This window comes from Urocitellus parryii, chromosome 11, assembly GCF_045843805.1.
Source record: "Urocitellus parryii isolate mUroPar1 chromosome 11, mUroPar1.hap1, whole genome shotgun sequence".
Taxonomy (NCBI): Eukaryota; Metazoa; Chordata; class Mammalia; order Rodentia; family Sciuridae; genus Urocitellus; species Urocitellus parryii.
Window position 1 is genome coordinate 34,643,333 of NC_135541.1, and position 121,896 is coordinate 34,765,228.

A 121,896-nucleotide genomic window follows, 5' to 3' on the forward strand; every position below is an offset into this window, starting at 1 on the left:
CTGCCCAGAATCTGATTTGGGGGGAGAATAGTCCAAGAATCTACATTTTGGCTAGTTCCCCTGGTAAGTCTCACATACATTGAAACTTTGAGAACTAGTAATCTAAACCTACAGGATACTACATTCAGCTGTTGGCATTATAATACACTTAAACTCATTCCTTCGTTCAAATATTACCAGTAGAGCACAACTGTACCAATTCAGTGAGAAGCATAAAGGAAGGGGTAGTTAATCTATTTTGAGTAATATAGCATCTATCAACCTAGTGTTCCAGTATTTTGGTTATCCTGATAGGTTTTCATGCTTTTGACTTCCTGTTTACAAAAAAAAAAAATGATCTGCAAGGTAGGAGTTCTCAATAGCAGAATGGATTTCATTCTGTACCTCAAAGATTTTATGAGTTTTCCAAGGCATTGATCCCCTCGGTTCTCAGAAAGTTGAATTATAAGCAGCTGCTTATGTTTACCCCAATGTGTCAGTTTGGGAAGTACTGCCAAAGGCATAGGATGGTTAAAATTTTTGTAATTAGCAGTCAAATGTGGATTCAAATTCATATCCACTAAAGCCTCGTTTAGTGTATGTGGTTTGCAGATCAGAAGCACTGGCATCAGCTGTAAGCTTGTTAGAAATGGAAAATCTCAGGCCCATCACAAACCAACATTAAAGTTTGAGTAGCACTTTTCTAAAGGAAACATATAATCAGTTAGTTAACTTTTGTTAACAATTTCATACAAAGGTAATAATTTTCTGAAAAATAATTAAAGTGCACTCACTGCTACATCAGCACAAATGTTGGCATTTTGTATATTTTTATTGCCTGATTATGAAATCATACAATCATTCTGGAGATTTTTGAAATCCTAGAAAGTGAAAAAAGACTATCCATAATAAAATATATATTCATAAAATAGTCCCTTTCTTCTATAAAATATGAAAATAAGCATGTTTTATAAAACTGAAATTATACCATATATACATAATTTATATCTTAGGCTTTTCCCTTAGTTTATCATGGATATTTTCAGCAGAACTCTTATAAAAAATTAGATGGAGTGGTAACAATTTAAGATTTTATTTTTCATTTTTTTTTTTTTGTATCAGGGATGATTCAGGGGCACTTAATCACTGAGCTACATCCTCAGCCCTTTTTTTCATATTTTATTTTGAAACAGGGTTTCACTAAGTTGATGAGGCTGACTTTGAACTTGCAATCCTCCTGCCTCAGCCCCCCAAGCCTCTGAGATTACAGGCATGTCCCACCACTCAGCCATTTAAGATTTTAAATAAAGTAAGATGATGGCTGAAGTCAGTAACATCCAATTCTAAAATATCAGAATCAAAAGGGGCTTAGCCAATATCCAGTTTAATCTTTTTAGTTTCAGTTGGCGAAATTTAAACCCAGGAAGCAAAGGGGACTGATCAAAGATAATTTGCTTAGAAAGCAAGTTTGCTGGTTGTACTGATTGTATTAATAATGTATGAGGACCTAAGGTAGGGTGACTGCCGCACTTTGCCTGGTACTGAAGATTGCCAGATACTTGCAACTTTCAGTGCTAAAACTGGAACAGTCCCAGACAAACCTGGACAGTTGGCCATTCTATTGTTAGGCCCTGAAGACAGAACAAATAACAAGACCTGACTTCTTCTCTCAAGTAGTAGAGACACCTTTGTAAACAATTCATTATAAGATGTTGTGTTAAGAACCAGAAAAACATCTACACTATGAATGAGGCAAGACTTCTGGGATTCCGAAATCTATAGGACAAAAAGGAATTAAGCAAATGAAGGCTAAAGTATAAATAGGGCAGTTTGAAAAGCATTTCTGTTTGAAGTTTGAAGGATCAAGAATCAGTTCAATAAGGACAGAGTAGTGAAAAATAATAGCTAAGAATTTAACTGTGAGACTGGTCTCATGCTATAATCTTCACCACTCTATAAGGTTAGATTTGTTGCATGAGTAACGAAGATGCCATTGGCTGGTTTTAAGCAGAAAAATATCATATTGTGTACTTTAAAGATAAATCATTTGATCTCTAGCACCACAAATATATAGACACAGGAACACTACAGCAATATGTACAGAGCTTTTTAAAAATCCGATACAACTAGGTGCACTGGCACATACCTGAAATCTCAGCAACTTGGGAGGCTGAGACAGGAGGATCACAAGGTCAAGGCCAGCCATGGCAACTTAGTGAGACCCTGTCTCAAAAATAAATAAATGAATAGAGTATGGATGTAGCTCAGTGGTAAAGCACCCTTGGGTTCAACTCCCAGTATCAAATAAATAAATAAATAAATAAAAATCCAATACATATATACTATTTTGAAATACCTGTAACTTAACATTATCCCCTAAGCTTAGTTTCAAAAAATGAATTCTAGATTCCCAACACATTTAAAACAGAATTGTCTAATACCTGAACTATTTTATTCATTCTATTCTTCCATTGGCTATTAATGGGTAGGAAAGTTATTAGGTTTTGTAACAAGGGCTCCCTCTGTTGGCTATGTAGCAACCACACAGAAATTATTTGATAATCATCAATTTCTTTGGATCTTTACAATAACTCTTTTTTGCTTTTAACAGATTTTTTTTCAGTTGTAGAGAGACAAAATACCTTTATTTTATTTATTTATGTATGTGGTGCTGAGGATCAAACCCAATGCTTTATGTGTGCTAGGCAAGCGCTCTACTACCAAGCTACAACTCCAGCCCCAGAGTTCTTGGCAAAATTTTGTTGTTATACTGTGTATTGTGTGCATGTACAAATATGTAACAACAAATCCCATCAGTACAACTATAAATCACCAATTTAAAAATATGGAGGGAAAAAGAAAAAAATCAGAGCTCTTGCCCCTAAATTATAATTATTGTATTTAAATTAATATAAAACCCAGTTATAAAATATTTTATGTTTAAACCAAAAAAATATTTTTACACTTGCAATTATCAGTGCATCATTCCATCTCTTTACCAAAGAGCCATTTACAGTCTTTAAATTAGACTATTATTTTTATATTATTTTATTTTATTTTATTTTTTAATGCCAGGTATTGAACCCAGGGGCACTTAACCACTGAGCCATATCTCCTGCCCTTTTTATCTTTTATTTTGATACACAGTCTCACTAAGTTGCTTAGGGCCTCACTAACTTGCTGAGGCTGGTCTCAACTTTGTGATCCATCTATCAGCCTCTTGAGAAGCTGGAATTACAGGCATGCTTTACCACACCTAGCTTGGACAGCTATTTGAATTCCATAAGAGAATTATTTAGATATTCATTTCCTATTATGCCAGTGATCATACAAATGAAGTTTGTTGTTGTTTATCAGTAATAATCACTATTAGGAATGTCATTTCTAGCTTGGCATGCACCTGCAATCTCAGCAACTCAGGAGGCTGAGGAAGGAGGCCCTGTCTCAAAATTTAAAAAATTTAAAAAGGGGTGGGGATATGGCTCAGAGGGAAAGTGTTCTGGGTTCAATCCCAAGTTCAAAAGAAAAGAAAAAGGAATGTCATTTCTATATAGCTCCCAGATTGCTACACCCTCTGGTTGGCTCCCAATTGCTAAAAAAAAAAAAAAAAAAAAATGCCTAGCAGAGGCTTCAGTAAAAATTGTAGGAGTGATCTGTAGGACAGTAAAGAAGATGGTTGGCTCATTCAATACCCACTGGCACTTGCTCCAAACCAGCTCTGTGCTTGGGAGGCAGATTAATAACATGGATCCTAAACCCAAGAACTCTTTAGTTCTGTGAAAGAGATTCTTGACAGCTGAAGCAATGCCTCTAACTTGATATAGACTATGATAAATGTACTTACTGTGGTACACCATGCCACAAAAGCTGAAAGAATTGAGATTGAGAGAATTCAGGAAGACATCTTGGGGAAAATGCTCTTTGGCTTGAGTAGCATGTAAGACCTACTCTGGCTAGAATTTTTGTCTGTTTCATTCACTGCTATATCCTAAGTTCCTACAACTATGACTGGCATATAGTAAGTGCTTAATACATAGTAAGTGCTTAATAATAGTCACCATATGAATGAGTGAGCTTTTGAAAGGAATAAAAATTTGACGATGAGAAAAAAATCAGGGAAAAATACCCTTTCGAAAATTTTTATTCTCACCCAGAGTAGTAGTGCACACTGTAATCCCAGCAATTTGGGAAGGTGAGGAATGAGGATTGCAAGTTTGAGACCAACCTTAGCAACTTAGTGAGGCCGTGGGTAACTCAACAAGACCCTGTCTCAAAATTTAAAAATAAAAAGGGTTGAGGATATAGCTAAGTGATAAAGCACCCCTGAGTTCAATCCCCAGTACAAAAAAAAAAAAAAGAAAGAAAGAAAGAAAGAAAATCTTATTCTTGAAGTTGGGGGTATAGCTCAGTAATAGAACACGTACTTAGCACGAACAAGGCCCAGCACACAAAATAACTAAGTAAATAAAAACCAATTGCTTATTTTCAAAACAAAAACAAAAAAACATTCTTTTGTTTAAACTGCTTAAACCCTTCCTTTGGCATTCCATTTTCTTTAGAATAAAATACTCTCCTTGTCTACTTCTCCAGAGTCATATCCACATATGCCAACACAAGCCATTAGAGCTTACAAATATCTGATGTAAAAATGGACATTCTGTATTTCACCTAACTGCCCAAGAAATTTAAAAAATATAAAATACCATGTTACATGTGAATTACTCACATACTGCCTGTTACTGAAAAGTCAGTCCTTGTCTCTGATGCCAATCCAATAATGAGGACATGATTATGAAAAAAAAAAGAAGTTTTATTGTTTTGCTAGCACAGGGGACTCCTGTCCCAGAGGCTGTGATTCTCCCCATCATGAGGAACAGCAGATTTTTAAAGAAATCACAAGATTACGGAGGAGAAGATCAGGGAAGAGAAGATTAGGAGAGAAGATCAGCCAGGAAGAAGAAGGTTGGGAAAAAAGAAAAACAACACGTCAGTTTTAGAGCAACAGTGACAGAGTTAAAACATAAAGTGAATCATTGTTTACACACCTACTTAAAAATACAAGTTAAAGGGGCTGGGGTTGTGGCTCAGTGATAGAGTGCTCACCTAGCACGTGTGAGACACTGGGTTTGGGCCTCATAAAAATAATTTTTAAAAAGCACCACATAAAAATAAATAAAATAAAGGTATTGTGTTCAACTACAACTAAAAAAATACAAGTTAAAGCATACTGATCATAGGCATAGGTGTTTCAAATTAGGATCCATTCAGCTGCAAGTAGTAGAAAATAAATTCAAATTGCCTTAATTAGGGAAAGAAACTTTTGGCAAATGTAACTGAAAGTTAAACAATATTGCAGACTTCAGGGCAATTCAATTAGGCCTTATCCTCAATTGTTAAATTGTTGTATCATCTCTAACCTCCTATATATGCTGACCATATCCTTGGACTGGCTTCCTCCATCCTCTAAATTAGCTGCTGGCACAAAATAAATTCATATACTCTCTTTTTAAATGTAGGAGGAGGAAGCAGTATTTTTCAAAACCAATGAATAAAAGTGCCAAACTTACCAGGTGTGGTGGCACATGCCACCACTACCTGGGAGTCTGAGGAGGAAGATCTCAAGTTTGAATCCAGTCTCATCAACTTAGCAAAGCCCTAAGCAACTTAATGAGATGCTGTCTCAAAATAAAAATAAATAAATAAATAAATAAATAAATAAAAAGAGTTTGGGATGTAGCTAAGAGTTAAGCACCCCTGGGTTCTACTTCCAGGAACAAGAAAGAATGAACAAACAAATGAACTAGAACCATTCACATATCCAACTCTGCTCATTCTGTGCCTGCAATAAAACCCCTGAATATGACTGGAAAAAAATATACAATGATGTCATTTTTTTTTATGATACTGGGAATTGAACTCAGGGATGCTCAACCATTGACCTACATTTCCCAGCCCTTTTAATTTTTTTTAAATTTTGAGACAGGATATCACTAAATTATTCCCGCTACTCTCAAACTTGTAATCTTCCTGCCTTAACCTCCAAAATTACTAGGATTATAGGCATATGCCACTATACCCAGCCCCTTACTCCACTTTTAATGAGTCTTAAGCTATATCCCAAGTCCTTCTTCTTTTTTTTTTTTTTTTTTTTTTTTTGAGACAGGGTCTTATTAAGTTGCTGATGGTCCTGCTGAGTTGCTGAGGCTGACCTTGAATTCGTGATCCTCTTACCTTGGACTCCAGAGGTCCTGGGATTCCAGATGCACAACACAATATCTGGCTTCAGTGTTTTCTTCATATTGATGGGATGTCAGTTTCTCCTCTTTCCTCACCTTTCAAATATTCCTGTGGGGAGACACACATTTTCCTAGGGAACTGTCTCTAAGTCACTTGATACCTGGGATTTGTTTGAATCTCCATCCCCTTTTCCTGGAACTATGAGGCTAGGACCTGTACCCCAGCTAATCCCTGATCATTTATGTTGCCATCACTTCTGTTGGCTGCATTTCTGGGACACCGAGCTCTCCACCTAATTTTAGTTGACTGACATCCTTATCAGGCAATTTTCTCCTTCAAGGAAGAGAGGACATTTGACTTTACCATGTCCCAGATGCTTGTCATAGAGCCCAGAACATACGAGGCACTCTATAAATGGTTTTTGGACTAAACCTTTGCCTATTGTTACCAATTTCCTGTAAATTTTATCGTTCTCATTCTCTTCATACTTCCACTGTAGCCACCAACATGCTGTAGTAAACTTATTAATAATGCAGCTTACTTAGTGGTGATGACTTTGGACAAGATATGGAACTTCTCTGAGCCTCTTTTTTTTTTTTTCATTGTGAAGAGGAAAATCATAATTCCACTGAGGGTGATAAAGATCAAATTCAATAAAATATACAAAGTCCTAGCACTCTAGCACTAGTAAAATGAATAACAATGCTATTCCCCAAATAACATCAATAATAATAATGACATAACCATGAGTATCTTGAGGGTCAAAGGCTGTATTCTAATATTTAAAAACATAGACTCTGTAAGAGAGAAAAATGAGAGATAAAGCTGGTGAAGTCAGCTGGAACCACATGATAAAGGGTTGAGTTTCGCCTTTACTCTTTAGATAATGAAGAATAATCTAAGAGTCATGTAACACCAAAGCCAAGAGCCAATTAAAAATATGTTTGAGCAACAAATGAAGAAGGCCAGGAGAGCTCCATGGGGCCGTGTTAGCAAGTCATTGAACTTTAATGGTAACTGACATCAGTTACACACTCAGGCTATAACATTTGTCAGCCTTTCAGATGAAAACAGAAAACTTCAGTCAAACATCTGGTTGTTTAGTCTACCCGACATCAAAGACCTGGCTGTTCTGAAACATTCAGATGTGTGGCAGAACAGTTTAGTTTTCATCTTCATCTAAGGGGGCTGTGAGACACGTCGCTATGATTTTTGTTAGCTTCCGACTTGAGATTTATTTTTTTTAATTATAAAAACGTTTTTGTGACAACACGTATAAATTTTTTTTTGAAAAGAAAAAGTTTCCCAATTCTACCTCTGCAAACAATGTTTATTTTTGCATATTGCCTTTATAGTTATAAAAAATTTACATTGCTGACCTGCAGTGAACATATGCCCCTGTCCTTTTCATTGCACTTATTATTAACATAATTATTACTTTAAATAATTACTTTGTAATACTAAAAATCTAAAGAACTTTAACATTCTGGGATTTTTGGAAAATTTTGTGCCTCCAATTTTTTTAAATTTTATTTTAATGAATAATCTCAGACCCGGTGTGGTGGCACGCGCCTATAATCCCAGTGATCTGGGAGACTGAAGCAGAAGGATCACAAGAGTGAGGCCAGCTTCAGCAATTCAGTGAGACCCTATCTCAAAAAAAAAAAAAAAAAAAGGCTGAGGGTGTAGCTAAATGTTAAAGCACCCAGGTTCAGTTCCCCATAACAAACAAACAAAGAATCCCTTCTTTGTTTATAGATTTTTTTTTACTTCTAATTTCATAGCAGAGCCAGGTAAAGTCAAAACATTTTATGACTCAGTTACAGATTTCTACATTGGAAAAAGTTATATTAGCTTATACTGGTATCAACAATGTATGAATTTACACATAGATTTTATTTTTTTGGTACTGAGAATTAAAACACACACACACACACACACACATACACACACATACACACACATACACACACACATCAATATGAAAACTAGCAGATAAAGAAAATATGCCACACTTCCAGGAAAAAATAATGGTATCATACAAGGGATAGAAAGAAAACTGACATGACATTAAATGTCTCAAAGCAAACACTAGAAAATGGAATACAAAGTATCAAGGCCTTGAAAATTCTGCGTAAATTTTTTTTTCAACTTAGAATTCTACATCCAGAGAACACTGATCAAGCATGAAAGAAAAAGGAAGACATACTCAGACTTGTAAAGTTTCCAAAAAATTATTTTCCATAACTCTTAATTGGAAAGATAATACAAGAGTATGTGTCACTAAAAGGAGACAGCAAAGTAAAAAAGCAAAAGACGTGGAATGTGTAAAACAGGAAATACAACACTGAAAAGGAGCAGAGAATCCCCAGGAGGATGATAAAGGGGAATCTTAGAATGACTGCTGTTTCCCATGCATACTTTGGAACAGTAGAATGGAGGACTTTAGGAACAGAAATTATCTAATACATTTGATCACGTAGAAAATAGTGACAGAGAATTAAGTAAATGAAAAAAGTTATCAGTGCAGGGTGTTGTGGCGCACTCCTATAATCCCAGTGACTTGGGAAGTGGGAGGCCAACCTCAGTAATTTACACAGTCCCTAAACAACTTAACAAGACTCTATCTCAAAATAAAAAATAAAAAGGGCTGGGATGTGGCTAAGTGGTTAAGCACCTCTGGATTCAATCCCCAGTACCCAAAAAAGAAAGAAAAGAACAAAGTTATTATCTCCAGCAAGAAAAAAAAAAAAAGGGTGTGAAAGAAAATACAGTGCACTTAGCTTAGCAGTAAACAACATTTAAATTCAATAAATTTTGATTTAGTAAAAATTTATATTTTAACCATATGAGGGAGGGAAAATAGAGGCCTAGAGTGATGAAAGAGAGTTAAATTCTCATCTTTCATAATGGAATTCCAAAATAATGTCTAAAATTGACAAACCAAAAAGAATAAATATACAATAGTCTCCCCTTATCCAGGTGGGATACATATGTTCCAAGACCCCAGTGGCTGATACCTAGTTCTACATATGATATTTTTCCTACTCATATACATCTTGGATAAAATTTTATTTATAAATCAGGCACAGTAAGAAATAATAACATTAAATAATTATAAAAATATGCTGAAATAAAAATTGTGTGAATGTAGTCTCTCTCAAAATATTTTATAGGCTGGGTGCAATGGTGCATGCCTGTAATTCCAGTGGCTCAGCAAACTGAGCAGGAGAATCATGAGTTCAAAGCCAGCCTCAGCAATAGCGAGGTGCTAAGCAACTCAGTGAGACCCTGTCTCTAAAAAAAAAAAAAAAAAAAAAAACACAAAATGGGGCTGGGGATGTGGCTCAGTGGTTGAGTGCCCCTGATTTTAATACCTGGTACTCCACCCCAAAAGAATTTTTTATGGTGCATGCCTGTAATCTCAGCAACTTGGGAGGCTGAGGCAGGAGGAACGCAAGTTCAAGGCCAGCCTTAGCAACTCAGCAAGGATCTTAGCAAGACCCTGTCTCAAAATAGAAAATACAAAAGGGCTGGAGATGTGGCTTAGTGATTTAACACCCTTGGGTTCAATCTTGGTACCAAAAAAAGAAAAACTTATTATAGACATGAAGATTAATTTCATAGAAGACAAAAAGACAAACCTACATACTTACAGTTATCCAATCTTGACAAAGTTACCAAAATATAAAATGGAGAAAAGACAGCCTTTTCAACAAATGGTGCTGGGAAAACTGGATATTCCTGTGTAGAAAAATGAAATTTAGATCCCTATCTCTCACCTTGCACTAAAGTCAAATCAAAATGAATCAGAGACAGGAATTAGACCAGAAACCTTGCAACTGATAGAAGAAAACATGGGGTCAACACTCCATCATGTGCACTGATATTGGTGCAGGTGCTGACTTCCTCAACAAGACCCCTAACATTCAAGAAATAAAACCAATAATCAATAAGTGGGCTGCCATACAATTTGAAAGTTTCTGTACAGCTCTCAAATAAGAGCATGAATTGAGAGCCTACAGAATGGGGAATAAAAGCCCTTGCCAGCTAGTCCTCTAACAGGAGATTAATATCCAGATTATATAAAGAACTCCAATACTCAGTGCAAAAAAATAAATAAATAAATAAATTGGTAAAAGAACTAAACAGAAAATTCCCAAAAGAAGAAATACAAATGACAAAACAAATATATAAAAAAAAATGTTCACCATCTATAGATATCAAGGAAATAGAAATCAAAACTGGAGTAAGATTTAATCTCATTCCAGTCAGAATGGCAACTATCAAGAATACAAATAATAATAAATGCTGGAAAGGATGTGGGGGAAAGGTGTACTCATACATTGGTGGGACAGCAATACAACAGTACAACCACTCTGAAAAGCAGTAGGGAGTTCCTTAAAAACCTAGGAATGGAACCATCATATGACCCAGCTATCTCACTCCTTGGTATTTATCCCAAAGAACTAAAATCAGCATACTATAGCAATACAGCTACTTCAATGTTTATAGTAGCACAATTCACAATAGCCAAATTATGGAATCAGCCTAGATGCCAGTCAATAGATGAACGGATCAAAAAAATATGGTATATACCTATAATGGAGTTTTACTCAGCCATAAAGAAGAATGAAATAATGGCCGTTACCAGTAAATGAATGGAACTGGAGAATACTATGCTGAGTGAAATAAGCCAGACTGAGAAAATCAAGGGTTGAATATTTTCTATTATATGTGAAAACTAGAGCAAAACAAGGGAAAGAAGGCAGTAGAGGTGGGAGTATCTGATATTGTAAATATTTAGGGAAGATCAGTGGAGTAGAAGAAGGAGAATTAGAGGGAGGAAGGAAGGGAAAGGGGAGGAAATATGGAATTAATTTAACAAAATCATGTTATATGTATATATAAATGTGTCAAAGGGAATTTCACCTTTATGTATATGTAGAAGGTACCAATCGAAAATAAATAAATATCCAGCTGGCTAATTCTAAATATACTATTTCTTCAACATAAAAATAAATAAATAGGGCTGGGGATGTGGCTCAAGCGGTAGCGCGCTCGCCTGGCATGCCTGCGGCCCAGGTTCGATCCTCAGCACCACATACAAACAAAGATGTTGTGTCGGCCAAAAACTAAAAAATAAATATTAAAAATTCTCTCTCTCTCTCTCTCCTCTCTCACTCTCTCTTTAAAAATAAACAAACAAACAAACAAACAAACAAACAAATAAATAAATAAAATAGCTGGGCACAGTGACACATGCCTGTAACCACAGTGACTCAGGAGTCTGAGGTAGGAGGCTCACAAGTTTGAGGCCAACCTCAGCAACTTAGTGAGGCCTGTCTCAAAATAAAAATAAAATGGGCTGGGGATGTAGCTCAGTGTTAAAGCCCTTCTGGGTTCCACCCCCAATACCAAAAATGATGATGATGATGATGATGATGATGATGATAAAAAATAAATAAAGGAAAAAAAGGAAGATCCGAAGAAAAGGGAGAATAGGGGAGGGAGAAGGGAAGGAAAAGTAGGGGGACTAGGGACTGTAATAAAATTTCTTAAATGTAGGATTTCATCAGAATGAACCCAACCACCATGTATAATTATAATGCTCTAAAAAAAATCTTATTACACTATAGATCCTATCAACTTCATACGATTTTTTTCTTTCCTGATTATGTTGAGAACTTTTATCTTTTCACTTAAAGAAAGCACTTTAAGGCTTCTATTTTGGTGTATCTGAATTTCAAAAGCATCAGTACTCTTTTAAGCACTGCAATATTGTGACAGTCAATCTAATAACCCTCTAATGGTTAATTTGAATTGTCAACTTGATTGGTTGAGATGCAGATGATTAGGAGGCTTATGGGTGTGTTAATGAGGGCATGTCTAGGAATGATTGGCATGTGGAATAGCCAACTGAAATGGAGACCCTCCCTAATTGTGGGCAGCACCGTCCAATAGGATGATGACTTGGATGGAATAAAAGTTGGAAGAACAGAAAGCAGCAGCAGTTGCAAGCTCAATTTTTTTCTTTTTCTTGAGAGAGAGAATTTTTTAATATTTATTTTTTAGTTTTCGGCGGACACAACATCTTTGTTTGTATGTGGTGCTGAGGATAGAACCTGGGCAGCACGCATGCCAGGCAAGCACGCTACCGCTTGAGCCACATCCCAGCCCTTTGAGCCACATCCCAGCCCTTAATTCTTCTTGAATGGGTTCTTGATTGCTGCTGTGATCATCTGAGGATGTTGGACTCTCACTTCTTCACTCTTCCAAAGCGATTCTCCAGAAGGCTTCCATCTCAAACTAGGGTAGCACTGTTGATCCCTCTTGTTCTGGGGCTTTAACCTCTTGGACTGTGCAGCTACTGGTTCTTCCAGCTCTCCAGCCTGCAGGCAGCCTTTGTGGATTATCCAGCTTCAGGTTGCTTAAGCCAGCCAAATAAGTCCCCCTTTTATAATTATACATCCTGTTGATTCTGTTCCTCTAGAGAACCCTGACTAATCCATACCTAGATGGCTATTAAATGACTTATGGGTAATTAGTGTATCCAGCATGGGTATGTTGGACAAAGGGATGATTCATGTCCCAGGCAGTACACCAAAACATTTCTTCATGCTACTCAGCAGTACATGGTGCATGCCTGTGAGCAAGTTGGGAGGCTGAGACAGGAGCATAGCAAGTTCAAAGCCAGCCTCAGCAATTTAGCAAGACTCTAAACAATTTAGTGAGACCCTGTCTCAAAATAAAAAGGGCTGGGGATGTAGGTAGCTCAATGGTAAAACATTCCTGGGTTAAATCCCCAGTACCAGAAAATAAAATAATTTTATTTCATAATTCATAATTATTTATGAATTGTTCATTTCTGCAATTTTTCATTTAATATTTTCCATCTGAGGTTGAGCTTAAAAAAACTGAAATCACAGAAAGCAAATGATGGATAATAGAGGAGACTACCAAAGTACATTTTTTGTTTTAGTTTTTGTGGTGCTAAGGATCAAACCCAGGACCTCTAACATTCTAGGCAAGTGCTTTACTTTGGAGACACATCCCAGGCCTTTTTATTTTTATCTTGAGACAAGACCTTGCTAAGTTGCCTCAGCCTCCTGAATAGTTGGGATTACAAATGGGTGCTACCATACCTGGCTCAAATTCTTTTGATATGTGTATCCTCTACTGGCCTCAGTGTTTCTGATTTGCTCTGTAAGGAGGATGCTGAGTTGTAGGCAGAGTTCCTAACTTTCCAAATTATGAAAATGAGCCTTTATCAAGCCTTTCCAAGCAAAACCAGGCAATACTTAATCATCTTTCAAAATAGCATGTCCTGGCTGGGTGTGGTAGCACACACCTGTAATCCCAGTAGCTAGGGAGTCTAAGGCAGGAGGTTGTGAGTTCAAAGCCAGCTTCAGCAAAATGGAGGTGCTAAACAATTCAGTGGGACCCTATCTGTAAATAAAATACAAACTAGGGTTGGGGATGTGGCTCAGTGGTTGAGTACCCCTAAGTTTAATCCCCAGTACAGAAAGAGAGAGAAAAAGAAAAGGTATTATCTGTGGAAATAATCACTGTTAGGTTGGTTTGAGGTGGCTAAGGGAACAAAACACCAGGTAACTGGTGCACAAAAGAACAACAAATCAGGTGCCAACAGACAAGCAGTGATGGTGCCTCATAACTACCTGTCAATCAGAGGATCTCCTGACCAATCCTGGAAGGACATGGATCTCAGCAAGATCCCCCAACCAACCCCAGGAGGACCAGGGAACTCTAAAACCCTCCCTTTCCTGTCCCAAGCCCTCCTTTCCTCTCCTAAACCCAATAAAATTCCAATCTGGCTAAGCCTGGGCGCTATTCTCCCAGACCAGCTCCAGGGAGCAAATCTCAATAAAGCCTTGTTCAGCTGCTTTTAATCTACCTCCTTTTGATCACCTTGCCTGACCTTACAATCACTAGTTTTTGTATTCCTTGGTTCCATTTCCTCTATCCCCACTGCCATCATTCCTAGTTTGGGTCTCCATATCCATTGCAACTGAGTCCTAACAACCCTTTTTCTCTGCTTCCAGTCTCTTCCACTCAATCCTTTTCCCCTTGCCACCAGACTGTTCTTTCCAACATAGATCTACTCTTGTCACTCCCCGATCCAAAAAAAAAAAAAAAAAAAAAACCGCCAAGAGGAACTGGGATGTAGCTCAGTGGTAAAGGACTTACCTAGCATGTGGAAGACACTTGGTTAGATCCCCAGCATTGCAAACAAACAAAATACAAAAACAAATACAAAGTAAGAGAAAAAGGGAGGAAAAAATCATGGCTCCACACAGCCCATTGGATCAAGTCAAAACTCCCTTGTCCTCCATTACCTGGCCCCAAAGAAAGTACTCTTCTAGCACACTCCACCTATCATTCTTCTCTCATCCCGTTTCCTCATATCCCAACACACATACATACACACACACCAGAGAAATTCTCTAAATTTTAGGTACTTTTAAAATTTATTCTTAGAGCACAGTGAATTTTTTAAAGTCATCAAACATTTGCATGTTTTTCTTTCTTTTCTTTTTTCTTTTTTTTTTCTTTCTTTCTTTCTTTCTTCTTTTTTTTTTTTTTTTTTTGTGTGTGTGTGTGTGTGTGGGTGGGTGCCCAGAGCTATGATTAAGCATTCTCTCTCAGTCTTGAGCCAAGAAGGTGTTAGTCTAGCATTGCAGCTTCAGGCTGCCCATGCAGGTGACTTCCACCTTCAATCAGCAAAGAAGTTTTGCTTCCTCCTGGCTCTGGACCTAGGCATCATCCATTGGGACTTGACCAGTCCCCCTAGCCTTACTTGGTGAAGAACATTTTATCGAAAATCCTTTGTTCTTGGGCTGGAGATGTGGCTCAAGCGGTAGCACGCTAGCCTGGCATGCGTGCGGCCCAGGTTCAATCCTCAGCACCACATACAAACAAAGATGATGTGTGTCCACGGAAAAACTAAAAAATAAATATTAAAAAAAATTCCCTCTCTCTTTAAAAAAAAAAGAAAGAAAGAAAAGAAAATCCTTTATTCTTTTCCCTATAAATAAAGAGATTCTGGTGCATGGTGCTCTCTCACTCTCCTGCCTTCCAACGTGATAGCAAATCCTTTAAGGTTGCAGAGCCATCTTACCCCTGCTTTGTGAAAAAATTTTACTTCCATGTGGTCTTTTCCCCGACAGCCCACACCAGAGTTATCCCGATTCCAACCCCTGTGCCAGACATGGGCAGTATTTTTTCATTCTTTATTATTTTTTTTTTATTTTTCATTAGCGGGGACTGAACCCATTGAACTACATCCCCAACCCTTTTTATTTAGTCATTTTTTTTTAAATTTCAAGACAAATTCTCGATAAATCCCCCAGGCTGGCCTTGAACTTGTAATCCTCCTGCCTCAGCCTACAGAGTAGCTGGTATTATAGGCTGCACCACTATGCCCACCTTGCATGTGTTTCTGTGTGTGTGTGTATGTGTGTGTTCTCTCTTAAATGCCTTTTGGCCCACAAATCTTCTTTAAAAAAATAACTTAAATATCCCTATTATTGGTTAAAAGCATGACATCTGGCCCAACTGCTTCCAATCCAGGTTTACTAAATGTGCAACCTTGAACAAGTTACCTAAACTCTTTTCTTTAGTTTCCTCATCTGTAACATGTAGAAAATAGTAGTGGCTACTTTATAGGGTTGGTGAGACAAAATAATACATGTAAAACACTTAGTACAAGGTCAGGCATCTTTAGATGAGATTCGAGTTCAAGGAGTGTTAGCTCTAGTTTTAAATAATAAAAGATAAATGATGAAGAAATAGGTAAAATATCTGTTTTCTGAGAAGCTTTTTTCTCATTTCCTCAGGGAAAATTAATCATTTTTAGCACAACACATTCACATGTTATATTGCTTATGACATTCACTTTCACATCTCTTCACTTTACATAATTTCTGGCAGATAGAATGTGTTCAAAAATTAGTTTTAAAAAATGAAGTCATCAGGGATCTCGTGAAAATCAAAGGGAAGTTAGGAGAGGAAAGGGACCAAGGGGTGGGAGGAGGGTAGGGAGGAGATAAGTGCTGGGGAGTGATATTGGCCAAAATATATTATTATATTTTGTGCATGTACGAATATGTAACAACAAATCCCATCATTATATACAATTATAATGCACCAATAACAAATGTGGAAAGAAAAAATGAAGTCATGTTTGCCCTTGAAGTCTTTTAAAATATAGTTTCATAGTCATTGGACATGGATTCAAATCCTTTATTAGCCACCTACTAATGATGTGTTCTTGAACAGGTGGCAAAATCTGTGTGGAGCCTCATTTTCCATATATACAAAAAGAGAAATAATATAATTTATCTGATTAAAGATACTAGATAGGGGTTGGGGTTGTGGCTCAGTGTAGAGCACTTGCCTAGCATGTTTGAGGCACTGGGTTCAATCCTCAGCACCACATATAAATAAATATATTATAAAGGTACATCAACAACTTAAAAATAGTTTTTTAAAAAAGAAGATACTTGATAATTTTACACTCAGTATCTTTCATAGTCTATGGATAGACACTTGGGCAGTCATACATATCTTTCCTGAGGCTTGCCTTTGTCTACCTTTTCAGCTTCATCTGCCTCATTTTCTTTTATACTTGTTATTTCAATAATTCTGAAATGAGATTTTCTAAAATTTCCAGGCTTTTGAGCCTTTGCACATACTATTTATTCTTTCTGAAGTGTTCTTCCCCTTACTTTTACTTACTCACCTTTTATTCATTCTCCAAAACTCACTAAAATAACTGGGTGTGGTGGCACACATCTGTAATCCAAGCAATTCGGGAGAGTGAGGTAGGATTAATGCAAATTAGAGGCCAGGCTCAGTATATTCTCAAAGGCATTTCTCTTGCTCTCTCTCTTTCTTTTTTTAAGGTGCTGGGGCTTGAATCTAGGGCCTTGTGCACATGAGGCAGGCACTCTACCAACTGAGCTATATCTCCAGCCCGGCATTTCTCTTTTGAATGTATTTCTCACTTGAATGTGTAACTACTCCCTTGAATGTGTAACTACTTTCCTAAATAAACCTGTCAATAAAAGAAGGGGTGATATTGGTTGAATTATATTGTTATATTGTGTATTGTGTGCATGTATGGATATATAACAACAAATCACATCAGTATGTACTATTATAATGCACCAAAAAAAAAAAAATGTTGGGGGAATAAAGCAAAGAAAGAAAGAGAGAGAGAGTGAGAGAGAGAGAGAGAAACACAAGACCCTGCCAGGATTATCAAAGCATTTACAGCCATCTTTAATCTGTCACAATCTACTTTCTGGTCACAAATTATTTACATTCCTCTCACCATGCAAAGAATGCTCACATCTTTAAAGGACTCAGCAAAACTCAGCTCACTACATCAGACTGAGGATCAAGGTCTGTGATCTCTTCAAATGCTAGGTGTGGTTGTGGGCTTCAGACACAGCTCACAGAGTTTAGTTTTTGAGTATCCTTTCAGCCTAAACACCTGTGAACTAAAAAAAATAAGTTGCCCCTCTTTACACACACAACTACAAATGGTGAGATAGGTATAAGATAACTGCAACAGACATTCTTTTTTGAGAGGATTGTGGGGCCAAGCATAGTGGCACATGCCTGTAATCCCAGCTATAGGGAAGCTGAGGCAGGGGGATTGCAAGTTCCATGCTAGCCTTGGCTACTTACTTATTTTATTTTATCAAAATAAAAAGAGTTGGAGATGTGGTTCTGCAGTAAAGTGACACTGGGTTCAAACCCAGATACCAAAAAAAAAAAAAAAAAAAAAAAAGAAACCTAGCTATTTGCAAGTTCCTTAGTTAAGACTTGGTTCTGCTACCTAGAAATGATTCTCTGCCCTCTGTCATCATTTCTTTTCCATAAGAAACAGCCCATTTTTGAAACTGAGTATTTTTTTAATGCAGTGTTGAGGATTGAATTTAGGACCTTAATACATGTTATGCAAGTGCAGTACCACTGAACCACTTCCCTATCCCAAAATCAATCTCTCCTTCCCTTCCCTTCCCTTTCCTTTCCTGTCCTTTCTCCTCTTCCCTTCCTTCCAAGACAAGAGCTTATTATGTTGCCAAGACTAGTCTCCAACTCCTGGGCTCAAGCAATCCTCCTACCCCACCCAGTGCCTGGACTACCGATGCTTACCACTGTTCTTGGCTTATAGCTTACTACTTTCCTCAGTCTGCTTTCTGCCTTTAGTAGGTAGGGATCCAGAGACCTTTTATTGATTTGTACTGTCTGTGAATTAGCCAAGCTAATGTAACTTTTTAAATTTTGGAGGGTAAAATAAAAAGCAAAATAAAATAAAATTTAGAGAGTTTTCTATGTCTCAAATTATACTCCACTCCATTAGGGAAAAAAACACACCTTTTCAGATAACCTTGTAGATGGGCCCCATACGCAGCTGATGTAAAACCACATCCATAAGGCTAAAAAACCCTGTTGTTGATCAGGGAGAGACTGTAAGGCATATAATTAAGATCCTTAGAATTTTTTCCTTTAGAAATGATTTTGAAAGTATCTGAAAATTTCTGAAATTTTAAAAGGTTTTGCAGTCACACCCTTGACTTATCTTTACCCTGTGATCTCATTTTACTGGCATCTCTATGGATTTGATATTTACCATTTCTTCCTTCCTTTGAGATCTTACAGAGACTAGAAATGCTACCTTGAGTCCTTCTATCATATTTTTGAATAGACAACTAGAAATAGTCAGTTGATACTCTGCACTTTCTATGTGGAAACTCCCCAACCACATGCACATGGTCATTAAGTATCTTTCTACTTTGCATGTTACCAAAATCAACAGTGTTGTCAAACTTGTCTCCAGCTTCCCATAACAATTCCTTGGTGGCAAACACAAGAGATTAACGATCTCTTCCAGGGCTTTCCAGCTTTCACTAAAAGGCTCCTCAAGATCTTGAAGATAGAGACCCATTGGCCAGTCCCAAAGTAATTGGTACATGTTTTGGAGTTTTGTTTTTGTTTGTTTGTTTTTGCTATAGAAACACCCTATTTGCAGGTATAAAATTTTGTTATGTTTATCGGTTAATGATATAGCAAACCATCCAAAATTTAGTTGCTCAAAAAATTCATTATTTCTCTCAATTTTGTGAGTCAATATTCAAAGTAAAACTTGGATGCTAATTAGGGGGTCAACCAAGCAAGATCAGTTGATGGTATTCAGCTGGCAGGCAGTCAGGTCTGGAGGATCCAAGACAGCTTTATTCATGTGACTGACACATTGTTAAGAAAAACTGGAAGGCTAGGTTCAGAACCTTTTTCACTGCATGTAGTATTGAAGACTCCATGAGGTCTCTCCAGAGGGGTGTCATATATCTTACATGACACCTGGGGACTCCATGAGGCAGTGTTCCAAGCATAGGAAGTCAAAGCTTCCAATTTTTTAAGGTGTAGCTTTGTAATGGGCATAGTGTCATTCCTGCCATATTTTATTAGTGGAAGCAGTCACAGAGTAGGCTTAGATTCAGGGGGAAGGGCTAGCTGGTAGAACTAACAAACTAATAAGGTCAGTAGGTAGGTTCACAGTTAATACAAGATGGTAATAGAATATTGTAGTAAAAGGGACTAGACTGGCTAAGAGTATTAGGGTGGGCTTCTCAGAGAACTGCTCATAGAGCTGAGTTTTGAAAAATGAAGAAAATTTGCTAACAGAAAAGAATGAAAGAGGGGCTGGGGATGTGGCTCAGTCGTACAGCACTTGCCTAACATGTTCAAGGCCCTGAGTTCAATTCCCAGCACCACACTGCAAAAAAATAAAATGAAAAGGGTTGGGAATGTAGATGTAGCTTAGTGGTAAACTTCCCCACTACCCCCGCCTCAAGTTCAATCCCCAGTACCATTTTTAAAAAGAAAAAAAAAATGAAAGACTTTCCATTCATGAACCAAGGAGAGGAACTGTAAGAGAATGTACATAGTATGTTTGCGAAACATTGAGGTGTTGATGTGATTGGTGAAGGTGGTGGTGAGGGGTACAAAGTACTTATTTTATTTATTTTTTTTCTGAGTCATTCAGAGGGATAGGGGGAAAATGATTGGGTACTTCATTTCAACATAGTGTTTTTATTTTGTTTTATTTTATTATTAGAGCTTTATGGTTATACATAGTAGTTAGTTTCATCCTGAGACTCCTACTGTTGCCAAAAGCTCATCCTTGTCCAGATGCCAATCCAATAATGAGGACACTGGTTTGAGAAAACGAAAAAAAAAATTAAAAAGTTTATTGCTTTGCTAGCAAAGGAGAAACACGGAGACTCCCATCCCAAAGGCTGTGATTCTGCCCATCATGTGGAACAGGGGATTTATTTTAAAGAGGTGATTTAGAGAAAGTGAGATTAGGGAGGAGAGATTAGGAAGGAGATCAGCGAAAAGAAGATCAGGGAGGAGAAGTTTAGGGAAAAGAAGATCAGGGAGGAGAAGGTTAGGGATAAGAAGATCAGGAAGGGGCTGGGGATGTGGCTCAAGTGGTAGCGCGCTCGCCTGGCATGCGTGCGGCCCGGGTTCGATCCTCAGCACCACATACCAACAAAGATGTTGTGTCCGCCGAAAACTAAGAAATAAATATTGAAAATTAAAAAAAAAAAAAAAGAAGAAGAAGATCAGGAAGGACAAGGTTAGGGAAAAGAAGATCAAGGAGAAGAAGGTTGGGAAAAACAAAAAAAAAAATGTAAATTTCAAAGCCACAAGGAATATAGTCAAAACATCAAGTGAACCCATGGAAATAGATGTATGATTCCCCCTTTTCCCTCCCATGCTCCCTACCTTCTCCCCTTCTCCGTCTTCCAGTCTATTAGACTTCCTTTTGGGTATCAATTAATTTGTATTTGATGGGTTCTTTATGTAATCTTATCCTTCCCTCCCCCTTTCCTTTATTTTACTCTAGTTTCTAATTATGAGAGAAACCATCGGACATTCTGGTTTCTGAGATTGGCTAATTTCACTTAGCATGATAGTCTCATATTTCATTCTTTTTAATGGCTGAGCAGAATGCCATTATTTGTGTGTGTATGTGTGTGTTATCTCACAAGTTCTAAAAATATGCAACACTATCCAAATTTGCATGTCATCCTTGTACAGAGGCCATGCTAATCTTCATTCCAATTTTAGTATATGTGCTGCTGAAGCAAGCACAACATAGTGTTTTTCCTACTGATAATTCCAAGGGTTGTGACTCCAACACTTTCCTTTCTGTTCTCCCCATTTGCAACACTTACCACCACTACAATCCAGCCCCGTTTCTTCATTAAATTATGGCAGTAGGATTAGAGGAAGATAGGTCATTTATCGTTCTATATTTACATCCAGTACATAATCTTCTGTTTTTCAATAATATGTGCAATTCCAGGTAATGGACACTGTGTGATAAACATCAATCACTGTTTTCATGTTGTTCTATGAAGGCTACATGTTGAACCTGACCCTAATATTGCTGGAGTAGAGATTTAAATGTTGCAACTAAGAGGTTATTTCACCTACATTAGACTCCAACACACTAAATCAATGACCCACTTCACTACCCATGATAGGGCCTCAGCCATATTCTGTGATGCCTTTGTGAAAATTAGAACAAGGCACACCATATGGGCAAATACCATACTATGACAATTTCAATAGCTTACAGAGTAACATCTGAATTTCAACAGCCACTTGTTTCCAGAGTTGGGCACCTTTGCAACATGTACAGACCTTGCAGCTCTCTGTTTTGCCTTGTGGTTAGTGTTCCATTATAAAATTCAGAACAGAGCCTGTGGGCACAGATCAGAGAGGCTATTTTCCATTTCCTCTCTCCACATTCCCCAATTCTAATGTGTTGTTATTTACTGTTCAGACAATAAGCAAACTATCCTACTTTTCTTATTTTTCTCTCTCCAAAAGTACTAAGGACTGTCCTTTCCCATCTTGAAATACAGAGTCCCATTTTTCAGAAATAAGTTTTGCAAACATAATATCCTATCTGTACCTTCACAGTGATTTTTAATCCACTTTTTGTGGCATTGGGGATTGAGCCCAGTAGTACTCTACCACTGAGTTATATCCCCAGTCCTTTTTATTTTTTATGATATCTCATGAGGCATGGTGGCCTATGACTGTAATCCCAGAAGTTCAGGAGGCTGAGACAGAAGGATTGAATGTGTGAGGCCAGATTCAGCACTTTAACAAGCCCCAAAGCAACTTAGTGAGACCCTGTCTCAAAATAAAAACTAAAAAGGCTGGGGATATGGCTCAGTGGCAAAGTATCCCTGGGTTCAATCCCCAGCATTAAAAAAAAAAAAAAAAAAAAAAAAAGACACTAAATTGCCAAGCCTGGTCTTGAACTTGTGATCTTTGTGTCTCATCCTTCTGAGTCATTGGGATTATAGGTTTGTGTCACCACACCTGGCTCACTCTGACTAAAAAAAAATAATTCTTACTGGGAATGTAACTCAGGGTTAGAGCACTTGCCTAGCATCCCCCAACTTCCCAAAACAATTATTTCATTGTACAAACAAACGATTTTGAAACAGGAATACTGTGGCAAGGGCAGACATTGTTAGCAATTCTGTCCCCTATCAAATAAGCCATTTTTGGTTTTCCACATTATCCTGGTGATTATTGTCTCCAAGTTCCTAAATTCCATTTTCTATCAACATATATATGTCATTTTTCACTGTTTTAATGAGAGAATAAATTTCATTCTATTTTCTGTATTTACTATGTATTATACTGAAGATTATATTTCATTCATATATTGTCTAAAATATGTCCACAGTTCCTACAATGTTCTAAATTGTTTTTGTTCTTGTTTTCTTTTTTGGTACTGAGGATTGAACTCAAGGGTGCTTTACCACTAAGCCACATCCCCAGCCCTTTTTGTTTTTTATTTATAGTACTGGGAATTGAACCCAGGGGGGCTTAATCACTGAGCCACATCCCCAGCCTTTTTTTTCTTTATTTCTTCATTTATTTTTGCATTACAATTCTTAATATACCATTATACAATAATTTACCATATCTCTGATTATATATAAGGTATGTTGACACCAAATTTACATCTCCATACATGTATTTTGTATAATGATGAGGGTCTCCTTTCACCATCCATGCGATTCCCCTTCTTCCTTCCTTTCCCTCCCACCCATATTCCCTATCTAGAGGTAATCTTCCTCCCTTGCTCTCCCTCCCAACCCCTTTTTGAGTCACCCGCCTTATATCAGAGAAGATATTCGGCATTTTTTTGGGGGGGATTGACTAACTTCACTTAGCATAATCTTCTCTAATGCCATCCATTTCCCTTCAAATGCTGTGATCTTATTCTTTTTTATTGCTGAGTAATATTCCATTGTGTATAAATGCTACATTTTTTTTTCCGATGCATTCATCCATGGAAGGATATCTAGATTGGCTCCACAGTTTAGCTATTGTGAATTGTGCTTCTATAAACATTGATGTGGCTATGTCCCTGTAATATGCTGTTTTTAGGTCCTTTGGGTATAGTCTAAGAAGAGGAATAGCTGGGTCAAATGGTGGTTCCATTCCCAGTTTTCCAAGGAATCTCTATACTACTTTCCAAATTGGAAATTTGCAGTCCCACCAGCAGTGTATGAGTGTACCTTTTTCCCGCATCCTCGCCAGTACTTGTTGTTGTTTGTCTTCGTAATGGCTGCCACTCTTACTGAAGTGAGATCCCCAGCCTTTTTTTATATTTATTATTTAGAGATAGGATCTTATTAAGTTGCTTAGGGCCTTGCTGAGTTGCTGAATCTGGCTTTGAACTCAATATCCTCCTGCCTCAGGCTCCTGAGGTGCTAGAATTACAGGCTTGAGCCATAGGGCCAGGATAGACTCTATTTTAGATCTTGAGGACTCAGTAGTGAATAAGACAAGGTCCTTGCCATGTGGACTTTATTCCTGTGAAGGAGACATACAGTGAATAATTGATATATGGTAAAATGTCAAGTGCTATTAAGAAAAACAAAGCTGCTGAGGCCTATGCTGGTTTTGAAGTTGTGTTCCTCCTTCCTCAGTCTCCAGAGTCACTAGGATTGCAAACATGCACCACTGCACCAGGCATAAATTATCTTATTTTAGAAAACTTGGGTAACTAGCCAGGCATGGTCATACATGTCTGTAATCTCAGTTTCCTGAGATACTGAGGCAGAAGGATCACCTGAGCCCAGAAGTTCAGGGCCAGTCTGGGCAACAAAGAAAGATCACATCACTAAAGCAAAAATAATATAGTAATTAATCTTAAAAAAAAAAAAAAAAGAGAGAGGGAGAAAGAGAAAGAAAACTTGGGTAAAAGTCCTTTGTGAGTTTGTCTGGCACCACAGTAACTTTCTGTAGGTAGTTGCTGGTAACTTCTTGGTGGTTATACATGAGCTAGGCCAATAGTCAAAGGAGAACCGTAAATATTCATCTGGAGAGGAGCTGAGTTGTTGTTATCCTGGCTTGGCAGCCTCGTGGGATTAGGAGGTTTCCAATATTCATTAGAAAAACTAAAAAATGTATGAGTCTTCTCTCCTTAGGGCGTGGTTAAATGAAGACTTGTGGAATTCAAAACTGGAGCAGTGGAGCAGTTTGGGAGTCTGGCATTCCAAATATGTTGCCAGCTTGGGTGAGAACCTCATGGGTGGCATCATGGGGGAGCCTACATGTGTGTGTGTGTGTGTGTGTGTGTGTGTGTGTATACACTTTTCTTTTTGAGATTTAACTCAGGGGCACTTTACCACTGAGGTACATCCCCAGTCCTTTTTTTTAAAAAAAAAAAAAATTGAGACAGGGTTTCACTAAGTTATGGAGGATCTCACTAATTTGCTGAGAGTAGTCTTGAATTTGATATTGTCCTGCTTCAGCCTCCCATGTTGCTAGAGTTACAGGCATACACCACCGTGCCCAGCTACTTTACAAACTTTTATTTTAAAAATCTCCTTCAGAATAAAGTTTCAGAAAGAGGACTAGAGGCACTTTTAGATTGTAATTTGGTGGTGGTGGGGGGTGTATTGAACACAAAGGTACTCTACCACTGAGTTACATTCCCAATTCCCAATTTTATTTTATTTTGACAGAGTCTCCACTAAGTTGTCCAGGCTGGCCTTGGGATCTTCCTGCCTCAGCATCCTGAGTAGCTGGGACTATAGGCATGTTGCACCACAATTGCCTAGCTCCTGATTTTTGTTGAACTCTTATAGTTGCCATAATTCATTTTTTAAAATATTTATTTTTAGTTGTAGTTGGACACAATACCTTTGTTTTATTTATTTGTTTTTATGTGGTGCTGAGGATTGAACCCAGGGCCTTGCTGGCGCTCAGAGAGCGCTCTACTGCTGAGCCATAACCCCAGCCCACGAAAATTCATTATTTTTGGAGGACTAAACGTTGCTAAGGATCTAAGCATGTTTTATTGGCAGTGTCACAGAATGTCATGACATTTCTTTCTACTATACCTTCCTCCAGCTCTCTCCTTCCCCACATCATCTATCTGCAATCCTCCCTGGATACTCCTACCCATCCTATAAAATCCAAGTGTCACCTCTTCCAAGAATTTTTAACCACATAGATCAGTGTTGCTCAAATTTTAATATGTATATAAGTCACCTGAGTATCATGGTAAAAGATACATTCTCATTTAATCAATCTCAGATCTGTTTAAAGGTTTTGCATTTTTTTTTTTAAACTAGAGATTGGACCCAGGGGCATTTAACCTCTGAGCCACATCCCATCCTTTTTTATATTTTAGCACCTTACTAACTTGTTGAGACTAGCTTTGAACTCCTAATCCTCATGCCTCAGCCTCAGGAGCTACTGGGATTAAAGGCGTGTGCCACCATGCCTGGCAGCAGAGTTTTGCTAAATTGCTTAGAGCCTAGCTAAATTGCTGAGGGTAATCTGGAACTTGCAGTCCTCCTGCTTCAGCTTCCTCAGTTGCTGAGATTAAAGGTGTGGGCCACTTTACCACACCTAAGATTTTGCATTTCTAACTAACTCACCAGTGATTCAGATAGTGCTGATTCATGGACCACACAGTTGAGTAACAAGGCCTTAAACAGGGATTCTCAAACTTTAATCTTCAGATTGAAGGCCCCAAAAAGTTTTTGTTTATATGAACTATGTCTATCAATATTTATAATGTTAGAAACTAATGTTAAGAAATATCATAAGCAGGGCTGGGGATGTGGCTCAAGTGGTAGCATGTATGAGGCACCGGGTTCGATTCTCAGCACCACAAAAAAAAATAAAGATATTGTGTCCACCTAAAGAACTAAAAAAACTAAATATTAAAAAAAATCATAAGCATATTTGTTTAAAAATAACAATATGAAGCTCATTGTGTGCTAGCATAAATATATTTTATTTAATCTTTTTATTTTTATTTATTTTGGGGGTACTGGGGATTGACCCCAGGGGACTCTACCATACAGCTACCTCCCCAGCCCCCTTTTTTTGCGGGGGCACCAGGGATTGAACTCAGGGGGACTGAAACACATCTCCATCCCTATTTTGTCTTTTATGTAGAGACAGGGTCTCACTGAGTTGTTTAATGCCTCACTTTTGCTGAGGCTGGCTTTGAACTCCTCCTGCCTTGCCTCCTGAGCCCATGGAATTACAGGCATGCACCACTGTAACCAGGCCCCCAGCCCTTTTTATTTTATTTTGAGATCCAGGGTCTTGCTAACTTGCCTAGGTTGACTTTGAACTTGTAATCTTGCCTCAGTCTCTTGAGTCACACGTATGTGCCAATGTGCCCAGATCAAACATTTTTGTTTTAAAATAAATATATTAGGGCTGGGGTTGTAGCTCAGTGGTAAGTGCGTGCCTTGCATTCGTGAGGCTCTGGGTTTAGCACCACATAAAAATAAACAGATAAAAATATAGTTATTGTGTCATCTACAACTAAAACAAATATATAAAATAAATAAATATATTAGCCTAGGCCTATACAGGATTAGAATTTTCATTGTCTTCTAACTTCACATTTTATCCCACTGTAAGTTCTTCAGGGACAATAACATGCATGGAGCTGTCAACTCCTGTGATAATAATGCCTTCTTCTGCATCCCTTCAGGAAGGACTTTCCTAAAGCTCTTCTGAGAAGTCAACTCTTTTCAGAAATATGTCCAAGGTGGTTTGGTTGGTTTCTTTTTTCATCATCAATTTGCTTAGAAGGAGATAATGAACCATGACCATTCCTCTCTGCTAATGACAAACTTTCAGTGTTGGGGACCATGTTTTCAAACTTTTTAGGAGCTTGTTGAAATTTGCAAAAACTTCTGGTAAGTCCTTCTGCTAAGCTGTGAATTTTCTTAGGCATTCTTCTTGTTCTTCTGCATTTCACTTTTCTCTTGCTTCTTCTTCAACTATGTGTTCCTGTTTCATTTCCAACAACTCCTCATTAGTCATTTCCTCAGGAACCACCTCTATGTGCTCCTCAATGTCAAATTCATCCCCATGCAGTTTAAAGTTGTTTGTATCTCCATAGTCTTATTGATTTTTGCAACTTCCTCATCCTGGGCAGGAAGTCCTATGAAGTCATGAATGAACCTCTTAAATGTCTTCTTCTCACACTGGTGACATCATCCCAACCCCAAGTGAGGCTCTTGAAATACTTTGTAATTCTTCCAGAATTGCATCAGTGTCTTCCTGATGTCTTCAGTTGCAGCAATAGCCTGGGAAAAGGTTCTCTTCAGGTAGTACATCTTAAAAGCTGTTATTACTCCTTGATCCATCTGTTGAATCAAAGAGCTTGGGTTTAGTGGGGAAAATATTGGTTTGATATTGGGATGAAACTCACCAATAAAAGGAGGATTCATGAGAGCATTATCATGAATCTTGAAAGGTATGTTATTCTCTAAATGGCACTTCTCCATTTTGCTGGCACAGCAATGCAGGAGGGCACCTTGGAAGAGGAACTGGGTCATGGCTTCTTATTTCTGCTGTAGTACACTGGCATTGTGTGCTTACTGATATGCTTGAAGACCTTGGAATTCTCACTGTGCCAGATCACAGAGAGTTTCAATTTGTAGCATGAAACATTGTCCCATAGCAAGATTGTTAGTCTGTCCTTAAATCCATGGATACTCAGCACTGAACTTAGCCTCCTTATGAATGGAAGTCTTGTCCAGGGATCTGTTTCCAGAATAAGAATGTTTCATCCACATTGAAGCTTTGCTCAAGCAAGTGATTTTCCCCCAAAATCAGCTTATCTAGAGTTTCCAAAAATTCCTACTGGGGATTGAATCCAGAGCATTTACATGAGCTGCCTCCCCAAGTCCTTCTTGAGACTGAGTCTTGCTAAGTTGCTTAAGGCCATGCTAAATGCTAAAGCAGGTTTCTAACTTGTGATCTTCCTGCCTCAGCCTCCAGAGCAGCTAGGATTATAGGGGTGCACTATCATGCCAGGTACAAAAATTCTCAAGCTGTCTTCACATTAGTATTTGATGACTCAAGTCCCTACTCTTTTTTTTTTTTTTTTTTTTTTTTTTTTTTTTTTTTTTTTAAGATAGGCTCTCACAATGTTGCCTAGGCAGGCCTTAAATTTCTGGGCCCAATTGATCCTCCCTTTTAGCCTCCCAAGTAGTTAGGGTGATAGATGCCAGCCACCACATCCAGCTTAAATAACAAATCTTTCATTGATTGATTAATTGATTGATTGATGGGGGTAAAAACTCGTGCACGATAAGCAAGTACTATTCTTCCATCAAGCTACATCCCTAACCAGAAATTATTTTTCCCCGTTTAATGGGGGTTGAACTCAGGGCCTTATGCTCTATCAGCTATGTCCCCAGTCCCAGAATAATGATTCTTGAATCTTTTAAACAACTCAGAGCAGCAGTAAAGTCAATGTCATAGGTAGTCAAGTCCAGTCTTTTCTTTTCACAATGCAAACAAATTTTTACTTTGGTTGTGATGATCTTGAAGTTGAGAGGGATATGCTTCTGTGTCCGGCGTCATTAGAAGTTTTTCCATTTCTGATATAGGCTCTTCTCAAAATTTTATTAGTAGGGGGATAGTAGAGGATAGGAAAGGTAGCAGAATACAACAGTTACTAATATGGCATTATGTAAAAATGTGGATGTGTTACCGATGTGATTCTGCAATCTGTATTTGGGGTAAAAAAGGTAGTTCATAACCCACTTGAATCTAATGTATGAAATATGAATTTTTTTAATGTTTATTTTAGTTCTCGGCGGACACAACATCTTTGTTTGTATGTGGTGCTGAGGATCGAACCCGGGCTGCACGCATGCCTGGCGAGCTCGCTACCACCTGAGCCACATCCCCAGCCCTGTATGAAATATGTCAAGAGCTTTGTAATGTTTTGAACAACCAATAAAAAAAATTTATTCGTACATTGCTTTCAATGGAAATAGATCCCTTAACAGCCTCTGTCACTTTATTCTTGTTCTTCAAAATCCTACTTATAGTGTAATGGGACATGCCTGAGAAGTGACTAATAATAATCATTGATTTTCCACCTTTGTAGTCCTTAATTTTTTTTTTTTTTAAGATTGGCTCTCATTGTTTTGCCTAGACTGGCCAAAAACTCCTGGGCTCAAGTAACTCTCCTTTCTTCACCTCCCAGTAGCTGGGATCACAGGTGTGCACCACCACAACCAGCTTCTTAATCACTTTTAATTTGGTTTTCAGGTCACTCAGTTGATGTGGCCTCTTCCTAGCAACACTTGCAATGGATTTCGCATGATTAGGGACCACAATGAACAAAATAACATGATTAAGTCAAGCACAAGAGAAAATGATGCAATTAAGAGGTGTGGGAAACACAAAATATATGAGGCTGCTATTGGTGTAACACAGCAAACTTTTTTCTTATAAGTATAAGGCGATACTTTAAAATAATTATAAAAAGGATAATACAGTAAATACATAAACCAATAACAGTTGTTTATTATCAAGTATTATGTAGTGTACATAATTCTATGTGCTATATTTTTACATGACCATAGTATAGTAGGTTTGTTTATACTAGCATCACCATAAACACTCAGGTAACATATTGTGCTATAATGTTACAATGACTAGACATCACTAGGTGATAGGTATTTTTCAGCTCCAATATTCTTATGGGTCATCATAATATATACAGTCTGTTGTCAACTGAAATATTATGTGGTGCATAACTATGAATATATAGTTTCTTATGCATTATTTTATTATCATCAAGACCATTTGTATCATTTTTTAAAACTGTGTTAGAATTGGCTGGGGATGTGGCTCAAGTGGTAGCGCACTCTCCTGGCATGTGTGCAGCCCGGGTTCGATCCTCAGCACCACATACAAACAAAGATGTGTCTGCCGAAAACTAAAAAATAAATATTAAAAAAATTCTCTCTCTCTCTCTTAAAAAAAAAAAACTGTGTTAGAATTATAGCTGGTATTTTGTCCATCCCTTAGGAAATAATGCTGGGGCTAGGGGACATAACTCAGTGGCAGAGCAGTTGCTTAACATGTATGAGGCCCTAAATTTAATCCTTAACACCACAGGAAGGGGGAAAGGGGGAGTCTCTTCCTAAGGAAATAATGATAAATAACCACCCACCTTTTCTAAAATATAATTCCATACCTCCTCTTCATATGTATGCTTTATGTTCTAGATGTTATTATAAAATCATACTTTCTGTGGCTACTTAAAAAAACAATTTGCAGTCAGGTGCAGTGGTGCACGCCTGCAATCCCAGCATCTCAGGAGTTTGAAGTCGGAGGATTGCATGTTTGAGGCCAGCCTCATCAACTTAGACCCTGTCTCAAAGTAAAAAAAAAAAGGGCTGGGGATGTAGCTCAGTGATAAAGCACTCCTGGATTAAAGTTGTAGTACCAAACAAAGAGTAATAAAAAAAAAAAATTTACAACTGACTTGAATTTCTGTGGAATGAGAGGGAAACTCTCATTATTATCAATATTGTCACCTAAATTAGGTGGTAGTGCTGGGTTCAGGAACATGCAACAGTTGTTCTCTCACCACACGGAGATCTAAAGCTGTACCTACTTGAGGTAGTAATATGGTGTATATATATATGTATATGGAGGGGGAGGCGAGTGAGAGAGGACAAAGAGAGATAGAGAGCAAGCGCAAAATTAAGAAAAAAAGTAGGACACAAATAAAACCTAAAAAACAACCACAACAAAAAACCCTGTATCTATAAATTCTAGCATTGTGTAAACATTACATTAAATTTGTTATTTATGAAGTGTCATTAGACATGAAAATAATTTGTAAGTTAAATTTTCCTCACTTTGCAAAAATTCAGGAGTACCTCTGATTTCTGGAAGATTTAGCTAAGCACAAATTACATGACTTCCTGGAAACTCAACAATTTAAAAATCAAAATTATTACAATCTTTAAAAGTTTTTTACATTAGCCAGGCATGGTGGCACACACCAGTAATCCTAGTAACTCAAGAGGCTGAAGCAGGAGAACAACAAATTCAAGATCAGCCCGGGCAATTTAGCAAGACCCTGTTTCAAAAGGGGTTGGGTAATGTAGCCCAGTGATAGCATGCCCCTGAGTTTAATCCAAAGTACAGCCCCTCCCACCAAAAAAAAAAAAAAAAAAGAAAGAAAGAAAAAGAAAAGAAATACTACTACAAAATGTTATATTTAACATGGAATTTGAATGTATTTTAAGAATGTGATTTTGTAGAATTAGGAACTCCAAAGTAAGGGTGCTAAGGCCCATATTGTTTAAAACAATATTAACTCTAGGAATTTTTCTGATCCTTAGCCAACTGAACTAATCATTCTCTTCTCAGTTCTCTAAAGACTGTAGGGGTTGGGGAGAGGCTCAGAAGGGTTCCTCTGTTTACTTGTCTTCCTAGCTGGATTCTAGGCTCCACCAAAAACAAGCCAGGCTGGATAATCATCAGTTTTATTAGTGCCTCATATAGGGACACATACATATACAAATAAGAATATAAAAAAAGGATTCAAAATCCATTTCTTGTCTTTTTTTTTCTTTGTCTTCAGATTGAATGAATATTAGGAGTACTCTCATCTTTCTTGTTTTCTTTGCATATGCTGTTTGAGCTATTTGTTCATTCAACCAAGAAGTGAGCCTGCTCTACCTTAGGCAATGTGCCAGGCCTTGTACAGAGGAGGGACAGATGATTCAGCTTGATCAGTCTGTGAAAGAGAAAAGTTCAAGGTCTGAGAGCACAGAAGAGGTGATTAATCTAGGCTGGAGGGTCAGGAAAGGCTTCCCAAGGAAAATGAAATTGAATACAGGAGGAACAGGTGGGAATAATGATCAGCCTGATGAGAGGTAGAAGGCCAGGACTGAGAAGTGGATTTCTGTCAGAGAAACAATATGGGCAAAGGCCCCAACCAAAGGGAACAGTTCTTGAGAGAACTAGAAGCACTTTGAATGGCCTAGAGTTTAGAATTCGTGAAGGTGTGGACAATCTTGCTAATGAAATTTGAGAGGCAGTCAGGTTTGTAAACCATTTAAAGATTGTTTTAAGAACAGAATTGGGAAGCTACTGGAAGTTTTGAACAGGGCCAGTATGTGGCCAGATCTACAGTTAAACACATAACTGTCGGGCTGGGGGTGTGGCTCAGTGATAGAGCGCTTGTCTCACATGCATGAGGCACTGGGTTCGATCCTCAGCACCACATAAATAAATAAAGTATTAAAAAAAACATAACTGTCAACTGTGGAGATTACGAAAGTAGATTGGATGATGACAATGATGAATGCACAGAGATTAACGGAGCAGAAGTGTGGTTAAGACATTATGGTAATTTGGGACTATGGTGGTGGGAATGGAAAGAAATGGGATAATTTGAGATATACAACAGGAAAATCTCTGGGTGTGAGATAGGAGGGTAGGAAAGAAGTGATTGGAGAGATAGGGAGAGTTCACTAAAGAGGTTGGACTTCATTCTGAAGGGATAAAGGGAAAGCTATTTAGCATTTTAACAGTGGTACTGATCCATTCAGATATGGGGTTATAAATACACTATCTGGCAGAGGGTGGTGAGAAGACCATCAGAACGGTGCAGAGGTAACAGGGGAGGTTTGGAGCAGTGGATGTAAGGAAGCGTGGGAGACCGCTGAGAGATTTCAGAGTCAGGTACCCGCATCCAGCCGGCTCCTGGCCCCCAGCAGCTGCAAAAGGGGGGAGGGGCCAGCCGCGCCTCCAGAGCCGCCCTGTTTCGGGCTTTGGGCGCCCGGGGCGGAGCCAGCGCACGCACGACGGGGTGACGCAGGGCCCCAGCCGGCCTCGTTCTGGCTGCCGCCGCCGCCGCGCTGAGGCGGAGTAGGATGAGGCCCGCGGCTCCGGCTTCGGCGTCGGCGGGGGCAGCAGCAGCTGAGGCAGCAGCTGAGGCAGCCGTGACGGCCGCGCCCCCACCTCCTGACCTGGATTAGGCCCAGCAGCTCCGTGGCCGCCGCCGCCCCGCGGGGGGGCGGGGTGGGGAAGTTCTACGTCTCCCCGCCCCCCCCCCCCAGAGCCGCCTCGGAGGAGGCAACCGCCGCGACCCCAGCGGGGCCCGCGGCCCAGCCTTGAGTCCCCACCCCCGGGGGCTGGCATGAGCTGCCCTTCGGCGGCGCCGGGGGGCGGGGGAGCCGCCGCCTGAACCCCAGTCTGCCGTCGACCCCACCTCGCCGAGAGAGGCTGACCGCGGAGCGTGCGAACGACCCCGTCACTGCTTTCTTCCTCCCCCTCAGATCACACGCCCCAGCCCTGGAAGATGGGGAACTGCCTCAAATCCCCCACCTCGGATGACATCTCCCTGCTTCACGAGTCTCAGTCCGACCGGGCTAGCTTTGGCGAGGGGACGGAGCCGGATCAGGAGCCGCCGCCGCCATATCAGGTAGGGGAGGGTGTGTGTTGGGGGTGGGTGAGAGGAGAGGCTGCGCTGGCCGAGATGGAGGGGGCTTAGGGATGTCTGGCCTTGGCGAGGCCTAGCCTGGCGGGTGGTGACCCCGTTAAGGCTGGGTCTGAGGGTGTCTGCTTCCAGCCTCAGAATGGGGTGGTCCTTCACCTCCCCTCGGGCACCGTATGGGGCTGGTACTCCCTGTCCTTGAGTTCAGGGATCAGAGTATGTGATCATATCCCGTTGGCCAATGTCTGGTGCTTAGCATGTGGAGTTTGGGTGTGACATTGTTTTCCTGCCTTTATGACCGAATCGTATGATTTCCTCATCGCAACCACCAACTGGATAGGTGGTCAACCGCCCACCCCCCTCATTTATATTTTCATATACGATTCTCCCCACCCCCACCCGTCTTTGTTAATTGGATCTGGTAGGTGTTCATTTCTCCCTCTGCTTGGGAGACAGATCTCCAAGTGGTGGTTTTAGTCAGCAATATCAAGAGTTGTTTATGGGTATATTAATTTTAAGTCATCCTCTTGTTCCACCCCTGACACACCTTTTTAACGAGCCGGCTTATTAAGACTTGATTATCTTGAACTTTGAAAACCTTTCAGCCTGACTGGAAATGCCTTCTGTTTTGTGGTTCTCCCTTTTTATCAGATTCTCCTGAACAGGTTTCATTGCTCTTGGTGTAAAAACCACTAACCCCAGATGTGTTGGAATTAATTAGAGCTAGAGTTCTTGAAAACTCGAAATAGATATGCAGATGTTGTAATCCCTGATTAAAAGCCTTTCCTCTGCATTTTTCCATTTTAAATGATACTGAATAAAAAGTTTCCAGAAGGGCCTGAATAGTAGTCCTTATTTTTTCCTGAAGGGAGTTTAGTTTTCTAATTGGGCAGTCTCCTTTGTTGTTTCATGTGGTGACATCATTAGTGTTTTCTTTTGCCATTCCTGTGTAACCCAGTGTCTCAGCACACCAGAAAAACCAGATCACATATGCTGTTTTCTGAATAAAACCCTTGAGGGTTCTTTCATGTATATCAGTCAGGTCCAGTGTTAATTGTAGTACATAGAAGCCTCAATGGCTTCTCTCTTCATTCTGTATTACAAGCCTAGAAAGTACATCAGGCTTTTCACACTTCTGCCTTTTCTACAGTTGCTCACTGCTTGGAGCCCTTCCCCCAAGGTTGGCCAGGTGAACATCTAATCAGCTTTAAGGACTCAGCTTTTATATCTGAAGTCCTGACATTACTCTCCCTCCCACTTTGAATTCCCGGATGTGTCTCCCACTGAACCCTCTACACTTACATAAGCAGTACCTATAACACTTTAATGTTCTTTTTCTTTAGTTTGATATGTGTCTCATCCTTGAGGTGTTCCCCTTGTTCCCAGTTTAAGCTGTATGAGTCTAGGAACCCTGTATTTCCAGGTGCCCTTTGTATTATAGTAGGTACTTGGTAACTGGGATAAATGAAGAATAGAAGCCCTGTTCTCAATGGCTAATCTCAGTGTTTTCATGAATTTTCTGGCACATTAAAACACCTAAATGTTGAATGAATTAGCTTGCATTCAATATTATACTTATTGTACTTATACACCTAGGATTTGAAAGTTGTCACAGGGGTAATCTCTGTAATTCCAAGCAGTATCTGGATGTCTTTCCAAATGTCTTTGCATGAAAGCAAGTGAACTTTTTAAATTTCATCATCCCTTCCATATATATATATATATATATATATACACTCTACAGCAAATGTATCTAAGTTTCATAAGCAAAATTTTTTAGAATTATGAATTTTCATTATAAAATTTATGCTCCCTAGCCTCTTTCTAGCAATTCAGTATCTTTAACTTGTTGCTCTTTCTCTTATCCTTTTGATTGCTATATTAAGGATAACTTTAGAGAACCACATTTGTGTTTGCCAGAAGCATTAGATGATGAAGGATTTTTTGTGATCATGAGCATTTTTTGGTATGTGTTATTTTTGACAGTGGGAAATTTTTGTGGTTGTCCTTTCCTGAAGTGAATGACCTAGATAACTGATGTAAAGTTTTGTATTAATTGTGAATTTTGTATTAATTATGAAAATAGTTATATTAAAAGCAGGAGCATAAAAGGAAACTTTTTTTAGGAAGAATATTGTCCCCCTGAAAAAAATTTAGGAACATTTATTTTAGATAATTTGAGTAGCACCAATCCAAGGTGATTTGTAATATTTCCAGTTAACAAAAGTAACTTTTTTTTCAAGAATTAGTAAATAATTAACAGAACTACAATAACATTGGCTTATTTATTTTCTTTCATGGTACTAAGGATTGAACCCAGGGCTTCACAGGTACTAGGCAAGCACTCTACCACTGACCCCTTGTTTCTTTAAATAAAAAAAAAAAAAAAAGCAGACTCAGCTGCATAGGACTTCGAACAGGGAATAGCTGATTATAAGTAGAGGAACGTGTCCACACGACGACCACCCCCCCCCCCCCCCCCCCCCGTGAGTTATAGTTAAGATAACTTTGTGTTTTTGTTGTACAATGTACATACCAAGAACTGATAAAGGAAAATTTCACATTTCTTATTAGCAGGATATGACAGTTTTGTATGTTTTTTTGTTTTTAATTTTAAAAAGTTTTTGCTTAAAAATGAGCCCTGGGCAAGGGTGTGTTTGCTCAAGTTTCAATCAACAGCACCTGTCAAAAGAAAAAAAAAAAGTAATTCCTTTGCCGTTAACAATCAACATTTATAGGAAGTATGTATTTCTTTGCCATGTTCCTTTTAGTAGTCTCCTAGCTCTCACCCTTGCTTTCCTTATATGTAATTTGTTCTAAGCACAGTAGTCAGAATGATAATGATCAAATCGTGGCACTCAATCTTTCATGGATCCCTGTTTTTTTTTTTTTTTTTTTTTTTTTTTTAAGAGAGAGTGAGAGAGGAGAGAGAGTGAGAGAGAGATTTTTTTTTAATATTTATTTTTTAGTTCTCGGCAGACACAACATCTTTGTTGGTATGTGGTGTTGAGGATCGAACCCGGGCGCGCTCGCATTGCCAGCGTGCTACCGCTTGAGCCACATCCCCAGCCCAATGGATCCCTGTTTAATGAAACAATTTCTTACAATGTCACATAAACCCTATACAATTTATTCCCCATCTCCACACATACTTATTATGACATCTATGCTTTCCCCCTTGCTGGCTTCCCTCTAGTCTCACTGGTCTCCTTGTTCTTATCTAGGACCTTTGCTCTGCTTTCTCCTATGCCTGCAGTGCTCCCTAGGTATCATCATGGTTGATTGACTTCCTCTCCTTCAAGGGTTTGTTCCTTTGTTTTTCGTTTTTTGTTCTTCTGGAAGAGGTGCTAGGATTGAATCAAGGGCCTTGTGCATGCTAGGCAAGTGCTCTACCTCTGAGCTCCATTGCCAGCCCTTTTTATTTTGAGACAGGGTCTTGATAAATCGCTCAGGCTGTCCTTGAACTTGCTATCTTACTGCCTCAGCCTTTTGACTTAGCGGGGATTTTGAGTATTCTCCACCTTGAATTTATCATTTTCAAGCACACACTTAACTATTTATCCATCTTTCACTAAGAGGAAAGGAGATTTTTGGAAAGTTGATGTTTGCTAAGTAGTGCTTGACACATTAGGCACTCAATAATTTGGTTGAAGGAATATATGGATTCACCTTTAGTAGATTAAATGTATTATGAAGTGAATGCAAGTTGAATGTTTTAGAGGAAAACTGCAATTCCTAGTCACTCCTAAAAAGTCAAGTGCCAAGAACATAAAATATTGGACTTGATTTAAAATAATTTATTGATAAAATTTTTTTGATTTTTTTTTAATTTGCATATCTATATTGCCTCTAGATGTTTTATGGTAAAGTAATTGAATACTTACCTTTGAAGTATGGGTGGGGGAGTGACTGAGGCATTTCTTGAACTGGAAGAATTAAAATTTGGCAACCCATTTTACCCAGCTTTTTTATTTCTGAATGTTTAGAAATAATACAAATGAAATCTGCCCATCTAAGGCAGTCTTGGAGTGGTAGTAAAGTCATGAAAGGCTGGGGAATGGAGGTTCAGAGAAGGGGATCAAGTAGGCAAACTTTAACAGCTAGAGGTATCGCTCTGTCACTCAATTATCCTGTTATGTGCTGGTTTGACAGAGGCATTTTGCTAAGAGTTGTCATTGAACAAATCACTTTATAGTTTTTCTGAGTACATATAAATATTGACATCCTGATGTTTTATAAGAACTATATGTAGACTTTCCCTCAGTTAAGAAGATTTCGGGGCTGAGGATATAGCTCGGTTGTTAGAGTGCTTGCCTCACATGCACAAGGTCCTGGGTTCAATCCCCAGCACCAAAAAAAAAAAAAATTGACTTAAGTTTTGACTCTTTGTTAAAGATAGAGTCTCACTTAATTGTCCATGCTAGCCTTGTACTTGAAAATCCTACTGACTCAATGTACTGAGTAGCTGGGATTTCAGTTTGTATCACCATGCCTGGTAAATTCTCAACTTTATTAAGGTGCAAACTCAGTATAGAAATTGTACTTTGAATTTTGAAGTTGCTTTTTTTCCTGGGCTAGTAATACATGATTATGATTCTCTACTGTGATGCTAGGCAGTGGGTAGCAAGCTTAACCAATACTCTATAAGGTATACTGTGTTGCAAAGCTATTACATTCGGTAGGTTAGATATGTTACATGCATTTTCTACTTAAAATATTTTCAACTTTCATTGGGTTTATTGGGATTAGCCCCAATGTAAATTGAGGGGCATTTATAGTTTGTGATTTACCAGTCTTCATTCTCTGCCTTACACTCCTCCCATTCCCCTGCTCAAACAATGGGCATTGAACTCCAGGGTGTTTTACTTACCACTGAGCTATATCTCCCAACCCCTCCACCCTTTTTTTGTTTTGAGACAGGGTCTCACTAAGTTTCTGAGCCGGCTTTGAACTTGTGATCTTCCAGAGCAGCTGGGATTATAGGCATGCACCACCACATCCAACCTTATTTTTTTTTTTATCCTGAGACAGGGTCTTACTAAGTTGCCCATTCCAACCCTGAACTTGCTGTCTTTCTCCTTCAGTAGCTGGGATTGTAGGCATATGCCACCTCACCTGGCATACCCTGTACTTTTTGATGAATAACATTTGGAAGTTAAAAGTCAAAAGGAAAATAAGCTATTAATAGAACAGTGAATACAAGAATATCTCTGGTTTTAGAGATAGATAGGCCTGGATTCAAATTGCTTGGCCACTTACTTATAAGAAAAAGGAAAGAGTTTATCAGATTATGTCTTGATGAACTTCCTTCACAAGCAAGAAAATGTAATGCTTTGAATATTTCAAAATGTCACTGAATAATGCTTTCTTCAAGGTACTTTTTTGTTAAATAGCTTTTTCTGTCATATAGAACTCATTGAATAGTAACCTCCCTCCTTGAAAATCTTGGGATATGTTATTTATTTTAAAAGTATTTGGAATTGTCTATATTAATGCCTCATTTTTCTGATACCTAATTCAGATAATTGAAGGGGTTTTTGTTTTTTTAAATGTATCAGCATCGTGTTTACCTTTTTGTGGAAGTTACCTCCAAATTTATTTCATTGATCTTAGTCTTATTAAACAAAGTGTTTAACTTTTAGAAAGTTCTCTTAAGGACTGGGGGTGTAGATTAGTGATACAAAGCTAAATATGCTTGAGTCCCTGGGTTCAAACCAGAAAAAACTTTCCCTTGTGTGAAGTTTTATCCCTCCCTTCTACTTTCTCATTGAGGTATATATCAACTCCAGCTTTGCTAATAAAAGCTTCCCTAGACATTTCAGTCTTCTCACTCTTAATTTGTCAAGTACAATTTTGTTTTAACATTTCTCTTGACATTTACTATCTTGTTAATTAACTGTTGGTCTTAATGATATTTGTTTTTCCAGTTCAGTTTCCTCAAAAATAAGAATGATATATTGAATTTTTAAAATTTCTTGGTGGAATGGAAAGGCACTATACATATTGTAGACACCCACAGAATATTTGATTAACTAGCTTAGAACTATGCCACAATTGAGAACTTTGTCAGTTCCTACAACAATAACTTAATTGATACTTCCTTTCCTGATTCCATTTCATGACACTGGATAAATCTCAGATGATTGTTTCTTAATCCTTAATGATTCTTCCATGACTAACTACTGAAGATCTGTTCAGGCATTCAAGGTTATGATCTGATTCTATACACCTTTCCAGTTCTTTATAACCCTGTAACCTATTTACTCCAGTCAAACTTAACAATTTTCTATATATGCCTTCTGCTTTCCTGACTTTCACCTCTGTTCTTTCTGTTCAGTTTACTCAGTATGCTCTTCTTTAATATTTCCCAGTCTAACCACCTAGTGTTCAAAAGTCCAGCTCAAATGTCATGAGTTCATGAATTCCAACCTGCAAAATAAAATTCTTTTCTTTTTTGGTGGTGGTGGGACTCATACCCAGGGCCTTGGCTATACAAGGCAAGCATTGAACAATTACTGATCTACACCCCAACCCCTTTTTTATCTTATCTATTTATTTAGGTACTGGGAATTTTACCCAGGGTTCTTTTATTACTGAGCTACATCCCCACTGCTTTTTATTAATTTTGAGATAGGACCTGAGTAAACTGCTTAAACTGGAACCTGTGATCCTCCTGCCTCAGCCTCCTGAGTAGCTGGTATTACAGGGCATCTTAAGAAAGGCTCTTAATTTTTCTCAGTCTGAATTGTTTTACTTCTTTGTGTACCATTCTTCAGATAACTTTTCTCTTTTTGCTCCTGGGGATTGAACCCAGGGGTACATTACCACTAAGCTGCATCCCAAGTCCTTTTTATTTTTATTTTGAGACAAGGACTTGGTAAATTGCCTGGCCTTGAATTTACCATTCTTCTGCCTCAGCTTCCTGAGGTTTTGGGATTATAGGTGTGCCCCACTGTGCCTGGCTATATTTTGTTTGTTTGAATTTGGTTTTATGTTATATGAAGTTCAGTTTGCTTAGTTGTTTTTTTATACAAGAGCAAAGTTATTTATTATGACCATTATTTCAGGGTTTTTTTGATTGCCTGATTTCCCACTGGTCCTTTAATTAAAATTGCTTAATTGTCATTAAGAATGTGGTAGAGCACTTGCCAAGTTAGTATGCATGAGACATTGGGTTCTATTCTCAGCACAGCGAATAAATAATAAAATACAGGTCCATCAACAACTAATAAAAATATTTTAAAAAAAAGAATGTATGCACCTTTAAGAGTACTGAGTGTCAACAGAATTTAATTCTAGAGCTAATTATAGGGTAACATGAGAAGATGGGGCAGTGAGTTACCTGGTACATAAGATCTAAGAACTTGATTTTCTTAACAATTTTTAGGTAATAATAGAAACTAATTGATTTTAAATATTTATAATTTTTTAATATACAGTTTTTTAAGATAAATGCTTAAAGCATGATGGAATTTTTTAAAATATATTTTTTAGCTATAGATGGCCACAATATCTTTTTATTTTTATGTGGTGCTGAGGATGGAACCCAATGCCTCACACATGCAAGGCAAGCGCTCTACCACTGGGCTATAACCCCAGCTCATGATGGGATTCTTTTTTAAGGGCTTAATTTATTTTTTTAAGGGTGGGGGTAACTGGGGATTCAACGCAGGAGTTTACCACTGAGCTACATCCTCAGCCCACTTTATTTATTTATTTATTTTTAAGAGAGAGTGAGAGAGGAGAGAGAGAGAGAGAGAGAGAGAGAATTTTTAACATTTATTTTTTAGTTCTCGGCGGACACAACATCTTTGTTGGTATGTGGTGCTGAGGATCGAACCTGGGCCGCACGCATGCCAGGCGAGCGCGCTACCGCTGAGCCACATCTCCAGCCCCCCTCAGCCCACTTTATTTTGAGACAGTTTTTCTAAATTGCTGAAGCTGGCCTCAGACTTGCAATCCTCCTGCCTCAGCCTCCCAAGTCACTAGGATTACAGACGAGCCCTGCTTTGCCCAGCTCAGGGATAATATATTTCCATTCTGTATTAAATTGTTTATTAAAAATAATAGTCTATAAAATGGAGAGCTGTTAAGTGGGTAAACAGTTTCAGTTCTAAAAGAAGAGAAACTCTGAAGATGGATAGTGGTAATGGTTGTATAACATCATAAATGTATTTACTATCACTGAATTATATGCTAAGGTGGTAAATTCTATGTGCATTTTAAAACAAAAATGGGTAAAAATAGGCTTTAAAAAGTCTAAAGTCGACTCCTTATGAGTGACATTTAATATTGCTGAACAAATATTAATAAATAATGAATAAACAAGCAATAGGAAGATCAGAAGAATAAAGGAAGGAGAATAAGGGGAGGAAGGAGTGAAGGGAAAGGGGTGAAAATTGGGACTGTAATGGAATAAATAAAAATTTATGCATGCATGACTTTGTCAAAATGAAACCAACTACTGTGTATAATTATAATACTCTAATATTGGAAATATGAAAGATGTGAGGAAGAATTGATTTATAGATAAAGTGGTTTTTAAGGGCAGAAGGGATTATTACATGAGATTGAAAAGTAGAATAAATTTTTTTAAAAGAAATTTTAAAGTAAGGGATAAATTTCTTTTGGTAACATTTTTTTAATAGTCAGTTTGTCTTTATGATATATTATCTTTGAGCCCTGACTTACTTTATTTTGACTAAGAATACTTCAAATTAAATTGCCTATGAATTTATACATACCTACCTTTTTAATAGTGAATCTGGGGTGTGCTCCCAGGGGCCAGATGAGTAATTATCTTATTTCTTAATCCAGAGAGCACATCAAAAGTAACTAAGAGATCTGAAAATATAGAAATGAAGAAAGCATTCCTTCAAATTTATGTCTAATTAAAATTTTGTGAATACTCATTAAAAATCCAGGAGTCCTAATACCTGTGTCTTTTGTGACACAGCAGGTATGTGTTATATGTGTGTGCACACATGCTCATTTATATATTATTTTCTGCATGGGTTATTGAGCCCAGGAGCACTTTACCACTGAACTACTTCCCCAGGCACTTTTTTAAAATTTATTTTTATTGAGTTAGGGTGTTCCTAAATTGCTAGGGCTTCACTAAATTGCTGAGGTTGGCATTACCTCAGTTTCCTTAATCACTGGGATTCAGGCAGACACCACTGTGCCCCACTGTGTGTGTGTAAATAACTAAGAGGTTTTTTTTTTTTTTTTTTTTTTTTTACTATATAATCCAGTGAACAATTATGTACCTCTATAGCATAGACTAATTTCAGCCCCCCACCATCTCACTCATGCCCCCTCCAACAATCAGTACCCTTTCTCCAAAGGTAAACATTATCCTAATTTATCACCAAACTTTCAGATTGAAAATAATTCTCTGCATTGTTTGTGAAATTCATGTTACATAATGGCAGTAACTCATGTTTTCTGCATTTCTGTGCAGTATTCATTTGTATAAATGGGCCATATTTTATTTTTTTTAAGAGTGAGAGAGAGAGAATTTTTAATATTTATTTTTTAGTTTTCGGCGGACACAACATCTTTGTATGTGGTGCTGAGGATCGAACCTGGGCCGCACGCATGCCAGGCGAGCGTGCTACCACTTGAGCCACATCCCCAGCCCCAAATGGGCCATATTTTATTCATTCATTTTACTAATGATGTATATTTGGTTTGCATTGTTTTTTGGCTCTATGAAGTTGTTGTGAACATTATACATAAGCACCTATTTTTTTTTCTTAATAAGCACCTATTTGGGGTGTATATCCAGGAGCATAATTTTGGGTAAGTATATGTGTATATGTTTAGTTTTCCCTTCAACATTTTATTAGAGAAATTATCAAAAATAAAGGTTGACCGAATTGTTGGAATATTCATGTTTCAACCATAAATTCTGCAGTTAACATTTTGCTGTATTTGCCTTAATACATATCTGTACAATTCTCTCTCAATTTTTTATATTTTTTTTTTTGGTGCATTTCAAAAAGTTGCCAATTAGTTTTCCCAAGTTTACCACTCCATCAAATATATGAGAGACTGACATCTGGTATTGTCAGTCTGTTGTCTTTAAAATTTTTTCCCCAGCTTTATTGAGTTATATTTGACAAAATTATATTGTATACAACAATATTTCAATATCTATACATGTGAATGCTATAACCAAGCTAGTTAACAGATACACAACCTCAGTTTTTTTGTTGAACCTTAAGATTATCTAGTAGTAGTTTTCAGCTACACATAGTAGATTAGTATAGTCACCATGCTATACAATAATCTCCAGAATTGTCTTTATTTTATTTTAGACATTATGATAGATGTGTTGATATGTTTCCTTGTGGTTTTCTTGCATTTCCCTAGTGAGTACTAGGATTGAGAACCTTTTCATATGCTTGACCTTTTGGATATCATCTTTTATATAGTCTTTTGCCCGGTTCTTAATTGCATTGTCTGTTCCAAATGAATCTGTAGGAGTTATATTTTTACTAATAGAATCAATAGTAAGTATTCTCCCTATAACATTGAGAAAAGAAAAGGGAATGAAAAACCGGAGATTGTGTTAAGGTCTAGAATACAAAAAAAATTTTTTTTTTCCTTCCCTGCACATATGCTCAGCTCTTCAAATTATTTCACCCTTTTGGTTTTTTGTTATTTTTTAAAATATTTTTCAGTTGTAGTTGGACACAAATAAAAAAATAAATAATCATAATAATAAATTTAAAATAATTTATTTTTATGTGGTGCTGAGGATTGAACCCAGGGCCTTGCACATGCTAGGCAAGTGCTCTACTGCTGAGCCACAACCCCAGCTCTGTTCTTGTTTTTTTGGATTGAATCCAGGGCACTGAGCTACATCACTAGCTCTCCCCCAACCCGCTTTTTTTAAAATTTTGAGACAGGAGCTCTCAAGTTGCTGAGACTGGCCTTGAACTTGCTATCCTCTTGCCTCAGCCTTCTGACTGAGTTGCTGGGATTATAGACCTGTGCCACCATCCCATGCCCTTTTGCTATTTTTAAAAAATTAATTAAATACTGGTGTGATGGCCCATTGCTATAATCCCAGCTGAGACAGGAGAATCATAAGCTTGAGGCCAAACTCAGCAAGGCCCTAGGCAACTTAGTGAGATCCTGTCTCAATAAAAAAGGGCTGGGGATATAGCTCGGTGATAAAGCCCTTGGGCTCAATCCCCAATACCCCACCCCCATTAATTAATTAATGTATTTGTTTTTGACTGAGGTTTGAGTACTTCATCACTAAAATACATTCCAAGTCTGTGTGTGTATTTTTTTACTGGAGATTGCCTTGTACATGCTAGATGAGTACTCTACCACTGAGCCACTTCCCTAGACCCTCTTTTTAATTTTTGTTTTGAGACAGGTTCTAAGTTTCCAAGGTCAGTCTCCAACTGATATTCCTGCCCCTCAGCCTCCCCACTCACTGGGAACACTAACATGTACCACCACATCTGGCCCTTTTGCTGTTTTTAGATTATTCTGTGAGTGTTTAATACGTCAGACATTTGTTTTAGAATATTTTATAGTATAAAGTTTCTTAGGAAATGCTGGATAAAAAGATGTGATGAATTTTAAGATCCATGATGACAAAAATTGGTTGTACAATCTTAAATAATTTTATCTAAACCATGGAAAATGTCCACAAAAGTGGCATTTCTAAATCTTGTCTTTTTTTTCTTACTCTAAACTTACTGGCTGTCAGCACATCTATAATTCTATTGATTGGATTATGGCTTTTTAAGTCAGTAGATCAGAATTGGGTAGATAAGAATTGGGTATCCCTTACTGTTCTTTGGATTAGTTCATATTTCAGATGAATATTACTATTGTTGACTCTTACTGTTTACTTTGGGAGTTAGTATATCTCTAATTTTCATTGTATTGCCTTGGAATAAAGTACTTATAATGTATATAGTGTATGTTTATAATATCATGCAGTATATTTATAGCTGAGGCTTACAGAAGCTAAGCAACTTAATTTGCCTATGTTTGTCACATTTATATTTTTTAACAATTTTATTGAGGTATATACCAGTTTAGAGTGTATACTTCAGTGGCTTTTTGTATAGTTATGCAGCCATCACCAGTCAAGCTTAGAATGGCCTCAGAAAAAAAACAAAATCCACTATCCATTGCCATCCCCATTTCTCCACCTCTATCCCAAAGCTGGAAGCAACCACAAATCTACTTCCTGTCTATATAGATTTGTCTTAGATTCACAAATGGAATCCTACTGATATGTGGTCATTTGTGCCTGATTCTTTGCCTGATTCTTAAAGTTAAAGCATAACTTTAAGTTTTACATATTTTGTAATATAGTGGGACTTCGTATGTATTATGTGCTTCTGTTGCTGGAGATGGAACCCAGGGCCTCATGCATGCTAGGCAAGTCCTCTACTACTAAATTATTTCACCATTCCAGGACTTCATTCTTTTTGTCAGATATTCCATTGTGTAGATATACCACTTAATAATTTCATTAATTGATAGATATTTGGGATATTTCTAGCTTTTTGGCTCTTATGAATGCTGCTACATTGAACAGTTGTGTTCAGGCAGTCTTGCAGTTATATATTTTCATTGCTTAGATATACACTTATGGAATTGCTGTACCCAATAACTCCACATTTAACCTTTTGAAAAACTGTCAACTCTTGGACCATATTACATCTGCCACAGCAATGTAGAGGGCTTTGATATCTACATGTTCTTGTTAAAAATTATTGTTTGTCATTTTGGTGGATGGCAGTGAAGTGTTATCTTTATATTAGTTTTTCTCCCTCTTTTTTCTTTTGGTGGTGCTTGGGCTCAAACCCAGGGCCTCACACATATTAGACAAATATTCTACCATTGAGCACTCCAGCCTAAGTGATATAGTTCTCATTGTGGTTTTGATGAGTATTTCCCTAAAGGCTAATTAAATTGAACACCTTCAGGGGCTTAACTGGATCTTTGTATACCTCCTGAGTACTGAGTGTCAACAGAATTTAATTCTAGAGCTAATTATAGGGTAACATGAGAAGATGGGGCAGTGAGTTACCTGGTACATAAGATCTAAGAACTTGATTTTCTTAACAATTTTTAGGTAATAATAGAAACTAATTGATTTTAAATATTTATAATTTTTTAATATACAGTTTTTTAAGATAAATGCTTAAAGCATGATGGAATTTTTTAAAATATATTTTTTAGCTATAGATGGCCACAATATCTTTTTATTTTTATGTGGTGCTGAGGATGGAACCCAATGCCTCACACATGCAAGGCAAGCGCTCTACCACTGGGCTATAACCCCAGCTCATGATGGGATTCTTTTTTAAGGGCTTAATTTATTTTTTTAAGGGTGGGGGTAACTGGGGATTCAACGCAGGAGTTTACCACTGAGCTACATCCTCAGCCCACTTTATTTATTTATTTATTTTTAAGAGAGAGTGAGAGAGGAGAGAGAGAGAGAGAGAGAGAGAGAATTTTTAACATTTATTTTTTAGTTCTCGGCGGACACAACATCTTTGTTGGTATGTGGTGCTGAGGATCGAACCTGGGCCGCACGCATGCCAGGCGAGCGCGCTACCGCTGAGCCACATCTCCAGCCCCCCTCAGCCCACTTTATTTTGAGACAGTTTTTCTAAATTGCTGAAGCTGGCCTCAGACTTGCAATCCTCCTGCCTCAGCCTCCCAAGTCACTAGGATTACAGACGAGCCCTGCTTTGCCCAGCTCAGGGATAATATATTTCCATTCTGTATTAAATTGTTTATTAAAAATAATAGTCTATAAAATGGAGAGCTGTTAAGTGGGTAAACAGTTTCAGTTCTAAAAGAAGAGAAACTCTGAAGATGGATAGTGGTAATGGTTGTATAACATCATAAATGTATTTACTATCACTGAATTATATGCTAAGGTGGTAAATTCTATGTGCATTTTAAAACAAAAATGGGTAAAAATAGGCTTTAAAAAGTCTAAAGTCGACTCCTTATGAGTGACATTTAATATTGCTGAACAAATATTAATAAATAATGAATAAACAAGCAATAGGAAGATCAGAAGAATAAAGGAAGGAGAATAAGGGGAGGAAGGAGTGAAGGGAAAGGGGTGAAAATTGGGACTGTAATGGAATAAATAAAAATTTATGCATGCATGACTTTGTCAAAATGAAACCAACTACTGTGTATAATTATAATACTCTAATATTGGAAATATGAAAGATGTGAGGAAGAATTGATTTATAGATAAAGTGGTTTTTAAGGGCAGAAGGGATTATTACATGAGATTGAAAAGTAGAATAAATTTTTTTAAAAGAAATTTTAAAGTAAGGGATAAATTTCTTTTGGTAACATTTTTTTAATAGTCAGTTTGTCTTTATGATATATTATCTTTGAGCCCTGACTTACTTTATTTTGACTAAGAATACTTCAAATTAAATTGCCTATGAATTTATACATACCTACCTTTTTAATAGTGAATCTGGGGTGTGCTCCCAGGGGCCAGATGAGTAATTATCTTATTTCTTAATCCAGAGAGCACATCAAAAGTAACTAAGAGATCTGAAAATATAGAAATGAAGAAAGCATTCCTTCAAATTTATGTCTAATTAAAATTTTGTGAATACTCATTAAAAATCCAGGAGTCCTAATACCTGTGTCTTTTGTGACACAGCAGGTATGTGTTATATGTGTGTGCACACATGCTCATTTATATATTATTTTCTGCATGGGTTATTGAGCCCAGGAGCACTTTACCACTGAACTACTTCCCCAGGCACTTTTTTAAAATTTATTTTTATTGAGTTAGGGTGTTCCTAAATTGCTAGGGCTTCACTAAATTGCTGAGGTTGGCATTACCTCAGTTTCCTTAATCACTGGGATTCAGGCAGACACCACTGTGCCCCACTGTGTGTGTGTAAATAACTAAGAGGTTTTTTTTTTTTTTTTTTTTTTTTACTATATAATCCAGTGAACAATTATGTACCTCTATAGCATAGACTAATTTCAGCCCCCCACCATCTCACTCATGCCCCCTCCAACAATCAGTACCCTTTCTCCAAAGGTAAACATTATCCTAATTTATCACCAAACTTTCAGATTGAAAATAATTCTCTGCATTGTTTGTGAAATTCATGTTACATAATGGCAGTAACTCATGTTTTCTGCATTTCTGTGCAGTATTCATTTGTATAAATGGGCCATATTTTATTTTTTTTAAGAGTGAGAGAGAGAGAATTTTTAATATTTATTTTTTAGTTTTCGGCGGACACAACATCTTTGTATGTGGTGCTGAGGATCGAACCTGGGCCGCACGCATGCCAGGCGAGCGTGCTACCACTTGAGCCACATCCCCAGCCCCAAATGGGCCATATTTTATTCATTCATTTTACTAATGATGTATATTTGGTTTGCATTGTTTTTTGGCTCTATGAAGTTGTTGTGAACATTATACATAAGCACCTATTTTTTTTTCTTAATAAGCACCTATTTGGGGTGTATATCCAGGAGCATAATTTTGGGTAAGTATATGTGTATATGTTTAGTTTTCCCTTCAACATTTTATTAGAGAAATTATCAAAAATAAAGGTTGACCGAATTGTTGGAATATTCATGTTTCAACCATAAATTCTGCAGTTAACATTTTGCTGTATTTGCCTTAATACATATCTGTACAATTCTCTCTCAATTTTTTATATTTTTTTTTTTGGTGCATTTCAAAAAGTTGCCAATTAGTTTTCCCAAGTTTACCACTCCATCAAATATATGAGAGACTGACATCTGGTATTGTCAGTCTGTTGTCTTTAAAATTTTTTCCCCAGCTTTATTGAGTTATATTTGACAAAATTATATTGTATACAACAATATTTCAATATCTATACATGTGAATGCTATAACCAAGCTAGTTAACAGATACACAACCTCAGTTTTTTTGTTGAACCTTAAGATTATCTAGTAGTAGTTTTCAGCTACACATAGTAGATTAGTATAGTCACCATGCTATACAATAATCTCCAGAATTGTCTTTATTTTATTTTAGACATTATGATAGATGTGTTGATATGTTTCCTTGTGGTTTTCTTGCATTTCCCTAGTGAGTACTAGGATTGAGAACCTTTTCATATGCTTGACCTTTTGGATATCATCTTTTATATAGTCTTTTGCCCGGTTCTTAATTGCATTGTCTGTTCCAAATGAATCTGTAGGAGTTATATTTTTACTAATAGAATCAATAGTAAGTATTCTCCCTATAACATTGAGAAAAGAAAAGGGAATGAAAAACCGGAGATTGTGTTAAGGTCTAGAATACAAAAAAAATTTTTTTTTTCCTTCCCTGCACATATGCTCAGCTCTTCAAATTATTTCACCCTTTTGGTTTTTTGTTATTTTTTAAAATATTTTTCAGTTGTAGTTGGACACAAATAAAAAAATAAATAATCATAATAATAAATTTAAAATAATTTATTTTTATGTGGTGCTGAGGATTGAACCCAGGGCCTTGCACATGCTAGGCAAGTGCTCTACTGCTGAGCCACAACCCCAGCTCTGTTCTTGTTTTTTTGGATTGAATCCAGGGCACTGAGCTACATCACTAGCTCTCCCCCAACCCGCTTTTTTTAAAATTTTGAGACAGGAGCTCTCAAGTTGCTGAGACTGGCCTTGAACTTGCTATCCTCTTGCCTCAGCCTTCTGACTGAGTTGCTGGGATTATAGACCTGTGCCACCATCCCATGCCCTTTTGCTATTTTTAAAAAATTAATTAAATACTGGTGTGATGGCCCATTGCTATAATCCCAGCTGAGACAGGAGAATCATAAGCTTGAGGCCAAACTCAGCAAGGCCCTAGGCAACTTAGTGAGATCCTGTCTCAATAAAAAAGGGCTGGGGATATAGCTCGGTGATAAAGCCCTTGGGCTCAATCCCCAATACCCCACCCCCATTAATTAATTAATGTATTTGTTTTTGACTGAGGTTTGAGTACTTCATCACTAAAATACATTCCAAGTCTGTGTGTGTATTTTTTTACTGGAGATTGCCTTGTACATGCTAGATGAGTACTCTACCACTGAGCCACTTCCCTAGACCCTCTTTTTAATTTTTGTTTTGAGACAGGTTCTAAGTTTCCAAGGTCAGTCTCCAACTGATATTCCTGCCCCTCAGCCTCCCCACTCACTGGGAACACTAACATGTACCACCACATCTGGCCCTTTTGCTGTTTTTAGATTATTCTGTGAGTGTTTAATACGTCAGACATTTGTTTTAGAATATTTTATAGTATAAAGTTTCTTAGGAAATGCTGGATAAAAAGATGTGATGAATTTTAAGATCCATGATGACAAAAATTGGTTGTACAATCTTAAATAATTTTATCTAAACCATGGAAAATGTCCACAAAAGTGGCATTTCTAAATCTTGTCTTTTTTTTCTTACTCTAAACTTACTGGCTGTCAGCACATCTATAATTCTATTGATTGGATTATGGCTTTTTAAGTCAGTAGATCAGAATTGGGTAGATAAGAATTGGGTATCCCTTACTGTTCTTTGGATTAGTTCATATTTCAGATGAATATTACTATTGTTGACTCTTACTGTTTACTTTGGGAGTTAGTATATCTCTAATTTTCATTGTATTGCCTTGGAATAAAGTACTTATAATGTATATAGTGTATGTTTATAATATCATGCAGTATATTTATAGCTGAGGCTTACAGAAGCTAAGCAACTTAATTTGCCTATGTTTGTCACATTTATATTTTTTAACAATTTTATTGAGGTATATACCAGTTTAGAGTGTATACTTCAGTGGCTTTTTGTATAGTTATGCAGCCATCACCAGTCAAGCTTAGAATGGCCTCAGAAAAAAAACAAAATCCACTATCCATTGCCATCCCCATTTCTCCACCTCTATCCCAAAGCTGGAAGCAACCACAAATCTACTTCCTGTCTATATAGATTTGTCTTAGATTCACAAATGGAATCCTACTGATATGTGGTCATTTGTGCCTGATTCTTTGCCTGATTCTTAAAGTTAAAGCATAACTTTAAGTTTTACATATTTTGTAATATAGTGGGACTTCGTATGTATTATGTGCTTCTGTTGCTGGAGATGGAACCCAGGGCCTCATGCATGCTAGGCAAGTCCTCTACTACTAAATTATTTCACCATTCCAGGACTTCATTCTTTTTGTCAGATATTCCATTGTGTAGATATACCACTTAATAATTTCATTAATTGATAGATATTTGGGATATTTCTAGCTTTTTGGCTCTTATGAATGCTGCTACATTGAACAGTTGTGTTCAGGCAGTCTTGCAGTTATATATTTTCATTGCTTAGATATACACTTATGGAATTGCTGTACCCAATAACTCCACATTTAACCTTTTGAAAAACTGTCAACTCTTGGACCATATTACATCTGCCACAGCAATGTAGAGGGCTTTGATATCTACATGTTCTTGTTAAAAATTATTGTTTGTCATTTTGGTGGATGGCAGTGAAGTGTTATCTTTATATTAGTTTTTCTCCCTCTTTTTTCTTTTGGTGGTGCTTGGGCTCAAACCCAGGGCCTCACACATATTAGACAAATATTCTACCATTGAGCACTCCAGCCTAAGTGATATAGTTCTCATTGTGGTTTTGATGAGTATTTCCCTAAAGGCTAATTAAATTGAACACCTTCAGGGGCTTAACTGGATCTTTGTATACCTCCTTTGAGAAGTGTCTGTTCAAATCTTGTGTGTGTGCTAAGAATTGAATCCAGTGCTTTGTACATGCCATGTATGTGCTCAACCACTGAATGACATCCCCACTTTTTTTTTTTTTTTTGTACTGGGGATTAAACCAAGGGGCACTTAACCACTGAGCCACATCCTCAGCCCTTTTGTATTTTTTTTTCCTTTTTGTATTTTTATTAGAGAGGGTTTTACTGAGTTGCTTAGGGCCTTGCTAATTTGCTGAGGCTAGCTTTGAACTCTAAATCCTGCCTCATCCTCTCCAGCCACTGGGATTACATTTGTGTGCCACCACGCCTGGCTATCCACATTTTTTTTTTTAAGGCAGGTTCTTAACTATATCTTTCAGTTTGTCTTTAACTCTTAGGCTCAAGCAGTTCTACTTCAGCCTCTGGAGTAGCTAGCACTACCGGAATGCACCACCATGCCCATTCTTACCCATTTTAAAGATCTGAAGCTGGGGACATAGCTCAGTGGTAGAGTGCTTGCCTAGCATGCACCAAGCCCTGGGTTCAATCCCTAGCAGGGGAGGAGGGAGAGGGGAGACAAACATTCAATCCCTAGCAGGGGAGGGGGGAGAGGGGAGACAAACATGGACGGATGGATGGACTGCTTAAACATTTGTGTGAACGTTTTTGGTTTGAAACTAATTGTGTTCCAAAGTGTCCTGTACCATTTTATGTTACCACCAGCGGCGTTTTTTGGATTTTTACTATCCTAATATGGCCCACACTATAATCCTAGTTACTAAGGAGGTTGAAGCATGAGGATTGCAAGTTTGAGGCCAGCCTGGGCAACTTAATGAAACACTCTCAAAAAATAAAAAGCACCATTGATATAGTTCACACAAGGGTAGAGTGCCCATGTGTTTAATTCCCAGTGCTAGAAAAAACAAACACAAAAAAACAGTTAAATACCATTTTAGACTCTCTGGAATGAGAGTTAAACTGGTAAATGTGGGCAATGATGTGAGAGATTGAAACACTAAATACTCCTGTTGAACGCAAAATGGTGAAGATGTCGAACAGAGTTCTACTTTTTTTTCTCTTAAAAAGAGAAGAGAGAGAATTTTTTTTTATGTGGTGCTGAGGATCGAACCCAGTGCCCCGCACATGCCAGGCGAGCATGTTACCGCTTGAGCCACATCCCCAGCCCCAGAGTTCTATTCTTGTATACCCAAGAAAAATATAAGCTCTACACAAAAATGTAGAAGTGAATTTTCTTAAAGAGTGTTACTAGCCAAAAAGTAGAAAAACAAGCTAACCATGGTAGTGCATGCCTGTAATCCCAGTGGATGGTAAGTTCAAAGCCATTTAGCAAGGTGCTAATAAGCAATTTAGACCCTTTCTCAGAATAAAAAAATAAAAGGAGCTTGGTATGTGGATAGTGGTAAAGCACCCCTAGGTTCAATCTCTGGTACCAAAAAGAAAAAAAAAAGTAGAAATCACCCAAATGTCTATCAATAACTACATAAAATGTAGTATTTCCATATAAGAATATTTAGCAATAAAAATGAATGGTTTTGATACTGCTGGTCCTTGGATGAACTTTGAAACTATGCTAAATGAAATTCCATGCACATAATAATAAAAGAATACAATTATGACATTTGCAAGTAAATGGATGGAATTGGAAAATAGGCTAAGTGAAACAAGCCAGGACCCCACCCCATGGGGGGGGGGTGGAGGAGAGAAAGTCTACTCACAAAAGACCACATTGCATCCATTCTACTTAAGTGAAATAGGCATATCTTTAAAGACAGGAGGCAGTTTAGTGGATGCCTAGGGGGAAATGAGGAGTTGCTATGGGTACAGGATTTCTTTTAGTGGGGGAAAGGAATCTAAAATTCACTGGTAATGATTGTATAATTCTTGGAATATACTAAAACTCTCTGAATTGTGAATTATATATTACTCATCTCAGGTGTTACATTCAATGTAGGCCTTTTGCTTTGTAGTGATTCTTGTACTTCCTTAATGAGATACACTCTTAAAAACTTTTAAACTGATATGTACATTGAATAAGCTGATTTCCTATTTACCTTCAAAAATGTTAGAATCCAAGAAATATATCTCCTTTAGGAGATTCTTAAAATAGATTCAGCATTCTTAACATGAGAGTTCAGCATTTTGTAGAAGGAATAATTTTTATTTGTGATGTTAGCCGTAGTCTTCAATAAAATTGCTTTTGGCCTCGGGGTAAATCTTGTGTTTATCATGCAGGAGGCCTTCAGTTCAGACCCCAGCATTGCAATAAGCAAAAAAAGAAAGAAAGAAAAAATTTTCAAAATTATGAGACTCTTGTAAAGTCTCATAAATTCATGCTAAGTCAGGAAATAATCTCTTGGCCTGCAAATACTCCGGAGATCTGCACTAATGGCAAACAATTCTTTGCCAAAAGACAAAATTGTAGCCATTTTATTTATAAATTGAATTGAATTGGCGCTTTTTTTTTTTTTTTTTTTTTTGCAAATTTAGATTGGGGAAGATTCCATTCTACAAAGTAGAATGAGAGCTCCCAACCAGGCAATAGCAGAACAGTGGGTTTGTATAAAAATGATTAGCCTCCTGTAACTTATAGTTACTTTTTTTAATAAGGGTTAAAGCATAGGGAATTTGCATGTCATGCTGACTAAAACTGGCTTGCTTGGGGATTTGGCTATTAACTCTCTGGGAAGATCAGATAAACAACTTGGTTTCGCTTTGCTGGCATAGAATTTCAGCAAGAGTGACTGCATTTTGGTTTCTGGTTTGGGCCTCATGCAGAGCCCAGTTCAAACCAGTGACCTCTTATATGTTTAATATGTTTAATAATAATATACCTAATCAGTGAGGAGGTGCCATTTCCCTTCAAAACTAGTTTGCTTGGTGGGATAGAAAAGATAGTTGAATTTAGGGAAGAAAGTGGAGGTGGGGCTTAGGTAAAAATACCTCAGAGAAAGAAAGATGGTTTATTTTAATGATACATATGAATTAAAAATCAAAAGCTGCCGAGAAATCAGGGGACTCACTCTGCTGTGAGACCCTCACATGGTTTTACTTAGGGTTTCAAGGTTTTTTTTGTTTGTGGTATCTCCTAATATGTGCATAGTTCTACATTCTATCTTAATTTTGTTTCCCCATAATCTTGATTATACCTGCCTTTTAATTGGCATTGCTACAACCTTTAGTGATAATACATTTAGTGATAACACATTTCTCTTCCAAATAGGACACTGTGCAATCCTATGTATGGAATACTCAGTATTTAATAGAAACCAACTAGTAAATTTCATTTTAAAAACAAGCAAACAAACCCCAGCCCTGGAAGCAGAGCACTTTTTCAAACATTCAGGCCACGCTCGCCTGTCAACTTTCTTAATATCATGATACTGATAAATGATACTGATATCATAGTTAAATGCTATTATTATTTATTATTTATATAGTTAAATGCTATTATTTGGGGGTTTTCTTGCTGTTATGAGCAAGATTAATAGAACATCAGAGCTAAAATACACATTGTGACCAACTATTCCAAATCTTTCTTTCTTTCTTTTTTTATGACCATAAGTGTAAGTTTGGCAAAATTCAGAGAAAACATACCCAGCAGGAGACTGCAGCTGGGGAGGAGGTGGTGCTAGCAGCAGTTTTAAGGCTGTAAGGAGAAAAATCAGAAGGGCTGGCTCTTATTTCTTACTGGATAAAAAGATACAGCTTTTGGTGACAAGCTGCATTCTTTAGCAGTGACTTTATTTTTCCGTCACCACAAACCAGACTTGTACTATTTCCAGTCTCAGCACATTATTTAGGCAATTCCCCACTGCATTGTTTTAGTTTCTGAAATTGTATCATATTGATACAATTTCAGAAACTAAAATTGAATTGAATCCAACTTTTAATGGAATGCCTTTCAGATGGTCACATTTTACATTTTCATCTGTTTTTGTCTTAATATTGGGGCCCAGAATGTTCTATTCATTTTGTAGATGCTACCTTATTTATTAACAAACAATTGGAATGTTTCAGAGATTTTGCTCATAAGGTTGGACCTGCTTTGTTATATTTTGATTCTGCCTGTGTCTGAACCTGTCATTTCCCATTGCCCTGTATTTGCATGTTTTATAATCCTCTGTCCTTTTTATATTCTACCTTCTTCCATGTTGCTGCATTTTTCCTTAGTGCACATTAAATTATTCCTTTTTTATAGGACAAATGTGTCTTTTTGAATTCACTTGGAATTTTTTTTTTTATTTTACATGCAGACTTTTTTGGAGAACTAAAGAAAGCATTAAGGAAAATGATGTTTAAATTTATTGGTAAAAGATTTGCTTTTCTAACTGAATTCTACCTGTCCAAGAGCAAGCAACTGTGTGTATCCTATCACTGAGGACATGATAAATAAGACTGTAAGATACTTAAGTAGATGATGGATAAAGGAAGTCAGGAAGAATGAAATATCTACTTAAATGACTGGTGATATCATTATAGGAGAGCCCAAATGGTTCAGAGGTTTGTTTTTGTTTTTGTACTGGGATTGAACCCAGGGCCACTTTAACACTGAGGCCAGCCACAAACTCTTCTGACTCAGTTCATGAGTTGGGATTTCAGGCTTTTGCCACTGCACCTTGTTCAGAGGTATTAAGTAACATGCCTAAAGTCACATACGTGTTTACATGCCAGTGTTGAAATTCCATGAAATGCTTGTATTTACACAGTCCTTCTCTGCTATTAACCTAGATAGAAATTCTGGATTTGAAAATAATATGGAACTATATAGAGGTATAGTTTGGTTTTGGTTCTTGTGGATGGGTAGGTAGAAATTTGAAAAATAGCAAGCCAGGTGTTGTCACTTGGAGAAGCCCTGTTGTAATTCATATCAAGTTTACCTTTTTTATTGTGATTTATCAAATCATTAGCAATTTTTTCATATTACATCAGCAGTTTTTTTTTAAAGTTAAGTGTTATGACATAGATTATAGGAACACTAGTGATTTGATATAGATCATTCAGCTATCCAGTAATGTTTTAGTCCTAACTATGGGCCAGGTACTGTGCATTGGTAAGCAGATAGAGCTGGGTAAGGTAGCACAATCTTGTAATTTCAGTGACTCAAGAGGCTGAGTCATGAAGATCACTAAATTTGAGACCAGAAATTCAAGACCCTGCCTTGATGATTGATAAGTTGATTGGTAGGCAGGCAGCAGGATATATATAGCTCATTGGTATAGAGTGCCCTGGGTTCAATCTCTAGTATGGGTTAGGGAAGGGAATCACAGTTAAATTGCTTTTTTAGCCCAAACAGTGATGGTTTGTATTCATAGCCAAAGAGATGATTATTCTTGCTGTAATATAAATCCAAGGAGCTTTCATTTAAGAATTGCCAATTCCCAGGTACTTTTTGACCTTTTTCTAACTGGTGTTCTCTGCTTTAATCAAATACTCTCTTGAAGGCCAATGTTTATATTAACAATTTGGTACTTTAAAAAAAAAAGAGTGAGGAGGGGGGAGAGAGAGAATTTTAATGTTTATGTTTTAGTATTTGGCGGACACAACATCTTTGCTTTTGTATGTGGTGCTGAGGATCGATGCCAGGCGAGCGAGCTACCGCTTGAGCCACTTAAGTGTTCATATTTGGGGAAGGGGTTGTATGTCAGCATACAGAGCAGACTGGTTATATTGTTTCTGGTTTTTATTTTTGTTTTCTAGCTTTTTAAATATATACATGACAGTACAGTGCATTTTGACACATCATACATAATTGGAATATAACTTCTCATTTGTCTGGTTATACATGATGTAGAGTTACAGGTCATGTAAACATATATGTACATAGGGGAATAATATCTGATTCATTCTACTTTCATTCCTAACCCCATGCCCCCTCCCTTCCCTTCACTCCCCGCTGTCTAGTCCAAAATACCTCTTTCTCCCCTTTCTCTCTCTCTCTCTCTCTCTCTCTCTCTCTCTCTCTCACACACACACACACCTCTCTCTCTCTCTCTCTCTCTCTCTCTCTCTCACACACACACACACACACACACACACTCTCTTATTGTGAATTAATGTGTTGAGGGGCGCCCAGGTGGGTTTCGTAGTTTAGTTACTGTGAATTGAGCTGCTGTAAACATTGATGTCACTGTAGTATGTTGATTTGAGTCCTTTGGGTATAAACCTAGGAATGGGATGACTGGGTCAAGTGGTGTTTCCATTCCAAGTTTTCTTAGGAATTTCCATATTGCTTTCCAGTGCTCTAGTTGCAGTCCCAACAATGTATGAGTGTACACTTTCCCCATATACTTGCAACATTTATTGTTACTTACATTCTTGATGATTGCTATTCAAAATGGTGTTTTTTACCATCTGCTTTCCATAGTGGTTGTACTAATTTGCAGTCCCTCCAGCAATGTATGAGTGTACCTCGCCCCCCCCATCTTTGGCAGCATTCATTGTTGCTTGTATTATTGATTGCCATTCTGATGAGACAGTGTCTCTTTCAAGAATCTGAGAGAAAGCCAGTAAGACTAAAAAGCAATGATTTGAATGCAGGCTTAAAGAATTACTCTACCCAGTGCACAGTGCATCCTAGTGCCTCCTGCTAAGGCAGGAGGATCATGAGTTCAGAGTCAGCCTTAGCAAAAGCTAGGCACTAAGTAATTCAGTGAGACCCTGTCTCTAAATAAAATAGGGCTGGGGATGTGACTAAGTGGTTGAGTACCCCTGAGTTCAATCCCCAGTACCCCCCCCCAAAAAAAATTGCTCTGCTATATAGAAAACAAATTGAGGGTTTGCTAGCTAATACTGCATACTAGGGAAGAAATGAGAGCTTACACTAGGCAACTTGTCTATGTTGGCAATAGAAATGGAAAGAAAATAACAGATTGTCTATTTATGTAGAAAAGAAGTTCACCACAACCTGATGACATATTTAATATGAGAGGGTGAGGAAGAAGGAGGAGGTGTCAAGGATGTCTTTATCTTACAAAAATAGAAAGACAGGATCATGCCATTTACTGAGAGAAGCTTAAAAGAGGATCAGATTTTTGAAGGGGAATTTGTTTATGGACATGTTGAGTTTGAGGTACCCTTGAGTCATTGGATTGGAACTGTCAGGTAGAACCTAGAGTTTAAAAGGGAGATCTAGATTTGAAATGTAATTTGCTGGGGGCGGGTGGGGGCTGTGGGGGTTGAACCAGGTCCTTGTGCATGTGAGGCAAGCACTCTACCAACTGAGCTATATCCCCAGTCCTAGAAATGAATAAATTTATGAATCATACCTGTCAATAAGGCCATAGTGTTAGGTGAAGACCATGACAGGATTAAAAAAGGATGCACATAGGATCTTATTTAACACCCTCTACCCCCTCAAGATAAAGGCAGATAGCTAATGGATTCTCTTGAAAGTACTTTTTCCTTACACTAAATAATAAATGTTCAATATTATTCCTTTTAAATTAACTTTGAGAAAAGTTGATGCTGGATCACCACTGTTGTCAAAGTATGTGAAGGCTGATGGTATAGCTCAGTGATGGAACACTTGCGTAGCATGTTTGAGGTACTGGGTTCAAACCCCAGAACTGCAAAGAAAAAGAGAATTCAAAGCATGCTGGGATTTTGTTTGTATTTTGCTTTTGCAAGGGGGCATATCTAATACTACCATTTGAAAACATGGGCATCAATGCAGGCACCATTGCTATCACTGTGAACATTATTTGAACATTATTATATGTTTTTATACCTTTTATCATCAGCTCTATACTTAGGCCCTGGAGTATATTCTATTCAAAATTTTTAGTTTTCATTTGTTTTTAGCTGGCAATGACAGTAGCCATGGAAATGAAGTAGGAACAAATCATAGTCATTGGCATTGGGAATCCTTAAGACAGTTTTCAGGCTTGATAAGACTCAAAAATCAGCATGTAATCCTACTCACAGCTTTATAGCAAAAGAATACAAAGCAAAATCAGTAAAGGGGAAATGTGCATAGGGCAAAGTTCAGAAGAAATCAAGTATCAGCTTGAAGGGTTGTCATCTAGCGAAGCTCATTGGTGATTCATACCCAAGGAATTAAAATAGACACTTACTTGCCTAGCATATACCATATTCCAGAATCAGAAGGAAATCAGATTTTCGGCAAAAATCGTAGTTTACATAAAGAGTTTGGACACAGTGAACTATCAGTTATGAAATAGGAAGAATCATCCCCCAATCTTTATTTTTGAGCTAATGGGGATTGACAAGAGCATCCCACCACCACCCCCCCTTTTTTTTTAACTAAGGATTGAGCTCAGGGGCCCTGAGCCTCATCTCTAGCCCTTTCTTGTGTTTTATTTAGAGACTGGATCTCACTGAGTTGCTTAGCACCTCGCTTTTCCTAAGGCTGGCTTTGAACTTGTGATCCTCAAATGTCTCAGCCTCCCCAGCCGGTGGGATTATAGGTGTGTGCTGCGCCACACCTGTACTACACACCTGTAGTAAAGACAGGAAATGTAGCTCAGTGGTAAAGCAATTCTGGATTGAATACCCAGTAACAAAGAAAAACAAAACACCACACCGTTGGATTCTTATAGTGACCCTAGTATTTTAAAGATGGAGAGACTGAGGCTCAGAGACATTAAATAACATATATAGCACGTAGGTGACAGAATAGACATTCTTTTTGAATCTACACTATGGAATTTTTCTGCTAGATTTGGCTAGTCTTTAATATGATTAAGAACAGGGTGCCCACACCATATTTATGATTTAATATCTAAAGATGAAATAGGAAATGGGAAGACAGAAAGATATACTTTCTTGGGGAAAATATCCATGAAATCCTGGAATACTGGAAATAAAAATACTGGAAATAAAAACAATCATAACACATTTTCTTGATCAACATTCACTGAGGTACATCCTTAGCCCATGCCCTTGCTTACAAAAGTAACAATGCAGCTGGGTGTGGTAGTGCAAGCCAGTAATCCCATTGACTCAGGAGGCTGAGGAAGGAGGATTGCAAGTTTGAGGCCAGCCTGGGCAGTTTAGGAAGACTGTCTGGAAAAAAATTGTGCTTCGGATGTAGCCGAGTAGTAAAACACCCCTGGGTAACATGCATGTGCGCACAGACACACACACACAAACACACACACATTAAAATGATGCAGGCAATACATGTGCAAGGAAAACTGATGGGAAATTACGTAACTCCTTACTGATTCAACCTCTAATCCAGTCCCTAGCACCTGACCCTCTGTAAATATTAACATACCACAAAGAATGGCTGATTTCCTTCTGGAGGTAGCCCACACTTTTTCCTTGAATGTGTGTTCCTTGATTTACTCCGAAAACTTCTCACTCAAGATGGCTTGTATTCTCCTTTGACTGTTTAAATGGCCAGCATTCTCCTTTGAATGCCTGTTACCTTATCCAAAAGACATCTCTCTCTTGAGAGCCCACATTCTCCTCTGAATGTTTATCTACTTTCCTAAATATGTGCCTCTGCCTTGTGCCTACTGAAAGTCACTTATAACAAGGACCTCACTTGTCCTGAGTTGAGGTCCCCCTTTCTAGGAACTCCTCCAGTCTGAAAAAGGATCACACTTTTTGACTGCACAGTGAATTTTGCAGATTTTATTGCAACAATACCCAGTCTTTCAAATAGTAGATGCATTTTAAGGTTATTTTATCTGTGGAAAGAAAAGAAAAAATAAGTCTGGGATGGCCAGACACACATATTGTTAATACTGTGACCACAACTCCGTTGCAGCATACAGAATGTGACTCAGTTCCACTGCTTGATTACATGGCAGGTCTGTTTATATTATCTATTGGTATATCAGAAATGAATATATCTTGATATATTGGACTTCATGGAAAAATAACATTAATTTTATGCTAGGTTTTCAGTAAGGCTAATGTTTGTTTCCTTTAAAACTACGTCTGAGGGCTGGGGTTGTGGCTCAGCGGTAGAGTGCTTGCCTAGCACATGTGAGGCCCTGAGTTTGATCCTCAGCACCACATAAAAATAATTAAAATAGTTATTGTGTCCAACTACAACTAAAAAAAAAATCAACTAGGTCTGATAGCTAAACATGAATTTTTTGTTTTGTTTTATTGTAGAAGCTAAAGTTAAGGCAGAGCTGGGTGCCCCCTTCTCCCAAACCACACAAAACCAAAGAAAACAGACTGTAATAAAATAAGGTTTTTAATCTTTAATTCCTTTTTTAATATTTAGGAACAAGTTCCAGTTCCAGTTTATCATCCAACACCTAGCCAGACTCGGCTAGCAACTCAGCTGACTGAAGAAGAACAAATTAGGATAGCTCAAAGAATAGGCCTTATACAGCATCTGCCTAAAGGAGTTTATGACCCTGGAAGAGATGGATCCGAAAAAAAGATCCGGGAGTAAGTTTTAATTAATAAACACATTTCAGAGGTCTGTTTTCTGAGATTAACTTTTTGAAAATTTGCGTTTTCTCATGTACTTTGGAAGTCTGTGATATTTATGATTTTAGAACACCTCAGTTAATGCAATAAGAGGTTCAGAGTAACAATAAGGAAGAATTTGGTAAAAAAAACAAAAAGCCAAGAAATCATGTGGATTCAGACCATTATATGCTGCTGTCTATTTGAATGACTTTGATGGTAGGTAATTCATCTATATGAAAGTGAACATTGCTAGTGGCCTCTCAACAGGTTTTTGGAAAGTAGTTTGGCAGTATTACAAGGACTGATAACCTCTGAGAAAGGGTTATGTACCTTTTTAAACAATATTCCTAGGAAGATTCCCATCAATAACATGAAGTCATTAACATTGTTAAGGCTTTATAGTGATATGAGAGAAATTTATTTCTTGTGAAATTCATTATGCTTAATATATTGGAGGTAAAATTTTGCTTATTGAGAATTTTTATCCCCAGGGCTCATCATTGATATCTGAGGACATTCATTCTCCTTTTAAATTGAGATAGGCTTCACTAACACAGACATAATCTAATTTACTGTGTTAGTTAATGTTTGGCTGTTTGAGCTATAGCAACATTTAGTTCTAGTACTTACATTATAGTCTGTGACTTCTAAAACACTGTAGAATTGGTTTGCTTTCTTGAACCTCAGAAAAGTGTAGTGAACTTGAAACTGGGTTAATGAAGATAGGTTTAAAACAGCAGCCCAGTAGGTAGGATTAAATCAGTGGTTCTGTTTTCATATGTAGTTATTAAAATGCAAATCATATTACTCCAGCATTCTACTAAAAACTCAGTACAAGGAAAGTTGATCTAACTGATGCTTTCCTTCATAAAGTGCCACATTCTCCACAGATGTATCCTGTAATATGTAGCTGTTTTACAAGCACATCAGTGAACCTGATTCTGAGATCTTTTTCTCTTTGCTCTGCTGATTGTGATGAAGGCCCAGGAAATTAAAATAAGATAATATGAATGTGTCAACATTTATCAACATTGAATACATCACTGTAGATGTATTCAGTTTGCATGCTTTGGTAATGATGTGTTGTATGTATTAACATTGTCTTTGTTATGGGATTTTAAAGAGTGTTCTGAGTAGGCAACTCACCTAAAAATACTTTATTCTCACATCCACAGGTGTGTGATCTGTATGATGGACTTTGTTTATGGGGACCCAATTCGATTTCTGCCGTGCATGCACATCTATCACCTGGACTGTATAGATGACTGGTTGATGAGATCCTTCACGTGCCCCTCCTGCATGGAGCCAGTTGATGCAGCACTGCTCTCATCCTATGAGACTAATTGAGCCAGGGTCTCTCGTCTGACTTCAAGTGAACCATCATTTTTGGTGGTTTTGATCTTTCGTCACTGAGCCCAAAGAGCCAGGGATTAGGAATTAAGATCATGCACAAAAAGTTTCCTAAAAATTCCTGGATGGCTGCAGATGTTGAGGAAAGTATGTGATATTTTAGAAACTTAGGGGGGGAAAGTAGGATGGTATTTTTATGTAAAGCCTTGACCCAGTGTTTAAGAATATAATTGTATTTAGACCTTGTTATTGCTCCAGTACATAGGAATTGTGTAAAGTGTTAAAGCAACTGTATATGTTTAAATTGTGTGTGTTGAAGATTAGGAAAAAAAGATAGTGGTTATTTTTCCTAAATGAAATAACTTTCTTCTCTCCACCAAATTTTTTTCTGAAGTTAATGGCATTTGGGTCAAGGTTTTATTAAAAGCTACATTTTATAACACTGGCACAAAAAAAGTAGTTTTAAGCTTGTTTGCACAGTTCTTTTTTTCCATTGGAAATGGAATTCATTGCCTTAGGTCTTTTTAAATAGTGTATTATCGTTGGGGCTGGCTCTATGCTTGAAAACCAGTTTATTTATAACCTGTTGTAAGTGCTATATTCTGTTTGCAGTTAGGAAATGCAGAATTTTAAGTGATCTCCTAGCTTGTAAGCAAACTGAGATGCACTATCCCTTTTCTATATAAAAATGAGTTAATGTGTCAATAAATCAACTCAGCAAGGTGGGTTTAATATTACCCTTTCCTATGTGTTTTATCTAATTCTTTTGGTTGTTAATATGGTGATAAATGAAAGTCAAGGTAAATTTTAAATATTAAGATTTCCGATTTATTGAGCTTGAATTATGCCACCATGCTTATGTAAAAATGAAAGTGGCACCATGGTAAAACTTAATGAGAAGTAGTTTCTCAGTTGTAATAATTTTGATTTCTCGTGATCTCTCCTTCCCTGTTGTCTTGAACCATAGCAAAAGGATACTGCATCTCTCATTACTATAGTGATGAGGTTATTGAAGTTATATAAACACATCTCAGTCCTGCTAGGTGATTGACAAGACTAAGTAGGGAGAATAAAGGTAAATGTGATTCATGTTTTGCACACAAATGCAGAATTTTATAACCACATGACTTCATAGTTGTGATTTCAAAAAAGGAATTTCTCCTTTAATTTTTCTTGCAGTTAATGTAAGAATACTCTAAATCTCTAAGCTTCTGAAGTGTTAGAGGTAGAGATGGTCTAGTAAAGATGTAGTAGTAATGTTTATCCATTTAGCATGTGTTTATTTTTCCTTATGTACTCAAGGTGATTTATTTGTTCAGCTCAGTGATATTACAGCTGAAAAACATTCATTAGCAAAAGGAGAAGCAGTCTACACCTAACAGAGGAATCAGAAATGTTTCTTATTTTTGTTGAGTTGAATGTTTGACTCTAACACTTTTCTACATACAAAACATAAATTCCTTAAAGATTCTTCATAATTGTATTATAGAAGAATTTAGTATGTCATAAATAGTTAATTTGACATTCAACTGTAGTAGCCATATGTTGTTTGATTTCCTTATGAGCACCATGATGGAAACACTCAAATGAATTTGAGAAAAATTGGAAGAAATTAGATTATCGGGTTCTGTTAAATTGTTAATGTATCTTGCTTAAATTTTTGTTCATTAATTTATATCCATCTGATTATATAAAGTAAATTTGGAGGAAACAGCTGAAGTTGTGCAATATTTTCAGTGATAATTACTTTTTGTTCTTATGTTTTCTACTTAAAACATGATGTCTATGTTATCCAGTATTATAGTCAGACCTTCTTTTCTAGATTGTCAGAATTGCTAAATGAACTTTTTTTTTTTTTAAATCAGTTTCCATGTTGATTTTAGTCTTTCTTTATTAAGGCTTCTTTCACAGAAGTTTGGTAATATTGAAGGCACTGGTATTGAACAGAATGATTTTGGGGGCACTTTGTATTCTTTGACTTTGTTTTCCACATACCATGTTAAAATCCATCAATTTTGGCTTTTACTGAGTTGTTAAATAAAGTTATAATACAGCTGTGAAGGGCTACAGTTAGAGTTGATTACTGAGAATATTTCTCAAGATATTCCCCCCACAAAAAAAAGGGGGGGTCATGTATAAGTTTTAAATTTGATCACTTTGAAATCTTTAGGTATATATACCTTTGGGAAGTATTTTTATTGCTTGGCATTTAATATCATTTAATCATATACTTTTAAACAGTATAGCATTAAAGTTTCTAAAGCCCAATAGAGGAATTTATTTAGATGTGGGATTTGAGCCAGGTATGGTGGTGCATACCTTAATCCCAGTGATTTAGGAGGCTGAGGCACATAGATGGCAAGTTTAAGGCCAGCCACAGCAACTTAGACCCTGTCTGAGAATTTTAAAAAGGTCTGGGAATATAGCTCAGTGGTGAAGTGTCTGCCCCTTGTGTCTTGGCTGCCTCTGCCAAGTCATTTTGAAATGGTATGAAAAGCCTAACCAGGAAAAAACAATAACCTTATCCTTTTAAATGCAAAAAACAACATGTTACAATACTTCAGTTAGGAAATGCAGAATTGGGAGGGAATTTTTAATTAAATTTGTCTCTTGAGAAAATTTACTATTTTTATTGGGAGGTTGCTATTTTGGGGTACTTTCCACAGAAGGTTTTGTTTTAGTATGAATGAGGGAGAGCATATTTTATGCATCTGAAATGCCTAATGTGATCAGTAGAGTAGCAGCACTGTATGCTTTGAACCCTTTTAAAACCATGCTTGTAGGATCCAGATTTCCTAGCATTGAGGAAAGTAAGTTAAATTTGCATTAACTAAGGACTTACCCTAAAAATCTGGGCATAGTAATGGATTCCTGTGAGAAGATTTGTACAAGATCTGTACAAGAGTGCAGGAGCAGGCTACATTCTGCTGATTCCAGAAGTAGAGCTAATCCTTCAGTTTTGAAGCAGTGCCAAATAATGATCTTCTATCCATGAGTGTGGCTAAATTCAGTAAACAGATTATAAACTACAGTATTACAGTGCAGCATTTGGTCCTTATGAACTTTGTCATAATGATTATCTGTAATGACATGAAGGAAAATAATTCATAGGTCTTTCTGGTTGTGAGATAGGTGCTATTCTAGCAAGTCATTTTCAGACAGGCTGTTATTGCCAGTCCTACTCTTACGACTCTCTCTTAAACCTTGAATTAATGACTTTGAATATGCTGTTGAAATAAGAAATGATGTTCATGGCTATGGCTTTTGATCAACTGGGCTATTTCCTGGGAAATAGCAACTCATGTAAGTGATGATCACTTAGCCTGTTGAAAGCATTTCCATTTTTCCCCTCCTAATTCCAGTAACAGGTGAAGGGAAGATAAGGTCAGAAATAATTGCTTCTAAAGGTTTACATCCATGTTTAACCTTATAAAAGCACATGGGAAGTAAAATAACTTTAATAGATTATAAGATGTCATTCCTCAGTTTAAAATTTTAATAGTTTCCTGTTTTAAGTAAACTCAACTCCTTAACTGGGATGAGTTGGTTTTCTGCATCTCTTTTATTTCATAGGACTCTACCATCTAGTTTCATGGATCATCTTTTAGTGTCTTCTAAAAATGCCATGCTCTTACTTGTTTCATCTTTTTGCAGTATAGTTTCTGCTCTGTAGCTCCTCTCGACATTGTTCAGATTGCTGGCTTCTTAGCCCTTGGAGCCAAATATATTCCATTATTTACTCCATTGCTTAATTCTTCCCTATCAGAATAATTAATGTCTTCCCTATCAGAATAAGCTCCACAAAAGCAAGATAGTGGGTTGGGATTGTGGCTCAGTGTCAGAGTGCTTGCCTCGCACATATAAGGCACTGGGTTCAAGTCTCAGCGCCGCATAAAAATAAATAAAATAAAGGTATTGTCCATCTACAACTAAAAAAAATTTTTTTAAAAGCAGGATGGTATGTTGTCACATGGTTTTTATTAAACTGGGGGAAAGAAAATGGGGAAAAGAGAGGTCCTAAGCAATCAGAGCATTTCTAATGTAGAGGGACCTACCATCCCAGGCCACGCTAATTCATTTTTTATGCAGGAGTTAGGAAAATTGCCAAAGAAATCAAGAGAATAAGCCTAATACAGAAGCAAAGCCAAGAGATGGAAAAACCTTAATGGCAGTACTATAGCCCCTAATTTGGTCACCCCACAGGTCAGACCCACCATAGCATGTGTAGACCAGTATACTTAAATGCTTATCAGGAGCCTTATTATGCTAGATTTATTTACATGAACTGTATCTTCTGCAACCTTATGAAGCAGTTGACATTAAAGCCCTATTTTATGTAAAAATAAACTGATTCTCCATGGGGTAACGAAGTTCAAATAAGTTTAAATACAGTCGGCTTTTATCCACTGCTCCATAGTCTAAAGGTTGAGTATTTTTAGTAAGCCAACCTTTCTCATTGTGTGGGTCTGCTTACCACCTTTTCCAGAGATAACTGCAGTAAATCAACTCTAGCCCAGGAGTGACAGAATTCTGGTTCATAGGGCTAGGGTGTTGCTCAGTATGTAGAGAATTTGGCTAGCATGAATGAGGCCCTGGTTTAAATTCTCAGCACTGAAAAGAAGGAAAAATAAAAATATGGCCCCTGAATTACTTGGCCCACAGATGTGATGGTTTTGACTAGCCAAGCACTCATAAGTGTTTAAAAGTTACTGATTAGCTTTGTACATCTCCCACTGTCTTGAAGTTCCAACTTCTAGTCTGATAGCAATCCTCTTCTACAATATAGTTTGCTCCCCTCTTAAGCCTCAGATCTTTGCAGGCTTCATTTCCCATCTCTGGAATTATTGACTGAACTCTACCTATCCAAGTGGGAATTAGATCATGCCCTTTTCTCTAACATCCCTCAGTGATTTTATGAGTACAATTACTTTTTTGTTTCTTCCTTTTGTTTTTGTTCTGATTATTCACATTCCTACCTCAAAATACCAAATAGCCTAGGGGAACCAGGTGACACAAACATATTCCATATGTTCCAACCAAGGATTTCCAGTGGTTATTAGCCAATACCTCCTCCATCTTTGGCATACGCCCAAGATTCAATGTACATTGGGGAGACCATCTGTGAAGTGAATTTTACAACTTGACCAGTAGTTTAGCAAAGTATGAGTTCAGCTACCTGAATTTGAATCTTCTCTGCTACATGATCTTAGGTAAGTTGTGTCTCGGTTTTCTCATTCTATAAAATGGCAACAATAGTCCCTGCTTGATAGGGTAGTTACATAAAATACAACTGGTATACTTGAAAGCAACAAGCTAAGATTGTTGGCTTTCTATCTTCTTAAATTTACTTGGGAATAATTCTAGGGAAAAGTGGATTTAGTTTCTTTCTTAAATGGTCTAATAATCCACAGGCTGTTGCTTTCTGAAAACCTCCTAGTTCTACTCAGGCTGGAATCTCCCACCCGGACCACAGCCAAGTCTTGGGTTGATATTGGCCTTTTAAAAACTGGCTTTGATGTCAGGTTGTGGCTTTTGCTGTGAATGACGATAACTGTCTTGGAAACACTCCCATTTGACTCAGTAGATAAGGAAATAGGGAAACCTGCCAACACGTGGGAGAGCTGATAGAGACCATCACACTGCCAAGCCACCCTGCCAGGGTGAAGGAGGGCCTTTGTGACCAGTTGAGATGCCAAGGTAAACTTGGTGTTTTCAAGGGCCTGTTCAGATCCTGTTACACAGTTGCTACTTCCCTGAAAACTGAGTTCATCTGTGTGGCACAGGATTTAGACCTTTTCTAAATGAAGATTACTTGTTCTCTGGAATCCTGGCTATTGTGGAGCTCCGCCTCCCTCATCCTACTCCTGTTTAAGGGAGTCTTTGTTTATGGTTGAACTGCTTGTGAAGACAAGCAGAAAAATAGGGAGGTATATCTATTCCCTCTATTTGCAGATGAAAACTAAGAAACAGACTTGCCCTGAGTTGGAATCAGAGCCTTACTCTAATTGCCATTTTTGAGAGTCTGTGGCTTTTCCAAGGTCACCTTGTCAATAGCAAAGTTAAGACTAGAATTCAGATCTTCTAATTTCCAAGCCAAAACTAATCAGCAGCATCTGCAGGGCAGATGTGCTAGAAAGATCAGCAGTATTAAGAGATTTAATGACCAAAATGACTCTAAGGAGATACCAAGAAGCTCATGACAGGATTTTCACCTTCAGAGACCGCTGGATATGTTGTTAGACTCAGTGTTTTCACTGTTTCACATGGATGTTTTTGGGGAGACTATCTCAGAAGCTACAGGGGAGGTAAAACCCCACTGATTATCAGTCAGCTTGCAACCAGGGTAACAGGTAAAAGTGACACAGGCCAATTAATGAAGCCCAACAGGAAATCAGTAGTAACAAATATTGGCAAAGGAAACAATCCTCCCATAAAAATTTAAAGCAAAAAACAGCTGAAAGGAATGTTGAAATAAAGTTGTTTTTGTTTTATAATTTCCTTCTTAATTCAAGGAGAGATTTTCTTTTTTTTTTTTTTTGTGGTGCTGGGGATCAAACCCAAGGTTTCACACATGCCAGGCCAGTGCTCTTTCACGGAGCTACAACCTCCAGCCCTATTTATTTTTTAAATTCTTTGGGGATCTTTATTTTATTCATTTATATAAGGTGCGGAGAATTTAACCCAGTGCCTCACATGTTTGGCAGCTACCACTGAGCCACAATCCCGGTCCCCCTATTTTGTTTTAAACTGCATTTTGCAAATAATGTGTCAGGATACTGTGACCAGTGCTGCTTTGGCAGCGTTCTAATATGTAGGGAAACCGTCACCCTCATCAAGCAATCACCCCTCTCACTTTGTCCTGTCCAACAGCCTAAAAACAGGTTGGTCTCCCAGCATCCAGGCTTTAGAGAAGAGCGAGCTTGCAAAGGACTGGCTCTCTCTTGGACAGAATATTTTTTCACAGCGTTTATACTCTGACAGCACTTTTGAGAGTGCAAAAGATGTTATTGGATGAAGAGTTGTCTTTTTTTTTTTTTTCTGGTAAGAATGTGTTTTAGCTAAAACCAGTTATTCCTTTCAGCATTGCTCATAGGAGGCTGGTTGATTGTATATTATTATTAACCCAACCCCTGGCAGATGCTCAGGTGTTTGCTAAACAGCAATTCTGGAAAATTTGAAAAAGATGGCTGTGATTCTTATAGAAATTGCATTCATGCATCTGGGGAGTCACTTCTTTACAGATGAATATTTTTACTGTTAGCTAAATAGTTATGTTGAAATGTACTGACATTAGAATGTGACCAGTAAAATTGTTGGTAACCGAACTTGAGTTCTCACTTAACAGTCCCAGAGCTTACAAATTCAAATGCTGTTAGGGGCCAGAAAGATAGAAGTGGTGTTTAAAGTAGTCTCTACTTAACTCCAGCTGATTGTCCTCTTGTGGGAATTGAGGCTCAATGTTGAGGCCAGAAACCAGATTCATTTGCAAAATCTTCTCATTTTTATGTTGGTAACTTATTCAAAAAATGTTGACATGAGCCATGTCGCTTCTAATCAAGACTTTCTGCCCTGCCCAAGAATTCAAGCAACACATATTTTATTGAAATAGATGTTGCATGACCTCTTCAAGTGTATAAATTTTATTACTTAAATATCTCTTCACTGAAAAATCTAAAACATAATACAGAGGCCAAGAATAATCATTCTAAGAAAAATGCTGTCTGTAAATAAACATACCTTGGAGTGAAGTACATATTTTCGTTTCATTATTCCCAGTGGTTTTAGTTTGGCATATAGCAAGGATGCAGACTGGTTTCTGAAAACCACCTCCCTCACTTCCCACAAAGTTACTGGTTTTGGCGCACAAAGGTTACAAGGTGCCTCTGCTGGGCCTTGGCATCCCTGTTCCCTACTGGTGGGAATTGATTTTTCTACAGATGGGCTCAACCTTCATCTCCCTAAAAATACCTGCTTGACAGTTGGACAGTTATTAAGGGGGGGATACGAAGTATGAGAGTAGGTGTCTGTGTGACATTTGTGCCCTACCTCCAGGAACCTCAAATTCAGAGTCACAGACCCTCTGGATATTCTTTAGGTCCTCTGAAAGGAAGGTCTTTGCTGAGGCTTAAAAAGATTTACTGCCACATCAGTGTGGGTGAAAACAAAGGTTTACAGGTGGTTGGTTGGTTTTTGTTTTTAAAGCCAACTATAATCCCATCATTGTATTTCTAAGGAAAATGTAAACTGTTCATACATTCTCTTTAAACATCACAGTGAAAAACAAGTACCCGTATTTGTGATAGGGCAGGCAGAGGGCTCCACCTGCTCTGCCCTTGGCAAAGGCATGTGGCCACACTAGTGAAAATGCCAGCTTTGCTTCTGCATGGATACTCTTGCTGTGCCATCCCACTGGAGCACCGGTGGACCCCAAAGGCAGGGCAGGGCAGGGGGAGGGAATCTTTTGAAATGTTTCCAGGAGCTCTGTCCAGCTGTCTCTGTTCATCTTGCAGCCCAGGAATGCTACACAAAGCTACAAGGACACTGATGAGACTATGGATCTGGTGCCATTCTCTAGGGAAGACTTGGCTTGGAGTGTGGCTGCCTGGATTCGAAAATGCGTCCTTGACTCCATGGAATAATTCTTGTAGTTTTGCCTGGAAGTGAGCAGAAAATTAGATATAAGAAGCTGCTCTGGGAGGTCTCTTTTCTTTTTTCTATTTGAGCTTCTCCCCTGTTATGTTTTAGAGACTCAAATCCCTGACTGATCCATATGAGTGTGGAGTCCTAGCCAAGGGAAGGTATACCCAGAGGGTGTGTGCCCCCTCACCCTGGTATCATGCCCTTTGGAACAGTTCTTGGTCCTGTTGGGTCCCTAAACATGAAGGGGTGGTTTCAGGAGATATATCCCTGGACTAAAAGGCAGGAGACCTGGGTCCTCACGCCAGTCCTTGGTAGCCCATTTCCTCTGGGATTCCAATTAAGTTGAGGAAGTAGTTTTCCTATGATAGTGCAGAGCTGGGTACCTAGGGATACATGATTGGCCTCTGGACTGTATGCCCTCCCCAAGAAACCTCTCTCACTGCTTCCTGAGGGCTCCTTTCCTCCTGCCCAGCTTCTGAGCTCAGAGTGAGCAAAGGACAGATGGAGGTTACCCAAGCCTTACTTGGCTGACTCCAGGAGTTTGATGGCCTCTTCGTTTCTGCCTTGTTCCATAAACAGAAGGGCCAGTTCCAATAGGGCATTTGGGATCAAATAATGGTCATATTTAATCTTCTTTTCACTGCAGAACAGAAGAAGGCATGGCTTACAAATTTTTGCCCTTGAGGTGTCCTTCAGGTCCTCCTCTGTAGTTTCCCAAGAACTTCATATGAGGATTTCCTGACCTGCATTCCAATTTGGGAAAGTTGCCACTACCTAACCTTAGAAAGGTTGGATTCCACAGGGGAGCCTTCTAGTTCTATACCCTAAGGCTCCTGACAATCTATGTGTCCTGTCTATACTTAGCCTATCCCCTGCCTCAATACCAACTGCATACTCCAGGCTGAATAGTTTATTAAACTGGGAAGTCTTCTGGCTCTGACCCATGTTCTATGCTGCCCCTGAGTCATACTTTTAAAACACAAATCTGCCTTGTCCAGTATCCTTCCTGGCTCTCCTCTGCAGGATAGTTTAGCCTTATGCAAAAGAACATGCAGCCTTCTTTATTTCACGTTATACCCTTTTCTCTCTATAGCTTCACTTATGCAGCAAAGGATCTCACCACTGTTACCCCTATCTCAGGTGTTTATCCTGCGTCCAGGCATTTGCACAGGCTGTACCTACTTTCTCCCTTACTTTCTCTGCCTGATAAACTTCCCAATTTAAATAATCAGCACTGGAAAGCCTTTTCTAGCATTTCCAAATAGGTTTAGATCCCTCCTCCAGGTATCCTCTGCTTCCCTCCAGCATAGCCCTAGGCTGGGTTGCCATAGATTTCCATCTCTAATATGTTGCTTCCCATGCTGCTGAATTACAAACTTTACCAGGGCACTGTTCACTGGAAACATGGCTGTATGATTTGGTGAGCCTGGAGGTCAAGGTCTGAATTCTCTGTACCCAGCAGAGTAGACAGTAGTACACATGGGTGAATGGGGTTGGCTGCTGTCAGCTACATGAGGATGGAGGAGTCCCCCGAAATTCTTCCCAGGAGGCCGAGGCCCAGCAGGAGCAGCCAGAGGTACTTACTTGGCAGAGATGCTCCTGAAATTCTCCTCAGCCTCCTCGATACGGCCTAGGTATTTCAGACACAGGCCTTTCAACAGTTTCACCAAGCACTGATCATCTGCTGAGTACTCATTCTCTGAGAACAGGGGTGTAAGGAAAGAAGATATAGGCTTAGTCATTTCTGCTTCATTACTTGGGGAGCTCCTATTCTGTAGGGCCCAGGAGATAAGAGTGAATCACACAGTCCCTGTCCTAGGGGGAGGGGAGTTCACATCTGAGTAGGAAAAAAAGATACTGAGACTGACAATACAGAGAATCAGGCATGACAGAAGGAAGCCCAGGGCTGTGGAAGCCTAGAGGAGAGGCCTTGACAAGGGGACAAAGGATAGCTGCTTGGAGGAGCTGACATTTAAGGTCAGTCTAGAAAGAAAAAAGGACAGTTACCAGAATAGAGAAGCGAGGAAAAGCATTTTTGGCTGAGGGAATCTTCAACTGTAAAGACCTTCCCTAGCCTGGCAGGTTCAAGGGCCTGAGTGTAGTCACCTGGGCCCTTTGCCAGCATCTCTTCAGCATTGGTAATAATCTCAAGCATCCCATCTGTGAGTTCCGGCTGCTTCCCAATCACAGCATAGCCATTCCAGATGTACATCATTTCCTGAGGGCAGGGGATAGGGCAAGTCAGTCCTACATTTCGGCCCTAAATGGGGACTTAGTTTTTCCATCTATAAAATGAAAGCTCAGATCAGAGGATCTCACAATCCCTTCTAATTTCTCAACCAGGTTTCAGCCCAGCCTGTAAAGTTGTGGGCTTGAGAGTGGTATGGAGGGAACTTCATCATATATTATTGAGATCTCACCTTAACCCCAGTCAGGAATTTAAGATGGCCCAATGTTGGGGAAGGGGGTACAACAGCTCAGTGGTAGAGCGCTTGCCTAACATGCAACAGGCCCTATCACTGGCAGTGGGGCAGAGGATTCAATATCCTCACTATTCTGCTCATAACTACCAATATGTTTCATCTACTTTTCTGTGGCTTCCCTGGGTACTGTTATGTCTTCTTCCAACCTCTGTCCAAACCTGGCATTTCTAAAGACCAGGCCATGTCCCAGCCTATAAGAAATCCTCTTTTCCAGCCAGCAGGGACTCCTTATATTCGAGGAGCCATAATTCATTTAAGTATTTTGGGATAATAGAATTTAATACTGTCTTGTTTTCTCCTGTCCTCCCCAATGAGCTCAATAATGGCAACTCACATTCCATTTCCTTTAGAATTGCATTACTATCATGAAGACTATAAAATATATCCTGATTCCATTTTGTTGCTGTTTGTTGTTGTTTTGCCTTGACTTCCAGGAAGCTCAGGATATTAAATTTGCATTCAAGTAACTGTTAGCTTAGATTAGCATTTCCTAAAGGATCAAACCAAGTATTGGAATGTAATTTGTATAAAGTTCTAGAAAGATACTGTTGCAGTTATTATATTCTAGGAAGGGAATTTGAATTTAGACCAGTATTTCTCAAATTGTTCTATTGTCCCAAGTTAGCCAATATCCCATTTAAAAAGAGGGGGGTTTGTGCCCAAATAAGGGGAAAAATCATACATATCTTTAGGCTACTTCTTGGAAACCTATCATTTAGATCAGCATAAAAAATCTCCAAGAAAGTCTACAACATATCAACTTTGTTTAGGCTCACTTTCTCAATGTATTTAATCACTGAAACTATTTTCTGCATAAATAGTGTTTTGCAGATTACATTTTGGGAAAATTCTTCCCTAACTTTTCAGTAAAATTGCATCTTCTGCCCTTCCTACAATACTTTCCTCCATTTGATAATAACAGCTTTACTATATATTTTTAATTGTAAAATTTTTTAACATTTAAAAACATTCAGGCTCTAAATAAAATTATAAATATTGAGCTTTTCAAGTTACAAAGTGTTTAATTGTCTGTGGAAATAGACAAGACACATATTATCAGGTTTATATTGAAGAAGAATGCTACCTAAGGTATGCATTAGTGAGTAGTGGAGCTGGCTTCGGGTCTCTAAATCAGGGTTCCTACTTTTCTACCTGCCTTACTAGTTAAATAACAATATGATTTTTAGCTAAGGGGAAGTTTATCTGATGCCAGCTCAAATCAGGCACTGAATTAGCTTTATAACAGTGGCTCAGAATACAGGTTCTGAAGCCATGCTGCTGAATTCAAATTCTGACTCCAATTTACTAGCTGAGAAAACTGGACAAGTAAGTTCATCTTTTAGGCCTTAATACCCCAGCCACACAGTTTTTGTTCACAGTTAAATATGACATGGGCTGAGACTCCAGCCCTCAAAAAAGATTAGTTTAATGAAGGGGACACCAGCATGAGCAACAATTATTATCATCATGTGACAGAACTGGAATAGTCTGGGAACAGAGGACAGTCAGGTTGATGCCTCTGCCTAGGGACCAGGCTATGGCCTAAGAACTGCTCTTTCTGCCCTGAGGTATCTCCTCCCCATGCCCCAAGACCAGAACTTTTCTCAGGTTCAGGGCCAGGTCAGTTCATCTCTGTTCCTACCCTCAATCCCAGGTGAACTGTGAAACCCTCTCCAGGCTCAGAGACATGAAAGTTTCCTCATGTACTTCCCACAGGCAGTGGCTCTCATCTAATCCTCACAATCTCAAACCCAAGGGCAGGATCAAGCCAGACCTTCCTACCCACCAGAGCAGGGATTGGCAATGAGATAGGGTTTGGGGAGAGGTAGCGCCTGGACTTCCGGATGGCAAACTTCTCTGTGGGTAGAGATTTCCCAGCAATCTTGAGCTTGAGGCCTGGCACAGCTCTGAGAAAGAGACAAGGAGGGTGGGGAAGAAATGAGAAAAAGCAAGAAAGCACTGAGGGTCCCCAGGCTACCCAGCCTCTACTTGGTCCCTCTCTCTGGACCTGTTTTCCCATCTGTATGAAAAGAGTGACTCTAAGAGCCTTCCAGGTTGAAACAGCCTCTGGCTATAGTCTTATTTCATAGGCCCTATTCTCACCACCTGGCTACTTCCTTTGGCTAGACAAGGGGTTTGTGGCTAGTGAAGGTAAGAATATACCCAAATGCTACTAGGCTTATTGCTCCTCTACTCCCAGGCTCCATTTCCTGGGAGGACCCAATGGAAATCTAATTCTAGTTTCACAGGGGAGACCAACACCCAGAAAAAGGGTAGGACCTACCTAGACCAAACTGCTCAAAGCCTTAATTAATTCCAATCTCTCGAGCTTTAGCCTCCTCAGGTATTTCCAAGGACAGAATAATATGCAGTATGCAGCTAAGCACACCTCCATATCTGGATCTTCACCCACCAGCTCTCCCACCCTCCAGGTGGGACCTCAGGCCTGAGACATTTAGGCTCCAGAAACAGCCTGGACATAGGAATGAGGCCACCCCAAATGCCTTTCATGCTGGAAGGAACCTCTCTGAGCCTCAGTTTTCTCATTTCTATAGTATTAATGATACCTACCCTTTTCAGGCCTTCTGGAAGAGTTCTATGGGACTGGATATGGAGTTTGCTATAGTAGCAGGCACTCCATAAGTGATACATGCTGTATGTGACAGTCCAGGAAGTTCATATTATACCCACTTCCAAGTCTGCAAATTAGGTTCAGCCAACCTCATCATGACCCTAGGAAGACTCTAGACTCCCATCTTTAGCCTGCCACAGCTAAAGGAGCTTTCCCTTAACAACCTTTTTGCCTACGGAGGCAAACAGGTGGTACAGATAAGAATGAAAACAGCACCACTTGGCAGACTGCTCACTAGGTTCCAGGTCCTATGCCAGGCACTTTAAATATATTATCTAGTTGTCACACAATAACCCTGCAAGATTTATGATGCTGAAACTGTCCAAGGTGACACTGCTAAGAAATGGCACAGGCTGAGCTAGGCATGGTGACACACACCTGTAATCCCAGCCACTTAGGATTCCTGAGGCAGGAGTCTTAGGATCCTGAGGCAGGAGGATTGCAGGTTTGAGGCCAGCCTGCACAACTTAGTGAGATCCTGTTCTCAAAAACAAAGAGGGCTGGGGATGTAGCTCAGTAGTAGAGCACTCTCAAATCCAATCCTTTGTACCACAGGGGGAAAAAAGGCACAGGCTGGATTTAACCTTGTTGGTTTGGTCCTCATTTGTGGGGTGGGCTCTCTACTGTGCTTCTGGAGTGCATCAGGCTAACTCAGCTGAAGGAGGACCTGCCCCTCTGTAGGTTTCAGTGTCCACCTCTGTTTTACTGACCAGATGGAAGAGGCTGAGTGGTAGACAAAGTCTACAGAACCACTTATGAAAGGAAACCTGGGCATTCAAAGGGTTCTGACCAGCAGCGTCATAGTGGGTGACAGGAGATGACAAGCTGTGAACACTCTCTGGACAGGAAGCCCAGAGCTGGAGGAGATGGCCACCTCACCAGGCCCCTTTCTGCTACCCTCATCAGCTGTGAGAGAAGCCTGGTTGGTCTGTCCACAGTGGGATGGCAGGACCTACCTAAATAGCTCCACTTCATCATCCCCAAAGGGCTTATAGTCCTCCTTCCCAAACATGCTGAGGTAAGCGGCCTTCATGTAGATGTAGGTGGCCTGTGAGACAGCAAGAGACAAATGTGAGTAACCCTCCTGCCAGTCACTGTTCCAGAATGGCACAAATTCCTCATTCAGAGCTCACTGTGGCCCAACATTCTCCCGAAGCCCCTGGGGAGACAGTGACAGTGAGGAAGCTGAAGTAACTTTATGAATTGAATTGGGAGTTAAATCCTGGAGGATCTTATGTCAAAGCAGTCATCCCCTCCATCCTGAAGCAGTGGAGAGAAGGACCAAGCAACTAGTAGCTGGGATGGAGACAAAGACAGCAAGAGCATCAGGGCTTCTGGGATGCAGCGACTGAGGAATGGACTCTTGAAGAACATAAGATTCACAGAGGCACAAGAAGGGGCCTTCCAGCCAACAAAGAGTGGCCCGAACAAAGCACTGGAGGTGGGACTGTGCAGTACAGACAGGTGGCAGCCCAGTCCGGAACAGGATCCCTGCGCGCCTGCGCACGCCCTCCCCCGGAAGTGTATGGGAGAGGCGCCCGGTTGGGTGCTGCCTGGCTCCGTGCTGCCCAGCTGCGTGCTGCCCTCAAGTGGCCCACCCTTGAACCACAGCTCATGCCTCCTGGGGCTGCTGCCAAGGAAAACACCTTCCAGTAGCCAAGAAAGAAATAGGAGCAGGACATCCTGGAGTCTGATCTCTGGAGGAGGCAGAAAGCAGCCTTCCATCTGGCAGCCACGCTGAGCCCGCGCCTCAGTCAACCCTTCACAACGTCAAAAAGCTGATGGGAAGTTCCCCCTTGTGGAAACCTGTTCCCCAGCACACTCTAGCTCTCTCCCTTTGCCCCGCCCAGTTCCCAGTGACTTTACCTCCTGTCCAGCCTTGAATCTCACAGGCCCTGCTCCCACAGACACCCCTCATTCACTGCACCAGCCCCCCCCCTCTCCCCGCTGCAGGCTGTACTCCTAGTCCACATGGTCTCCTGTGCTCCCTGCTCCCATTTCTACTCCCCTGCAAGCCATTACCCACACCATGGACTATGAGATTCAGTTTTCCCCACTCTCCTACTTCATCTCCTACAGTCTCCCCCTCACTCACTCACTCCTGCCACAGGCCTTGAGCTATTCCCTGAATAGTGTGTTTCCCTGTTTTCCGACCAGGCTTTATCTGCAGCCTACTGCATCCACAGCTCGCTCTGTTTGAAGGTCCTTTCTTTTGAGGGGGTGGGTATCAGTATCAGGAATTGAACCCAGGGCCAACTCAACCACTAGCCACATCCCCAGCCCTATTTTGTATTTTACTTAGAGACAGGGTCTCACTGAGTTGCTTAGCGCCTCACTGTTGCTGATGCTGGCTTTGAACTCGCCATCCTCCTGCTTCAGCCTCCCGAGCCACTAGAATTACAGGTGTACACCACAGCTTCTGGCTCCTCTGTCTGAAGTAATAGAAAGGCCTGCCCCTTCAGCACATTCCAGTTTCTTCCCTGACAGGCATCCCTGACTACCCATACATTAGAAGGGGATCAACATAATGATGCATTATACATCTATATATGTAGATGTATATACATCAACTAGGATATTAGCCTTGAGCAGGGTCTTTACTTTATTCACTCTTGTATTTCTGTCCTAGAACAGGACCTGGCACTTGGGGGTGCCCAGAATGCACAAATCTGTAAACCACTAGCATTCAAGGGCTGTCCTTACCCCTGATGTTACCATAAAGCCCCAAAAGTCACTGGAGATCTTCACCACCTGCCCCAAACTCCTTTTCTGGCTTATCTACTGCCATTTCTTCTCCATTACTCTTTGCCTGCACTGTTCCTCTGCCCAGTATGCCACTCTCCTCTGTCGGTCTCATTCTCCTAAGAGCCTTCTCTACTCGCTCCCAGACAGCTCGCCCTCACTATGCTACCAGGAGCTAGGATGGATTTGTGACCTGGAGTTGTACACATTCAAATTATCCAGGGATGTTGTAGAACATAGCAGCCACCTCCCCTGTTGGGAGTCCCTTCTCCCCAAGGTACCTGACGGTTCGCTCTTTGATTCCACAAACATTTACCTTGCTGGATTACAGTACAGGGTCTGTGCAAGGCAGAAAGTAATTGTCATCAAGAAGCTTACATATGGTTGGCTGGGGTTGGGCTCAGTGGTAGAGTGCTGGTCTAGCATTTATAAGGCACTGGGTTCTTTCCTCAGCACCACATAAAGTAAAATAAAGATATTGTGTCCACCAAAAAACTAAAAAATAATTTCTTTTTTTAAAAAAAGCTTATGGCAAGTGGCTCAGAGGAGGAAGGACTCTCTAGTGTCCCTGCACTCACACCCCATACCCCTCAGTGCCCCCGTCCTGGTAACACAGAACCTCTTGGCCCAAGCCTTTGCTCTTGCTGTCCCTTTCACTTCCTCCACTCCATCACACTAGCTCCTCCTCCAAGGCTCAGCTCAGAGAGCTCCTCTTCTTGAGGCCTTCCTAGTCCTCTGGGCTGCCTCAGAGCTGCTCTCATTCCCCCTTTATATTATTAAGTGCATAGATGTCACTACCAAATTTCTGACCATCTCAATTCCTAGGCTAAGCACTGGAGAAACTCAAAGATCTTCACAGGGTTGCCTTTGAAGGGTCCAAGCAGAGAGAAATCTGAGTAGAGAAGGTGACACATATGACACATATGACAATGGTCACAGGCCAAATCCCTAGAGTAGGACATTGATTGACACTGTGGTGACCACGTGCTAAAGATTAGGAATGGATAAGCCCCAGGACTCAGGGTGCTACAACCCCCATTTTCTATAGGAAACCCCCCTGACAGTGTTATAGATAGATAGGGACTTACAGACCCCAAAAAACTCAGTAAGCTGGGGACTGAGCTGGTTGTCACAGCCAGAGATGTCCTGACACCTGGGAGACTTGGCCCTCCTACTGCTCCTCACAGCAGCTGTATAGATGCCCCATGCCCCGTCTCCCCCAAGTGGGTGAACCCACCTGCCACCTCACTGCACAGGAAGGCTTCCACAGTCACTTTTAGTTCAAAAAGGTTCCCGAGGCTTAGTTCTACTCAGAGTGGGAGGTGATGAGGCATGGGTGTGGTGGGCTTACAAGGGTTGGGCCCAAGAAAGCCCCCAACAACAGAGTAGTCTCAGGGCAAGCCAGCCTCCCTGGGATGACTAGAGCAGTGAGGGAAGAGCAGAGGCCCCTGAGTCTCAGAGAACTGATCTCAAATCCAGGATTTATCACCAACAGCTAAGTGGGCCAGGAAAGTCAGCCTCAGAGTCTGGCATGTGCTCAATGGAGATGGCAACTTTTCCTTTGGTTGTGATGTGAACGAAATGGAAAGAGCCAGGCAGTTCTATTGGACAGCACTTGCCTACACATGTAAGCCATGTTTCTATTCCTTGTGACCAAAAATCTTGACTGACATAATTCTGGGGATGTAGCTCAGTGGCAGAATGCAAACTTGGCATGTGCAAAGCTCTGGGTTCAATTCCTAGCACCAGAAAAAACAAAAAAACAAAAAACAAGTTTCTCTGTTCCTCATGGTTTTAGTTCCTTCAAACTCTGGGTTCCACTAGAAGGTATGGTCCTGTTTAGATTCCATCTGGCACATCTGTTCAGCCAGGGGGTTAGCTCTTGGTCTAGGGACTCATGGCCAGTGTGGGTCAGCCTGAGCATCCCAGTACCCTGACACAGGAAGTCAACCCACCTTGGACCAGGAGTTTTCCTTGCTGAGCAGGTCGGCATAGAAATAGGACATTTTCCACTGGCCCTTGTAGGTGAAGCACCACATCAGCTCCCAGTAGCACATGTGGTGAAACTGCTTCCAGTGCTGCTGGGCTTCGCAGCACTCCTCAAACCGCCGGATGGCCTGTGGACACCTCTGCGTCAGCCTGGTGTGTCCTGCCCCACCCTCTGCACCCTTTGAGACCTCCACCTCCACAGCAGACCTGACCTCCTCCAGTGCATGGTGGTCCAGCCCTGTGCCAGGCTTGGGTGGGGCCAGGAGATCTTCTTTCTGTCCTGGTTCTACCCACCTAAGTCTTATATGTCCTTGGGCCCATTACTGCCCCTCTTTGGGACTCTAGATTTCAGTCACAAAATGAAAAGGTAGGACAGAGCTACACTGGAGGGGATAACAGGAAGTGGAAGGAATTAACATGACAGTGATAAAATAATGTCTATCAGTAGCCTCTATAAGATTACCTGTGCCTGGAATATTTGTCCTACCAGGGCCAGCTAGAAACCCCAGCACTCCACATTGTAGAATCTGCTGTGGGCCTTGACTTAGTGCTGGAATCTCTACCAGTACTGTGACCCTTCCCATCTCTAACTCTCCCTGGCTCCCCTCAGCCCCTGGCAATAACACTCTACTCACCAGGGTCCAGCCTCACCATGCTCTGATCAAATGGCCTTTCCTACTCTCCACCTCCCTTAAGCATCCCCCTCACCTAGAATATCATACAGCACAACAAATCATTATGTACAACTCTAACACACCATTAAAAAAAATGGAAAGAAAAAAAATCCTACAGTACAGATGCCATGTCCTCCTTCATCTTCCCAGACTGCGTTAGTTAGAAGCGAATCTCCTACCCTACACTTGCGTAGGTCCTCTCTTGGGGTCCCATTACAAGTCTGCTCTATCCACTAAGGATGCTTCTGTTTGCCTGACTTCCTGCTGGAAAGGGAGTCCCCAAGAGACCCCCAACACTCACAGCGTCAATGTTGCCTTTGATGGCTTCAATCCGCCCAGCAAAGAACAGGAAAATGGCGCCCTGCAATGAAATACATAAGGTATGTATGGGTCTGTGGTGTGCTCATGCGCTTGGGGGTGCTTGGCTAAATGTGGGCTCACCTTGGGGTATCGATTCAGGTAGGGCTTCAACAGCTTCTCTGCCTCCTCGATGTTGACATTCCCAGTACCTGGAGGAGGTAGCCAGGGGAGCATAAAACATTACCATCATAGGCTCCTGTATTCTTCCCAGCAGCCTACCAGGGCCTTCCTAGGGCCTCTACCTCCTACTCTCTGAGATAGGGATGATAATTCTTCCTATCTCAGGCAACATAAGAATTAAATAAGATAATGCAGATATCACACATCACAGGGCTCAACAGTCAGGTGCCAAAATCTGCCAAGTTTGTGTCCAGAAACACAGAGACAGCATCTTCACTCCCTGCAAGGTAGGCACAATCATGCCCATTTTGCAGATGAGGAAACTGTGGCTGGAATGTGGTTACACTGGAAGGAACTGAGTGGCCAGCAGGCTAGCCTCAGGATAGTCAATGTGGCTCTGTTATTTCTGGTTTCAGTAACCCACCCCCATCCCACAGGCCTGAACATAGTTTGCAACCTCTGATCCTTGGATACCACTAGACCGGGGCCCCATGTAGGGCTCCTACCAAGTACGAAGGTGAGGAAGGTGTGGTAGCACAGCAGCAGCATGACACAGAGCACAGCGCGAAAGCTGTGTCCCGAGGCGCCCTCCTCCAGCTGGAGTAGCCCATAGTCCTGGGGGAAAGGAGGACAGGCTGAGGTTCCCAGAGAGAGCCAGGGGCCTGGGAGTCTGGACTGCTGAAGCAGGGGCAAGAGAGCACTAGGCTTGTCTGGAAACCTGGAGGCCACAGCAGCTGCCCCCAGGCTATGTGACCCTGAGCAAAGGGTTGCGTTCTCAGTGCCTCAGCCACCTTGGGGGCGGGGTGGGGGACACCGCTGCTAAGGCCAGGATAAAGGGTTGCCTGGGTCTTGGATGTCACCCACCTCTCCCACAGTCCCTTCCCATTTCTCCCTGTATGCATCTACTGTCAGCCTTGTGGTGGGCTCTGAGAGCCAAGTAGCTTGGTCATGTTGGAAGGAGGAGTGGTGAAAGGAAAATCCTAACCACAAGGTCGGGGCACAGGTGGGGCCACGAGTCTGGGTGGCTTCCTGGGGGAGAAGCCTCCAGAGCCTAATTTGGGGAGAGGCAAGGCCAGACCCTCCTGTAGTCCCTGCCCCTCAGTCTGTAGTCTGCAGCATTCTTGTCCTTCCTGTGTCCTTCCTAAAACACAAACCTGACCTGCCTCAAACTCTCTATGGCTACTCTGCCTTTGGGACAAAGCCTAGGCTGGATGCTGCAGGTTAGGGTTACCTATCCCACCCTGGGCCTTTCTCATACTCTTTCTTTCATCAGCACCCTGAGACCCTACCTGCCATCAGCAAAACTGACAGGATGGACCTTTGAAGCCTCCAGTCATGGACCACAGATGATAACCAAAAAAAAAAAAGAAAAAAAGATTCCTTTTTCTTTTTTATTTTATTTTGTTTGTTTGTTTTTGGCACCAGGAATTGAACCCAGGGTCGTTTAACCACTGAGCCACATCCCCAGCCCTGTCTTTTGTTTTCATTTTGAGACAAGGTCTCGTTAAGTCCCTAGGGCCTCACTAAATTGCTGAGGTTGGTCTCAAACTTACAATGCTCCTGCTTCAGACTTCCAAGTTGCTGGGATTACAGCTGTGCACCACTGTGCCTGGTTGACAACCCAAATTTCGAGGGCCCAAAGACAGCATTCAGTACCACCAAGCCTCAGGTAACAATCTCCCTCCTTGGCTCTCTCTGCCCTGATGGTATCTAGAGGAACGCTCCAGGCCCATGCTGGCATGTGTCAAACTCTTGCCCTAAATTCCCTCTCACAAAGAGAAGCAGCCTGAGGTTGAGTTAGGGAGTCACTATTTCATAAGATTGTGTGGCTCTCGTAGTTTTTTTATAATAATGTTCTTTTTTATAATAATGTTCTAGCCAAATAATATACACTTCATGTAATATGGTTTCATTAAAATTCAAGTGAAAATTGAGTGACTTTTGAGAAAAGTATCTAAATAATACCATGGAGATCCACGGGCAGGGCAGATGTCAGGAAGGGCCAGAGACAGTGCACCTCTGAGCAACTCTTATCCAGCCCGCAGGGATCCCTTGTTTCACTGAGAGGCGACTCAGGGGAGGCAGGAACTTGCTCAGGGTCGCAGGAAGGGCATGAGGCTCCTGACCTCCAAGCCAGTGCTCCTTCCACACCACCAGCCTCCTCCACCAGAGAGCCCTCAATGGGGGCTGGTAGGTAACTCAAGTTCCTGCTCTCAGTAAGGCTTCTGGGTGCTCAAGTTCTCTGGTTCCCTCTCATGTTCTGAAGCCCAGGATGGCTCCCTTGGGTATCTCCCAGATGAGGTGGGAGCACCAAACAATTGTCCTGGAGGGAAGGACTTGCTCAAAGCCTTGAAGTGAGGAAGAATCAGAGGGGAAAAGAACTCCAGGTCCCTCAGGGCTGCCCTTCACACCCACCCTCACCCCAGAGCCTCTCCTCCATGTAAGGGGCCAGGGAGGGATCAACTGCCCCATAGGACCAGAATGGAGTGAAGGCAGACTCAGAGATCTGGGCTTTCTCCAGGGTTACACACTGAGGGAGGCTGAGCCTGGACTGGCACCTAGGTCCTCAGCTGCACCCTTTCAAGCCCAGCTTCAGTCCTGGGGCAGAGCAGGACAAAGGCACTAAAAGGCAAGTGTTTACCTTATTTCCTGAAAACCCCACAAACTCCAGGAGCCGCAGGATCCTAGTGGGAAGCATGGACAATGTCTGCAGGAACAGAGACAGCTGGGTACAATGAGGGCACCCCAGTGTAGACAGGGAACCCCACCCTACGGCCTGCTCTTTGAATAGACTTCTGGACAGCAGAGACCTAACTTCCCCGACACACATGCCTTTGGAAAGGTCCCTAGTCCTATGTGGCAGGGACCTGAGCAGCAACACCTCCTAAGAGCAGTGCTTCCCAGTCTCCCTGTCTGAGCACACACTGTCCCCTCTGCCTGCAATACCCTTCCGAATCTGCAAACTCCATGGATCCTTCAAGATCCATCCAGATGCTTAATCTGTCTCCCAGAAAAACCTTCCCCAGCTCTCCTGGAAAAGGACTAGGCTCTCGGTCCTCTGTTGGTCACCAGCTATTTCCAGGCCTGTTGCTTTCCTTGTCATTAAAGGCCTGATGTAACTGATTTTTCAAGTTCTAGTGCTATAATGGTTTTCCCCCATGGTAAATTTTGAGCCACCAATTTGACACACAGATGCACAGATGGAGTCTCTGGAGCCGAGTCCAGCACCCTCCACCCACGCCCCAGTTCTGAGCCTCTGAAGGTTGGTGATATGTGAGGTTTATCTCTGGGTCCTGGTGCCTGGCACATAGCCAAACATGGTGCACTCAGTAGTGACCACACATGGCAGAAACATGCAGGGGAGACTTATCTGGAACCCAGACACTGTGGAAATGGGGAGAGGGGACTCCCACTCACCAGGTTGAAGGCTCCTACACCAAGCTTCACTCCTCCTTCAAAGTGCCTGTGGCTCGATCCCTTGCAGTACTGTGAGGACTGGACAAGGTTGTCCAATTCCCTGTGGGAACAGGCAAAGCTCTGTTTCAGTCACATGCTGGGGGCAGAAGCTGGGGTCCCTTCCAGCTGGGCCCAAGGTCAACTACACTTTAGCCTGATCTAACTCCCTGGTGGTAGATTTACACAGTTCTAGAGATCCAGAGAGCTGATACTCAAAGAATTTCTAACCATCTCTCACCATGACAACACATTCCTCACCCTGAATTTCAGCCACACTGACCTTAGCACGCCTCGCCCTGTCTTTCAGGCATGTGTTCATGCTGTGCATTCTGACTAGAACAGAGTTGCTCAATCTGACAGTTTAGGTAGGCTAGCTAATTTTGTTGGAGCAAGGGAGCAGAACTGGGGCAGTCTCTTGCATTGTTTAGTACATCTCCAGCCTCCACCCTCTGGATGTCAGTAGCATCCTCTCCCCAGTGGGACTTTGCCAAACATCTGCAGGGGACATAATTACCACCAGGTGAGAACCACTGGCTAACTTGAAAGCCCCCTCCCTCAGGAAATCTTCTAAGAGTTTGCTTGGTTGGAATCCAACCCTTTCTTCCTGGTCATCAACTAAAGATCCCTTAGCCCAGGCTAAGCCAGAGATTCTCAGGATGTGCCTGCTGCCAGGCATGATGGCACATGCCTATAACTCCAGCAACTTGGGAGGCTGAGGAAGGAGGACTTCAAATTCAAGGCCAGCCTCAGTAATTTAGCGACCTTGTCTCAAAAAAAAAAAAAAAAGAAAGAAAGAAAGAAAGAAAGAAAAAAAGAAAAAGAGAAGAAAGAAAAGGGATATAGCTCAGCAACTAAGCACCCTTGGCACCCTTGGGTTCAATTCCCAGTATTTTAAAAAAGTATCTGCTTGGGGCTGGGGATGTAGCTCAAATGGTAGTGCGCTCGCCTGGCCTGCGTGCGGCCCGGGTTCGATCCTCAGCACCACATACAAACAAAGATGTTGTGTCCACCAAAAACTAAAAAAATAAAATTAAAATTCTCTCTCTCTCTCTCTCTCTCAAAAAGAAATATATATATAAAGTGTCTGCTTCCTTCCTGGACTATCAACGTCTTATGAGTTTTTGATTGGCAAGCACCACTGAGGCTTCTCAGCTCCAGGCACTAGAAGACTGCAGGCAACAAAACGACCAAGCACAGCCCCATAGCACCCACCTTCTATGGGGCAGCTCCATCAAGTCTCTGAAAGAGTGAAGAGAACCTCAGAGGGAAAGCCCTGGGCCCAGTCTCATCTGGGAATCAGAAAGTCTTTAGCTAGGAGGTGACATTTGAGCTGAAAATCTAAGGGGTGAGTTGGAGCTAGCCTGGTACAGAGTGTTTCTGACCAAACATCATATCCAAAGGCCCTGAAGCAGGACTCAGCTGGGCATATCTGAAGAACTGGGTGAAGGCCCAAAGTCTGAGGCAAAGTAGAGGAGAGGATTTGGCAAGGAAGGTAGGGAAGAGCTCCCAGGAATGGCTGGATAGTGACCAAGAGTCTTCTCAGAGCAGAAGGAGCCTCAGGAGTTGGCAAGAGGTGACCTAGCCATGTTTTGGAGACATCATTCTGACAGCTGACAGGCAGGCTGTGGGGCCAGAGCACTTGTCTGGCTCCTTGGACAAATCCTGTGCTCCACCCCAGCCACACTTGTCACACTGATGAGCAACACTTATCTGCAGGGAAAGAGTCACATTACATGGGAAAGGTGAAGATAAGTAGTCTCACACTTTCATGGGAAATAAGTTTTAATGTAAAATTTAGGGGGATACTGAGTTTTCAGAGCTTTATTTGATGCTGGATTATAGATAAAGAACTGTGGAGACATACTGGGTAAAAGTGCTCTTGATTGTACCTTCATTCTTTCATTCATAAACACAATCTATGTCTGGCCCACGGCTGAAAGTCAGGGATCCACAGAGCATGAAAATGATTCTGGCCCTCAAGGGTGGGGTGTGTGTGTGTGTGTGTGTGTGTGTGTGTACAATCTGACTACTAAAGGAGTTGAGAAAAGCTTCATGGGGAAAGGATCATGGCCTTCATGGATATGTATGAATTCTGCTGTTCCTCGAATGACTGTTCTTGGGTCTGTCTCCCTGCCTCCACTAGACCAAGATATTTGTGTGAAATCTGGGTCTAATTTTTCCCTAGCATAGGCTCAGCCACAGAGAAGGCACTCAGGAGATCAAAGGAACAGACACAGCCAGAAAACCAGGGGGATATTATTTCAGAACACTAAGACACTGGGGGTGCAGAAATCTGCCTGAGCTCAGCACGCTGAACTTCCAGCCCCCAGCCAATACTCTCTGCCTCCTACAAAGCAGCCCAGGGTAGTAGATGCCGCGGTCCCAGGCCTCCCAGCCCTCCTGCTGGCAAGTCCCACTCACTTGTAGGTCTGGTAGCTGTTTCGAACTTTGATGCCGCCCTTGATGAAGCTCACCATGTTCTCATCCTACAGAAGGAAGAGATGCTGAGAGCCAGCCCAGGCTTGAGAACCAAAACAACCCAATAGGAGTGTGGGTAAACACAATGGGGTATGTTCATCTAAGACAATATCATACAGCCACATGAGGACAAGTGAAGAAAGCAAGCAACACATAGCCTGAGCCCTTGGGAAATTCATAAACACTGAAGCATAACAATGTACTGTTCAGAAAGGAACAGGAAGCTGATAAACTGTTTTTAACAACAGGTGGGGAATGAAGGAAAATGAAGTTAGTGGCTTCCCTGTGGAGGGAGGCCAGGATGGTGGCAGGATCTCAGACGGCGAGAAGAGTTTCCACCAGTGCTGTTCTTGGGGATTGAAGGTGTTTATTATTTGTAGTAATATAATAAATAAAATGATCCAAGTGTGGTGGTATATGCCTGTAATCCCAGAGACTCTGGAAGCTAAAGCAGGAAGATCACAAGTTTATGGCCAATCTCAGCAATTTAGTGAGACCCTGTCTCAAAATAAAAAGTAAAAAGGGCTGGGAATGTGGCTAAGTAGTGAAGCACCCCTGGGTTCATTACCCAGTATGTATAAACAAACAAACAAGCCTTTCATGGTGCAATTATTATAGTGAGTCCTAAACCAAAGATTAGGATTAATCTAATTCTAATCACCAAAGGTCCCAAAAGACAATTAAAAAAAAAAAGAGCTAAGAATAACAAACAGCACCCATGTGTATCCCTTCCCTCCAAATATCCTGATAATATGTTATAACTATAAGCCAGGCTTTTTAATAAAATAATGCAGTGATAGTTCTCATGAATCCTACAGGGTGGTAAGGAGGCCATTTGCTAATCCTGTGACCCTGAGAAAATGACTCCTCTAAATTGCCTCTTCACTGGCTTCTGAGTTGAAGATTAAATAACAATGTAAACATATATAAAAACAAACTGACGTGTGTGAGGTATGGAGAAAGGACATACTTTGCTGTGTGCAAAAGCTTGGTGCACTGTAGGTGCTACCAGTGTTGACTGGATGAATCAAGTGTAAAACAGGCTTTGTGGGCTGGGGATGTGGCTTAAGCAGTAGCACGCTCGCCTGGCATGCATGCGGCCCAGGTTCGATCCTCAGCACCACATACAAAACAAAGATATGTTGTGTCCGCCGATAACTAAAAAATAAATATTAACATTCTCTCCCTCTCTCAAAAATAAAATAAAGATGTTGGGTCCACCGAAAACTAAAAAATAAATATTAAAAAATTCTCTCTCTCTCTCTCTTTAAAATAAAACAAAACAAAAAATGGGCTTTGTGACAGGGCTCTGTGACAATGCCTGTTGCCCCACATGGTTATAAACAGGAGCAGCAGCAGTGAAAAGGTGGAAGCTGTAAAGGTTAAATTTAAGTTTTTCTCTCCTGTTAAGTTTAAGTTTTGCTTTTCTGTAAATTTAAGTTCTGTTTTCCTGGAACCCGAAACTTATGTTAAAAACAGTTACTAATGTCAAAATGTACCCAGACCCAACACCCCCTCACAAAAGGCATGATTATTCTGTAATGGTTATTTTGTAACAATCCCACTCTCACACCCTAACTGCCATATTAACTTTCCTGTTTAAACACTGTATAAAAACTCTGCTTAAACTATACTCGGGGCTTCAGTTTCTCTCAGGAGAACTCTGAGCCCCAGCATGCTGGTTCCCCCCACAATAAACCCTTTGCTTTTGCATGAGACAAGTCTCTTGGTGGTCTCTTCCTCCGATGCTTGCCTGACCCTAACAAAGCCACACCCTGGAAATGGTTGGGAGCACCTGTGCTGGGTGGAAGGGGAAGAGCCCATTCCCTCCACAGTGAGGCTGGCCAGGACCAGGAGCTGGGGCTCTAAGCCTCAGGCCTCGCCTGGACCACAAGGGGAGGGTCATGGTGCTATGTACCCATCTGGCATGGACATGGTAACTGATCTGAAATTTCCAGCCTCCCAGCAAAAGGAGAGGTCCCTACCTGCAGGAATGTCAGGGCCGCTCTCTGCAGCAGGCACTCTGCATAGCAGACCTCAGCGTGGATTTCCTCTGCAGGGGGGAAAAACAAAATACTGCAGCCAGGAAGCGCGGGGGGGGGGGGGCAATCCTAAAACCCCCCTCTTTTCCCAAAACAAAGGCAATCCTAAAACCCCCTCTTTTCCCAAAACAAAGGCAATCCTAAAACCCCCTCTTTTCCCAAAACAAAGGGAGGCTGTGTCAGCACCTCCCCTACCTCTACCCAGTCACCCTGTCCAAAGTTAGCTCACCTCTCTCTCCCTAGTCTTTGGACTGGCTCCCAGCACTAACACCCCAAATATAGGCACAGACCCTTCTCCTTCCCCAAGTGTCACTGCAGATGCCGCTGCACCCTGCACCACTGCATGCATTGTTTGATACTAAAATTACCAGTGCTCTCAGGTGGGTGAGATCATTTGTACCTGTGCTGAAAAGCCCCAAATAACTTATGGTTGGCTACTGTCACCCAATGTCATGGCCTAAAGATGCCACGTGGTCTACAAGAGCCCAGATCAACTCTTCTGCTGCTGCTGCCATCTGTCTAAACCTGGGATGTCAATTCCTAAGATCACTTTCCCCTCTGGGACACACAGCGTCACTAAGCGTCCATCGGTACACCTGATCGACACTCCATTCTAAGCACCCTTTGGTCTCCATGAGTCTCCCTTTCCTCAGTCCAGGTTCTCAGCCAGGCATGCTGTTGGGTGGGCAGGTCTCCTCACACCCTCACCAGAGGGCCATTCCTGAAAAGGTCCCAGGCCTGACACACATGCCCCACATGTAGGCCCAGGGCCCTGCCCCCGTGGTAACTGGAAAAAGAACTGCCCCTCCCCTCACTCCTCAGGTCTGGAGCTGGGTCATCTGGGCTGGGCACAGATGCCACACCTTCTGTGAATTGGTCCATGGTGGGGCGGTGCACCAGGTTACTGAAGGAGTCTGTCACAGAAGACTTTCTCCTATGCCTGAAAAGGAAAAAGAGGCCTCCAGTCATTAAGTGGGGATAAAAGAGAGGACCAGCCTAGGTCTTTGCCCCTTTTTTGCTATGCTCCCAGAAAACTCCAAGGTGTATAGGATTCTCCAGATACTGAACTCCTGGCATTCCCAAATTCAGGACTTTCCTACGCCTTTGCCCTGCTGTTGTCTTCTGCCTGAATCCCTGTCCTGCTTCACTCTGTCCTGACCAGCACCTCGTCACACTCCAGGGCCCTTCTGAGGTATTACCTTCTCCAGGACTCTTTCTCACTTCGTGGGCTAGACACTCAAAACCCCATGAGCCCCCTGAATCATGCTGAATCACTCTCTGGGTCTGTGTCTCTGCCTGGTGGTACAGGTAACAAAACTGCCCCACTTTGATAATCTAGGTCACCACATCTGGCCCAGGCACTCAGGGTCTATTGGCCCACTTATACAGCAAATATGGATTGGACACATTCAGTTATGCACCAGGTCCTGTGACCCATGTCCTCATGCAGTTTCCAGAACTACCCATCATCATATATTATCACACCCATTTTATAGATGAGGAAAGTTAGGTCCAGAGAGGGACCTGCCAAGGTCAGAGTTATGAAGTGACAGAGCTAGATTTCTCTCCTAGTCAGCACTGGTACCTGAAAGCTGCTTGGTAACTAGAGCAGATGACAAAGCTTTACTGCTGTGCTGGCAGGGACGGCTCTCAGCACTTGAGGACAAAACCTCTTAGCCAAAAGCAACAGCACTACTAGTGCTCTTGTCAATTATTTACAAAACTCCTCAGTGCCAGGCACTAGGATAGGACAGGATGGCAAACAGGGGGACCTCAGACCCCAGTCCCTGCCTCCCCACAGCCCCAACCTCTGACACAGCAACTGTGCTTCCTTCATCATGTTGCCGGCAAGCAGGATGTCCTGGGGGTCGAACGTCATCATGGCCTGCATCTCCAGGATGGTGGCATACGTCAGCGAGTGGTACATGCTCTCCTTGGTTCTGCCAGAGAAAGGGGACATTGAGGGCACCCCTCCTCCAGCTCCAGATGTGACTGGACAAGTGCAAATCACCTGCCATCCCCTTCCAGCTCTTCATGAGGGAAGCAAGTACTGTCTGACCCTTTCACTGCCACTCAAAAGACCTCGGATCAGCTCTTCCTCATCCTGCTGAGGGGTCCTAAATGACCTTCCAAATTTGAGCCTCAGTTCCTCCTCTCTCTGGGAGGGGTGGTAGCAACAACGTAGCTTGAGGACTAAGGTCCTGGAGGAGTGTGGACCTAAAGCTGCCCCCTTCCCCAAACCTGGGCCCGCCTCTTGTTTCTGCCCTCACCTCCGGCAGGCAATCCCTGGTCCTCTCTGTTCCCAAGATCTCTTCTATCCCCAAGCCCCAAACCTGGGCTAGCTCTCATCCCCAACCCCCTGGATCAGCTGTACTCTTGATCCCTTTGTCCCATCATCTGACCACTAGCCCCTGGTTTAACATCCCAGTTCCACAGGAAACAAGCTCCACCCACCCCCCCCATGGTCTGGCTACAATGAATGTTGCACCACTGGCCTCAATGAACCATCCAGACCTTCCCCGAAAAAAACCCATGCTTTCCTCCTCATGGTTCCTGTGCCCTGAGATGCCTCTCCCCTGCCTCCAAGCCTCCTGGGAATCCAGGGCTCTTCCTCAGGGACTGTGTGCCTATGACCAGGCACAGGCCACACTGAACACATCAGCATAGACTCAGCCATCTCCAAAGACTGTGGGCACCTCCAGGACAGAGCTTGGATGTGACTCACCTCTGTCTTCAGCCTTTGCCTCCTGCCTCCCTGCTCCTCCACAGCCCTGGGCTTCTCCACAGAGGTGTGTTTGGGAAGGAGCGGGGTGGTTTAGCCTAACATATGGAGAGGGTAGAGGGCAAGGAGGCATGGGAACTATGCCAGTTTGGGCCTTGGTGGCTGTTCTGCAAAAGGGGGCAATGATGCTGGCTGGCCTGGGCCCTGTGGCCCTTGGGACTGACAGGAGGGAGCTGCTTGCCTGGCACAGCAGCAGTGTTGCTGCTTCCCCACGTGCCCTTGTCAATTATTTACAAAACTCCTCAGTGCCAGGCTTATGCTGGGAACTTCACAGGAGAGAGAGATGACTAAGGTTTATAGACAATTTTATCATAAAATCATGTGACTCTAACCGTCTTCCTTTCTCGTTCATGAAACATCTGTAGATTGAGTTTCTTTTTCTTTTTCTTTCTTTTTTTTTTTTTTTAATACTTCTGAGTGACTCTTGGGTGTTAGGCTTCTTGAGAGTCAAAGATTCCTGAAGGAAACAAAAAGCTGGAGGACCCCTCGTGATCCCTGCCTGTCCTCAAGACACCTCATCAGGCTTCCTCTGGGGATAGCAGTTTGTGGAAAAATGGCTGCCTGAAGTGGGGCCAAACTTGGACTTCAGAGTCCCTTAGACACAGAATGGAGTCTCAGCTTTGCCAGTCACCAGCTATATGACTCTGGTAAACCTCACAGTTTCTCTAAGTCTCAAGTTTTTCCTCTGTAAAGTGAATACAATAACTCTTCTGTCCAAGGGTTATTGTATTTTTTGAGTGACACCCAGGTCAGGGGCCACAACGTCTATGCTCAGTAAATTGAGCTCCTCTGTGTCCTGCTAGGGTCAAGGTTAATTCCCAGCCCTCTCCTTAATGAGGGGCTTCCCAAGCAACACAGACACCCAACCCCCTGACGCCCCACAACCCCTTCTTCAGACCTCTCCAACTCAGGACCTAGCCTTTCCCTTCCTCTTCTTCCACAGGTCTCAGTCCCAGGAATCAGCCCCACCTGTCCAGCTTCCCTGCTGAGCCCAGTATGGTACTTGGCCCAGAAGGAGAGACAGCCCCACCTGTGTAGCTGGCAGGCAAAGTAGAATTTCTAGTCTGAGTTCCAAGGCCCCAACATGCATCTGTGGCTAGAATCCTAGCCCTGTCTCACCTATCATCTGGAAGCCCCCTAACTCTGATCAAGACTAAAAACTCATATACAAAGGCAGGACAACCCCCAAACCTCAGTATGTACTCCACATGTTTTTATTTGCACACACAGAATCTAGGCCCCACACAGCTGCGCTGAACCCAGCTCTGCCAAACAATGCCCACTGGGATCCCACCTTCCAGGGCCCAGAGCAGTTATCAAGATGGGGAGGGTGCTGGAAGAGCCATCAACAGAGCAGGATGCTGTGACTGGGGACCTCAAGTTCTTCCTTCCTGGCTCACACCCAACAATTAGGCCTTATCAGCCATCATGACGGCCCTTGCCTCCACCATCTGGGCCTTCTCATCCTGACCCAACCCCCACTGCTCCTTCCTAGGCCCCCAACTCTAGTCCCAGCCTAGGGCCTCACTTTCCAAGTATGTCTGGAGGCAGACAGCCCCCTACCTCACCTTATCTCTACTCCCTCTTCATCAGAGCTCCCATTTCCTCGTCCCTCATCCTGGTCTTCTCAAAATTCACCTCACTGCCCTCCTCTCAAGACAAGCTGCTTCCAGGGGACTGTACATCCCATTCACCTTCCCTCAGACTGCTGGGACCCTTCCCTACTAGGACCTGCTGTAGCTCTTCCCACTCCAGCCAGGTTGAGGGTCTCCACCCTCAAATACACCAGAGCCTCATTCACTGCAGGTTCAGGCTCAGGCTATTCCCTCTCATCCAGCCCAGAAGTTTACATGTCACTTCTTCAAGAAAGCTGTTTGAAGCCAGTTTCACAGGCATTTGATCTGTGCTGCTGCACAGAGCATTGCACCTAAAAAGGTCCTATGTTTGGTTTAATTCTGTTATCACTGCCTCAAAATTCTTTTTTTTTTTTTTTTTTTGGTACCAGGGATTGAACCCAGGGGCTCTTAACTGCTGAGCCTTGTCCCCATCCCTTTTTGTATTTTGTTTAGAGACAGGGCCTCATTAAGTTGCTGAAGCTGGCTCTGAAGTCAAGGATCCTCCTGCCTTAGCCTCAGAAGCCACTGGGATTATAGGCATATGCCACTGTGCCCAGTTCAAAATTCTTAATTTGGAGCTAAATGACCCCACATTTTCATTTTGCAATGGGGTCTGAAAATTAGGCATCTTGCTGGGCACACACCTATAAGCCTAACAGCTCAAAAGATTGAAGAGATTGAAGCAGAAAAATTCCAAGTTCAAGGCTATTTAGCAAGACCCTGTCTCAAAATAAAAAATAAAAGATAGCACATTGGCACACATCTGTAATCCCAGCAACTCAGGAGGCTGAGGCAGGAGAATTTCAAGTTCCCGGTCAACCTCAGCAATATAGTGAGGCCTTAAGCAATTTAACAAGAACTTGTCTCAAAATAAAAAATAAAATAAGAGGGCTGGGGATGTGGCTCAGTAGTAAAGTGCTCCTGGATTTAATCTCCAGTGCATGGGCATGTACACATACACACACAAAAAAAAAAAAAAAAAAAAAAAGGAAAAGAAAGAAATTATGCAGCTGGCACCAAAGCCTTCCTGACCCGCACATGAGTTGGAGTCCCTGTGTAGCTCTCAGCAAGCTTATGGTTGGTTTCACTATTCCCCTGCTGGGACCTGACAACAGCCTATGTCTTGCATAGTACTGGAGCATCAGGACACCTCATGCAGGTTGAATGAACCAGCAACAGTCCTCCCCCACCCTCCCTTCCCCTGGATGGCACCTTGAACCTTGTCTTCATCATGCAGAATGGCTCTGCTTCTGGAGCCTTAAAGGATGCCACAGTTTCCCTAGCTTCCTGCCTTTGCCCCACCTCTAACCTGTCTCCTCTTCCTGACCCCTCGGCCAGCCTTCCTCATACCTGCCTGTCTCTTGTCAGAATACTCAGGGCTAAGTCCTGTGACCTTCTGACGCCCTCAGTTAGGAACCCCAGCCCAGGGTCTGCAGGACTGCCCACTTCTTCTACACTGCTACTGAACACTGTGAGAGAGCTGCCAGGCAGACAGGCACACCTCAGGCTGGGGGCCTGGTCAGGCCTGTCACACTACTCACCTTTTACTCTCCCTATGCCGCCCCCCCCCCCCACTGCCTGACCCCTCAGTCTCAACAAGTGACCTTTCTCTTGGAGAAATTCCAGGATGTCCACAGGGATGCACCCTGAACTTCCTGTGCCCAGGCACATGCAGGTCTGTGCACACCCTTTCCTACCTCTTCACTCCTCCTGGTGGAGAGGCAGCATGAGGTCTTCCTATGCAAGGTAACCGCCTCCACCCTGCCAAGACCCAACAGAGCACAGTGGTCAGAGTGGGGATTATGGGCCAGGTGGCCCTGCATTTAATCCCAGCTCTGCCACTTATGAACCATGATCACTTATTTATAGAGAAAAATTAACAGGGTAGACTCCATGTTCCAGAGACAATGCTGTGAGACGGACATAGAGCTAAGTACCAGAGATTAGCAGAACAGACATAAGGAAGGGAGCTTGGTAAACATAGTGACTTCCCCTGGGAGTAAAAGAGGGATAATATCCCCTATAGCTAAGGCAGACAATTAAACAAGACAACGTGACAGTGAAATTGAATCCCAACCTCTCCTGAAGCTTCAGAGGCTACAAATGGGGACCAGGACTGCTTTTTAGCAAGAATCATTTTCCCTAAACCAGGCGTTCTCCATGTTGAGGTATTTTTTGCCCCCACAACATGCCCCTCGAGGACATCTTGCAAGTTTTTTGGTGTTTTTTTTTTTTTTTTTTTTTTTTTTTTTGCTATCACAGGTAGGACATAATTTGTTCCCCTGGGGACTTTTGGCAATTTTGGAGGCATTTTTGGTTAACACAAGGCAGGGTAGGGAGGGCTAGAATTGATACTATCACCTGTGGGAAAGCACTGAGGCACAGAGGCTACCCTGCTCTACATGCAAGGTAAGAGGGACCTCCTGGGAAGACTGGTTCTCTGGGGTACCTCCTTTAGAGTGAGGGTTTTGTCTTTGGAGTGCTTCCCTGAGGTGAGGGAGAGGGGGAGGAAAAATCCCTCCTCAGGACTTTTTGGTAGGTTCACTGAGGACCTGAGTGTAATGTGCCATGTGGTTTTAGTGTTTCTTTTTTCCCCCTATGCTCTGATTCTCTTCTGTTGGCCCCAAGTCTACAGGACAGTCCAGAGTTAAACCAAGGTGTGACCTGGTGTTCGCTAGGCCTCAGGGGATGAGGAGAAAGGCCAGTGTCAATGTTTGGTGTGTGGCAGTGTAGTCTTGAGATAGCCAATTTCCAGTGCAGGAGGTGGCTATGGTCTGGGGTCCAGGACAATGAGAAACAGGAGATGACCAGGAGGGAATTGGGAGCGAGAAGCCTTCCAAAACTATTGGGAAGGGGCTAGATGCAGTGGCACATGATGTAATCCCAGAGATTCATGAGGCTGAGGGAGGAGGACTGTAAGTTCAAGGCCGGCCTCAGCAACTTTGTAAGAGCTTGTCTCAAAATAAAAAAATAAGAAAAAAGACTGGGGGTGTAGCTCAGTAGTAGAGGATCCCTAGGTTCAACTCCTAGTACCTCAAAACAAAAAACAAACAAAAACTATTTGGAAGGAAACCTGGACATTATCAATGGAGAAGATGATTGGGTCACCTGAGTCCTTCAGAGGGTGAGAATGAGGTATAGGATAGCTACCAGAAAGACTCATTCTGATCATTACATCCTGGATCCCCCACCACACTCCAGAAGCTGGGCCTCTGAGCCCAGAAAACAGAATGATGGGCCAGTCAACTCCAGAAAAAGTGAACAGAGGGCTGGGATTGTGGCTCAGTGGTAGAGCGCTCGCCTAGCACATACGAGGCCCTGGGTTCGATCCTTAGCACCACATAAAAATAAATAAACAAAGATATTGTGTCCAACTAAAAAATAAATATTTTTTTTTTTTTAAAAAGTGAACAATCAGGCTTGGGGACTTGTAGAAACCAGTAGGCCTGCCTGGGCATTAGCTTTCCTGGGATCTGGGGAACTGGGTATAGCAATATAGAGGATATCGTAGGACTGAAGAGAGGGAGATTAAAGGAAAATAGGCAGATGACATGATAGGACCCCAGCCTCCTTCCCCCACCTCAGAATTCAGGCAGCCTTGGGTTCTCTGTCCAGGCTTAGAAATGGAGGATTCTTTTCAGGAAACTGGACCACACCAGATGCTGACATCAGGGGGCCAGCAGCTCTCTCCCAGATCTCACCAATCACAAGGCTACTTGGCACAGGTTTTCCAGCTGGCCTTCGAGTGAATTCACTGTTAACTATGACTAGGGATCATCAGGTATCTGAGAAAATACCCCATGAGAGAAGGGTTCGCACCATTAAACAGAATTCAGGAAACTGGAGAAGTCAAGATCATATGAAAAGAATAAAGATCCTGGGAAAAGAATAGAGCATTTTAAAAAGGGATAATAAGCTGTGATGATAACAACAACAATGATAAATTAGAAAGCTTACTATGTCAGGCTTTGTCATATGGAACCTCACATTCTAAATGTAGCTATAAAGAAGACAACAGGTCCACAAATCAAGAATAAGATGTTATAGGAAAAAAAGAAGATCCACAGAACAATACAGAATACTAAAAAATCATCATGTACTTGTAGAAGCAGTCAATAGAAGGACTTAATAATGAAGCTGAGGAAGAAAATGATAAAGAATCAGAAAGGGGAACGGGAGATAAGAGCTGTAGAAAAGGATTGATCTAAATAAATAAAGCCAGGAAAGAGAAACAATATATAGAGGGAATTTCCTAGAACGGAGTCTCCAAAAAATAATATGGGATAAAAAAAAAAAGAGACCTTTGTTTTAGCACATCACTGTGAAATCCCAGATTTTCAAGAATAAAAGGGAAGATCCTAAACATTTTTAGAGAAGGAAAAAAGATCACATGAAAAGTAGAATTAGGGTTCAGAGAGACAGAAGATGACAGAAAGCAGGGGAGTGATACCTTCAAACTTCTGATAGAAAAACATGTTATGTTCATGCAACTCTTTGTTAGGAAATTTCTAGAGGGCATATTCTGGAAAAATCCAGTAGAATATGTGAGAGAAAGACCTGGGTTCAAGGAAACAGGAGAGAGGCAACAGGAGCCTGGGGCGGGGGTGGTAGCTGGGAGGTGGCCAGGAGACACGTATATCCAGGTTTCCAGGAAGAACAGGGACTGAGAGCTCACTTGGTATTTGGACATATAGGGAAAAACTCATGATAGGATCAACTGGTGGAATTAAGGATAAATGTGTAAAGTGTGACTCTACTTTGGGTACAACCAGAGAAGTGAAAAATTGTGCTCCATCTGTGTACTATGAATCGAAGTGCATTCTGCCTGTCATGTATAACTAATTAGAACAAATTTTTCAAAAAGTAGTAAGTAAAAAAAGGTGACTTTCAAAAGATATATTCCATGCTTGTATGAATATCAAAATGGATTCTACTGCTCTGTATAACTAAAAAGAACCATATTTTAAAAAGAGAGAGAGAGAGACATAGAGAGAGAAGCAGCAAATAAAGAATATAATCAAAGTGTGGGATCAAAAGTAGGTGACCTTCATGAAATGAGAATCATATCTCAGTTTTAAAGACAAAGAAAAAATGATAAGAAAAAGCAGTGTAGGCATATTATCAAGAAATAAGGCAGCAAACACTGGGGGAATTGATTAAAAGAGCAGTGCTCATTATTACCCTACTGATCTTGAAGTAGGCAACTGCAGGGAAAATAAGCAAAGCAACTATGTTAGCCGATGGAGACAAGAAGCCCCAGTGGACTCAGCAGGAATAAGAGGTAAAGTGGGAAGAGGTGAATAAGTCACAGCGACCTTAGAGAGGTCTCTATGGTGGCTGCTCAAAGGCTGTGGGACTGGGATCCTGAGCCATTTTATGGGACTTCTCAGTGGTCACGGTGACCCAGAAAGCTGAAGGCATTGAGTTACATGAGGTTCTTCTCAAACAAGACCTCTGGTTCTCCATGACCAACATGCCCCATCCCTACACACACATTTGCACCTCATGTGCACACGCAGCTCCGCCCTTCACCCCCACTGGGGCTTAAGCTCACCTGGGTTTGAGGTAGCTGAGTGCTTCTGAGAACTGGTTGGTGAGGAACAGGTCCAGGGCCGTCATGCACTGGTCCAGGGCCTCATGGAGGTTGCTCACAGGAGTCCTGAGGGGAGAGAGATGGGCCTCAGCTCCTCCTGGCCAACTACCTCTCTGGTTAGCCTTGAGTATCTTTCCCAAGCCCTTCCAGGCTGCCCACTCTGTACTGGAATAAAGAGACAATTTGGACCCACTTCTCAATGTCTCCAAGGGTGAGAGGAGGAGCAAAAGCGTGTGTGACATCTGAGATCTTCAGGAGAATAGACAGCAAGAAGACCTCGGGAATAAATGTATCTTACCCTCCACAAGAGCAGTGGGGATCCTTGTGGCCTTTTTGACCCATTGGGCTCTGCTGCCCCCCTGGGGGGGGTGCAGCTCACCCACTAAGTCCCACTTCTGTCCCTCCTTCTCCAGGCCTCCTCCTGTCTCTAGACAGGCCTGCACTCTAGAACCCCAGACACTGTCATAATGGGCCATGGAGGGCAGCAGACCTGTAAAAGCAGCCCGGGGCATTCCATACTGCAGTCTCACCTTTCCAATGACACCTCCCACACACCCGCCCTCCCCACTTCTCACATGTCTCTGAGGTCCTTATCTTCTCTCATATGTGATATATTCTTGTGTTTATGGTCTGTCTGTCTCTCTCTCTCTCCACAAAAATACAAGCACTAAAAGACAGGAATCTTAGTTTTGATCACTGCTGTATCCCCAGCACTTAGGATCTGGCACAAAGTAGGCTTTTAACACATATGTGAAGTGAATGAATGAATGAATGAAAAAATGGGAGTAAAAAACAAGGAAAACAAATTCCTAACTTTTCTGGGCTTCAGTATTCCCATCTAAAAAATAAGATGTGAAATGAGAAAGATCCCAGAAGTCTAACTGATAATCTTGAGAATGCCTCTTCTCAAGGGATCTCTTGTGAGTGAAGGAAGGTTCCAGAAAGGAGCTCAGTGATATCATTGAAGGGAATTCCTATTTCCCCAAAAAATAGTAAAGAGAAAACCTCTTCTCCACCAAGTAAACTACCTATACCTTGAGGCCCAATTCTAGTGCTTCCTGTTCCATACATCAGATCTTCCCAGGCAAAATGAGATGTGTCCCGTTTAAACTCCCATTCATTCTCCCAAATATGTTCTCCCTCAGTTCTGCCATTTTTTTTTTTTTTAGTTTTTAATATTTATTTTTTAGTTCTCGGCGGACACAACATCTTTGTTGGTATGTGGTGCTGAGGATCGAACCCGGGCCGCACGCATGCCAGGCGAGCGCGCTACCACTGAGCCACATCTCCAGCCCCCAGTTCTGCCATTTTAATAAGTGACACACCTCTGCCCAGTTTCTCAAGCCAGAAATCTGACAGTTATCCTTGACACACCCCTCTCACAGGCCTCCATCATCCACTACATCACTAAACGCTATCAACTATACTACCTAAATGTCTCAAAACCATCCTCTTGTCCAGCATGATGCCCCAGCCTTGTAATACCAGAGACTTGGGAGGCTGAGGCAGGGAGACTGTGAGTCCAAGGGCAGCATCAGCAATTTAGGGAGGTCCTAAGCACTTAGGAAGATCTTGTCTCAAAAAATAAAGCAGGCTAGGGATACAGCTCAATGATAAAGTGCCCCTGGGTTAAGTCCCTAGTACCCCACCACCACCAAGAAAAACCCTACCTACCCCGTTCCATGCCCAGTGGCCTCTGGCCCAAGTCTCTATCATCTTTACCCAAGTCTGTTCCGATCACTTCCTACCCCTTCTCTCTTTTTTTAAATTTTTTTAAAATACTTTTTTAGTTGTAGATGAACACAATACCTTTATTTTATTTGTTTTTATTTTTCTATGGAATTGAACCCAGTGCCTCACACACTCTAGGCAAGCACTCTACCACTGAGCCACAATCCCGGCCCCTCAGCTAGACAGTTTTTATTCCACATTTCATGTCTCTCAACTTGCTTCTTTCTTATCCATTTGACTTATTAGGTTCTGAGTACTTTCTTTAGGTCTTTCATTTCACAACTTCCTTCTTCAGGTGTGTCTGATCTGTTATTTGTCCAGGATACTGATTTTTTTTTCATGTTGATTATTATATTTTTCCTTTCCAAAAATTCTTCTTGGTTCTTTTTCAAGTATGTTTTGGATATTTTAGGTAGTATTTTGTTACCTGCTTATCTTATTGTTTCAAGTTCTTCTTCAATTTCTATATATTTTTGGGGGGAGGGGTACTGGGGATTGAATCCAGTGGTACTTTATTCTGAGCCACATTCCCAGTCCTTTTTATTTTTATTTTGACACAGGGTCTCACTAAGTTGCTGAGGCTGGTCTCAAACTTGAGATCCTCTTGCTTCAGCCTCCTGAATTGCTGGGATTACAGTCATGCATCACTATGCCTGTTTCAACATCTCCACAATTCTTTTTTTTTGGGGGGGGGAGTTGGGGGAGGGACTAGGGGTTGAACTAGGGGCACCTGACCACTGAGCCACATCCCCAGCCCTATTTTGCATTTTATTTAGAGACAGGGTCTCACTGATTTGCTTAGTGTTGCACTTTTTGTTGAGGCTGGTTTTGAATTCCTGATCATCCTGCCTCAGTCTGTCTAGCCACTGGGATGACAAGCATGTGCCACCACACCTGGCATCAATGTCTCCACAATTCTTAAGCACAATTATTTATATTCTGTATCTGCTAATTCTAGCATTTAAGACTCTCAGATAAACTACTATTTGTTCCTGATATCTGCTGATCATAATGGCTTGTTTCCTTGTGTATTTTAAAATTTAAACATGAATTCATCATTGTTAAAGGGACCTTGGGACAAGGGCACATCCATCCAAAAAGGACTTCCATTTACTCCAGCCAAGTTCCCTGAGGCACTGACACCCTGAGACCACTTAAGTCACTTTTCTAATTTATGAATTCTAGGACCACAAAAGTGGTGTGCATTCAAACCCAGCATTTGTGTCATGGCAGATCAATATTTAGAATTTTCTAGAGAACCCTTTTTTTCCCACCAGAACTGTTGTCTCCCTTTTCTGGTGGATGATCTTTTTTCTGGCCCATCCTCCTAGTCACTGAGATTGAAGGCCTTAGGGTCCCACATTTATGAGGAAGAGGAAGACTATGTGCTAATTCCTTATACTGTTGTACCTGTGCAGGCTCAAAACCTCATCTCCCGTCCCTTGTGTGGCTATTGGCATTGACAGGTCTAGGTTTCTGAATCTGCAAGGACCCTAAGGTTGCTGTGGCTTCATTTCATTTCCAGCCTGACTCTAGCTCCCTCTTTGTTCTTGGATTGAGAGAATCTGCTTCTACTGAGGGAGCTCAGAAGGTGTCATAAAGGGTGGTTGGTATAACCCATCCATCCTCCAGGTAATTTTTTTGGAGGCAGAATATTTGAAACATTATTCCCTCTAATCTGTCCCTTTTTTATAGCCAAATATGTCCATTTAAAAACCAGATCTATGGCTGGAGTTGTGGCTCAACGGTAGAGCGCTCCTCTTGTACGAGCGGGACCCTGGGTTCGATTCTCAGCACCACATAAAAAATAAATGAGTGAAATAAAGTTATTGTGTCCAACTACAACTATAAAATAAATATTTAAAAAACCCCACAGATCTGACCATGTCACTCCTAGACTTCAAATCCTTCACTGGTTCCCCATCCTCTCAAGGCAAAGACCCAGTTCCTTTTCATGGTCTAAAAAGTCCCACCCCAAGCTGCCCCAGCCCTCTCCTCACAAGGCCTAGATGTGTCTATCTTCCTTGGTGCCCTGGGCCCAGCCTGTCAACTAATGTTCAATCCATTCAGCTCTGTTGGATAAATGAATCAACAAGGTGGCACTGAGCACCTACTACCCTGGATGTTCAACAGCACTCTCTCCTTGAACTCTCAAAATGCTCTGTGCAATAGGATTATTACCACCCCCGCTCCCTTTGCCAAACAGACACGCACACTGCAAATGAGGAAACAGAGACACAGAGGTGACTTGGCCAAGGTGACACACCCACATGTGAGTTCCAACCCAAGTTTCTTCCTGAGCCAAGGCATATCAGTTCAGCCTCAGGGAACCAAGTCCATTGCTATGGTTTATGTCCAAGAGCCTAACTCCCATTTATGCACACATACCCTACTCCCTCCATCCCCCACCAAGAAGAGGTTCTGCCCACCTGTCCATGCACAGCCTGAGGGACAAACAGTACGGAGATGCATATCTGTCCCCCTGGCAACCCTGGCACCTCTTTGACTTAACTGGAGTGAGGCTGGTAAGTGACTTTCCTTCCTCCAGATGATTTCCTCCTTCCTTCACCCCCATAAATACCCACTGAGCTCCTATTCTGGGCCAAGTGTGGGGCTAGGCTCTGGGAACACAGAGAGGGCCCAGACCTGGGCCTGCCCTAGAGCTCATAGTCTGTAGTAGCAATAGGTGCAGGTGGAGACAGTGATCGTCATCCTGATCAGGGCTGTGATCATGGGGATCACTGGAACTGAAGAGGCCCAGAGGAGGTCTCCAACCCTGCCTGGGGCACTCAAGAAAGCTATCTGGGACAAATGGTTGCAGATATGACAGAGAAAGAAGTGCAAGAAGGGACAATGTGCACAAAGGGCTGGAGACACCACACCTGTACAGCAGTTAGGGGGCTAAGCAGTCTCAAAGGGCTGGAAGACAGAGACTCCAAAAAGGCAGCTAAATAGAGAGGTGAGACGGGGGCGGCGGGGGGGGGGGGGGGGCGGGGGGCTGACCGGGGAGCTCAGGAAAGAGGGACACTGGCCCCACTTAACTTAATAATAGCATTAACACCATCCACCACCAAGAGAATATCATTCAAGTTTTATCTAAATTGGAGACTGCATTATTTCACTCAATCCTCTGGCTAGCAGGCACTCTTATCTGTACTGACAGATAAGGGAGGGAAGGCCCTAAAGCGGAAACAAGGTCTGGCCCCTCCCAAGAAGCTGGGAAAAGACAAATGCTTTCTGCATCTCAGTGCTCCACGTCTTTCCCCTGGCCTGACTGTGACAGAGGCCCCTCCTTCTCATAGGCTGTGTCTTCAAGGCCACTCTCCTTTAGGGCACCTTCAGGTAAGCAGGTGATGGGTCTGTGATGAGGGGCCATCTCCTTGGGGACACTGACAGGGATGGGTGAGGAAGGTGGCCAAGGGAAGCACAGGGTTGGGTGAAGAATGGAGCAGGGCTGGTGACCAACTACAGGAATTTTGGCTAGTGGTGGTGGGGCTTTCCCATTCAGATCCCATCCACTTAAGGCCCACATGAGATAGGAACTGGACAGAGTGGAAGGGGGCATCAGGCAGCCTGGAGCCCCTCCCTGCTCTCCTTTAGCCTCCCACCTCCCATCTGTTGTCACCTGGTCTGCTACCCTAGTGCTTCATGGGCAGAGACAGAGTGGGGTAGCTAGAAGATCCTCAGCCCCAGCTAAAAAGCTCCCATCCCAACCTCAGTCAGGGTGAGCTGGATGTGGGGCAGGGAAGCAAAGTCACTCAAGAAGCAGACTGGAGCCAGAAGTGGCTTTTAATCCCTGCTCCATCATGGGAGAGGGGGACTTCGGCGCCACCAGTGAAGTAACATATCCACTTCCAAAGTGACATTTCTAAACTCCTTCCAGAGACCCCTTAAATGCACATAAAGCGAGTGCCCTGTGGCATGACAAGGTGGCCTTTAAGAATTTTGAAAGCACATAACCCTGGACTCAAGCTGCGTTTCAGCAATAACTTCCTGCAAAAACCTGAGAAAGTTCTTTAACCTCTATGAGCCTCAGTTTTTTCATCAGTGGCCTGGGAATGACAGGATCTACCTCCCTGTGTTGTCGTAAAGAATGAGATTGTGTAAAGCACAATAGGAAGTACTCAGAAAAGGTCAGCAATTATAACTTTTTCCCAACATTATGTATTGCCATCATTTATTTTACTGAGCAGCACTGATTTTATAATAAAACTATATAACTTTAAAAGATTGAGTACATACCTATAACTTGGCAATTCTACTATTAAGAGACACTCCAGAGAAACACATGCGCAAAGGACACCTGTGCAAGAATATTCAGTATTTGAACAGCAACACATGGAGACCCACCTCAATGTCCAACAAGAAAGGTAAGTAAATAAATGTGAGTCTTTACACAGGGCGGTGTACCATATATCAGGGCAAGGACAACCAGAGTCACATAATCAAGAAGGCTAAACCTCAGAAACCTGACATTGAATGAGGAAAAAGCTGCAGGACAACACATGCTATGACTCCACTTTAAAGAACATCTACCTACCATTTAGCATTTCATATACTCAGCAAAAGAATGAAAATGAGGAAATGAAAAAAACAAAATTCAGGATGGCAATTATCTCTGGAGAGGGAAGGAGGGAAGGAGTGTCCACAGAGGTTTCCATGGTTTATTTCTTAAAAAAAAAAAAAAAAAAAGAACATGAACTAAATGGGGCACAGTGACAATATCTGACAAAGTTGGGTGACAAAAACATGAGAGTTCAGTTTATTATTTGCTATCTTCTTCCAAAGGCTTAAAAATATTTTATAATTTTTAAAGTGGTAGAGATTTGAGGTTTACTTTGTTCACCACTGACCATCCTGCCTTAGGGCTGGGCCCCAAACAGGTCTTATTTGATGAGTGACTGAATTAGTGTTCACAGAGAAGGTGGAGATGGTTCTGATTTGGGCCTCAACTGCTCAGATCCCATGAGGATGACTCTGACCAAGGCAGGGGCAGATAGACCTCCGTGACCTCAAAGAACAGTAGGCCATGGCAGGACTGCAGGGAGGCAGGTGAGGTCGGTCTGAGGAAGGTCTGCCAGTGCTAGAAGAGCCAGCCTGCTGCCCTGGAATCCCACAGCAGGCCCAGAGGAGCCTGAGGTTGTGGAGGGGACTCAGGCATGTGGTGGTATAAAGAAGAGGGATGAATGTGGATTTCAGTCCCACAGTCTAGGATTCTTTCATGGAAGCCTTGCTCCATGCCTGCATGCTCTCCAGGAAATCACTTTTCTAGACCCAGTGGGGTGGTGCTAAGTCAGAGCTGGGCAGAAGGGGACCTAAGCAAGCTCCAGATTTACAAGGATTTCAGCCCTCAGCAGGAAGGTGGCCCAGCCTCCCCATATTTTCCAAAGGTGGGTCGAAAAATTTAGGGAGGGTAAAGAACGTGGCCAAAGTCATATAACAAATGATCAAGGCAAAACTTACCAGGCATCCCTCACCAACAACCCAGCTTCTGAGCTCTTATACTCCAGCCCCACACAAAGGCCCTATGGGGGCATCCAGCTGCCCAGATGGCACCAGGTTCCTAACTTCCCTGTTCATTTGTTAGGCCTCAGGCCCTTGGCAAATATTGTCACCGGTAGTGAGGCTCCAGGCAGGACAGGCATAGGTTCCAACTCACCTGGGGTTCTATCTCTGCCCAGCAACCTGCCAGCAGCCAGAAATCCCGGCAGCTGCCCCTACCTACCGGGGCTTAGGAAAGGCAGAGCTGCGGAAGGTCTCTGGACAGCAAGCAGCTGTCACTGCTACAGGGACAATGTGGAGGTCCCACAGGATTCCTCAATGGGTGGGGGTAGGGCTGGGGAAGACAGCCTTGTTGATAGTGCCAACGCCCACCTTTTACAACCCTGTTACATCCCCTGGGCCGGGTTGGACGAAACAGCCCTTTAAGTCCACCCAATATCACTGAAGATGACGTGGGTGGGAGCTCTGACATCAGACAGAACTCGTCCCAACTCTTACCTCGGGGAGGAGCGGAGACAAGTCAGATAAAGAGCTATGCCTCAGTTTCCTCATCTTAGCGCGGGGGATGGTCACAGGCCCACCCCAGGCACCAACGCCACGCGGCTGGTGAGCAGGCTCCTGCCAACCTGGCTCTGACTACACCTCCGTGAGAAAGTTGGGACCCAGAGGGGGAGTGGCCGACCCAGGGTCCCCTGGGGCAGTTTCCGCAGCCCCCTCGCGGCTCCCGGCGCCGGCCGCCCGAGAGGCAGCGGGGCGGGGACTGCGCGCCCGGCAGGGGCGACAGCCGCAGTGCGGGCCGCGGGCGCGGCGGGGAGGCTCGGCGCGGGCCCCCGCACGTCCCCGCCCCGGCCCGCGCCCCCGGGGCCGCCCGCCGCGCACTTACCCCGCGGGCAGGGCGCCCGGGGCGCCGGCCGTGGTCATCGCCGAGGGGGGCGAGCGGCGCTGCCCCCGCCGGACGCCAGCAGCGGCCCAGGTGCTGCCGCCGGATCCCGGAGCCCCGCGCTGTGCAGCCGAGCCACGGAGGCGGCGGCCGGGGAGGGGCGCGCCGGGGGCGGGGAAGGCGGCGGGGCCGGGCCGGGCCTCGGTCTGCCCACCCGCGCAGTGGGGCCACGGCCACCCCCAGCCTCGCGGAGCTGGGGCAGGGCTGGGGCGGGGCCTGCCTTCGCCCGGCCCGCGCGAGGGTCCCCACCCCCAGCCCGGACAGGTGCGACCCGGGCCACAGATTCTGTGCGCAGACCCCGCCCAGCGCTCGCTCCTACCGCAGACGCCCCCACCAGAGTTAGAAAGTTCTCCTAGACCTGAGGTCCACCTTCCTGTCACTCCCCCTCCCCCACAGCTCCCGCCCCGCAGCGGCTCCCACCGGAGCCTCTGATGTCCTACAACATTAATGGGGGCATTCATGCAGAGAAAGACACAGCCTCCAGAGTCAGGCTTGAATTTTAATCCCAAACACATGCCCATGGAGTATGTTTGTAGGAGACCAGAAGGCGGGAAATAACGCGATTTTAGCACTCACTGCTAGTGGGCAGCTCACACTAGTCTTCTCAATCTCCATAATTGCCATTTTACAGATGTGGAAACTGAGGCATAGGGTTCATGTGATTGGCTCCGGAGCACGCACCTAATACGTGACAAGCTGCGATTGGAACCCAGCCCTTCTGACTCTGGAGCTCATGTGCCAGTCCTTCACCCCACTGGTCCTCTCTTTTATTCTCAATGCTTGTGTGTGGGGTCACTCTCTAGGTGTCCACTGTGCATCTAGGCCTCAGGTGGGTATGTAAGCCCAGGGTTGAACTGACCTGATCTCCTGGCAGAGAAAGTTCTGGCCCATCAGGAGTTAACCAACCACCACCTCTGGGTCCCAGATGCTCTTAATCATGACTCATCACAGCACAGCACGTGGCTGCCATTAGAGCTGTCCCTTCACATAGGCTGGGGACAGGAGAAGGAGGGACTCCACTTCCCCTAGATCAGGTTAAGTTCCTAGATGTCAGAGGAGGAAACAGGAGGGAGCAGTCTGCAGAAGCAACCGGGGTGGGAAGAAGACTTGGACTAGATCCCAGGGGAGCCAGGCAGGCTGTTTGTAGGGGGGAGAGGTTTGTGGGATTATTGCTTACATTAAACAAGCTTCTTGGGAAGGCAGTGAGCTCCCCTCCAGCCCATGTGTAAGCAGAGGGCAGATGCTTACTTCCAAGAATCATCTCACCTCTGCAGTCTCATATATAGGCATAAAAAAGATAATTAACTTTAAGAAGTAGTCTATAATGACATCCACACGAAACTGTAAGGAATCCAGATGAGGAGAGTCAGGGGGCCTTCTGGAGAAGGTGGGGTCAGAGCTGAGCTTTGAAGTTATATTATTAATGAAGTTGTGGAGCAAGTGTACCAGGTAAGGGAACAATATGCATGAAAACATATAGGTGGCAAGGGCACATTGGTGACAGCTGGAGTTTGGAGGCTGTGACAAGACCAGCAATTTATTGTAAAAACAAGTCCCAGGTGATGAGGCTGGGAGGCTGTTACATGCCATGCACTTTCAAATCTCCACGTATTTGCCCAGGCTGTTTCCTTTCCCTAGAACATATGTCCCTTCCTTGTCACTCATTGTCCATTCATGTGACCAGGGATGGATCCAGAAGCTTACTATTGGGAGGCTTCTTTAAAAAAAAAAAATCATACAAATTTACTGATAGAAAATTGCTAGGGTCCTCCTGGAGCCTCAGAAGATGCCAGGCAGGTGAGGAAGAGATCCTGAAGCGTTAAGCTACATTAGCTCCAAGGTAGATCTTCACGGTATTTGACCAACATGTATTAAGAACATGCTAATGCCCAAACTCCTCCTTACCCTACAGGTTTCTATTCAGATACTGCCTCTTCCAGAAAGCCCTCCCTCTCAGGCTGGGCTGGGAATCCTGGGCACCCACTGCCTTAACCTGCTCTGACCAATCCTAATTCCCCCTACCACGGGACACTCTTGAGGGCAGGGCCTGGTCAGATTCATCTGTGTGTTTCAGCGCCTGACAGCTGGTGTTGTCTGACTAATCACCAGACATGAACACTAGGTCCAGAACTTTATAGTTTCCCTAAGGAAATAATTACCTCTAAGGTAATTATTGCAACAATGGCTGATGCATATCAAAAGCTTCTTAAGTGCCACACATGGTATTAAATATGTAACATGAGTTATCTCATTTAATTTTCATTTCTAACTAGATAGAGCCTCAGTTTCCTCATCAGTAAAATAGAAATAATAATAATGCCTACATCAAAGGGCTTTTGTAAGAATTAAGAATTCATGTATGCAGAATGCCCAGAATAGGACCTGGCATGTAGCATAGTGCTGCATAAGTACCCAGTAACTGTGGTAGTGTGCTAGATGTTGTGCTCCCCATTTTACAGATGCAAACTGAGCTCTGCAAGGTAGGCAGCATGGCTGCCATTACAGCTGGAACACTCCTCACACCACCATGGTGGCAACGATACTGAAGCCAACCCAGTATTGTGATGCCCGCTCACCTGGTGAGTCAGAGCATGGACAGGCCCACCCTCAGGAAGGCCCCACCTGGCCCATTCCCCACCCCTAGGAGCTGCCCAGTCCCAGCCCAGGGGAGCCTGTGAGTCATCATCCTTGTTTCTGCCTCTCAACACAGTAACTCTACTCTGATCATCCATCCACCCACCTGTGACCTTGAGCTGACAGCATTCTGAGTGAGGATCCCTTCCTCCCCTGTCAGGACGCCTGTTTCCTGCTTTCTGCCTTCCCTCCTTCCATCACTCTCAGGGGTGCTGGGTTGATAAGTGAGCATTATCTGGGTGATTCTTGTCCCCATCCTCATTTCAGTCCCTTCCCCTAGGCCCTTCCTGGCACAAATGCCCCTCCCAACCCCTGTGGTCTGTGCCAGCCCAGATCCACCACTGACTCCAGAGCCTTCCCAATGGAGCTGTGTTGGTGATTGTAAAACTGGTTTTCTTGGAGAGAATAAGCCCTACCCAGCAGGATACAGAACTGGGTTTGTTAATAATTCACAAGTGAATAGACCCAATATGGACCTTTGAAGAGACTGTGAGAATCACAGCTCTTAAATATTCCCTGTAGTGACGATGCCTTTGGGGGTACCTAGGTCTGATCCTTGGATGGACCTCTTCCCTCACGTGGACTGTGCCCACACTAGTCCTGTGACCTTGGGCACATATTACTGTTCTACTCTGGCCCTTAGTTTCTCTCTTTCCTCCAAATACAGAGAGGAGGGGAGGCTGGATAGGGAGCTCAAGGGCCTTCCCTGCTCTGACGTTCTGAGTTCGAGGACTGAGGTCTTCTTCTGCCTGGTCTTCAGCAGCTGCCAAGGGTGGGCCTACAGAAGGAGCCTGGGCAGGCACAGGGAACCAAGATACATCTGATACATCAAGGGTGACAGCTCTAATGAAGGATTTCTGCCATTAAGTGGCATGGTGTTGGGGTTCAGAAATTGGGCTGCAGAGCTAGGAAGATTTGGATGGACTCCTGGTCCCATGATGTCCCAACTAGGTAATCTTAGGCAAGTCATCTGATTAGCTTGAGGCAGGGTAGGGAGTGGCTCAGGGAACAGCTCAAATACCAGGGTTGTACCCAGCTCTGACACCTGGGTCAGTGACTCCATCTCTGGGATGAGAATGATGGTGGGTTGTTGCAAGAATTAAATGAGGCAATATACCAAAAAAAACTTTTTTTTTTTTTTTTTTTTTTGGTACTGGGGATTGAACCTAGGGACACTTAACCACTGAGCCACATCCCTGGCCCTTTAAAAAAATATTTTATTTAGAAACAGGGTCTCACTAAGTTGCTGAGGGCCCCGATAAGTTGCTGAGGTTGGCTTTAATCTTGGGATCCTCCTGCCTCAGCCTCCAGAGCCACTAGGATTACAAGCATGGACTCACCATGCCTGGCCACAAAAAAACTCTTAGAACAGAGCATTGTCATTATCTTTCAGCTTTACATTCCTCACCCAAAAAGCAGGGATAACAGGACTGTTGTGAGCATTAAATAAGCAAATGAACCTGAAAGAGACTTCAAACTACACAAGGCTGTCCAGAAAAAAAATTAAAAGGATTTCTCCTAAGATGTACACCAAGGGCCCTGCCCAGGACCTGGAGGCCTCTTTGGTCAAAATTGTGTGGAAAATAGATGATGCCTGTCAAGTGCTCCTGGTGAGGCATGGGCGAAGGCCTATGTTATGATGGATCCCAAAGGCAGGAGAGGGGAGAGTTCTGGAGGCAGAGAGCTGGTCCAGAAGGTGTCTTGGGAGAGAAGCTGGGACTTGGAGGAAGCAGTGGCAGGTGAAGGAGGAGAGAAGTACTGTTGAGTGGAGCCATTAACTTTTGACTAGCCTGATCTGTGCTCAGGGACGGTCCTTGGGTATGCCCTTTTGGCACCCAGATGTAAAGCAAATGCCCACCCACTCATTTTCTCAGAAAGAAAGCAAAGTTACCTTCAACCTGAGGCTTAGCTGTTGTACCTGTTAGAGGGTGTTTCTTTGCTGGAAATGAAGCGAGGGGCTATGCTACTACTTTTTGCAAGCTGTGGGTATTAGTCAGAGCCGACTGCAAGGGACTAAGGGGAATACCTTTTTGCAGGAGGCAAAAAGCAAGGAAGAAATTTACTCCCATGGGAAGAAAAGGGATCCAAAAGAATGGAGTTGCTTGGCTGAGTTCCACCTGGATGGGGCACCTTATGTCCCATCTAGTCCTGCCAGGAGTAGTGCAGCAAAAAATAGCTATTTGTAGGGTGAGGGAAAGAATTTTACTTGAAAGTGGTAGATTTCTGCACTGCTGCTCACTTGGGAAAGGCTGATCTTGAGCTGGGAAAGGAAGGCTTTAGAGTTGGGGTAAGAGAGAAAATGTGGAACTGGGTTTGGTGGCTCATGCCTATCATCTAAGACACTTGGGAGGCTGAGGTGAGAGGATCACTTGAATGCAGGAGTTCAAGACAAGCCTGGGCAACATAGAGAGATACCTTCTGAGAGAGAGAGAGAGAGAGAGAGAGAGAGAGAGAGAGAATGAATATGCTTCCTTTCTCTTAATTAAGAAGATGCTAGAAGACATGCATAGGTTTCTCCCAGAGAAGGCTCATTCCAGAATTCCAGAATGCTCAAGAGATTGGAGAATGGCCATGGTATCATCAAAATCTGTTATGCTGGGTGTGCTGGCACACATTTATCATCCCAGCAATTTGAGAGGCTGAGGCAGAGATCAAAAGTTTGAAGCCAGCTTTAGCAATTTAGCAAGGCCCTAAGCAATTTAGCAAGACCCTGTCTCAAAATTTAAAAAAAAAACAACAACAGGGGTTGTAGCTCAGTGATAAAGAAACCCTGGGTTCAATCTCTAGTAACAAACAAACAAACAAACAAAAATCTCTCTTTTTTCCTACTTGCTAAAGCATCCCAGTCAATCTGGTGGGGAATTAGGTGTGACTTGTCCTTGGGATACAGCAGTTGCTATAGACTGGATATTTGGTTCTCCCAGAATTTACATGTTGAAATCTTTACCCTAAGGTGATGACATTTGGAGGTGGAGCCTTTGGGGAGTGATGGGGCATGAGGTGGAGCCCCCCATGGAGGGGATTAGGGATTTTATAAAAGACTCCTCATGGCTGCCACCATGTGAGGACACAACAAGGCACCATTTGTGAGCCAGAAAGCTGAATCTGCCTTGATCCTTGGCTTCCCAGGCCTGTGAGGAACACATTTCTGATGTTTGGAAGCCACCTGGCTTTGGGTATTGTTAGAGCAGCCTGAATGGGAACAAAGTTGACAGGTGATAAAGTAAGGAGCCTCCAGGGCCACTCTGTTCCCAGGCCAGGGTGGTGGTCATAGTCAGGGAGAGAATGGTTGGGTCTAGAAAAGCCACAACTGTAGGAGGACAGTGAGTGGCACAGGCCCCCAGAGGAGGCCACAAAGGATTTTTCAACTTTCAGTTTCTTAGGATATCACAAACAATTGGGGGTCTCAGAGGAATGGGCAGGAGTCCTCCAAATGCATTGTGATTTGTGTACTTTGCACAACTATAGCTTCGTTTTATGTTTTGGTCAGTGGCCACCTCTATACTATAAGCCCCTCATGTGCTTCTTCTTCAAGAAGCAGTTCTTCAAGAAGCTTCACTCCTTTCCAGCCCCACCAGCTGACCTGCAGGAGCATCCCTTCACTGACCCTGCTTCTCAGAGCACAGTGATTGGTTATAGGAAGACCCAATTTGAATAGTCCCCCGGGGATTTTCAGACCAATTTCCTAGAGTTGATGGAGAAGGCCCTTCCTCTTATAATCAGAAGCTCTCCTACAGCACTGTGTCAGGCACTGTTCCCAGGGCTGCACGTAAACAAATTCTTAGAATCCTCACAGTCCTCATTTGACAGATAAGGAAACTGAGGCACAGAGAGGTTAAACAATGTGCCCAAAATAATACTGCATACTTTTTCTATTTCTATGAGGAATGTCATTGGGATTTTGATCAGAATTGCATTGAATCTGTATAATGCTTTTGGAAGTATGGTTATTTTGATAATATTAATTCTGCCTATCCAAGAGCAAGGTAGATCTTTCCATCTTCTAAGGTCTTCTTTCATTTCTTTCTTTAGGGTTCTGTAGTTTTCATTGTACAGATCTTTTACCTCCTTCGTTAATTCCCAAGTATTTTATTTTATTTTTTGAGGCTTTTGTAAATGGGATAATTTTCCTCATTTCTCTTTCTGAGGATTTGTCACTGATATACAGAAATTCCTTTGATTTATGGGTGTAGATTTTATATCCTGCTACTTTGCTGAATTCATTTACTAGTTCTAGAAGTTTTCCTGGTGGAACTTTTAGGGTCTTCTAGGTATAGAATCCTATCATCAGCAAATAGTGCCAATTTAAGTTCTTCTTTTCCTATGTGTATCCTTAATTTCTTTCATCTGTCTAATTGCTCTGGCCAGTGTTTCAAGAACTATGTTAAATAGAAGTGTGAAAGAGGGCATACCTGTCTTGTTCCAGTTTTTAGACAGAATGCCTCCAATTTTTCTCCATTTAGAATGGTGTTGGCCTGGGGCTTAGCATATATAGCCTTTATGATGTTGAGATATGTTCCTGTTAAACCCTAATTTTTCTAGTGTTCTGAGCATAAAGAGGTGCTGTATTTTGTCAAATGCTTTTTCTGCATCTATTGAGATGATCATATGATGGATTAAAAAAATGTGACATATAGAAACAATGGAATATTCCTCCTCCTTCAGTCTCTTGAGTTGCTAGGATTATAGGCCTATGTCACTGCACCTTGCAAAGTTTAGAATTTTTTTTAATATTTATTTTTTAGTTTTCGGCAGACACAACATCTTTGTATGTGGTGCTGAGGATCGAACCCGGGCCGCATGCATACCAGGCGAGCGAGCTACCACTTGAGCCACATCCCCAGCCCTAGAATTTTTTTTTTTTTTTTTTTTTTTTTTGGTGCTGAGGATTTTATAAAAGAGAATAAAATCATGGCATTTGCAGGTAGATTAATAGAATTAGAGAAGATAATGCTATGTGAAGTTATCCAATCCCCAAAACCCAAAAGCCAAATGTTTTCTTTGATATAAGAAGGCTGATTCATAGTGGGATAAGGAAAGTGAGCATGGGACGAATAGACAAACTCTGGATAGGGCAGAGGGGTTAGAGGGGAAGGTACAGGGCATGGGGTTATAAATGATAGTGGAATGTGATGATCATTATTATCCAAAGTACATGTATGATGACATGAATTGGTGTGAATATACTTTGTATAAAACCAGAAATATGAAAAATTGTGCTCTATATGTGTAATAAGAATTGTAATGCATTCCACTGTCATATATAAATAAAAATTAAAAATGATAATACTGCAAAGAAGTCTCTGAGTCAGGGTTCAAAACCAGCCTATGTGACCCCAGAGCCCTTTTCACTGCTTTGTTGGTACTGTCCCATGGCTTGAGCTGGAAAGCTGCTGGCACCACACCTCATACTGCATGGAGGAGCATAAGGAGTGAAGCTGGCCACCGAGAGGCTCCACTGAGAAGCAGACAAAACAACTCAGGTCATGGACTGGAAGGTATTTCAGGAAATGTGGCATGCTGGCAGAACTGAAGTTGCAACCCCCAATAATCTATTTCCCATTGACCTTAAAAAGGATCCCAGGGCTGGGTCTGTATCTCAGAAGCAGAGCACTTGCCTCTCATGTGTGAGGCACTGGGTTCGATCCTCAGCACCACATAAAAATAAACAAAATAAAGGCATGCTGTCCATCTACAACTACAAAAAATAAAATAGAAAATAAAAAAGGGATCCCAAATCAGAATTCATAACTCATAAAGTGGGATGTAGGTTGTTTGGAAAATTTTCATGATATTTCACAAGGGATTGAGAATCTGAGGGGGGCCAAAATGTGCTTCCCACACCAGAACTGTCTCCTGCCCTGTATAACTGTCTTCAGCAACAGGGAGCTGACCCAAATCCTGGAATCAGAAGCTTCAATATCATAGAAGCATAAATTTGTTGTTATTTGTTTTAGTACTAGGAATTGAACCTAGGGGCTTTATCACTGAGCTACATCCTCAGCCCTTTTTATTTTTTATTTTGAGACAGGGCCTCACTAAATTACTGAGGTTGGCTTGAACTTGTGATCCTCTTCCTTCAGTCTCTTTTTTTTTTTTTTTTTTTTTTTTTTTTGGTGGTGCTGGGGATTGAACCCAGGGCCTTGTGCATGCAAGGCAAGCACTCTACCAACTGAGCCATATCCCCAGCCTCCTTCAGTCTCTTGAGTTGCTAGGATTATAGGCCTATGTCACTGCACCTTGCAAAGTTTAGAATTTTTTTTTTTTTTTTGGTGCTGAGGATTGAACCCAGGGCCCTAGGCATGTGAGGCAAGCACTCTACCAAACTGAGCTATATCCCCAGCCCTAGAATTTTAAATCATAGGTCCAGAATCACAAACACCTCCACCTGATGGATCTGAGAATTACAGAGATGAAATCTCATCACTGGTTTTGAGTTCAGATCCATTTCCAAGGAAGGGACTCCACAGCTATCCAAGGATTCCAGCCACCAGATGAGACACACCTAACCTGGAGGCAGCTGAGGGCTCCTCTAGCAAGAATTCTGTCTGCTGCAGCCCAGCCTCTTCCTCGTTTTGCAGCTCTGCCCTTTAGTCACTTGGGCAAACCTGCCTGCCTGCACTTCGCCTGGGCTTCTGGTGCTATGCCTACCACAAATGGGCTGTGGAATGACTAGGAGGGAGCCCTATTTGTAGGCTGGTCCCAACGCTAAGATGTGCAGGGATGGGACAGTTCCATTTCCTCTTCCTAACAGTTTGGGGTTTCCATTTCTGGAAATTTGATCATTGACTCCTGAACCCTTCAGAATCCCCTCTGTCCAACGCAAATGCTCTGGAAGGGCGATATTTCCTCCTACCAGCACCAAGGACATGAACTCACATTTACTCCACACTGAACAGCCCCAGTGGCTGACTTTTAGGTCCTTTACAAATATGACTTCAGTGGGTCTTTCCCTCTCCTCAGAAAATAGCTAGTATTTTATGGCCAAGTAAGCTGATGCTCTCGCAGATCAAGTAATTGAATCAAGTTCAAGTGGCCGAATAGGGGGTGAGCAACATCTGAAGCCTTCCCCCTTTGGACATGCTGTGGGAGACCAGGCAGTGTGAAGGTCAGGGGTGAGGGTGGAGAGAAGACATGTCCCCACACTGGGAGAATGGAGACTTGGGTTTAAGCCTCAGGTGTGACACCTTGTGGGAGCAACTGGAAATAAAGAATTCTCTGGTGTTTGTGTCCAGCAGGTACTAGCTGAAGTATGAAGGCTACTTGTGTGCTGGCTGCACATGTTTTCCCTCACATAGGCCGCCCCGCCAGAGATGTGGAGGCCTCTGCTTGGCCAGAGGGCCCCTTCTCCCACTTCTCCCAGCCCCTCACCTCCTTCCCATCTTTGTGGTTCTGAGTCTTGCCTCCCAGCTTGTCCCTTCACCAAGGCGCAGTTCTTGCTGCTTAGCCTCTGTCCGGCATCCCCTCCATTCTCCTAATCTACATCCCAGTATCTCTTTCCCGGGTCATTGTGTGGCCTCCCCTCTGATACTCTTGTCCATTTCTCTCCACACAGTAACAATAATATATACACAGAGAATATTAGCGTGGAGGTTCCCGTACCCAAGACAGCACAACTGGATTCTCATAGGTGTTTAGGAAATCCTGGGAGTTTAAGAAATCCATCTGGACACAGCCAGTCCTTACCACGCCAACCAGGGCATCTTGTCCTCCTCAGAAATCCCTCATGTACTCATCAAAACTGAACACAGCCTGAGCCTGAAACCCATTCTGTGCTGGGCTCTGGGGACATGGGGCAGAAGAATCTGTCTCCTCCCCCAGGCATAATGGGGAAACAGAAAAAGGAGTAGAGTTGAAATGTTCTGTCCACAAATATTTTCTCTGGAGGGCAGCATGATCATCTTTAAATATGTAAATATGTAAATACCCTGCCTAAAGCACTAGAGAGAGCTTTTCAACACGCAGTGAAACCTCCTTTCCTGTTTGTTCTGGTCAGCCTGCTTCCTGGATCCTAGATCTGGTCAGCACTGATCTTCACCATGCTCTGGGCGGTAGATTTTACTGTGCATCATGTCACATTACTCTAAGTCTTACTCAGCATCTATTTCTGATGTTTACTTATTTCCTGGTCTACCTGTGTATATCTGTGTCTCACACTGGAATATGGTCTCCAGAGCCCAGGCCTGTATGTGTAAAGTGACACTGTATCTGTAGTGCCTAATACAATACCTGAAACATGGTATGTACACAGGTCCTGGGTTACAAATGTGATGAAAGACAGAGCCAGGAAAGAGAAGCCAAGATGCCAGGGCCCTGGAGACCATGACTCTGACTCAGGGATGGGCTCAGAAGACTCTCTAACAAGAGGTCACCTGAAGTTGAATTTTATGGAGTATTAGAGTGGAGAAATGGCCTTCTAGGCAACCCTGAGCAACAGTCCTGAGAGCACAAGGCCAGTTGGTGTGGCTAGGACAGTGAATGATCAATGAGTGACCAATGAGTGATGCACCTGGGCAGGTCACAACCCTGCCCCCCAAGGGCCTTGAACTTCAACCTCTAATTGACGGAGAGTCATGGAAACATTTTAGAGCAGAAAAATAGCAGTCTGGTTTGTGCTTTAGAAAGAATGTTTGGAGAGTGAGAGATTGGAGGAGCTGGGAAAGCTAGGGGCTGTTGTGAGGGTCTAAGGGAAATGAACAGCTTTCAGGAGGTAAAATCAGCAGGATTGGAAACTGGTGTGAGAGTGAGGGAGGGAGGTGTCAGAGGTGACTCCCAGGTTTCAGGCTTGGGCAACTGGGTGAATGACTATACCATTGGCTGGGATGGGGACCCAGGAGGAGGAACAGGTTTGGGAATGAAGATGTTGAATTTAGTTTGGGACTTGCCAAGTCTGAGGTGCTC

At 41.7% G+C, this 121,896-nt stretch overlaps 2 protein-coding genes, 1 non-coding gene and 1 pseudogene across 4 annotated transcripts; 1 reads left to right on the top strand and 3 right to left on the bottom strand.

The window, feature by feature from the left end:
- Window positions 1-21,309: 21,309 nt before the first annotated feature.
- LOC113178415 (U6 spliceosomal RNA) lies at window positions 21,310-21,408 on the bottom strand (annotated as a pseudogene).
- Window positions 21,409-33,489: 12,081 nt separating this feature from the next.
- Window positions 33,490-66,650, top strand: Rnf11 (ring finger protein 11). The gene is made up of 3 exons (XM_026382401.2): window positions 33,490-34,084; window positions 63,038-63,207; window positions 64,407-66,650. The coding sequence occupies exons 1-3, from the start codon at window positions 33,962-33,964 to the stop codon at window positions 64,576-64,578; spliced, it is 465 nt and encodes a 154-aa protein (XP_026238186.1). The 5' UTR covers window positions 33,490-33,961; the 3' UTR covers window positions 64,579-66,650.
- Ttc39a (tetratricopeptide repeat domain 39A) lies at window positions 66,392-110,342 on the bottom strand. 2 transcript variants are annotated; one of them, XM_026382615.2, is made up of 18 exons: window positions 110,305-110,342; window positions 102,150-102,254; window positions 94,006-94,137; window positions 93,061-93,137; window positions 92,141-92,208; window positions 90,099-90,163; window positions 87,639-87,738; window positions 86,863-86,928; window positions 84,728-84,836; window positions 84,183-84,250; window positions 84,043-84,102; window positions 83,034-83,195; window positions 79,293-79,384; window positions 77,491-77,611; window positions 75,328-75,439; window positions 74,806-74,920; window positions 73,745-73,861; window positions 66,392-73,235 (listed from the first exon to the last, which is right to left on the bottom strand). In XM_026382615.2, exons 1-18 carry the CDS (start codon window positions 110,340-110,342, stop codon window positions 73,112-73,114), a joined length of 1,731 nt encoding a protein of 576 aa, XP_026238400.1. In that variant the 3' UTR covers window positions 66,392-73,111. The 2 variants fall into 2 exon arrangements, with proteins under 2 accessions (XP_026238400.1, XP_077647635.1); XM_077791509.1 differs by lacking the exons at window positions 84,728-84,836; window positions 86,863-86,928; window positions 90,099-90,163; ... (3 more) ...; window positions 102,150-102,254; window positions 110,305-110,342 and having other exon boundaries at window positions 87,639-87,651.
- Window positions 110,343-119,109: 8,767 nt separating this feature from the next.
- Window positions 119,110-119,182, bottom strand: Trnaa-ugc (transfer RNA alanine (anticodon UGC)). The gene has a single exon. It is a non-coding gene; the product is annotated as a tRNA-Ala (tRNA).
- Window positions 119,183-121,896: the final 2,714 nt, after the last annotated feature.

Excerpts from the sequence above, each read along its gene's own strand:
- Rnf11 (XM_026382401.2), top strand. The coding sequence starts at position 33,962 with ATGGGGAACTGCCTCAAATCCCCCACCTCGGATGACATCTCCCTGCTT. Across the intron at positions 34,085-63,037 it reads AGCCGCCGCCGCCATATCAG|GAACAAGTTCCAGTTCCAGT; the intron begins GTAGGGGAGGGT and ends TTTAATATTTAG. Across the intron at positions 63,208-64,406 it reads TCCGAAAAAAAGATCCGGGA|GTGTGTGATCTGTATGATGG; the intron begins GTAAGTTTTAAT and ends TCACATCCACAG.
- Ttc39a (XM_026382615.2), bottom strand. The coding sequence starts at position 110,342 with ATGACCACGGCCGGCGCCCCGGGCGCCCTGCCCGCGGG. Across the intron at positions 77,612-79,292 it reads GATGAAGTGGAGCTATTTAG|AGCTGTGCCAGGCCTCAAGC; the intron begins GTAGGTCCTGCC and ends TCTCTTTCTCAG. Across the intron at positions 74,921-75,327 it reads GATGCTGGCAAAGGGCCCAG|AGAATGAGTACTCAGCAGAT; the intron begins GTGACTACACTC and ends CCCTGTTCTCAG.